The 143,024-nt window shown below is 36.1% G+C and overlaps 12 protein-coding genes and 3 long non-coding RNA genes across 34 annotated transcripts; 9 read left to right on the top strand and 6 right to left on the bottom strand.

The window, feature by feature from the left end:
* The first annotated feature begins 14,382 nt into the window (after positions 1-14,382).
* Positions 14,383-18,088, top strand: LOC112284967 (probably inactive leucine-rich repeat receptor-like protein kinase At5g48380). Its single transcript, XM_024525394.3, has one exon. The coding sequence runs from the start codon at positions 15,755-15,757 to the stop codon at positions 17,594-17,596; it is 1,842 nt and encodes a 613-aa protein (XP_024381162.1). The 5' UTR covers positions 14,383-15,754; the 3' UTR covers positions 17,597-18,088.
* A 10,692-nt stretch (positions 18,089-28,780) lies between these two features.
* LOC149988588 (uncharacterized) lies at positions 28,781-30,342 on the top strand. The gene is made up of 2 exons (XR_016504274.1): positions 28,781-29,010; positions 29,134-30,342. It is a non-coding gene; the product is annotated as an uncharacterized LOC149988588 (long non-coding RNA).
* On the bottom strand, positions 29,186-30,767 carry LOC141045649 (metacaspase-7-like). The gene is made up of 2 exons (XM_073535494.2): positions 30,097-30,767; positions 29,186-29,904 (listed from the first exon to the last, which is right to left on the bottom strand). The coding sequence occupies exons 1-2, from the start codon at positions 30,140-30,142 to the stop codon at positions 29,714-29,716; spliced, it is 237 nt and encodes a 78-aa protein (XP_073391595.1). The 5' UTR covers positions 30,143-30,767; the 3' UTR covers positions 29,186-29,713.
* An 8,093-nt stretch (positions 30,768-38,860) lies between these two features.
* On the top strand, positions 38,861-43,802 carry LOC112285171 (xyloglucan O-acetyltransferase 1). Its single transcript, XM_024525780.3, has 7 exons — positions 38,861-39,351; positions 39,914-40,331; positions 40,448-40,934; positions 41,074-41,351; positions 41,662-41,899; positions 42,149-42,466; positions 42,660-43,802. The coding sequence occupies exons 2-7, from the start codon at positions 40,089-40,091 to the stop codon at positions 42,887-42,889; spliced, it is 1,794 nt and encodes a 597-aa protein (XP_024381548.1). The 5' UTR covers positions 38,861-39,351; positions 39,914-40,088; the 3' UTR covers positions 42,890-43,802.
* A 4,543-nt stretch (positions 43,803-48,345) lies between these two features.
* On the bottom strand, positions 48,346-53,904 carry LOC112284854 (NO-associated protein 1, chloroplastic/mitochondrial). Its single transcript, XM_024525166.3, has 12 exons — positions 52,715-53,904; positions 51,851-52,036; positions 51,634-51,720; positions 51,441-51,520; positions 51,013-51,094; positions 50,558-50,578; positions 50,292-50,337; positions 49,871-49,989; positions 49,469-49,657; positions 49,238-49,327; positions 49,045-49,151; positions 48,346-48,727 (listed from the first exon to the last, which is right to left on the bottom strand). The coding sequence occupies exons 1-12, from the start codon at positions 53,345-53,347 to the stop codon at positions 48,487-48,489; spliced, it is 1,881 nt and encodes a 626-aa protein (XP_024380934.1). The 5' UTR covers positions 53,348-53,904; the 3' UTR covers positions 48,346-48,486.
* Positions 53,905-58,329: 4,425 nt separating this feature from the next.
* Positions 58,330-60,513, top strand: LOC112284400 (uncharacterized). The gene is made up of 3 exons (XM_024524151.3): positions 58,330-58,829; positions 58,967-59,096; positions 59,224-60,513. The coding sequence occupies exons 1-3, from the start codon at positions 58,688-58,690 to the stop codon at positions 60,215-60,217; spliced, it is 1,266 nt and encodes a 421-aa protein (XP_024379919.1). The 5' UTR covers positions 58,330-58,687; the 3' UTR covers positions 60,218-60,513.
* Positions 60,514-71,056: 10,543 nt separating this feature from the next.
* LOC112284478 (myb-related protein Pp1) lies at positions 71,057-73,885 on the bottom strand. Its single transcript, XM_024524298.3, has 2 exons — positions 72,985-73,885; positions 71,057-72,762 (listed from the first exon to the last, which is right to left on the bottom strand). The coding sequence occupies exons 1-2, from the start codon at positions 73,251-73,253 to the stop codon at positions 71,556-71,558; spliced, it is 1,476 nt and encodes a 491-aa protein (XP_024380066.1). The 5' UTR covers positions 73,254-73,885; the 3' UTR covers positions 71,057-71,555.
* Positions 73,886-76,650: 2,765 nt separating this feature from the next.
* LOC141045594 (uncharacterized) lies at positions 76,651-79,855 on the top strand. 3 transcript variants are annotated; one of them, XR_012217876.2, is made up of 4 exons: positions 76,651-77,461; positions 77,838-78,054; positions 78,453-78,809; positions 78,903-79,855. It is a non-coding gene; the product is annotated as an uncharacterized LOC141045594 (long non-coding RNA). The 3 variants fall into 3 exon arrangements; XR_012217879.2 differs by having other exon boundaries at positions 76,652-77,461; positions 77,838-78,068; positions 78,453-79,855; XR_012217875.2 differs by having other exon boundaries at positions 76,661-77,461; positions 78,453-79,855.
* On the bottom strand, positions 79,232-84,403 carry LOC112284580 (protein TOC75, chloroplastic). The gene is made up of 10 exons (XM_024524480.3): positions 84,264-84,403; positions 83,289-83,461; positions 82,413-83,137; positions 81,940-82,209; positions 81,519-81,740; positions 81,281-81,388; positions 80,844-81,035; positions 80,275-80,523; positions 79,870-80,124; positions 79,232-79,662 (listed from the first exon to the last, which is right to left on the bottom strand). The coding sequence occupies exons 1-10, from the start codon at positions 84,338-84,340 to the stop codon at positions 79,423-79,425; spliced, it is 2,511 nt and encodes an 836-aa protein (XP_024380248.1). The 5' UTR covers positions 84,341-84,403; the 3' UTR covers positions 79,232-79,422.
* Positions 84,404-84,564: 161 nt separating this feature from the next.
* LOC112284581 (uncharacterized) lies at positions 84,565-87,742 on the top strand. Its single transcript, XM_024524482.3, has 3 exons — positions 84,565-85,679; positions 85,967-86,094; positions 86,321-87,742. Exons 1-3 carry the CDS (start codon positions 85,542-85,544, stop codon positions 87,102-87,104), a joined length of 1,050 nt encoding a protein of 349 aa, XP_024380250.1. The 5' UTR covers positions 84,565-85,541; the 3' UTR covers positions 87,105-87,742.
* Positions 87,743-87,934: 192 nt separating this feature from the next.
* On the bottom strand, positions 87,935-90,381 carry LOC149988587 (uncharacterized). 10 transcript variants are annotated; one of them, XR_016504271.1, is made up of 5 exons: positions 90,037-90,381; positions 89,550-89,847; positions 89,317-89,389; positions 88,639-88,678; positions 87,935-88,443 (listed from the first exon to the last, which is right to left on the bottom strand). It is a non-coding gene; the product is annotated as an uncharacterized LOC149988587 (long non-coding RNA). The 10 variants fall into 10 exon arrangements; XR_016504270.1 differs by having other exon boundaries at positions 89,303-89,389; positions 90,037-90,378; XR_016504269.1 differs by having other exon boundaries at positions 89,079-89,389; positions 90,037-90,316.
* Positions 90,382-95,173: 4,792 nt separating this feature from the next.
* On the top strand, positions 95,174-100,397 carry LOC112284655 (nematode resistance protein-like HSPRO2). Of its 3 annotated transcripts, none has more exons than XM_024524661.3 (5): positions 95,174-95,969; positions 96,492-97,645; positions 98,211-98,517; positions 98,625-99,208; positions 99,740-100,397. In XM_024524661.3, the coding sequence occupies exons 2-5, from the start codon at positions 96,959-96,961 to the stop codon at positions 99,827-99,829; spliced, it is 1,668 nt and encodes a 555-aa protein (XP_024380429.1). In that variant the 5' UTR covers positions 95,174-95,969; positions 96,492-96,958; the 3' UTR covers positions 99,830-100,397. The 3 variants fall into 3 exon arrangements, with proteins under 3 accessions (XP_024380429.1, XP_090108296.1, XP_024380430.1); XM_090252170.1 differs by having other exon boundaries at positions 95,340-95,969; positions 96,334-97,645; XM_024524662.2 differs by having other exon boundaries at positions 95,827-95,969; positions 96,975-97,645.
* Positions 100,398-105,844: 5,447 nt separating this feature from the next.
* LOC112284656 (uncharacterized) lies at positions 105,845-108,371 on the top strand. The gene is made up of 7 exons (XM_024524663.3): positions 105,845-106,418; positions 106,596-106,626; positions 106,859-106,880; positions 107,005-107,102; positions 107,339-107,437; positions 107,714-107,889; positions 108,131-108,371. Exons 1-7 carry the CDS (start codon positions 106,254-106,256, stop codon positions 108,215-108,217), a joined length of 678 nt encoding a protein of 225 aa, XP_024380431.1. The 5' UTR covers positions 105,845-106,253; the 3' UTR covers positions 108,218-108,371.
* Positions 108,372-115,405: 7,034 nt separating this feature from the next.
* LOC112284436 (uncharacterized) lies at positions 115,406-120,965 on the bottom strand. 6 transcript variants are annotated; one of them, XM_024524216.3, is made up of 8 exons: positions 119,401-120,965; positions 118,238-118,709; positions 117,842-117,928; positions 117,391-117,590; positions 117,171-117,204; positions 116,857-116,950; positions 116,575-116,701; positions 115,406-116,298 (listed from the first exon to the last, which is right to left on the bottom strand). In XM_024524216.3, exons 1-8 carry the CDS (start codon positions 119,423-119,425, stop codon positions 115,898-115,900), a joined length of 1,440 nt encoding a protein of 479 aa, XP_024379984.1. In that variant the 5' UTR covers positions 119,426-120,965; the 3' UTR covers positions 115,406-115,897. The 6 variants fall into 6 exon arrangements, with proteins under 6 accessions (XP_024379984.1, XP_024379986.1, XP_024379988.1 ...); XM_024524218.3 differs by having other exon boundaries at positions 118,955-120,964; XM_024524220.3 differs by having other exon boundaries at positions 119,542-120,964.
* Positions 120,966-132,218: 11,253 nt separating this feature from the next.
* Positions 132,219-135,717, top strand: LOC112285240 (aspartyl protease family protein 2). Of its 2 annotated transcripts, none has more exons than XM_024525940.3 (2): positions 132,219-135,031; positions 135,247-135,717. In XM_024525940.3, the coding sequence occupies exon 1, from the start codon at positions 133,327-133,329 to the stop codon at positions 134,986-134,988; it is 1,662 nt and encodes a 553-aa protein (XP_024381708.1). In that variant the 5' UTR covers positions 132,219-133,326; the 3' UTR covers positions 134,989-135,031; positions 135,247-135,717. The 2 variants fall into 2 exon arrangements, with proteins under 2 accessions (XP_024381708.1, XP_024381709.1); XM_024525941.3 differs by having other exon boundaries at positions 132,224-135,031; positions 135,250-135,717.
* Positions 135,718-143,024: the final 7,307 nt, after the last annotated feature.

The following is a 143,024-nucleotide window of genomic DNA, read 5'->3' as shown; positions in this document are numbered from 1 at the left end:
CTCAAGATTTGAGATCAAAAGAATAATTGGCATAGAGGATTCAATTACTCAAGGAATTGAGATCCATTGTCAATTTTTTCACACCTCTTGACAATTCAATCACATTGTTGAAACTCTTCACTACATGGAGTCTAAAATTTGGAGACAATTCATCAAATATCAAAGCTAGATCCTCATTGTCTTTCTTCAGATCTTTGCAATATAAGACAAAATACAAAGAAACAATCTCTATTGACTTAAGCAACTTATATAGAAGGATACTCAACGCATGGCCAAAACCTTGTCTAATGCCACCAAGTGCCATGCTTGTCAAAGAAGATACCACAAAAGAATCTAATCCATCAACAAACTTCGCTATCATATCTAGGATGTACTTCATCTCTATTAGAATAATCAGAGTACTTAGATCTATAACCTTTATTGAAGTCCTAATATATCAAAACTTAAGAATATATAATCAACCCTTTTATAGGAATATCATTATTTATCTACTTAATTCTTCATCAATGTAGTGATTATAATCTATAAACATATCTTAAGACATATAAGTTGCACTTGCTCACATCCATTCTTATCACTAAATCTTTTGAAAAAGTAAGATTAGACTTAATAAGACCTTTGATCACGATAATTGAGCAATACAAATATGTAATTATTTCTACTAATCACTTAATAAAGTACATCTAAGCTTAACTACTTGTATTCAAGGATTATAAAAACATTACATAGTTCTTTTTTAATACAATGATCATAATATATAACAATCCTTGCAAGATTTTTACCAATGATGGTTCCAAATTTTGCAATGCCTTGAAAAATATATTCATAGTGCAGATGAAAGTCAAATATATTATAACATTGTATCACTCCCAATGCAATAAGTTGATAGAATGTTTTAATTAAATATTATGTCTATTTATCAAATGCAATAGATTGTATAATAAGCATTGGTATACAAATCTTTTTGCCATTATTTTTGCATATAGAATAAGTATTCATTCTAGCATAGGACTATTATCCTTTGAATTTTTGTATGGCCAAAAGCCTTAACTATCCATAGTTGTAAATCAAACCAATATATTTATAGAACCTCTAATAAATCTAAAATACTACATTAAGGATTTTTTACAATATTAAGAATAACTTCAAACCACAAGACACTTCAACATTGCTAAAGTGTAGTGCATGTAGAAAAAAAACCATGATAAATGTACAAAATACACAAGAAAATTCACCATTGAAGACTATAAATGTAGAGATAAGAATTACAATAAACTACAGTGATTCAAAAAACCATTTCAATGTTGACATATTTTGAAAAAGATAGTGTATTATAAATAAATTATAATAAATAATGACATGTGATTTGTATAGCAAATAAAGTATTCCTTTATAGCTACCAAATGAGCTTAGGTTAAAAAGAATCCATTAAATAATTACAGAGCTATGACTAATTTAATTTGAAATAGTTTTGAAATAATTTTTTCAATATGGTGTCTAATTTTTGGATTCTATCAATTACTCAATATTACATCATTTTATCATCATCAAATTTACTATGATAATATTATTACTTATCTAATGATATCATTATTGCTTATTAGTAATTATAAAAGAACTATTCTTAATCACAATTCTTGGCACAAAAATATTCCAAATTATCACATTTAGGACCTTTTAGAATCTTGTATAAATTTCTAGAACCATTTAAATACTTGTAGAATCTTCTACAATCTTTTAGAAAGTTCCAAAGGCTTTAAGAAGCTTCTTTAGACTTCTAAAAGCCTCTTTATACTTCTAAAAACTTCCATAGAAAGTACCATAGACTTCTATAACCTTCATTATAATATAAATAAGGATCTTTAGAACCACTTTTGCTATCAATCTCATTCTTTGTCTTTAATCTTGATATATTTTTTTTATCAGATTCTTGTGTCTTTGACAATTCCTTGAAAAACTATGAGATCCATTTTTGGCTCTTTTTAAGACAACATCACCTTTGTTCTTCTTCATTCTCAAAAATCTAATAGCCAAATTACTTTTGAATTTGGCTGCAATAAAGCTACTATCTCTAGGCTAGCAAAAAAGATCACTTTTAATAGAAAGAATCTTAAATTAAGCAAACCATAGAAACTCACAATAGTAGATGAAAAAATAATCATTTGCCAAATCAATACTAAGAAGGCTGAAAATGACTTGAGGTTACTAAAAACCTTAATAATATTATCAAAAATCTTGTGTCAATCCAAATCATTCAAAATATTCTCAAGTTATGGAATATGAAAGCCGTGGTGAAGAAGAAAAAGCCACTACTATCTATCTACCATCACAAACAATGCTTGCATTTTACTATGAAGTACAAGGAATGAACTATAAAAGATTAGAAGAGGATTATTTGGTCAAATAAAACAAAAATCAATAGATTTGGAACAGATGGCAAAAAGTGATAGAAAAAACAAAAAGATCAGTTCTTGCTTGACAAAAAGATCCAAAAAATAGTTAAGCATGGAGGTAGAAATATAATGGTATGGAATTGTATGAGATAGGATGGAATTGGAAGGATGGCAAAGGTTGAAGGAAGGATGGATGCCAAGCAATTTAAGAAAATTCTTAAAAAAAACTTGCTCCTTAGCATTGAAGAATCTGATATTTTTGAAGAAGAGGTGATTTTTCAGCAAAATAACAATCCCAAGCATAATTCAAAACTAGCATGGAAGTAGTTTAATAATCATGGAATTAAAGTAATGAATTAGCCTCTTTAGTCTACTAATCTTAATTCCATTGAACATCTTTGGAAACACCTCAAATGGAAGATCAACACTTGGAAGATAAAATCAAAAGGAGTTTGGAAATTATGGGAAAGAATAGCTAGAAAATAGAATAATATTGAATCAATTTTGTGCCAAAAGTTAATAGTAAGTATGCTTAGGAGGTTGGAAGCAATTATCAAGGCAAAAAAGGTCTTACAAAGTACTAATATGTAATTGGATATTATACTTAAAAAAATATTTCAATACTATTCTAAATTGGATTGATCATAGCTTTACAATTATTTAATGGATTCTTTTCAATTTGAGATTGTTTAGTAGTTACAAAAGATTACTTTATTTTCTATACAAACCACATGTTATTATTCACTAAAATTCAATTCTAATATATCATTCTTTTAAAAATATGTCAACAATGAAATAGTTTTTTGAATCATTGTATAATTTGATATTAATCAATTAGGTATGTGGATGTCAAGGACATAAAACTTGAAGAACTAAAAGATCAAAATATTCTTGTGTTAATCAAAAAGATTAAATAATCATTTAAAGAAGATATAATATTAAAGTAGAATGGTTATTACAAAAGACAAGAAGGCTAAAAAGTTTTGAAACAAGACTAAAGACTAGAAAAACATTGTTGTGTAGTAACATGACTATATGGTGAAAAATAAAAGTATAGATATTGTTATAGAAGAGCCTAGTAGGAAGATGTGATAGAAAAATAAGGATAAATTATAGGAAGGTAATAAAAGATTTAGTTTTAATGCTGATTTTTAGAGAAGGAGCTTCTATTTTCTTTATAGGAACATAAATGCCTCAAATCAAAATAAATCAGATAAGTAATTGATATAGACATATTTAGAAGGAAGTTCCAAAATTGGAGGTTTCTTAAGTTCTATGGTATGTGCACAAGTGAATTTTGGGCAGTGAGTTGGTGTTCTAGTTATTAATGTGTGTGCAAATTTTATAGTCAATAAAATAGTTAGATCAAAAAGTATGAAGGCTTTTATGGATCAAGGTCTTAGAAATTAGAATTTGAGGGTCAATAGATATTTTTAAAATCTTTAGTAATTTGTTAATTGGATTGAAGTGAATTTTTTCTATGTGGAGAATAGATTTGATTTTTCACAATGTATGTATATTTTAGAGGCAATTTATTGGATCAAGAAGGAGATATTGGCATTGAAAGTTTAACATTAAGACTAGAGTAGGAGGCTGCCTAATACTCAAGTAGAATTTAGGATTGATCTTCTATTTGGTAGATTTAATCTTCTTCAAATTTTATGTACTTATTGTCAACTTAGTTGTTAAAAGGTTTGTAAATTCTTAAACAAGATCAATGATATAATTTTTAGATATTGAGGTTCTAAATAGCCCTGAGGTTAAGTTAATCTGATTAGAATTTGATTTAAGATTTAAAAATTGGTTAAGATATAGGATTTTTTTAGGATTTATTTAAGATTTGACTTCGGAATTAAATAAGGACTATTAGGATTGTAATTAGGATCAAAGTAAGATTTTGTTGGAATTTATTTAAAATATATTTTGGATTTTATTTTGATACTTCTTTTGAATTTCTTTATAATTTCTTCATGCTTCTTTTGTAATTTTTTGAGGTTTCTTTGGATTGATTATAGCTTAATTAGCATTGTTAAGATTTAATTGAAGTTATTTAAGATTCTATTAGAATTAAAAACTTGTTGTTGGAATATTTCTTCTACCTTCAATAGTCAGGTGCTTGGTGCATTCTTAAGCAAGGCTTCATGTAATATGACAACGTTGATAAGAGTGAAGAAGCTACCAACATATGTAATACGTGGTTAATTTGTTGACTAAGTTTCTAATCTATCAATCAACTACAAACATGTATAAAGTCAAAACCATGTCTGTGAAGCTTTTAAAAAGATTTTTTAGAAGATATTATGAAATTAATCTATTTTAATCTACTTCTATCTTATTATATAAGTAATTATTAGAATAAATATGTATATCTATAATAGCAGGCTAGCAAGAACTTAAGAAGGTTATTATTTGTATTATGTTATTACTAATATAAAAATCCCAATCTTAGTTGAAATGTTACATAGTATTAGATGCTCACAATATGTATGATATATTGTGGCTGTTAGATGCTCACGTTAACATGGCATGTAATGTCATGTTAGTATTTATTGATTGTGAGCATCTAACAGCCACAATAGCCTTGCATTATTATATTACATAAAGTCTGCTTAAGAATGTATTGGATACATGGTTATGGAAGGAAAAATAGAACTTGTAATAAGATGATTTTAACAACTTTAATAGAATTCTAAAGAAACTTCAATTATGTTATAATAATACTAATTTATTTTTAACTAAATCTAAAAGAAGTCTCAAGAATTTACAAAAAAATATTAAAAAATCATAAATTTATTTTTTATAAATAAATATATATATATATATATATATATATATATATATATTAAAATATCAAAAATAAAAATGTCAATTGAATCCTACTCAAATTCTAATGTAACATTCAATAAATCTTAATAAAATCCTAACTTAATTTCAAACTAACTTTAATCAAATTCTAATCAAATTCTAATCAAATTTTAAATCCAAACCAAATCCTAGAAAAATTCTAAATCTTAATCAAACCTTAAATCAAATCTTAAGAAAATTCTAATTAAATTATAAATTCTAACTCTAAACCAAATTTTAATCAAATTTTTAATAAATCCTAATCAAATCCTAAATCCTAATCTTAAATCAAATCCTAAATTCTAACCATATCCTAGAAAAATCCTAAATCTTATAAAAACCCTTAACAAATACTATAGAAAATTGAAACTTCAAAAATTATTGATTAAGTTATTGATATAAACTCAAAGTTTTTACACTTTTTGATAATTTAGTTGGAAAAAAATACAAAAGAAATTAAATCAATTGTACTTATCAATTGAAAAAAATGCAACATAATCCAATCAAGTATTGAACACCTTCTTTTCAAACCTTAATGTCAAGCTCCCATTGCTAATATTTCCTTTTCAACTAATGAATTACTCTCAAAATCTACAAAAATATTGAAAAATAAATCTACTATCTAGAAAAATAATTTTCACTTCAATCCAATTGATATATTGCTGAAGATCTTAGAAACCTTCATTAACTATGAAATTCCAATTTCTAAATTTTTAATCCACTTGAACTTCAATAATCTTCAATTCAACCATTAGATTAAGCTCAAATTCATAACATACATTAAACACAATTATATTCACAAATCCATAAATTTTTACTTATAGATCTATTGCAAAACTCACAAAATCATTCAAAACGTCAACCTTATTTTATTTCACAAAACCTAGAGTGTCACGGCCATAATCATGTAAGCTAATAATTACATATAGAAATAGGTAGAAGTAAGTAAAAGTAGATAAAAGTAAGTTAATTCTATAATATTTAATATAGAAGCTTCCTAGAAACTTCCTAGACGCTGCTTTGACTTCATAGGTGTCTTTAATTGACTTTTTGGATTAGAAACGTGGTCAACAAGTTGGCCATGTGCCACACATGTTGTTAGCTTGAAGATCAAGCTAACTATGTGGCCCACACGTAGAAAAACTTGCCTTGTAAGTCAAGGCATGTGTCCTACAAAGTCAACACATATTGGAGGTCCTATAGAACGTCGCCACGTAGCCCCTAGTTAGATAGTATATATAGAGACAAGAATGAAGGCTTCTTCACTCTTGTCAACTCCTTTCTTGCTTCTAGTCCAGATTCAAGAGTCTTTAGTTTCTTGTCTTGTGGCAATAGCCATTCCAGTTTCCTTTTAATATACCTACTTGTTTATATTTTGACTTATTATATCGAGATAGCCTTTTGGTGTATATTTTTCCTCATCGAGTCTTTGTCCTTGACAGATTGACAAGAATACACTTACAATATCAGAGCTTTGTTTTTTTTTTGAGTAAGAGTGGATTATCCCTTTCTCTTGACAAGACATAAGCGTATTAGAAGTTTGCGGATTACCCACTTCTAAACTGATATTGTTCTTAGTATCTTCTTTGTTATCAAGTCTTTTTTTTTTTTTTTGTCTTGAGTAATATCAAACAAATTTTTCTTCTTAGTGTCATTATGGCAGAGCTTGTTGAAATGAAGAGTGCAATGGCACAAATGCAAGAGCAAATGAGGGAGTTAATGCTTGCGATGCATCAACTCAATTCACCAACACAGGAAAGAACAAGAATAGCAGAAAGTGGAGATATAGAGATGATCGGAGCTGCTTCAACATCTACAACAAATCACGTTCCTTCTCCAATTGTACAACACCCTATAAGCACTAGAGAACCAAGAATTGCCTTACCTGAGAAATTTGATGGTACGAGATCAAAGTTTCGAGGGTTCATCAATCAAGTATAATTGGCAATTGAACTTCAACCGCAAAGCTATCCAACTCCAGGATCACAAGTCAGGTTTATTGGCACTCTACTTTTTGGTTTTGCATTATCGTGGTTTTCATCTTTTCTTGAACAACGAAATCCAATATTGGACAATTTGGAAGCTTTTTTGGCGGAGTTTCGATCTATGTATGGTGAATACGATGCAACTCGTGTTGCAACAAATAAGATCCAAATTCTGCGACAAGGAAATCGCTCAGTAACAGTATATGCTTCACAATTTCGACAACTTGCAATTGACATCAAGTGGGATGATGTTGCATTCATCAGTCAATTTCTTTATGGATTGCAATACGAAGTAAAGAAATTGATGTTCAACTTACCTGATCCTCAAACTTTGAGTCAAGCAATCGATTTTGCGGTAAAATGTGATAATCGACTTTTCAAATTTTGATCCGAGAATCATTCACGGGAACCTCAACGTTATTACTCAATGGCAACATCAACATCTTTGCCAAACGTACATTCAGAAGTAGAAGACATGCAAATTGACGCGGTATGTTTTAAACCCCTAACTAAGCAAGAAAAGATTCATCGTCGTCAAGAAGGATTATGTTTATATTGCGGAGAACCTAAGCACACTGCTCAACATTGTCCAAAGAAACGACGCAACTATAAAATGAGGGGTACGACGGTCAAAGAAGACAACATGTCAGAAAACGGATTCGTCCAGCTACAATAAGGACCGTGCAGCTGGAACCTTGTACAATTCCTAATGAAGGTCCTATCTTCTCCTCAGAACCCTCTCCTTGTTTTATAATAGACTTATATTTAGGACCTAAGAATTACAAAGCCTCTGCTTTATTAGATTCGGGAGCCTCAGCATGTTTTTTAGATGAACAATTTGTTAAAAGTTGTAAAATACCCTTTATACAGAAACCTAAACCAGTACATGTAGAAGTCATAGATGGTCGTCCCTTGTCTTCTGGAGATGTCACTCATGAAACTCATCCTATAAAAGTAACAATAGACGGTCATGATAGCTACATAGCTTTTAACATAATTAAATCCCCGTCCAATCCAGTTATTTTAGGTTTATCCTGGCTAGAAAAATATAACCCTCGAATAGATTGGAATTCACGTAAACTTGTCTTTTTCCAAAGCGTTATTAATAGTTCTACCAACCAAGTAAAAAATTATAAGTCTAGTATAGTAAAACCCGTACTGATAGGTGCAAAAGCATTTATACACGCAGCAAAAGAAGGATCAACTTTTGCTATTTATGCTGCACCTATTTCTGAAAACGTAAAGACTTCAATTGGCATTCCAAGTCAATATCAGGAGTATCAAGACGTTTTTGAGAAAAAGAATGCAGATATTCTTCCTGAGCATCGCCCATATGATTGTTCAATCGACCTCAAGGAAGGAACTCAGCCACCATTTGGACCAATTTATAGTTTATCGCAAGATGAGATGGTTGAACTCAAGACATATATTGACGAGAATTTAGCGAAGAATTTCATACGCCATTCAAAATACTAGAAGGAGCTCCAATTCTATTCGTAAAGAAAAAAGATGGATCTTTACGAATGTGTGTTGATTATCGAGGACTCAACAAGATCACAATCAAGAACAGGTGTCCATTACCTTTGATATCAGGACTCCTTGACCAATTGAATTAAGCTAAGATCTATACAAAAATAGATCTAAGAGGAGCATATAATCTAGTACGGATCAAAGAAGGAGATGAATGGAAGACTGTGTTTCGAACCAGGTATGGACATTTCGAATATAATGTCATGCCCTTTGGACTCACGAATGCACCAGCTGCTTTTCAACATCTCATGAATGATGTATTTCGTGAATTCTTAGATAATTTTGTCGTCTGCTATCTAGACGACATCCTGATCTATTCTAAGAACGTCGAAGAACATGAAATATATGTTCGTCAAGTATTACAAAAACTTAGAGATGCAAGATTGTACGCCAAGATGGAAAAGTGTGTATTTCACACTACTCAAGTTGACTTTTTAGGATACATCATTTCAAATGATGGTCTCATGATGGATTCTAAGAAAGTCCAAACAATCATGGATTGGAAGATTCCAAGGACAGTAAAAGATGTCCAATGTTTCTTGGGATTTGCCAATTACTATCGGATCTTCATCAAAGATTTCTCACGAGTTGCAGCTCCACTTACACGCTTGACTAGTAAAGATAAATTCCAATGGAATCAAGAAGCGGAAGCAGCATTTGAAGCCTTGAAGACATCGTTTGTCTCTGCACCAGTCTTATATCGTGTTGATTTTTCCAAGGCATTTTTTATGGAAACAGATGCATCAGATTTTGCCTTGGGTGCAGTTTTATCACAAATGGGAATAGATGACAAACTTCATCCGATAGCTTTTCATTCAAGAAAATTCTCAGCAGCCGAGATCAATTATGAGATCCACGATAAAGAACTTCTTGCGATCATGGATTCCTTTCAAGAATGGCATCATTATCTAGAAGGCACTTCTAGTCCAGTCACTGTGTATACAGATCACAAGAACCTCGAGTATTTCATGTCAGCACGCGTGTTGAATCGTCGTCAAGCTCGTTGGAGTATGTCTTTGTCAAGATTCGAGTTCATTATCACTTATCGGCCAGGAAAACAACAAGGTTTGTCTGATGCCCTATCTAGACGTTCTTATTTTGCACCAAAAGAAGGAGATGCAGCTTTTGAGCAACAAAGAACGGTCCTCTTGAAACCGGAGCAATTTCATCTCCGAGCAATGAAATCAACATTGACTGTTGATTCAAATTTTCTCAAGCAAATCCAGTCCAGTATGTCCTCAGACCCTCTTGTTTATGATATCGAGAATAATTCTTCCAAGTCTCATGATCCTTCTAAGTTCGAGTTCAAGAATAATCTATTATATTTTGAAGGACGCCTATATGTTCCAGAAGGAGAAGCACGTTTACGTGTTCTTCAAGCACGTCATGACTTTGCAGCAGCAGGGCACTTTGGATATAATAAGACTTTGGAACTCATATCAAGAGATTTTTGGTGGCCACAAATGTGGAAGTCAGTCAAAGACTTTGTACAATCATGTGATATTTGTTCAAGATCAAAAATTCCTCGTCATCGACCTTACGGACTTCTTCAGCCATTACCTATACCAGAACAACCATGGTCTTCTGTTTCTATGGATTTCATCACAGATCTTCCAAGCTCAAGATCTTATGATTCTATATTTGTGATAGTAGATCGTTTCACCAAGATGGCACATTTTGTGCCATGTACAAAATCTATCACAGGTGAAGAAACAGCTAAGCTTTTCATTGATAATATCTATCGCTATCATGGATTACCTAAAGATATCATATTAGATAGGGGAACTCAATTTGTGTCAAGATTTTGGAGGACCCTTTTCAAGATTTTAAAAGTGGACATAAAGCTATCTTCCGCTTTCCATCCTCAAACTGATGGACAAACAGAGCACGTAAACCAAGTCTTGGAGTAATATTTAAGGTGTACTATCAACTACCAACAAGATGATTGGACAACCCTTCTACCATTGGCAGAGTTTGCTTATAATAATACGGTACATTCTTCCACACAACAAACACCTTTCTTTGCCAATTATGGCTATCATCCACGACTTGATACTTTTGATTTTTCAAAAGTTGATAATCCTGCAGCAAAAGATATGGCAAATCGGTTGTCAGAGTTACATGCAATAATGAAGACACAATTGAAGGAAGCTCAAGAACGACAAAAGATAAACGCAGATCTATATCGTAAGGAGCAACCACAAATCAACGTGGATGATAAGGTATGGCTACTTCGTCGCAATATCAAGACTACTCGACCTTGTGACAAGTTGGACTATCGTAGGCTTGGCCCCTTTTCTGTTTCTGAACAGATCAACCCAGTTGCATATCGGTTACATCTACCGGAGTCAATGAATATCCATCTTGTATTCCACGTGTCTCTTCTTGAACCATATAAGACAGTGGATATACAAGGAAGAAGACAAATGCCACCGCCTCCTATAGAAGTAGATAATAATGAAGAATTTGAGGTGGAAGAGATATTAGACTCAAGGCGGTGCCGAAATAAGCTGGAATATCTTGTTCATTGGCGCGGATATGATATTAGTGAACGCACATGGGAGCCATCCAGGAATCTAGGAAATGCATCAGCTAAAGTCAAAGTTTTTCATCAACGACATCCATCAAAACCAAGATGAAAATCTCTCTTATAAAAGAGACAAGATTGAGGCAAGATAACATTCAATTTCCTATCCTTGTTTGTAACTTCTTTGCATTTGTGACACTAATTAGATGGAGAGCCAACAACCAGCGGATTCAACTCAAGAACCTTCGTTTGCTGACCTGCCGGACGAGACATTACGATTGTCACAACCTTCAAGACGACGCAATCGAGATGAAGATCTTCAAGAACGACATGTTCTTCCTCGAACAGATGGTGAGATACAACGCGTTTGGTATCACGATTTGGGAAGGGACTCTCGATGTTTGGTGATTTTGCTAGAGGTAGGAACAACTCCTGATGGTGTTCCGAATATTCTATTCGAAGGAAGTTACGAAGGCCTCAACAATGATCAAATAACTGGGTGGTCTTCCCACCCTGGTATGGGACACTACCGATGGTTGAGAAGCCCTATCAATCATCTTCGAAGAGAACAGAGATCAGAGTATGTGGCGAATACAATTCGTCGCATCATAGATTTCCTCAACATATGATGACCGCTCCTCGTGGAACTTGTCTCTAGAAAGGGGGGTAATGTCACGGCCATAATCATGTAAGCTAATAATTACATATAGAAATAGGTAGAAGTAAGTAAAAGTAGATAAAAGTAAGTTAATTCTATAATATTTAATATAGAAGCTTCCTAAAAACTTCATAGACGCTGCTTTGACTTCATAGGTGTCTTTAATTGAATTTTTGGATTAGAAACATGGTCAACAAGTTGGCCATGTGCCACACATGTTGTTAGCTTGAAGATCAAGCTAACTATGTGGCCCACACGTAGAAAAACTTGCCTTGTAAGTCAAGGCATGTGTCCTACAAAGTCAACACATATTGGAGGTCCTATAGAACGTCGCCACGTAGCCCCTAGTTAGATAGTATATATAGAGACAAGAGTGAAGGCTTCTTCACTCTTGTCAACTCCTTTCTTGCTTCTAGTCCAGGTTCAAGAGTCTTTAGTTTCTTGTCTTGTGGCAATAGCCATTCCAGTTTCCTTTTAATATACCTACTTGTTTATATTTTGACTTATTATATCGAGATAGCCTTTTGGTGTATATTTTTCATCATCGAGTCTTTGTCCTTGACATAGAGTCATCTAAAATAACTTTAATTTTACTTGGATCTAATAATAGTCTTTTTTTTATAGATGAATGACAATATTTTCTTTTGAATTCTTTCAATAATTCTTTCAATAATTGCTTGAAGATTCTTTTTAGGTCTTTCAATCCAATCAAAAAATGGCTTCTTTGTAATCCAATTACTATCTTTTAAGAAAAACTTATCCTTCAATGTTTGAAAAAATTTCTCCCATGAACCTCCAAAATGTCTTATAATGGACTTTATATGATTTCTTATTTGTGGTGCATGGGCTAATTCAAATAACTGAACCATCTCTTTCTTAGAAATATACTTCAATTCCATTTTTTTTACATAACACCTTAAATACTTTAGAATATCCTTCCTTTCAAATTAATCAATCTTGTCCACAACGGCTTAAATGCTTTGTTTGCCATACCTTCTTTGAAATTTTTAACTTATTGTTATTGTATGAATAAAGCAAAAGCTTCAAACATGCTTGCAAAGTTGGGATCAAAATATATATTTTGTCCTCGACTTATAGCTCCACTTCCAACTCTACATGAAGCATTAATTGAAGTACCACCAAAAGTTCCTCCATCTATTGTTTTTTTTTTTTTTTTTTTTTTTTTTTTCTATAATTCAAATAAATAAAAAAAAATCTAAATACCTTCTACCTCAAGCTTTTTATGTTGGCATCACCAAATTATGTCATATTATGTGAAGTTTGCTTTCAAATTCTACGATCTAATTTTCTAAAAGAACCCCAGAGTTGCCATACATGCTTAGTTTTGTGCCTTGGAATTAGATTTTGACCTTGGTTGGCAATTGGTCTTTTTTGGATATCAATTCTTATCTTTTTTAGGAATTTTTGCTTAAATCAATTTCTAACTCCTTCTTATATATGCCTATATCTTTTATTGTCAAAGATAAGAATTTGATGAAAGCAAATAAATAAGGGGAACTTTCTCAAAGAAGTATGACAAAATAGAAATAAGGAAGTATATATATTAAAAATGAAATTGGAATGGATATTGCTAAAAAATAAGAAAACTAGAGACTCTTGAAAGTAGACTAGAAGCAAAAAAAATGAATTGACAAGAATAAAGAAGGCTTCACTCTTGCCTCTATATATACTATTTATATAGGAGCTATGTAGCGACATTCTATAGGACCTCCAAAACATATTGACTTTGCACAACACGTATTTTAACTTACAAGGCAAGTTTTCTATATGAGCATTACATAGTTAGCTTGTTTCACAAGCTACCAATATGTGTGGCATGTGGTTATCTTGTTGATAAAGTTTTTAATTTATCAATCAACTACAAATACATGTAAAGTCAAAGCAACATCTATGAAGCTTTTAAGAAGCTTCTTTAGAAGATATTATAAAATTAATCTATTTTTATCTATTTCTTCCTATTCATATTACCTAAATAACAATTATAATAAATATAATCTATCTTGTTTTGTTTTATTTTTGACTCTACAAAATAAATAGAATCCATTTTCATAAAAATCAATTCTAACACTAATAGATTTTGCTACTTACCTATTATTTATCTTTGTTTTTAATTAGACTCTTTTATAAATAAATACTTTCCTTCTTCTTTCACCTCATGGCCATATTACTACATGACAGTGTCTCCCTCCATCTTCTCAACCATGTATGATAGGTAAAGTGTCTGCATAGCTGGCAAAGTGATTGCATCAAACAGACTCTAGTTTCACCCATATTCATCTCATCCTTGTCACGATTAGTCAAGACACAGGATCAGGGCTCAGCCAAACAGGGCGTTGCAAGAAGAAGAAGACGACGAAAGTTGCGGAGGAAATCAGCAAACTCGGCGATCACGATCGTCTTGTGTGTGTGTGTTGGGGGGGGGGGGGGGGCCTTAGTCTTGTCGGAGAATTGCAGCATTGTCAACTACAGCGATGCCGCCACAAATCAAAGTCGGAGCAGCACCGGGTTTATTGATCGAGTTGGAGGAGGAGAAGGCCCAGGATTCTCATTTCACATCGTCCGGAGTCAATCAACCAACCCCGCCGTCGTATCAGATGTGGAATCCCGGATGCTCAGATAGACACACCCCCTTTGTCTGCAACGTCGCTGTCGCCCCACGGGCTTAAATTCACGCCACGGTTCAATTCATCTACCCGGGTGGGCGTTATTCATACAGCGAAATCATGGGTAGCAGCGTTTCTCGACGTTTGTTGTGATCTGGGCGGTGGGCAGTGTGAAATTCCTGTGAAAGGCGGGTTGGTTTCGGCTATTGGGGACGATCCTAACGCTTCGATGATACAGTGCACAGCGATGGTGGGACTTGGGGCTTGACCTTTTTGGTCGTGGGGTCGAATTCAGTCTTCGCCTTTGGTTACCATCTGCAGCTCGTCGTCCGCTCGCCTGTGGAGGAGTGCGATGGCTGTGGACATGGCGAGGGTTTGCTGTGCTTCGCTTCTGGAATTTGCTTCCTCTTTTTAAATTTCTTCGTTGATCTTTGTACAATAGCTCTCAGGTCCGAGTGTTCAGTGTGCGCAAACATGTGGATGTTTGGATTTCGAGGGTATTGTGGGCGATTGCAATCACCATGTTAGTGGGCCGATCCTATGGCAGCTTAATTTAGGTCTTTGTAGTCGAGTGAGTACTGCTCTCATTCAAGTAATGTGAGTCGAGGTGATACAGTTACCGAAACGCAAACTGCCGGTGCTTATTCGGGAAGGGCTTTGGTGTCTGTTTTTGACGAGATAGCGTGCAGTACACGATGGGAGCCTGTGAGAGATGAAGGTGTTTCTTCTTTTGCAGAGTTTGTCGCATCTTTTGCTTTCTCAGCTGCAAGGATCGGGCTCTAGAGGACGGTCACAGCCGGTTTTCCTTAGACGCCGTTACGTGCTTTGACCATGGCCAGATGAGGAATCTCCTTGTATTTGTTGGTTGAGAAGGTATATCTCAGAAACGATGTACCGATGGTTTGGAGGACCTATGAATTCTATTGCACAATTTTGCAGTCTCGCAAAGTAGTACTGTTAGAAGGCAGATTTCAAGGTTTGTTGAGTATGGAATCGTTTTTAGGCACCAGAATAGCTGTAGTTGACGACGTGAGGTTGTGTGCCGATTTGAAAGGATTTTTCTTAGCGAGTGGAGGAATTTCGGACTGGTTTTCTATCAACCTTAGGAAGACAGTGATCGCTAGACGTACGTAGGTGATATAGCAGAGTTAACTTGAAGCTGGAAAAGCCCACGCCTGTAGAACATCTCACAAATGGCGCAGATGGGACGAGTATGCCCAATTGTTGTGACGTTTCTCGTAACAATCATCTTCGCGCAAGTGCATCCAGCATCAGCGCAGGATACCGAAACGCAATGCTTGCTAGATTTTAAAAAATCTGTTTCCGATCCACGAAGCCGTCTGGTTACATGGTCCGACGCCAATGTGAGCAGTATTTGTGAGTGGGTCGGCGTCACGTGCTTCAAACTTTCTACAGTGCCCGTGTACAGACTCGAGTTGTCTGGCTTCGGGCTTTCAAGCGGCTGGCCAGCTGGACTCCAAAACTGTCGAAGCCTTGCAACGTTGGATTTGTCCTACAACTCCTTCACGGGGCCTATCTCTACTACGATTTGCGATGACTTACCGAACTTGGTGAACTTGAACCTCCAGCACAATCGCCTAGGAGGCTCCATACCTGCAGGGTTCGGTGATTGTAAGTATCTCAACGACTTGGTTCTGAACGACAATGATCTTGAGGGGGAGATTCCAGGGCAGGTTGGGAACGCTCCCCGTCTTTCCCATTTCACTGTGGCAAACAACCAGTTAGAAGGCATGATTCCAGCCACGTTAGCCAACAAGGTCTCGAATGGGCCTGGAATCAATGCATCAAGTTTCGCCGGCAATTCGTATCTATGTGGGGCACCACTTACGGGAGCTTGCAGGTCGAAACCCCGGAAGAAATCGAATTTAGGCGCAATCGTCGGTGCCGCTGTGGCGAGCGTTTGTGGAATGATGCTGCTAATAGGGGTTCTCATCTGGGTTTTGAGGAGGCGGTTTTTGAAATCTCAGGTTGAGGACTTGAAAGGGGATGGTGGATGGGTGCGAAGGATTCGTAAACCTAGAGCCATCACGGTGTCGATGTTTGATAATCCGATTGGGAGGATTAAGTTTACGGATCTTATGGAAGCCACAAACGATTTCAGCAAGTCCAATGTCATTTCAACCAACCTCGCGGGGACTATGTACAAAGCCTCATTCCCGAACGTTGCAGTCATGGCGATCAAGCGGCTGCAAGTGAGCTCCCAAAACGACCGGACATTCAAGGCAGAGATGGAGACTCTTGGTCATCTGCGGCATCGCAATTTGGTGCCCCTGCTCGGATATTGCGTGGCAGGGGGTGAGCGCCTTCTCGTGTACAAACACATGCCCAATGGATCTGTTTGGGATCGCTTGCACCCCGCATCCGGCAAATCGTTCTTGAGTTGGCCTGAACGCGTGAGAGTAGCAACTGGAGTCGCACGAGGGTTAGGGTGGTTGCACCAAACTTGTAATCCTCGTATTCTGCATCGAAATGTCAACACGAAATCTATACTTCTCGACAGTGACGACGAGCCGAGGATCACCGACTTTGGCTTTGCGCGTCACATGAATCCCACAGACACTCATGTGAGCACCTTTGTCAACGGAGATTATAGAAATGTCGGATATGTTGCTCCTGAATACGTTCGCACACTCGTAGCCACTCCTAAAGGCGACGTTTACAGCTTTGGCGTCGTACTTCTGGAGCTTGTGACCCGTCAGAAGCCTGTGGATGTCGTCCCAGTCACTGGAAGCTTCAAAGGGAACCTGGTCGAGTACGTGAACATGCTATCTTCTTCGGGGAAGGCAGCTGATGCAGTGGACTCCTCATTGAGAGACAATGGCGTCGACGACGATGAAATTCTGCAAATCCTCAAGGTTGCAATCTCATGCGTGGCGGTAGAACCCAAGGACAGGCCAACTATGTTCGAGGTTTACCAACTTCTTCGTGCGATTGGACAGAAGTATAACTACACTGACTCGTTCGCTGAGCTTCCGACGCTGGGCGACTCCAACGGAGTTGATGCTGTGAAATAAAGGTTCGAGGATTCTCTACATGGCTTCGAAGTCTTGCGACTCTCCTCGAAAAATATGTCGACTTTCATTTGGTTTGATCTTCACTCGTGGATTGAACTTGTCGACGTCCAATTACAGGAATCTTTGAATGTGAGTACCCCAGAGAAACGGTGAGAAAGATTTTTTCAGTGTAACTTAGAAACTCTTGTGACTGCAATGTCTATTGCAAGGTATTATCTATGAATCAGTAACACATGTGTTGCACCGCAATCTACTCATGGTGGGTTGGCAACAGAATGTGGCAGTCATAGACCCCCAGGGAATATAGGTGAGAAGAGCCGCGTCCAGCGAGCGAGTAGATATTTGCCATTCCAAGGCTTACTAAAATATCAAGCTAACAGTGGAATAGACTCCTAATCCGTATGCAAGCTATAACGATATAAATCTGCTGAGACGAGATTTTTTTTGTATAAAGTTGCAATTGCTCGTTCTAGCAACGAAAGACCACAAAGTATGATCTTTGAATGACCTTGTAAAATTACGAGGGGTCAGATTTGGTTTCATCGCCAAATACCGGGAAGTCAAAGCTGCTCTAGTTTCATGGTAATTGAAGCTCAAATGGCCTTGTGTATGCATAAAAAGCGTCGTGGCTAGCTCAGTATGCTTGTGATTGGCGCGTCCTCCTCGAATGTGGAATCGCCTGTGGTGTGAAGTTAAGCTGCAGCTTCATTTGCGAGGACAACGCGTAAACACAAACTAGTCACACCTAAACCATAAATCCCAAGGGACCTGGTTCTACCTGTAGTTACATGCGGACATCCTGGGGTCAGAGATAGTACGATTTGCGCGAGAGACAGGCAAAGGCTCAGTCAAGAATGAGCAACATTTTGTGCCTGCTGGAGCGGAGCACTATTTATGCCTCTTTGGTGCATCGGAAGCACCACGTCTGTTTGAAATTTGCCCTATTCCGGGCTCTGGAGGAGAGCTCTCCTTTCCCCCATCTGTGTTAAAAATACTAAGCCAAAGCAACAGCTCACTCCGCGTAAATTATTCAGGAAGGCCAGTCGTACACAAACTGCTGAGCGATTGCTGAAAAATGCAGGAGAAGCTAGTTGGACCGTTACAAGTGTAGACAAACGTAAATAAGATAATGTGAACTAAAGCTGAGGAGGAACAGGATGCCACCTGTGTTCTAATTGGTAACGGAAGAGAGCGTTTTTAGCAAAGAATGAAATTAAACTGGGTACTTAAGTATTGTTTGTCAAGGATTTCTCCCAACAGAAAAACGGCTTGATTCAAACGTGATCTCATGCTCCTCACCATTTTCCAACGCAACCTGTTCAGATAACCATATGATCTTAATCGCTTGAAATTCATTCCTCACTGGCAGGACAAATGTCCACTAACGACAAAAAACTATACTAGTCAGTAGGGGAATTAACGTGTCTCATCTTCAAGGCAGGGCCGAGGTCGACATCTGACGGAACAGCATGTCTAGAGAGGGGATAAGCGCTGTAGTACATACAATGTGCTTTCAGCCAGGCTACATACCATCAACTTTGGACTTGCGGTACCAGGACTCGTCATCTATCCTAATCTTTCCTGCAACTGCAATTCTGTACTCTCTTTCACTCTTCTTTCACCATCGATAAATAAAATTTGAATGGACTATAATCCACGTTCTTTTTAGTTAAGCATGAAACTGTAAAATGATTCGCTGATAACCACAAGGAAAACCCTTGTTTATGTACATGAATCTTTTATTCTATTTTTAGTTCTTAACTATTAGTTGTCTCTGTAATAACCATGGGATTATTGGAGCAACTAGTGAGTGAATTGAAGTTGTGTCGATGATGTCAACATGGCAATGACGTCATTGTCTCTGAGGAGATTGTTACTTCTAACACCCTCCCTCACACTCTACATTACATGTTCAATATCACTCCTTGCAGCTGATTCCTCTCTGTGCATTCTTTCAAGATGCTCCTGACACAAATGGATAATTTATGAATGGTAATAGTCTATTCTTGATTCATCTTATTTTTTCTAGCACATTGACTAATTATATTGTTAACCTTAACGTTTCTTGTGATAAAGTGAGGTTTTGCTACTTGCTCTGAGGTGCTTCCTAGTTGTTCTTCACAGAATCATTGATTACTTCATGATGTTTCTATTTAGGAGACTTTAGAGGTTGTTGGCTTGTAACTCCTTTTGTTATGAAGTGGAGAGAGCTGACGATTCTGTCTTGATAGTACATGTCCCTTCTAAGTCGTGTTTGTCTTCAACTACAGTATCAATAAGTTTTATATTGTTAGAAAGGAATTTGGCCAAGAATATATCATACATGGAATGAGTATTGTCTTAACATTCATTGATTTATAGGTCTAAATACAAGTATTTTAGATCTCTAGCCTAGGCTGAGAGTTACTTAGGTATTAGGAATTGAGTTCAAGCATACAAAGATTCAAGGTCTAATTCTGCTCTATTGATATAGAAGCATCCCTAATGCAATAGTTTGGTTAAATAATTAATTTGTTGTAGTTTAGTCGGTATATGTGTTATAATTAAATATCCTATTTATTGTCTTTCTCTAATAAAATGATCTCAATATGCTTTGTTTGTACATAGAATACATGATTGTCTACCAACTTAATGCATGATTGATTATCACTATAAAGTTGAATTGGTGATTTATCAAAAAAGTAGAGTTCTTGCAATAACATGCATATATAGCAAATGTTCTTTGTAACTTTTGAGAAGATACAATATTTTACTTATATAGTGGAAAGAATAACAATTGATTGGAGTTTGCTAATCCAATCCATAATATTGCTACTAAGCTTATATAAAGTTCCTAAGATAGATTATTGTATATCTAAGTTGTGTCCAAAGTTAGAATCAATGAAGGTGAAATAATTTGGCCTTTATGTTGAAGGAAAGTACAAATTTTAATTTCTTATTCCTTTGAAATAGAATAAGATATGCTTTGTAACAATCGAATATACTTCTTTTGGTTTTTGCATGTATTTGCACACATTTTCTATAGCATAGTTAATGTCTACTCTTGTGATTATGGTTGCAAATAATAAACATCTAATGAATAATCTATATAGTTTAGGATCAATTAGCTTTATATTCATTTGTTTCTTGAGTTTGAAAGAGCAATGCATTGAGATAGAAAGAAGACTGCAATATTGTGTTTTAAAACGATCCAACATGGTCTAATAGAACTTTTTCTAATCTAGATAGATTTTGTAAGATTTATATTCTTTCTTAGCATCTAGGTAGAATTGAACATCTTCTAATAGTATCATTTTGAACTCAATGGTGAATAAGGCTTCAACTTTGTTGATTTCATTTTTATTATCTTTTATTAATAATAGATCATCTATGTAAAACAAAAGAATAATATATATTTTTGTTTTGATATGAGTAGTATATATTGCAATCTACAATGTTTTTATTTTCTTTATGAACTCTTTTTCTTTGAGATAGGTATCAATGCAACTATACCAATCTTAAAAAACTTGGCTTAGTCTATTCAAAGCTTTTAGAAGTCTACAAATTTTTTTTGATCTTGCTCTATAAAAACCAATTGAGACTTCCATAAAAACCTCTTCTTCTAATATCTAGTTAAGAAATATTGTCTTAATGTATATTTGCCCAATGCACCATTTTTTTTGTGTTGCCAATGCAAGTATCATGCATATTATTCATCAATGCACAACTGATGCAAATGTATCAAAATAATCCAATTCTTTTATTCATTCATTCTATAATATAACAAATCTTACTTTTAGTTTAAGTATTTTATATATTATACATATTTTGGTTTTATAAATCTATTTTATAAAAATAGAAAACTTGCCATTTAATAAGTCAATCAATTCCTATGTTTTGTTCTTCTTTATTGATTAAATTTCTTATTTTATTGCATCCCTCCATCTTATATTTTTTATTGCTTTTTTGTAAGTTAAAGGTTCTTTGTGAATTTTGTTAAGAACCCTTAGGAGATAGTTGACTTTATTTGCAATATGTACAAATTGTGTTTGTTCACACAAGGATCCTCCGCATGAGTATATAATATAATATTTGATATAAGTAAGTATTTACTTGAGAACTAAACATCACAATGAATTGTAATATTTATAATATTTGTAAGATCATTAGAGTTGTCAATTTTGAATAATAGTCGTATAGAGTGCTTTTTAGATTTTAGAAAGTTGGAATTTAAGAGGCTCATGTTAGATGCTAAAGATTGAATATTATTGCAATCACTTTGTTTCTTGAAAGTAGCTTCATCAATTCTTTCTCTAAAAGATCAACTGCAATTCTTATACTTTTAAAAATCATTCCATTAATTTCCAATCTTAATACTACATTACTTCTTCTAGTTCTTCATTCTATTGTAAAATGCATATTGTGGCCAAAATTGAACAACAAATCTTTTCTTTCATTGCTATGGCAATTGAAGCATGTGAATAAAGTTTGGCAAGAGTTTGTTGCTTTGACTTTGGAATGGCAGGCATTGGAGTTTGTAAGGCTTGACATATCCTAGATACTTGATAATTATTATTAATAATAAGGCAAGTTTATTCGATAGATTAAAAAATAAACTCTATTATCTTTTATTTCTTTTAAGAAAGGACTTATTTGATCTTTTTATTGTTATTATTTTTAATCAATCTTTATATAAATTTTTAAATATAAATTTTATTAAGCTCAGTGATAAAAAATAAATTCTTTGAAGTTTAATAACTTTGTACAATTTTGAGTCTACAAATGCTAAGTTCGTGTATGAATTTTGTAAATTTACCTTGATTCAATGACTTAGTCATAATGTTAGCAATTTGCTCTTATGTTGAGATATAAAATAGTTCTACTACTCTTGTAAGAATATTTTTAAGGATGAAATCATATCACACTTCAACATGTTTTGATCTAGTATGACATATAGGATTTTTAGCTATTTTAATTATACATTGACTATCACAAAAAATAGAAATTAGTTCAATTTCCTTTTCTTCAATTTTTTGCACAAGTATTCTTAACAAGATAGTTTCTTTGATGCCTCTTATAATTGCCTTTGTTTCTACATTAATAGATGATGTTACAACCACCATTTGTTTTTTGGATGCCAAAGAAATAAGTCCTCTTGCTGACTTGAATATATGCAATAAGTGATTTTTTATCATTTGAATTATTTATCCAATTAGCATTTGAATATCTTTAAATTTTTGTGTTTTCATTTGTTTAATAAAAATCTCAAACTCTAGTATTTTTTTTGTGTATCTAGGTACATCTTTTGCAACTTAAAGATGCATTTCTTTTACAAAATGTATGAATTAATTTAGGAGTCATGTGGCATATATTAAGTTTGGTCTTAAGTTTAATAGATAGATCATTTTTACAACAAGTTTTTGATAGTATGTTATATTGATGAGTGGTGATTTTATTTTTTTCTAGCTTCAATCTTTTAAGTATTGGTATTGAAACTCAATTACTATTAATCATTCCAAATTCTATATGTATACTTTCTATATAAGCTCATTGAATAAGAAAAAGATCTTTGTTGGTGGATATAAATTAGATACCTAGATAGAATTACACCTTCTTTAGATTTGTCTTATTAAATTGTTTTATTAGTTGCATTTTTATCTACTTGATTCCATTGATATTCTATTAATATTACTATTAAGAAGTAAATCATTCACATAAAAAATGAGAATTGTAACACCATCTTCATTCCTTTGATAATATAAATTATAATCAACTTTCTTGCTATCCCTCTTGTAATTAAATAGAAATTTGTCAATCTTTTCAAATTAGGTACAATGAGCTTGATTTAATCCATATAGAGATTTGCTTAAAAAAACATACTTAATGTACAGTATTAAGTTGAATAAAATCTTTTGGTTGAATCATATAGATTGGTTCATGGAGATCACCATTAAGAAAAGTAGTTTTTGCATCTATATGAATTAATTCCCATCTTACATTGATTACCATAGCTAGAATTTTTTTGATTGTAATCCATTTAGCGATAGAAGCAAATACTTCAAAACTGTCAATTCCTTCATGTTAAAAACCACATGCTATTAGTTTAACTTTGAACTTTGTTGGCTTGAATTTTATTTTAAAAATCCACTTGGTTGTTCCAAGATTTAATCCTTTAGTAGGATCCACTAGTTCCCAAGTTTTGTTTTGAACAATTGAATCTTTTTCAATTTGAATAGCATTTTGTTAAGTAGGAGATTTCATAACTTCAGAATAAGTTGATGGATTAGCAGTAGCAATTGGTTCTTTAGCAAAACCATGAAAGCAATTTTTAAGTGATAGAATTAATTTTGAAGTGTCATTTACCATTCCTACATAGCTGTCTCGAAGTCGACTTGAAGGTTTGCTTTCTCAAGGGGGTAGATTGGTAATACGTTGATAAACTAAGCTTTGATTTTCTGTTGTTTATTGTTGGATTTTGGAGACATGTGTAATTTCTGAATTTTCAGAAGTAGAAATATGATCACTGTCCGATGATGTTGAACTTGATGTGGGTTTCTTTCCTGTAAATTGCTTGTATGGAGTCATTGAGTTTGGATTTGCTACCGTTGAAGATCGATTTGTTAAATATATCAGTGTTCAGGGTTTAGGATTTAGTCAAAAGGGACTTTGGGGTGCTTGATTGTATTGTAACGGATCGTATTTTTTGAATAAGCGCACATTTCATCCTCTCAGCAACACCATTCTGAGAGGGTAATTCGGCTGCTGTAAGTTCTCTACAAATCCCATTACTAGTGCAGAACGCAGTAACTTCGTCATTAACAAATTTTCCCCTGCGATTTGATCGCAATGCACATACCTTTTTGCTTGTTTGATTTTGAATGAAATTCTGGAGTTGCTGTGAAGCTCCAGATTTCTTGTAAAGAAATCTAATCCATACCATCCGATAATAATCGTTGATGATGACCATAAAAAACTCAGATTGTCTAGGCAAAGGCACTGGTATGAATCCAACTAAGTCGGTGTGCAATAGAGCCAGTATTCAATCAGTTCTGGTCAAGCTCTTCAACGGAAATGGTTCAGCAGTTTGCTTTCCTAGGTGACAAGAGGTAAATGTATCTGATACTATGGGAATATAGCGAATTCCAGTAGCTAATCTTGCGGAGAGGATGTGTAAGCTCTGAAGGTTTAAGTGTGCCATGCGGTAGTGTCATATTATGGCTCATTGCCTTGCAGTTGAAGATATCATGTTTGCTTTGTAATTTCCTTCCTTTACAATCAATTGATACAACCCGTTCTTTTGATTTTTGATTCCTTCTGCAATTGATGTTTTTGAGTTTTTTGTGAACAATAAACATCTAGATTTGTCAAAGCATGCTATATATCCAGAGCCGGTGAGTGAGCCAACAGATAACAAGTTTTTTTGTATTCCAAGGACATACAAAACGTTGGATACCTTCTTTATTGACCCATCAGAAAGTTGAAACTTAATAGTGCCTTTTCCGGCGATGGGATGAGCTTGTCCTTTCGCGGTGCTAATATTTCCTTTCACGAGATTGTTCAGACAAGTAAATATATCTTTTTTTTCTTGATACATGCATTGTAGCACATGTATCAAGGAACGAACCGGATGTCTCCCCTTTTACTTTGAGAGCAGGAAGTGCAGCTTTGAAAGTGGTGCCATCTTTGACATCTTTAGTTTTGTGGTCTTCTGGATCGTTGTCGTGAAACCATGCTTGTTTGTCACTCTCTACTATGTGTGCGTGAGCTTTCCTTTGTTGTAACATTAGTCTCCAATCATCCTCCAATATTTGGATATCAGATAGACGTTTGGGGCATAATCGTGTCCAGTGATCCTTAGCTTCGCAATAGTTACATGATCCAGCTTATCGTGGTTGAAAAGATCTGTGTATAGAAAATTGCTCCGCAACATTATATTTCATGAACTGATTATTAACCTTGTTCACTCAAAAGTACAGAGCCTGTGTATCAGGGGGTGTCCTTGGTGATCAAACCTGCCGTCTACTCTCTTCAAGCATCAATTTTGCTTGAAGTTGAGCTAGAGTTGGAAACTTACATCCAGCTGTATAAAATTCTGCATAAAATGATCGCAGCTATCTGGTACGACTTACATGACTATTTGAACTAGACCGTCATCTGAGATTGTAACTCCAATGGCTGCTAGTTTGGCAATAATACCCTAGATTTCAGCAAAATATTGCTCAAAGGACTTATTGTCATTCATTGTGATTTAAGCAAGTCGGTTGTGGAGCTTGAACTTTTGGCTGTCTAAAGTAATTTTGAACGTGGACTTGAGCATACTCTATAGTTGCTGGGGATCTTTGAAGGTTGTAAGATTTTTCAAAACTCCAGGTTTGATGGACATTGTCATAATATATAGTGACATCTCCTTCTTATCATCCAGTTCAGAATCTTCAGTCACGTTGCTGTTGGAGGAGCCAGGTTTTGCATCATCGAGCAAGAACCAGAGCTTCTCACGTTTAGCAACTCGAGTCATCAAATATTTCCATAGATGGAAATTGTCAGATCCTCTTAATCTAATGTCCTTAGAAAAAATGGAATCTTTTGATATATTTCCAATTGTACTAGAGAGGTACAACCAATTGTAAATAATACTCTCTTGTAGTCAGAGTCAAACAAAAGACAGGTTTAATATTTGCATAGAAAGCAAAAGAAATATGCACTGCAAAAGTAATTTGCGAGGAGTAACATACCTTCATGGTCTTAGTCGTGTCGCTCTGATACTATGTAGGAAGAAATCATAAAAAAAAAAAAAAAAAAAAAAAAAAAAAAAATCATATTGCTAGAGAATCATAACAAAAGAAACCGAGTGCAAGTATTAGCTTGAGCAGTATTTTTCACCGTCAGATACAGCAGCACTGCTAGTTCTAGTCATATTCTCAAATTATCTAAAAATGACTTTCTCCCATGCGTAAGTTCTAGATTCATCCTAATACATGACTTCGATGCTTTCCACACAGACGCCTACTATCTCGAGAGTGTGAGAAGATGAGTTTGCGGTGAGTTAGATTTGCAACTGGCAAGCAAGGATTTTAATCTAGGAATCAATACTTGGCGTTGGATTTCTTGTGCAGGATGGAGAGAAGTGGTTGGAAATGGCAAAGAAACTCATTCACTACGGCTAAGCAATTCATTTTCAGGTGATGTAAAATTACAAATGTACATTGTCTTTTGCTACAGATTCCACTTCTACATGCGTGCATTATTAAGGCTCGATCGTCATATTCAAGATCTTGTATGCTGTCATACTAAAAATTCATAATGTCGATCTTAGCCATCAAATTTGTGTTCAGATGATGAGGTGGAAAAAAAAATTTAAGCAAGTACTTGGTAGATGAGCTAACACAATTATGTTTTGATTTTTTTTTTTTATTCATATTATCCATGAAAAATTCTTTTCAACAAAATAAATTAAATAATATATCGTACAATAATGATTGTAGAGTCTTTAAATTCCATGATTTTATTAGTATTATTATTATTTATAACTTTTACATATCAATTGTTAAAGTGATTCTTAGAAGCTCTTATGATTAGTTTCATGATTATAACATGATACTTGATTATATATATAAAAAGATGTTGAGATTTTAGTTGAATATTGAATTATCAAAACAAGATACATACATTTTAATTCCATTATCAAAATTTTATAAATTCTTTTGTATTTTTCTACGTAAAACATAATTCTATTTTTTTGTTATAAACCAAATCTAATCATATTGTATATGCATAAGAAGGATCTTTTAACTTCATACTCCATTGCATAACCAATTTCAATTCAAGGTAATATATACAGATTACCAAAGATTATATAGGGATTTGGAAAAAATTAGTTCTCTGCAACTATGTATAATAAGTGTAATAAACATCAATAAATATATATATATATATATATAAATAGTAAGTAGTTGTAACATATAATATAGTAATCAAAGTCTAGCCTTAGGCATACTCTACTCTCATTGTTGGTACTCATGCTAGCATAATATAATAGCCAATCTTACTACAAATATATTTGAGATATCACTTAAAGAGAAAAAAGACAAAATCTGATCCAAATCAGAATTGGAATAGAGAAGGAAAAAATAAAAATAAAAATAAAAAATAATCATATTATATTAAAGAAATAGTTTTGTTAATTATAATAGAATAAGTAATTAAATTTAACTAAATTCCAAATTATAAGTAATTTAAATAAATAACTATATTTAAAATAAATATTATTAAATTTTAATATTTGTAATTGTTTATAAGTTTTATTATGGTCCATTTTTTTGTTTCATAATTAGAGCCTTATTCATTTTTACAAATTTTTTACTATTGGTAGTCAATAATGAATTTTTCATAAAAAAGGTATAATTAATCAAAGTAATTGTATTATTTAAATTTAATGTTTTAAAAATCTCTTTGTATCAAAAATAAACCTAAAACTAAGAATTACAATCTAAGCTAAATTAATTCTTTGTCTCTCTAAAAAGACCTTTATAATAAACTATTATCCAACTCTTTTTTAAAAGATCCAAAAATTTGAATAAAATGTTGAAATCATCATTAGTTGCAATGTAACAAGCAAAAGCAAAATCAATCATTGATGTTAACTAATCTTTACCTACTTGACAATGCTATTCAAAAAAAAATGAGAATTGCAATCTTTCAATTCAAACCCTATCAACTTTCACTATTGTTCGAAGGTTGAAAATTAGTTAAAATGTTGATGATAAACTTGACATTGATTATCTTATCAAAGTATCAAATTACAATCAAACACAATATGTCCATATTTCATCATTGCAAACTTTATGAAGTTTTTTTGCGGTTCATACTGTGATCCAAATAGCTTTCGGCAATGGGAGGCTCAGTACTACGTAGCTCTTGAAGAAGTTACATAGATGTACCCTCAGATTAGTTTAAAAGACAAACTAACCAAAATGAGCTATTTGAGACCGTAGAACCATGCACCACACAATCGATTCTTTTCATAGTAAAATCCTTTCACCGGCATGTTCAATTTCAAACTCGTGACACTTGACCACCGCCGCAGCCGCAAACTTACAGTCGGTGGAGACGGAGTGCCCCATGTCCCTGGCAAATGCTTCTGATTTGATGAGACACGCACAATTGGTGTTAGAGTGAGCACAACAAGAGATCTGGATCGTTGTATACTAGCATCTTTGACATTCTTGACCTCTGGACATCTCTTGTGGAGCTCCTTAGATTTCCACAAGTATTTGTCAATGTGACTGTGATGGTTCGACCTTTCGAGGGAATTGTTAGTCTCGATTCTGAGCTCTTTATTCTAAGTTAATACTTCTTTCTGCATTCCATGCAGATGCCAAGAAGTATACTTGGTTTGTTAGCCTGATGAAGATAAGATCACGTATACGGAAACATGGGTAGTTTGCATACACCATCACAATGGGCGATGGGAAGCCCGCATTGGACTCGTGGAAGTTTTTGAAGTTTCGTGGTTTTCATTGTTAAGGAAAGGATCCTCACCCTATTCTCTTTGTATGCAGAGACATTCCATCGAAACGGTGCGTGTGATAAAAAGAAAGAAGCGATGCTGCATTTATTGAAGCAAAGTGGTTTGTTCCGGTTCTACATCGGTTTGAAACCGGTTCCAATCAGTTTGATGGTTGCCATCACTGATCGACAGTGCCACTAGCATTTAACTTCAACGAAGTCAGATATAAAGATTTTTTCTGCGTTTTTGTCGCTGCATTAGAGGCACGGATGCTGTGGCTCGAGCTGCTTCTCATCTGGCTCAAGTCCTTCCTCGACCTAAATGCGCGTGGCATGATTAAATCCCGATTCGTCGGCGAGTTCTGCCCCGAGCTGCGCAGTTTCTCAAGAATCGCTCCAATCGCCGTCGTGAACTTTTCTTGGGAGATTTCCCGAGACTCACATCCGCTGAGCAAGGTGCCCACATGTCGCACTTGCGCCCAGTATCCGACTTAGTACCCTCGCACTTTCTTTTGATGGCAGGACTAGCTTCGTCTCCTAACAGATTATACAGCACGGTGCAGAGGTTGCTGTCATCCACGGGTCAGTGATGTTTTTGTCATAGTTGAGCGAGCTGATCAACAAGCTCTTGGTTCATCTCCTTGCGCATTGTCCGGTGCACGCTTTCCATGCCTCTATGTGGCTCTCCAGGTCTTCAATCTGTTCTTTACCACCGACATGCGCCTTCATTTCATCTATTAGGCCTCCGCTGCAGCACGAATCCGTGATGAACGTGAAGTTCACCCCTTCGGATATCGTGCTTACGACGTCGCGAAAATCTTCATCTGTAATATTCGTTGAGAGAGAAAATAAATTAAGTGATGTGAAATCAGTTACTAAATCAGTTAGTTTGACTTTTCTTCAAGTTCAGATCAAAGACAACTATGTCGAAATATTGAAGTAAGCCACCGGCACAGAACAACGGAATCAGATGCTTTCCAAGGGGATTCTTGGACGAAGAGGTAGATGATGGTCACCTGAGAGAGGATTAGTATGGTCGAAAGGGAAAATCATTTCGTCCATTCCTGTTGCATCATTATCACCTTTGGTTGCCTGAAATCAACGTTACAGTAGACAATATTATTGACGAACTTCAAAGTTAAGTTTCTCTCTTCAGAGAAATCTACTGGGGAGAATAAGAACATTGTTGAGCGAGGACAATTGGAATCATCATGTATTACGAAGAAAACTTTGACCTCAGTAACCAAAAAGAGCTTCAAACATGAGAGTGTCCAAAGAATACATTTTGAAAATGAGTTAGAGTCCCAACCGGTATTGAACCGCCGTGGCCCGAGAAATGGAACACCAGAATATCTCCACTCTCAGCACCGTCAATGAGCTTGCTCAGATATGCGTGGATGTTGGGATTAGTAGACATTTCGTAAGATTTGTCATCAGAGGGATCGTCCACAAGGATATCGATATTCGACTCTTCAAACCATAATAACTCATCAGTACCTCGCGCATTTGCATTCCATCGTTGCAACAGCCACGGAGCTCCATGTCTGTTGCACCGCGGTAATTGCACCGCACTAACAGCGCCTTTTTCGTCACCATGGTTCTCGACCAAAATCTGCACTTTCAAGACGGGAGTGAGCACATAATCCTATTAATCATGGCAATCGAACACAAGGAGGCTAGATGAGAATCTGGGACTTGGAAACAAAACAAAGAAAGAAAAGAGATACTCCTAGACAGTGCATCCTAAATTCGGTACACCAATAGCAAATTTCGACATGGAACTTGTCATCCAAACTATCCAAAACAACCCCTTACCTCGTCAACAACCGCAATCGAATGTGAGAGGATACACGAACTCGAAGAGATGGTTTGGCTGAACCTGCGAGCTCTCTTCTCATTTTATACTCGTTCACCTTGCGATCGCAATGCAACTTCAGTAATTGAGTCAATGACGATGAGGACTGTCTGACATATCGATTACTGGATCCATCTTCCGCAGATTCCAGTTGCCTGCATATGTGGTGGAATCTTTCGCAAATATATTATCATTACTGCATCAATTGGGGATGACAATGCAAATTTTAGAGACTTATCAACGCTGTAGGTATCCTTCACACGTAGAAGATGGTGGCACTAGACGACTAATGAAACTCAAACAGAGTTAAACACAAAAACAGAATGCTGAGATAAAAGAAATGTATTATTATGAAACAAGTTGTACAGACTTGAAGGTCTCCATGCAAAACTTCTCTATAATGTATCAAAACTTTATTGTCTAGGTCGTACACTGATAAAAGTATTTCTACTATAAGATCCTTGGTTGATCAATTGTGCATTCTCATTTTGAATAGTTGCACTGTTGCAGAATGCTCGGGAGAGCTTAAATTTTAATGAATGAGTTGCAGCCTTGCTAGTATGATAGATGAGACATTGTGGGAGATTGAAACTTAGCTTGGTCCTCCTATTGAAGAGTTGAGATCATATTAGTGCATGACTGAAGTAGCTGAGCAAAAGCTGGAATTGGCATGAGATGATTGGAACTTATAGGTAGACACTTCTTACATGGTGATAAGGGAGAGCATGCATGATGATTAGTGAGCTTTTGCACATTTCTACAAAGAATGGCTTCTATGTTAAGATTAGTCTTCCCTATCCAATGTTCAAGATGTAGTATTTCAGACCAAATATTTGACATTACGCTCCATATATAGAATGTCAATTGTTTTTTACAAGATTAACGTAAACAAGAAAAAAATTATATAATTTGGTTGCCTATTGTGACCAAGAAAATTGTCACAATACTGTGACTATAACTTCAAAAGAATATTATAACTACAAACTTTTAAGATATGCACGTCATGAGACCTCCATGCAAAAATCTTTGTTAGTTAGTATTGGACACAAGCAAAGGTTTTCGTATATCCTTAAACACGCTCTACTCTCATTGCTGGTGCCCATACTAGCATGATACAACAGTTGGCTTTGGATTCCTGATCGCAAATCTAGTTGCTGAAAAGGTGGGTATGACACTGAAGCGCAACAACCAGGAGCAATGTGTCGTGGAGCCCGAGGAACAGTCAACGTTACTAGAGATACAATTGGGGTACTACTTGAAGAGGACCAGTTGCAGCAGCAGCAGCTAGGAAAGGAGAGGCAGAAGGATATGGTAGCGACAGCATAGGGAGACCTTACTCCACCCCATCTCCCTCCCGACAGGAGAATGCCGATCTCGACCAACCGGTCAAATGCGAGAACGAGAACGAAATCGTGGAGCGGTGACGGATTATCTCAACAACGGTGTTCATTCGAAACGTGGCCGACTCACGCGAAGCGCAAGAGTACACCACATGGGCACCGAAGCATAGCCCAGCAACAACCATGCAGAGGACCATGGAAAGCTCCAGCGGCTTGTGACGACACCATCTAGCCCGGATTGGTTGTTACATCGGTTGTTAGAACAGTTGTTAGGGTCGGGAAACTAAATAAAAGGAGCTGCACAGCCAACGGGCACACAGCTCCAGAACGTGATGAAGCTAGATCTACGACTGCACTCCCTGCCTAGGGGTCTGACTAGAAAATCAATGCGGCGCTGTTGTTGGTAGCGGTGCTGTTCCCATACTGAAGCGTTACTGGCGGAGTTGCAAAGCACTGTCCTTTCCATGTCAGAACTGCTACTGACTTGAATGGAAATCAAGCTGCAACAATGAAAGGAAACTCACAAATCCCATGACCACAACACCTTTAGTTAGGGTGCGCTTTCTGACAAAAAGCCCCCTATTGCAGATTGATCGCTCTCTCTCTCTTTGTGCAGAACCCGAAGCTTCATTCATCCATTCACCGACCATCTGTTCATTCATCCATTCTTCAGGTGGTCTTCATCACTTTTGGGCTCCTCCTTCTATCCTCATTTAATGTGTCCTTATTTAATGTTCTCTTGAAATTATAGACCATTTTTCTCTTATTCCACTAACCCATGATATTCTCTAGTAAATGTATGTTGGATCTCTCTTATTTAATTCTCAATTCTTTGTGAAATTTTCTCAATTGCATCCTCTTACTCTCACACCTCCTATTCTTTGTTTAATATTTTGTTTCAAGATTTTTTTAGAATCTCAAAATTTTAATAACAATTGCCTTATGTTAAACTATTTATAATACGTAGTGGAAATATTGATTTTATATCAATCCATGGTATTTCAAAAAGCATCTTTAAGCATTAATTGATTGTTTGCTTGAGATTACAAAACATTTCATTCAAAAGTTATAAAATGCACTATTCAACTATTACTCTAATTCTTTTTTGATAGTCTTATTATTAATTCTAAAATACATCTTGATGTAATGTAGTATTGTAAATCTTTAAGAAAAACATTTCAATTGTAATAGATATAATAATAAAAAAGAGATAATAAAAAATATTATTCTTTTTATTATTCTATTGTATTGATAAGTTTGTAAGCTTACCTATATATTTCAATAGATATATTTTAACATATTTAAAGAATTATAATATTAACTAACTTATCTTATCAACTTTCTTTGTATCTTATTTTGATTATAATTTATTTCAATGAAATTTTAACTAAAAAAACAGAAAATAAACGGGAAATATAGATCTCAAAAACATAATCAAACTTTTAAATACATTATTTGTATGTATCCAAACATGTAATTTATTTGATCAAGATTATTTATATATATATATATATATATATATATAGATATAATTAGCAACTACTTTCTTACATGTTTATATGTCCTTACAGTTTCTTCCAAATGGGATGAGTTTTTCCAGTTTTGGATAACAAAATTGATATTTATCTTATGATACATTTTTCATAATCAAATCTATATCAATTTTTAAAATCATTTAAAACATTTTTTTAGCTCTTAATAACACAACAAATACTTTTTAAAAACATGTACACAGTTCTTTGTTCCATCAAATATAATTAGTAGTAGTATGTTTTTAATAATTATAATAAACTATTTATATATATATATATATATAAACTAAAAGTAATATAATTAGTAATAAAGTCTATGATTTTTTTTATAATTTTTATTTATATACAAATGAAAAAGATAATATTCATTTGTATATACATATATATATATATATGTATGTATATTTTTAAATTTTAAAAGTAATATAGTTAGTAATAAAGTCTAATTTTTTTTTTATATAATTTTTATTTACACACAAATGAAAATTATTTTTTATCAAATTATAATATTTAATAAAAATATCTAAACTATTTTTTTAATTAATTCATCTACAATTGTTTTTTGAAGTAGACATTTAAGTGTAATATTATAGAATATCAAATATTTAATACAAATAAAATTAAAAATATATTTAATTTTTTATTAAAATATCTGATATTCTATATATATATATATATCAAAACTCTATATTATTCATGCTCTATAATATTTTTTTGAATAACTTGATCTTAGATCCTGCTTTATTCAAAAAAAGTATGTTTATTCTTTATTTAAAATAAGTCCAATTAATTATATCTTAAGTCTTAATGTTTTGAATTTATTTTTTGGTCTTATAAGTATCTTACATTTATTTTAAAGTATTGTAAGGTAAATCAAAATTATTTTTGATATTGACGTATAAAATAATATAAAAAATTAGATTTTAAATTAAGATTCATTATATTAAATAATATACATTGAATTTGAAATGTTAAATCATCTTTGTTTGAAAGTACAAATTATTTTTGTCTTATATGTATCAAACTTCTTAAATTATATATAAATAGACTTTAATTGTCTTTTTCTTGGGTGTTAAATTATTTAGCAAATGTTTGATTTGTAAAATTATAAAATAATTAAATATATTGATTCTAACATTTAATTTATTATTTATGAGATTAGAAATATAAATTTTTACAAAGATTTGTCTTAACTCTTTGTCTTTTGAAGCAATTCATTTATAAAAATTATTATTTTCAATGTCTTAATTTTTATTTAGAATATATTGTATGGTCGTTATGTAGTTTACTTCTTATTTATTAATTTTTATCAGATATTTCAAATTTTTTTGTTTATTTGCAATAAAAAAAAATGTATTTAGAACTATATGACACTATATACAACACATGACATAATTATATGTATTTTTAAAATATTTATAGACTACCATTTAAATCCTTTATATAATTCTTTAGAAGATACTTTAAAAATAATTATAATTTATTCAGAATATGAATCTGTACTATTTATAACAAAATAATTAATTTTTAATAAATTTATATAATTTCTTTTGTAGTTTTATCTTGAATTATAAATAATTACATAATTCCAACAACATTGTTGTAAAATAAACATTAAACATAGATTATATTATAGATATCTAAAATTTATGATTTGAATTTAAAATGTTACATGTCTAATAGTGAATATATATATATATATATATATATATATATATTATTTTTAGCACTACATCCCTAATAGATATTGCTGCACTAAACTTGCCACTAAACTACTTCCCTAAAGAAACTCCAAATTATTTACAAAATTTGTCAAGATTACAAGGACCACATCTAAGTATTAAAAGATGTTGCTTTGATTGAGAAGCTAAGTGTAGATCCTAAGGAATATTTGAGATGGAACAAGTATGCTATGGCATGTTGTTGTGGCTTGGTTTTGTTTAGGATGCTCATGCATACATGCTAATTATTAAAAAAATGGTTGTAGAAGTTTTATTTATTTATTTAACAATATATCCATAAAATTTTGTGATTATTAGAACATGAAAAGATTTTTTAAAATTTTAAATATAGAAAAAAAATTATAATAAAAATTAGTATACAAGGTCATCATAGCAAGTCAACAAAGTGCCAATATGAATAAAAATAATAGCAATTAAGTTATTAAGAATTTTAATTTTATTTATAATTTTACATATTCAAGAATCACTGTTATTTTTAAGTTAAATAATGTATTAATTTTTAAATTTAATAATAAATAATATTAAAATATTCATCCAGATGTTGGCATGTATACATTGTTAACTAATTTATTAATATTTTTATTTTTTAATTTTTACAAAAATAAAGAATGATCTAATCTATTTCAAAGGCCACACACAAACACACACATCTATATATATATATATATATATATATATATATTTGAGTTTATATAAAACCATTAAATAACAAATTTGTGCTTCTTATTTTCTTTTTCTTTTTCTTTTTCTTTTTTTCTTTTATTCTATTTTACCAAAGTAGACCAATGTGTCACTTCTTGTAAATATTTACTGATTCTTAGATAAGAGTGTTTTAAAAAAAAATTAAAATAAATCTAACAAAGAAATGCAAAAAAATCCAAAACACTTTAGCAACTTAGTATAAAAGATTAAAAAAATTATAAGGTGTAAATAATTTTTTAATGAAATCATTTTTTATATGACAATATATATCTATATAGTTTTAAAAAATTAATAACATTAATTAAGTTAATTACTTTCAACAATGAGTTTTTGGTTACAACTATTAACAAGTCAATAAAGGACAATAATTCAAATATTATTAATTAAAGTAGTTTTACAAAACTTTCGGTGTTTCCTTAACCAAAATCTTTATACCATACCAAGTCTTCATTTGTTATACAGGCATATAATTTATATCCAAATAATATTTCTAATGTGATGATTACTATCTATTAAAGTGAAATAATATGTATTTTGATATCATTGTCTGATTTGCTGATGAGTAGTTGTAAAATTCTGCTTGAAATTTAGCAATCTATTATTTTCTAGAATGATTTAATTACATTTGAGAATTTTACCTCCACAGTATAGTTACATAAAATAGCTTCCTTGTTACTCATATTGCCAGGATTTAATATGAAAACTAAATAAAAGTTTCTGACATAATTTATTGTTAATAAACATTCTAATTTATCAACAATCTAAATTCATCAAAATTAGAATGTTTAGATTGTGAAATTTATCAACAAAAAAAATTCAATAGTATTTATACCATTTCATAAAACATTTAGAGGTTTTTAAAAGTTTCTGTAAGTAACATAGAAAAACTAACTGTTTGAAGATATTTCTAAGAGCCTTGTGCAAATCTTTTTCTTTCTAAGAAATTATAAAGTTACTGTCTTTTCATATATTTACATCTATTTAGAAGAATCGTATTATTATTTTTGTTTGAAATTATCGTTATATTTGGAAATCTGTAACTTTTCATTTATCATTCACAATAAATTATTCTTTTGTAATTATGATCTTGTGTACATATAAATTCAATTCACGTTTACTTTTACTTAAATCCCATAAGTCTCAAACATCATTTTAAAATCTTATTTTTCTATATGATGTCACAAATGTTTGTTGTTCTTTCAAAAAATAATATTGTAAAAAATGCCTATATAATATCAATTATAAAATACAAAAAACCAATTTGACTAACATTAAATACAACTACACATACAACTTCTTATGGAAAATATCATGGCATTTTAGTTTTGGATAAGTATTAAAACCTTTGTGATTGTAGAAGAGGTTGATACTACAACTAAATGGCCTTTAAAAAATGGTCAAGTCAATCAATCGGATTATATTTTATTATGTAGAAATGTAATATATTAATTAATGTTTGAATCTTAAATTTATCACTGGTATAAAAGTGATCCAATGAATAGAAACAAAAAAAATAGAAACAAAAAAAAATTAGTGCATTTCTATGTACAAGTATTATATCATTTGTTAAAAATAAAAATAAAAATAAAAACATCGAAGTCCATTCTTAATTTTAAAAATTACTGAAAAATTAATTGTATGATTAAAACATTTTGTGAGATACTCACCCTGTGCAATTATTTTCTAACTATTTTAACATCTCAGTATTAATTAAAAACTCAATTTATATGTATTAGTATGATTAATAATAATAAATTGGGGTTTGGCATGTGGCTACACTGAACATGGACATGGGAGGATTAATGTCTGATTGATTAGTTGAGGTTGAGAGAAAAAGAGAGAAAAATGAGAATGAGTGAATGAGAGAGAGAGACTCATGAATGAATGCACCGAGGGAGGGAGGGAGGGAGGGACTAATGCTGCTTGCTGCGTTAGTATATCCGACCATTCATTCACGAATTCATTCCCATTCCCAACAACAACTATAACAACACTGTTAGTGTGTGTATGTGTGAGTGAGGGTGTGTGCATCACACACACTCACACTCACACCCACTGATCACCGAGATGTTGATGATGATGATAATGATCGGGCACCGAGCTGCAAGAAATCCCAACTGCACTTGGTTTTAGGGTGAGCAGATTGATTGATTGATTGATTGCTTGACGGATTGATGGATGGATGGATGGATGGATTGAAGCATCGGGCAGCAGCAGCGCACGGAGGAGGAGGAGCAACAGCCGCGACGACACACCCACACCCACACGCACATGGATTTTTATATATATATATATATATATATATATGGATATATTGCACAGTCGCGAATAATAATAATAATAATAAAAACTGGGTCTGTCTCATGGGACACTTTCTGGAATTGTTGAATGTCACGGTGGCATCATTCTGGAACGGAAATAAAAATAAAATAAAACAAAATTGTAATACACACGTACATGTGAATTATAGGGGCACAGGCAGGTGCCGCGTTGCTTGGGTTCCGTGGGTCAGGGACCAATCGAAACTATTAATTTTGCTATTCCTCCTCTCCTCGTGGTTCCTTTTCTTCAGGTGAGAAGAAGATCTGATGCTGCTTGGTTGTTTTGGGGAGCGAGCTTCGCATGCAAATGGGACGCCTTTAAACGCTGTTGACGTGGTCGCCATCGAGAGGGATGACACTCTCGCTATCAGTGCGTTAGTAATAACAACAATAACAATAATGCTCCTCCGCCTGATTCAGTCAAGTCTTTACGGTGTTTCTAGTAGCCAGCTCCATTATTGCGACTCACTGCTGCTGCTGCGTCGCACTGTATCTCCTCCTCCTCCAGCCATAACCGCGATCATTCTTCTTTCGTCGCCAACCTCGCGTGGCCTCGTGCTGATAACCTGCCTGGTGGAACCACCCCATCGGCTGTGCCTGGAGTGTGGAGGCTGGCAGTTCAGCTGCAAATTCACGCGCGGAGGCGTTTTGTGCGTGGAAAGGGACTCGGGGATTCGTTGAGCGGATTTGGAAATTCGTTGACGGTGCGCTGTGGGTTCTAGCTCGCGGGAGCGCTGTGGATTTGTTCCGTGGACGTGTACGCCGTTTCTGTGCTCTGGGTATGGATCTGTTAATCGCTGTCACTCTTCCTCTTCTCCTCGTTCGATAAGTGCCACTTCTGGGAATGTATGTTGAGAGTTTTGTTTGTTAGAGGGCAGTAACGGGCATCCGAAGTTAGGCGCGGCGTAAATGACGAGAGATTATCCTTCTTCCTGTGATCGTTGTGTCCTGTTTGCGTTGAACGGTTTCGAGTCTGCATTGTTTGTAGTGTGACAATTCTTGTTACACGGACTCCAGCCGGTTTGCGAAACAGTCTCCATTGATTTATACTCGCTGAACAACTTCATTGCGTTTTGGGGTGACTTACATTCTAAACCTAGCTCTAGAGATTCGGATCCACCGACACCGTATCTATGTTCTAATCTCTTAATTCACTTACTTAACACGGCATTGTCATCTTTGCAATGAAGCGAGGCGCCAATAAGGCTAAGTAAGTTTTAGAGTGTTAGCGACCTTGTTTGAATGGGGGTCTAATACACATTCGTGGGTGAAGCTACACATTTCTGGCACGGCTTACCATTCACGCCATGCTCATTAGCGTACCTTCCCTATCTGTCACAGGTCCTGTGCGGAGGCTTCAGAATGTTCCTTTACGGAGGTTTTGAGCGGTGATGATGCGCTTCACTAGGCAGCTCCGTTGACGTGAAGGCGCGACGTTGGGAATGAGACATTTCCGCATACGGCGACGACGAGGGCGATCTGATTAACATCACGTGAGTGTTGGTAGTTCGCTGAGATGGGGAAGGGACAGGAAATGGCCATGTGCGATGTAGAGAAGGCGTCCGGAAGGGTTCTTTTGTCCGACTTGGGCGTGCCGAGGCAGAGGAAGTTAGTTTGCATTGCGTTGTTTGTGGCCCTCCTCCCATTTGCAATCATGCGGTCCTACCTGTTCTACACCAGTTCGAATGTTCCTTCGGAAAACAACGGATTCTTTCAAGGACAGCGAGCGCCGGAATCTCTGAACTATAATCCCTCTGGGGTACGTCTATCTTCTCTACCCCTTCAGTTTTCATCTTTCATTCATGCTGGCCATTCAATTCATATGACCAATTTTGTTCCTGCTTTTCTTTCACTCATCCGTTGTTTTAATGACAGGAGGATGTCTCAGAATCGACCGATGTCATGGACTCTCCTAACGACAGCAGCAGCAGTACCCAAACTGACAACGACCCAACGGGGACTGGAAATGAAGTGGATGGATCTGAACCCTCTATTTCTGGAGGAAAAAATAGCAATTCGACTTCTGTAGATGGAGAGGATAATGAATCTGAGGCAAAAGATTCGGGAATGAAGAATCCAAATTTTGGCGAAAGTGATTTCAAATCCACGAACGCCTCTGCAAGCGGTACAGAGGATGGAAACAATGTATCAAGCTCCAGCTTCTTGGAGGACTCAGGAGGGGAGCCTCCAGTGAACAACTCCACCGCAGTGTATAACTCAACTGTTGAGGGGGATACCTCAGTGAACGACACGAGAAGAGCTGACGAATCCTCGAAGGAAGGAAAGACGGGTGAGATTGTGATGGAAGGAACACCGCCAACGCCGACATCCCATGACACTTCATATGGGCCAACTTCTCAAGGTAGGAAGCGTTACGTCTAATCTTGCTAGTGCTTTTATGTCTATTCGTGCAGTACAAGAACCCCCATTGCTGAAGGACAGACTATCAAGCTAAATTCAACTTTGATATCTCAACAGTGAATGACATATTTCGATTACAGGAGAGTGTAATTTAGAGCAAGGGAAGTGGATTCCAGATTCTACGTCCCCACAATACAATAGTACCACTTGCAGGTTTATTCAAGGTCATCAAAACTGCCACAAGAATGGGCGGCCAGACGACGGGTACCTGTACTGGAAGTGGAAACCTGAGCAATGTGACCTGCCTAAAATAGATGCTCCATCCTTTTTGACTGCCATGCGCAACCGTTCCATGGTGTTTGCGGGTGATTCCATCGCTCGTAACCAGTTCCAATCTCTGCTTTGTGTTCTTGTTCAGGTATTTGCTTTGGGCTTTTACATATCTGTAAGATTGTAGCAAATATATTTATGCGCTCGATTAGTGAACTATGTGAAGTACTAATCTAGTCAACCTACAACATCGGTAGCTTTATTGAATGTTTTGTGGTAACTATGAGAGGGTTATTCTTCCCTGCGAGTGAAGCCTACACATGGAACAATTAATGACGGTGAATTAGGAGCTCCAGAACCTTTGCATTCCTTCTTGTCCATGTTTGGTCTGGAGAAGCTCGTAAGAGATGAGGCAGATTCGAAAGATTTACGTTCGCTTCTGGTTATGTTAACTACAGGTGGAGGATCCGAAAAATACGTATCACACCGAGGACGATAGGTTCAATACTTACCTCTTCCGATCGTTCAATTTTACACTATCGATACACTGGTCACCTTACCTTGTGCGTGTGGAGGACAAGTCGATCACATGGCCCGACAACACTACAGAGACAGTGAAGCATATCTATGTTGATGAGCTCGATGAAGTTTGGGTGAAGGCAGCTGTTGGAGTTGACATTCTACATATCTCTACAGGTCAGCATGGAATACTCGCCCTTTTATTGTGTATTACTTGATTGTGTACTACTGTAGAAGTTTTCCATGCAAATTACACATATTAAAATAAAAATAATAATAAAAACTCATTGGAACTAACTCATTGTGAGCAGGACTAAGAAAGAGTTTGGGGTCCAGGGTTGAAGATCACATTTCCAGATTTCAGCTCATGCTATGGTTTTAATTCTTCGGTAGGATCAGGCTGACTTTAGATTTTGGGTTTTCCAGGTCAATGGTGGTACAAGAAAGCCATGTATTTTGAGAAGGGAAATTTATTGGGTTGCCATGGACTGCCGGCTTGTAAAAATGAAATCGGGTTCGATCCGCCTTACAACAAAGCAATAGCTAACATTCTGAAGGGAAGCCTGACGATTCCTGGATTTTCCGGCACCACTGTTTATCGATCGTTCACTCCTGAACATTTCGAGGATGGAGATTGGGACAGTGGCGGCAGATGCCCTCGTACCACTCCCGGAGGTGTACCCATGAGCTTTTTGACGAAATGGATGTATGACATTCAGATGAGGCAGTTCAAGAACACCACAGGTCAGCACTAATCTCCTCCTCTCTGCAGCAGAACAATTCCTGCTCTTTGTCTTCCAGCTCTCACTGTACCCAAAAAAAATAAAAAATCGTCAGATGATAGTTTGTGCGTAGTGATTCCACTTTAAAAAAGCCCTCTCTGCAATTATTTTAAAACCAGAGCAAAGAAAACATTACTTATGTTCATCTTGTGCAGAGGAGCTTGGGGTGGTGGCCAAGGATCGGTTGAAGCTGTTGAGAATAACCCATCTTTCACAAATGCGACCTGATGGACATCCAAACTCGTACCGGACCAAAGACGACAAGGCAAAAGACAAAAGAGGCAACATTATTCCGAACGATTGCCTTCACTGGTGTCTCCCAGGTCCTATCGACACTTGGAATGACATGCTCGTGCACTCTCTCCGAGACGTTATCTTCAAGTGAGACACTCCCCCAAGGGTGTAGAACGATCTAGTATTGAGCACATCCTAAAATGCTCCTAAGGGTGGCTGTGGTGGCACTAACTAGGGTTGATTAATGAAAGCTGATAAACGTACCTGCGCGTGGCCTCGGAACAGGTGCATCAGCATTTTGATCGTCTCACAAATTGCTGGATGCTAGTAAGGCTTAGTATCCATCCGGGTCCTACGATTAAGATTCAAAGACGGGTAGTCAGATTTGAAGCATGCCATCACAGGGCGGAAAAACAGTACCATGTAGTTCAAGGAATCAAGCCAGGAATTTCAGCAGTCATCTCAGTGGTCGAGCAGACGATGAGCTATGAGAATACTAAGTCACCCGGAGATTCAACTGGAGGATTCTTCACATGAATTGTTAGTTGAGGGAAGTGCTGAGGTTTAGGCGATTTTGGAGTGTCATGGCATGCTAATTCATACAGAATGACGAAACCTACAGAAGTGGGTTTGGGTTGTTCCTGAAATTTATGTAATATAGGAAGACCTTCAAGTCGACTAGGCTACTTTCTCAATTACTTGTCTGGGTAACTCTGCAGCAAGCGATTTCTGTAACCAAATACTGCAACTGCTTGGAGTCTCAGAACCTAAACCCTAAACCAAATAAGCAACTTTAGGGTACGTTTTTGCCTGGGGCAGAACACATTTGTGGTAGAAGGAACGATATCCAGCGTTTGATACATGTACCCAAATGTATAAGCAATTAGTAGTCAGTCAAGTCATTATTCCTCTCTTTTTCTTTTTCTTTTTTTTTGAAACAAATGGGAAAACCAATTGTATTGATATATGAGGAGGTAGAGCAAAGTCTGAGACCCAACTAACTACCTATTATACTATGTAGGTGGGATCAATAGGCTAATAAATTGGGAGAAATATTCAGCTTATCAATTGCATTTGGTGAATGTATTACTTAATCACTGTGTGGTACACTAGAATTTTATCTAATTTTATTGCTTTTTTATTTCTTTGAAAAAAACAGTGTTGTTAGGCAATCATGCTTTACTTTATTGGATGATGAATTTGGATATTGATTTTAGTTGTATTTATTTATTTGATTTATGTTTTTATGTTGTTTTTGTTTCTTTGGATTAAGAACCATCTTGTACATGATTGACTTTGCCTAATATTGTAATGTTTTGGTTTAGAGGTACTTCCGAAACTTTTGCATTTTAAATTTTGTAGTTTGTTGTAAGCATAGTTGACAAAATATTAATGAAAATAAATTGATTGTAGATCTCTATTCATTAATTTTATTTTTTTAAATATCTAATCAGTTAAATTATCATAGTTTTTTTTAGACCTAATCTTGAACCATGTCTCTTTATAAAAAAATATAAGGTTTTGTTCTACAACTCTATTTTGTTTGAAGAAGCTAGATGCAATGGAGATTTCAATGACCTAAAGAATTTTCTACCAATTTTTGCCATATTATTGTTTTTTCTTCTGGTTCTTCTATTTGTTCTAAAAAGTTTAAGAAAAGATCTTCTATAGTTCCATAAGAGAATTTAGTGTCTATAGAGAGGTCTTTTCTTTAACTTTTACAATAATAATCACCTTAATAAATTGAACAAATTTACAAATTTGCAAAAAAATGATTATCCTCAACATGAGCTTGTCAAATTATAAATTATTTAACAATATTTTTTTCCAATATAAATTTAGTTTGTACCATATGATAGTAGAATCCCCTCTTACAAGGTATTTATCAAATTGGCTCAATATAAAGAAGACAAATACTTTATAAACTCTTTGTTCTAAATAGTAATGCCAAAAATTGCATTTTTTTGTCTTTTTTATAAATAAAAAATATATTAGCATCCAAGATACTTTAATTCTTTAAAGACCATTCTCCAACAAATCTACAGGCTTTGATATATGTTGCAATTATAGAGATTTCTTGATCCTATTATAATAATATAATTTTTATAATGTAAAAAGATGTGAATAACTTTAGTTAAAGGTAAAGAATTTTTTTAGCCATATTTTTTTTATCTGAATTTTATTTTAGATCCAAAATTTTATTCATATTATAGAAGTAGAATCAAAGGTATATCATACATCTATTATTTTCCTATGTGAAATCTAGCTTGACATGGCACCTAGAATTTGGTTGTACAACTTTATCTAAACCTTAAGGTTCTTTTAATAATTCGAAAAAATCCATAAGATATTTTGAAACACTCATATCTTAATCCTTCTACAATCCTAAACTCAATCAATTCTAACTTTAATGAATACTAAATCATACATCTGTTCAATTATAAACAACTTAAACAAAATTCTAAGCAAGTTTCAAGAAATCCCAAGTGTGCTTTATCAAACCTTGGAGAAATCTTAGGTATATTCTATAAAATTTTAATTAATATCCAAATAATCATAAATAAAATTTGTGTGATTATAAAAAAAATATTAAAAAATCTTTTAAAAATTCTAAATAAATTCTAAATGTCTTAACCTTAATAAAATCCTAACAAATCCTAACCAATTTCTCACAAACCTTAACAAATCTCAACCATCAATTTCAAAATCATATAACTTTTTAATCTATAGTTGATTATGCTTCAAAAATTTACACATCTTTTAGTCTTTTAGTTGGAAACAAGCTCAAGATATTTAAAAAGAATCACTCATATAAATTGAGAGAAAAGACAAAAAAATAGCTTAGGTGACAAGTGACCTCCTTCTCTTATCTTATTATTTCTCCCAATGCCAAGATTTATTTTTGCTACTATAAATTTGTTGTCAAAGTTTGTATAATTTTGATCTTCATGTCAATTACTAATTAAAATTTTTCTAGCTTAAACTAATTGGTGAAACTTTGTAAATCTTTAATATCCTTATTGACCTTCAAACTACCAACTACCAACAAACTACCAACACAATTGAATTTTAATAATTTCAAATTTGACCAACATACTAAGTTCAAATTTAGATTGCACACTTGGTATAAGTATATGCACAAATCCTTAAATATTTAATTATGGATTTTATATCAAATTTACAATAATGCTCAAATTATAGATTTCAATTTATTGCTTAATAATAGAATTATCAAATAAAACTTTAAGTTTGCTTAGCTCTCACAAAGTCAATACAAATTTTCTTTGCATGATTTTAACACTTATAAAAGCCTTTTCAAAGTTTTATCATTATTCCCACTTTTTGATCCACAAAATAACCTTGTGTTTGATGTTGGCGCTTTTTTTCATGCCTTGGACTCTGATTTCAACTATGATTCACAAATGATCCTTTCTATAAGTCAATCTAAGTTTTTCTTTGATAAATTTTGACAAAAATTACCTTTAGCTTTCACCTAAAGATTTATATAATAGTTTTATATTTAATCTACTTTGCCTTGTCTTATTTATGGCCCTAAAACCTAAATAGAAGTTCCTATAACAAAAAAAGTCACCAAAAACATTAAAACTTATACTTTGCCCTATCTATTATTTATGATTTCTAAAGGAATTTTCTACTAAATTATTAATTGGACCCTTCTAAAATATTTGTCTTTATTTACTTTTTCATCTAATGGTCCTATTAAAATACAATATTTTTCTTTTATAGGCCTATATTTAATAAATCTAATATTTAATAAATTTTAATGCATTAGATTCTTATGGACTTAATGTACTTATGTCTTATTATATCTTCTTTAATAATAAAAAATTGTGTTTGTGATCTATTATTGCATGTAATTGTTTGTGACCTTGTGAATATTAACTTTATTGTATTTTCAAACTAAGAATAAAGACCTATCTCTTCTATCATCAAAAGTTAAAAATTTCTAAGTAATTCTGTATATACATTAGAAAAATCTAATTTCAACAATATAAATGTGTATTTTAATTTCTTGGTCGAATTAATTGTCTCTTGATTAAGATATTATCCAAAAAAAATGTACATAAAAATCATTTAATTAAGATAAATTATTATTATAAAAATTAGTTTAATTCTATGTTAGACTTTAATCTTTGAAAATCATTTATATAAAGTAATGAAGAGCATTATAAGCCTCCAATCATAGATTTTTTGAAATTTCAAGTTTGTTGTAAAATAAGTTATATTATCTACAAAAATTGTAAAAAGTTGAAAAATTAAAGCTCCAAGGTTATACAAGCTATTTCCAGGCTTTACTTATTTACATCTCTATGTTATTCAAGTGCATTTCTACATTGCACTCATATAAGCCTTAATCCGTCTTTTCTACTCTATTTTAATGAAATTAATTTTTGAACATTATTTATCTCAAAACTTGATAAATGTTTTTGAACCATGTGTTATGTAGAAAAAAAGTGTGTTCTTACATATTACATAAATGTTGTGACAAATCAACTATTTTAGAAAGTATTTAAAATAAGTAAATAAAAAATCTAATAATTTCTACATTAAGAATTTATATGTAAAATCATCATGAAAAATTAAAAATCATTATATTTTTAGTGTAAAATTTATAACATATTTGATGCATTTAAAGATATTAGAAGCTGTAGATTAAGAATTAAAAATAAATAATTAATTCATTTTTTGTTTTTTTTAAATAAAAAAATAAACTTGGAGGACATAACACATTTTTTTAAGATATCAAAATTTGAAAGTAGGCATTCTAAAATTTAAATTGACATCTTTATACTTTTTTAAAAAATAATAATTGAAAAAATTACAAACATTTGTAGAGACATTTGGTAGAACTTTGGATGACATTCATGAAAGTTTAATCAAAAAATAATCAAAAAATAAATAACATAACATAACATAACATTTAATTTTTAGTAGCACTGTATGAATTTAGCTGTGAATAAAAAGGGAATCTCTTAAATTTGCGTTGAAACTTTTTTTAAATTAATTTAGACTATACTATATTGTTCTTCAAAGTGTTACAAGTGTTTTTTTACAAATTATATTTAATATTTTTTTAATAATATTTTTAAATGTTTCAGAATAGTTTTAAAATTGACATTCTAAAAAAAAAACTTTCAAAACAATCAACACAACATAGTCATTCTACAACAAAAATATTGAAGCATATGTTGGGCGTGGCACAACACAGATTTGAGTTTTTCTACATAAAAGTTTGACACAGTCGACTGAACGTAACTAAGCTGTGTTTTTTAAGCACAATTGGCTAAGATGCGAATAGATGTTTGCAGTGAAAGAATTCGAGTTTTGCATATCCAAGTGGAGAAGACTGCTTGATAGAAAGCCCCAACAAGCTAACAATGAGCCATCGATCGCCGATGTATGAGACCTATAACAAAAATGGCTGGATCGTGAAAAAGTTTATGGATACAAAGAGACGGCAATTGCTGGATTCTCCCATACAATGTTTACGGAAGTGTGCAGAACTTGTGTTACTACTTCAGTGATGGAAACTCCTGGGAGCTATGCCACAAACTAGCGCCACGTCGGATCTTTTTACACTTGAAAAAAGTGTCACATACTCTTGGTGTGCCCCATCATATTGGGAATCTCAATATTGCAAAGGAGTGGGCGATACAGAAACTGATACAACCTAGCTGCCGTTTAGGGACATATGCTCGAAGAAAAAAGGGTACACTAGGCTACAGCTTAATATACTAAGGTAGGTATCAGTTGCTCAGATTCGTCGTCCTCTACTTCCATGTACTCGTACCAGTCAGCAGCATTAACCCCTACCGGAATCGAAGGCCTCATGAAAACCTCTACGGCCTTAGGAGTGTAAACTCTTAATCTCACCACATGATTTATGTAACCAGTCTCTTCCTCCTCACTATAGACGACTCCCACAGCAATCCACCCAAGTCCTGAGATTGCCAGATCCCCTGCAGGCCTGTAAGATATCAATTGCACAAAAAAAAAATGCCTTAAAATGCAAGCAGAAAACGATCATGATTACACCATGGATATCGATAGCTGCAGAAGCATAAAGAGATTCATCCCTGATCGGGCTACAAGTTTCGTAATCGGGGAAAAGTTGCAGCATATCGGCTTATACAAATTCCGTGCTTTGCACGTTTGCACAAAGGGCTAAAAAGGCATAATCGAAGATGAACCACCTAAATGCAAAAAACCAAACAGAAACAAAGAAAACAAAGCTCAAGTCTACTTCGCATGAGGCTAAGAACTGAGCAACAGAAAACGATATACCTTTTACGACTGTTCACAGTAAATCTAACTACTTCTTGGTTGACTAATCCAGGCCAGTTTTTGGCTCTATCTCCTCCTGGAGGAAACAGTCGCACGCCTACTTCTTTCTGCAATTTCCAAGGCCACACAACATGAAAAATGTTAAGATTCAATTCAACGCTTGGAAAAATGTGGGGGAATGAAGTTTGAATACCTCATAAAACACCTCAGCCTGCGGTGTAAGAGTTCCAAGAACTGGTATCGAATTAGGTCCATAGAATGTGAGCGCTATATTTTCTGGAGCCTGGAAGTCCACCACATGAAAGTTCGTAAGTATGCATGCAGTGTATGCAACCATGCACTGTGTTGCTGGAAATCCCTAGATGCAGATATCAACCACCTGCCACATTAAGAAACACCTTAAAGCGAAATGCTAAGAGCTCACCTCAAGCACATCAATCCGAACAACCCCTCCCCAAAATATTGACTGCCCGACGAGACTCAAAGAAGGATCTGGAGCTGAAATGAGCCTTCCAGCCAAACGTTTTCGGGGTGCGAGGAGGGGGAGGTCCTCGGGACTAACTGCAGCCGCCAGTCGGTGATGAAGATGCACTCCAGGCGTGTCATACAAGCTCTACATTCGACATTCATGTTGAAAGGGGTAATGAGGCTACAACAGTTGCTCAATTCTGCTCCTTCATTAGACATGCAGTTAAATGCAGGAGACACAACAGCCTCTAAGTAAAAAGCAAATCAAGCGTGTTTAAGAACTTATTATGGTACGCAAAATAAAGGTCCGCGAGGGCAAGTGGACAGAAATAAAAATGCTTTAGTGGTGAGTAAGTACCCCTCCGCCACTGAAAGCATCTATTTGAATAGGTCCAAGAGTAGTGCCAGGCATGGCAGACTGGATGGGCCTAAACCTTTGCGCCGCTGCTGCAATTGGGTCACGCTCGCCCATGTCTCCTGCAACATAAGACCCGATGAGTGCACGAACAAACGTTACACAAAATTACACACCATAAAATAATCATATCATGTTCTAAAGTCATGGAAACCGGTTCTCAAGTGAGGTTTTAATCTTCTACAGAGCGATGCCAGCTATACAAAAGAGAAATATCTTTCTCAACTTTTTGTGCTGCACATTAAGTGAGCACATAGTAACGTGCTGAGACTTGACACTAGGTGGCATACTAAAGATATCCAGAATTTGCGTATCTTGCAAGTACACCTCACGAACCATGAGTTCGATGCAGGAATGCACTTACGTAGCAGAGTACTTATAAAGGCAGATTTTCCAACATTAGCTGATCCCTGCATAAAAATCACAGTTCAAACAATTAATTCCACAAGAATAGATGAAATACGACACCGAAGCATCCATCTTGACTCTGATCTAACACATTATGATCTTAGTTACGCTAAATAAATTCAAATAACAATTCATGATTACAAACTACATTGACTCCTACATAAATGCAGCAAACATGTGAATCTTTAATCAAAAAAGAAAATGTTCGAATGATTTATTTACCAGAACATAGACGTCTCGACCCTGCACAACAATGACAAAGGAGCATATATTAGAGGGATAATGAGACTGAGTAGTACCAGAAATAACTGCGAAGCTATTGATCGGCACGTATCCAGGACAAGTGAGGCTACTCAGAAGGGAGTAGTCAAATAAAGGGTGGATACAAAGAGTACAAGTAAACAAGTTCAACAAAGTAAAAACAAACTTCCCAAACATTTCATATACACTGATAATGAAGAAGCTACTAATGTACCGTTGAAGATATTGCCCAAAAGGAACTACATATGCGTTCCAGTCTCCGACTGGTATATCTGGGCCAGCATAGTTGTGCAGCAGAAGGAGCAACTACCATCACCAGTAACCTAGTTCAGGGTATAGGTAATACAAAAGAAGCAGGGTAAGACCAGATTTCGCTCGAAAATTTAAGGATTCGAACAATTAAAAACAAGATTTACCTGTCGCTGCCGTAGCATTAGAGCAGAAAATCCAGATATTCCAGTAGCAGCCTTGGCACTCGTTAAATGTACACTAATAACACTGCATGCAAACAAACCAATTTCGACGACCTGAGTCATATCAAAGGAATGAATCTTATATGGATGGGACACAAGTTATGAAGAAATTTACAACAAACAGACTTGTACCATAAGATATTAAGTATATTTGCAGAAATATTAGGATTGAGAAAAAAAATGATAACGGAATCGATTTGCTCAAACACCTTATACGGATAGAGAAAAAACAGGGGACTGCAGTGACTTACACTTGCAGGACAATCAATCAAGGCAATAAAAAATTGCTCTTTTGAACTTAAATAATTCATAGCTACAAACCCCTCAACAATTGTGTGCATCGAGAAAGGAAAGGCTGCAATGTACTATACTTGAGTTTTTTCGCAATAGTGGCCTGTATTACCCAGTCTCCTACTGCAGCCAAGTCTGTACCTTTCGGAAGCAGGTCTACCTTCATTCTTCGAACAGCCATATGATAAGTACCATACAAACAAAAATATACACCAGAACAGGAAGAATGAACACTGATAATATATACTTGTTTCAGTAAGCAGGATATTGTACCTTTGTCACAACCAGAATGATGGGATTAGAACCGACCAGGTCGCGAACTCGTGTTAAAAAGCTTCCATTAAAATCAACTATGTCAACCTGCAAAGAGCGGCCACGTTCTGATTGCTATAGGTAAGCAGAAACAGAAGACAAGAAAGTTACAACTAGCTGTTCGTATATAAGTCGGACATTGATGAAATGCTCTCAAAAATTAAAGAAGGCTTTGTACCAGTTTCACAATAAGAGCTTTCTCATATCGCAAGTGCGTCAGCTGGGCACGTAATTCGTCTGAAGAAACAAAGCCTTTTCCCTCACCGTAACCGCCATTCCCACTAACAGCAGGGATCATCGCACCTTGACTGAGCAATTGACACCTACCGCAAAGGACAGTCCCTAATTGATGGTGCTTCTTTTTCTGCGACAAGAATAAAAACAAAGTAAGGGCTCCCAAGATATTGCCCGTCGTAACGAATAAAACCCTCCTACAGTATCCTTCAAAACAATGATAATTAGACAAGAATTTACGCTCCAAAAACTTGTAAACCCCTGGAATATCGTCATTGCTAAACAAAACACAAGATGCACTACAGCAGTACAAGTAAAGAAATCTGCTAGTCTAAGATACCACGAATTATGCAAAGTTGACAGCTGAGCACTGCTGCCAAGACCTCTGGCGACCACCTAAGATAATGTTCACTTAAAACTTCTGGAGCCGGAGTTCACATCAATAAGCATTGTGATACCTCCCAAAGAACAGCTCCCCACAACTTGGTAAATTTATAGCTAACGATTAAAATTGCATTCCTTATGAACATAGAAACATTTATAAATTACATTATGAATTGTTAATATTTTGTTTCAACAAAAACCGTGTGGAGACAATTCGCAATGTGGTGCCACATGTATGCTTGCTTTCGCTGAAATAAAGATATACTGGAAATTGAGCAATTGAAAGCAAGTTTACGTCGATAAGATCACGACCTTGATAACACATCGAATGAAGACCATGGGTTTTTATTGAATGTTAACACCGAGATTCAATTCAACGCACTTAAAACTACTACAGCAAACAAACAATAATTTCGAAACATACCACTTCAAATATATCAAGAGAAAGGAAACCCGGCGCCTCAGCGGTTGACGATTGCAGGACTGCTCCACATCCATAGCAGCAAGGCTCGTCTCGCCTTGAGACAAACGCTGCCAACTTCTCCCTCTTCTTCTTCCTCTCCTTCTTAGACTTAACAACCAATTCTCGAGCAACTTCTGTTTCTCCTGATGTAATTAAATCGCGAGCCCCCAAGGCTCTCTCCAAGAAGATTTCTCCTCTGCTCTTCCCCGTCACATTGGATGCAGCATTCACAGTAAAAGAATTTCCACCTTCGTCCTCTTCGCTAATTGAATCCCCCTTCCCTGCCCCGTAACTAGCCGCTAATCTTTGATTGCTGCTTCTTCTTGGACTAGGTCTAGAATTACGTTCTACAGGTGTAGGTAAGGAGTTGGTTGACAATGTATCCCTTCTTAAGCTCTGACGATGTGGCTGCCACTCATCGGATACCCTAATACTACCTTCCCAGTCGTCATCTTGGTCTACTGCAGTGCACCTCAGCTGCAAAAATTGGTGCTTCTGCGCGTTTCGCACTGACGAATCTCTAAATTTCTCTACTCGGGTGAAGCTCGAAGTAGGGAGCCCGAGTACATGAGCTGCAGCCAGAGACTTCTCCATTTCTAAACTCGATAACAATTCGCTCAATTTAAGAATCTCGAATTACTAATCATATAGCCATATAACTAAAAATTCCTACCTCCTCAAAATCCAAAAGAAATCGAAATCCGGGAACACTTGCGCCACAACGCCTCGCGGATTCTTAAATTTATCCTTCAACTCAAAACCACGCTAAGTTTGGCCCGACAAAGCGCATTTCGCCAACAACAAGCCGAGAGGAATGCACGGAACTACAAATAACTAGAGAAAACGAGCTTGAAATTAGCTCCGAGGCTGTCGTCAAGCGCAATTCAAATCCTAAAACAAAACAATGAAAAAAAGAGTTTCCCTAATACGGTGTTGTCGAGCTTCAAATGAGCATAGCACAGGCCAAAAAAGGCCGTGAAAACAATCCTAAGGAAGCCCCCCCTTGTCAAAAGGTCTCGGTAAGTAAATCTTAGCTTCTTCTTAATGGGATTGAATGCCCATTACAACAACATTACGAAACATTGCGCCGAAATGTGATCCCCCAAAATTATCAGAAACACGTCGTGGCCGAGGGGGGGACAGTGGCCTTGACCCTCGCGGATAAGCCTCACTCTCTCACATTCAGGGTTTAGAGGTGACGTTCCCATACCTGCGTTCCCTTGTTCCCAACCCAACCCAACCCCCACTTGTTGAGTGTGTTCCCTTGTTCCCTTGCGCTTACTCGTGACGTGGTATGTATGTCATTTTATTTTATTTTATTCTAGTGTTTTTTTTTTTTTTTTTTTTTTTTTTTTATCCCTCCTAAGGGTCACATGTTGGTGAAAGAAAATATGGTGGGAACATGGAAATATGGTTGAATGTGGGTTTCATGGTTGAGAAATACAATTTAGGGTTTGCAAACCCTAATATGTATGTATGTACTTATGTATATAAGACTATAATCTTACTTGATTGAGGATTTATTATTCTTTTTGACCTTCTATCTATCAAAGTGAATTGGATTGTGTGGATCCTATATGTATGTTTATATACACATTAAACTTGGTATGTTTTAAATATGGTTAAAATATCATAATTGAATTCTTTAATGCATCCTATGAATACTCATATATATGTATATATGTATGTGTATAAAAAAGTATTACAAAGGACCTAAGTAATACAAAAACTTAAAATAAATTAATTCATAAAATTTAATATAAATGCCAAAATACTAAAAAGAAAAAGGAAAAAAGAGTGTATGTATATATCTCTTATATAAAATAGATCAAGGAGATAAACCAACATGATAAACTAGAGGAGACAAAAACCATCTCTTATTTGTTGCATATCTCATTGTTTACATCAAAAGTATAGCAATAACTCAACTTTTGATCGATTAGAGATTAAAATTTGCATATTGTTGCTATAGATTGCAAAGAGTAGTAGTGCAAGATCAGTAGGCGTGGAGCTCAAGAACACCACAACATGTAACAACATGCAACATGGAGTTTCATGTAATATGAAACTTGAAACAAAATATTAATTTACAACACATAATTTACAATGTTTTTTTTGTGGCCCACAACATAGATTTCTACTAGTATGTATGTATGTCTGTATGTATATACAAACATAAGAAATAAAAACTATCTACTTTTTAAAATTTATATAATACTAACAAGTAAATAGCATAACTGTTAAGATAAATTTTAAAAAATAAAAAAATGACAAACATTGATTTATAGATTTGAAATTACATATTTTTTTAAATAAATAAATAAATAAATAAACAGCATAAGACATCAATTCAATATGGATTTCAGTTGCACTATTATTTTGCTGTAAATTGAGCACATCCTATAATTAGTATACATATGCCAATACATTCAATTCTGTCTTTAAAACTAAATTTGTTAAAATTTCCATATTTCAATAAATTATACAAAAAAAAAAAACATTACTTTCAAACATTATGTTCATAAGCAACAAAAATTGTGAGTATAAAAAATCTACTCTTGTATTTTTTTATGAAGTTATTTTTTTAAAAAAAATCAGCTATAAAATACACATGTATACAAACATATTCTGATTGAAAAACTACATATTGATTGTTGTTCTATCATCATAAATACCCTCAGACTCAAAAGAATACAGCAGTCAATTCTCATTTCTATCATTTTAAGATGCATACACAGTATAATTTCCATGCTCATTAATTTTTTTGGTTTGTTTGGTTATTAACATCATTTTATATTTTTCAAAATCTCATTTTAGTCACATTTGTTTTTATAATGCTGAAAGAGTTGTAGACCCCCCCCCTTGTTTTTTCCTTTGTTGTTGTTGTTATTTTATTTATTTATTATTCTTATTATTACTATTATTATTTGATTATTATTATGATGGAAACTCCAACAATAGTTTAAGATGTATATGTATATGTATATATATATGGATATAAACAGAGTAATTTTATAAACAGAGAAATTTAGATTAGTAAGAATATGGAATGTTAACTCCAAATGCCTTAACACCATGGGCTGTGGGTGCAGTTTTACTGGTCATATGATAATACTACATGGAAGAGACTCTGGACCCAAGGGAGCATGGATTTTTCAACCCTAATGAGTATAATTCTATTACTCCATCTGACCACACTCCCAACACTACTACATTCTAGATTTCCCCTTCTTATCACAGTCCCACCCCATCTACACACTACACAATTGACACTCAACTCTGATTATTTGTTTTATTTTATTTCATTTTTCATCCTATCTTCCGTTATTTACCTAGATATTTTAACAAGAATGTATCTGTTCGAACGTTGGAAAACTCCAACAAAACGTTGCAAAAAAGAATGAAAACCCAACCTGAATGACACAGACGGTGGTATGTAGGTATGTTTGTTTGTATGTGAGGTGGGTTCCTAAATAGGGTTGAAAAAGGAGATAAATGTGAGTGTGAGAGAGTGTGAGAATGTGGCAACAAAGTGAGCACATTGATCAACAATGGTCTTGGGGCACCTCAGAAGATTGCAAAAGAGAAGAAGGGAATCAGATTGTTCCCTCGCTGTCCTTGCTGACAATACTCGTGGAGATCCACGTTTTGTATCAAATTCTGACGCCCTCCAGATCTGTCGATAGATGCAACTGGTTCCTCATGAACCCACATGTGCGGCACTCTATCTCATTCTGATATCTTATCGTGTTCTGAGGTTCAAAACAACATCCGCCGCAGCAATTAAGTTTTCCATTTCGTGGCCTAACGAGGGGTATTATTTCCGAGTTTTCTTTTTGCATTTCTTTCTTCTTTTTTTATTTTTATTTTTTACTGGTATTGGTTTGCGAGCAGTGCACTCCCCTATCAGTCAGGTGATACTCATCACAATACTCTGCACATACAATCCAAACGTTCAGATTATGTGTTCAAAAGTCTCGCGGTAATCACTGTACAATTGAATGTTGCTGTCTCGTGTTTAGACGAACTCTACGTCTGAAGGAATCACTCTCCACTGGGTGAGAAATCCCCGAGATCTATACTTCAAACCGTTCTTCCACTTTCTCCTCTATCACAACATTTGATGAGCTACAGTATTCTGTGCATGGAAAGAGGAAAATAAATATAAATAAAAACGATAATTCTGTATACTTATATCCATCTCTCTCTCTCTCTCTCTCTCTCTCTCTCTCTCTCTATATATATATATATATATATATGGTTGACACAAGTCTTTTTATAATACATGAGTGTTGAAGTGTACACGCCATCCTCAAAAATAGAGGGACGCGTATTTAATTATGCCAAAATTTCTAGATAAATGTACGGGCAACATCGCCACAAAAGTGTCTGCACAAAACTCAAAAGCTTCACATTCCACATGCTTTCCATTCTGTATCAATTTGATGCAACCAGGTTTACCTCCGAAGCCCCCAATGGATGATAGCCATGAATGCTGCAGCAAAGAGTAAAACGAACGTATTGCTCTACCATGAGGAAAAAAAAGTGATAAGTTTTCGTTTTATTCTCATGATTCCAGGTTATTTACATTCAATTGTACAGTGATTGCACTGTTACAATCACTACGCAACTGGTGATTCAGCCAAATGAGGAGATGATCTAAAACGGGTATGGTTCCTGGAGGCGGAGAGAGCCCAAGGCATGCTGTGGGAGCGGCACTAGATCTATTATGTGAAGTTAACGAGCCAGGAGATTCTATATTTTCTTCTTTTCTTTTCGCTGGAGTTGCCCGTTGGAGACAATCCTAACCTGCGGCTAGCAGTAGCTATAACCAAAATGCAATTAGAAACAATCTAAGGATAGTCAATAGCTACTTAAGAATTTTGAAAAGAGGACGCCATGTGAACACACACTCAAGCCGGAACAATTAGAGGGTGATAAGCGGTCTGCTGAGATGTAGCTCAATCTAGCCCAGTCAAGTTGACAGTAATTACGGGGGGTGATTAGAACCCAAAGATGCCATAAGCGGAAGAAAGAAAAAGAGGGTAAATAGGAGTTGGTTAGTGATGGAAGGCGGTGCAATCACAGCGAGAAGAGGGGTGTCTAAGACGATGGTCAAGGAAAAGGAAGCCCATGCGCCTGCAGGGCACCGAAGGCAGGGGTCTAAGTGGCAAGTATTGAGCAAATGGAGCCACAGTGTTTAATCGGGGGTTATGAGTCAACGAGATTTCAGGCCCTAGCAATGCCAATCTCATCCTGTCAGCTTCGGAGCCATGTGCTCTTCCCATTCTCAGCTCAACTGGCAGGCTTTCGCAGCCGGTGCTGTCAGTCATTTTTGTGAGCCGCATTAATGAAATTCACTGGACGCGACATGTGCAACCTCATTACCTGCACATCGTCACAACCCGATGCCATTGCAACCTCGACTTTGATGAAGAAGGATCGACCGCAATTTCTGCTTTTTTGCTCGTTTCGGTAAGCAATTGGGCTCAGTTCAGTTAGTCAGGGATTTCTGTAACACGGTCTGTCTAGTGTCTGATGAGCAAAGCTCGATGGCCTGCCTAGCCGGACTGTATGTACATACAACTAAAGATTAGATGATCAATTCAATCTGAATTGACTGTCAGAGTGCCAGAGCAGCATGTGGGGTCTCGTGCTCAGAGAATGCAGATTCTGAAGTACCACTCGCTCTCGAGGTCCTCCCCTGCAGAACGCTACTGAGACCTTTTCTTGACTTTAAGGCGCAGGACGGTCTTAAAGGAGTCGAGCATTCACTTTGTCTGGGGCAGTACAAGAGTGGACTATAGATCGTTGCGCCTTTGCTCTACTAGAATTGGAACTTTTGATCGAACTGAGAGGAGCTGGATTGGGAGTACCCATTGATCTGGTGGAGTGAAGGAGTTTTTTCTGCCCGACAGAAAAGTCGTTACAGTCATGGGTAGAGCGCCGGGTAATTGCGACGAGAAGGAAGCGGGGCTCCGAAAAGGACCGTGGACGCCAGACGAAGACCGCAAATTGGTGGCGTACATCCAAGAGCATGGGCACGGTAGTTGGCGTGCGCTCCCGAAGAATGCAGGTAGGCATGAACCTCTTTTTTCTTCTAAAACTTCAACAACGTCGTGCATAGAAGTCATCTAAGTTCGGTGATTTCACATCGGAGCGGCGCGATTGATCGAATTTAATGGCGTGTGTGTATGGCTGGAACATGTGCAGGTCTGATGAGGTGTGGCAAGAGCTGTAGATTGAGATGGACGAACTACTTGCGGCCCGACATCAAGCGCGGCCGTTTCTCCGAAGCTGAGGATCAGATGATTGTCCATTTGCACTCGATTCTTGGAAACAGGTACGCGTGAGTCCTCTCCGCAGCCTGTAATGTGTGCAATTCTGCTCAACTAGGTGAGAAAATGGATGAAGGTGAATACTTTCAAGTGGCTGAGCATCAGCTTCTGTTCTGCGATTTCTGTGTGTAGATGGTCGACTATAGCAGCGCATTTGCCCGGCCGAACTGACAACGAGATTAAGAATTATTGGAACACATACTTGAAGAAGCGCCTCCTACAATTGGGGATCGACCCAGTGACACACAAGGAATGCAGCACCGCGGACCTTGTGCTAGAGGGCGCAGACATGAATCCCTTGGTCTCGTCGACCTTAAGTCACATGTCGCAATGGGATAGGGTTCGCATGGAGACAGAGGCCAGACTCACCAGCGCCACCTCCTTCAGCAAATCCGCCGTAGCTGGTGGCATTATCCACCCACGGTCATCCTTCTCTGACCTCGAAGCTGTCTTGCAGCGAGTTCTCGGAAGTGATACATTCATGGGCCCCTGGAAATCTCAAGTCGCTACAGACAGTGCAAGTCAGCCGATTCCAGGTGCTGCTAGTCAAGCTGTATTTGCAGACCTCCAGAACGTGTTCCAAGGTTTAGAAGCTTCATCTCCTTCTTCTGCATCCTTCGAGAGCTTGTATAGCGCATGCGCGAATCAGCTGGCTGAGTCGAGTTCCATGAACAGCCATGGGAGTGGTCATGACGACTACCACAGCCCTGTCTCCAGCACAATTACGAGCTCCAAGCTCCTCAATCCTATGTCGCCCACTTCCATCCTCTCTCCTCTTTCGAACTCCTCCGATATACTCTGGGATTGCAACCAGGACACATCTTTCTGGCAGACGCAGCAAGTAAACGGCCTGCTCATGGACTCCAGCACTCAAACGCTTCCAGAGGCGTCATCGCATAACTATGACCAAGACCAGCTCATTGGTGAGCCAAATCTAGATGCCCGCTATGGCGATTCATCAACACGTGAATCCACTTTGAGATACCTTCTTCCTGAAAACTGTCACAGCTTCTACAACCTTGACTTTCCCCAATATCTATTGCAAACCAACTGTAAATCTACCGCAGCCCAAATTTTAAGTGCGGCGCCACATATTATTGGTAACCCAGTTTCAGGTAGGAAGTAACCTTTTAGTGAATTAGCTAGCACATTCTTTTGCACAAAATATTGTTATCTAGATCTCAGTCGGTCCGATACATTATACCTACTATGCTTGAGCTGAAGCTTACTTCAATTTGGACCTCCAATTACACTAGCAGGGGTAGATTATGAAGGAACCCCTTATAGGAATTCGATGACTAATTCTTTCGTTCAGATTATGCATGTTCTTGTGACATGAGATGTTATAGGGTTAGTCCAACCCTGAGTTACATAAAAATATGATGAACTCTCGTGCTCACATGCACATGGTTCTCTTGCGAATTCGTTGTTTTGAGAAGCTAGCATTACTTTGTCGTTTCATTCAGGACGTCGGAAATTGCATAGAATGTCGAGTAGGAAACTGCTGATGGGCACCCATGGCATATGAGCAGGAAGGTGGAAGTCTAAGATTCGATACTTTAGAATTCAACAGACTTAAGCCAGCAGCTGTCAGTCCACTAATTAAAGTTCCTGATCACACAATTTTTTTAATCTGATAATAGTGTGCGAGTACCCCCATTGCATAAGACAACTGAGGGACTGATTGCTATGCATTGATAGATAGGTCTGTTGATTGAAGAATCGGTATGATGTTAGCACCTCAAGTGGGTGGATCACTGTCGAAGCAACTGAGTTGGATACAGTGGTACCGTGGCATTTGAATGATTCATACAGACAGTGTCATTATATCACTTAACGAAGGAGGATGAAAACAAACACCATATGGTATCTGGTTAGGATTTGATTCATGGTTTTTCCAGAGAAAGGATTGTGTGATTCCAACTTCGTCAAGGATAATTTCATGACAAAGCTCTTAAGAACGGAAAGCTAGTATATCAAGTTCTTGATAGGCAAACTCTTTGAAGTCTAAAACAAATGTAAAGCTGGATCTGATTGATGATTCTTTTGCTCCGCAGTTGCTTTCCTGCACGCTCACATGCAGAAATGATGATCAAGGCCAGGAAGCTTCAGGTCATCCATTCAGAGCAAACAAACACATGATTTTTTGCTATGTACAAAATAGTGCACCAAGCTGAGGTCGACAACAGCTACTTGGAAGTTTTAGGCAAGTTATGAGAGTGCAGACAAGGGCTTAAGATTGCACTCACCACATATCATGGGTATCATGTGAAACAAAGTTAATAGCTCGACAAAACAGCCGAAACGACAACAGACAGAAATGCGTTCTGGAGACCCTGGCCAAGTGTAAGAACATGTTTGGACATTTGAGAACAGGTTTCAGCGGTCAGACACCATGGAGGCATGAAAGGAATAACTGAAGCTCAGCTCATGTAAAAAGCTGAGGAAAGTGTAAAAGGGGAAAAAGAAAGTTTGAGTGCAACTCTCACAGAACACTTCATTAGGTCTACGGAGGTCAGATAATCAATCAGTGGATCAGTGCTAGCCTCAGCTTGCAAGTCAGATGTTGTGCGGTACTGTGTACCACGCACTCCGCACCAGATGTATGATCTGTTGCGCACTTGAGAATATTGTACCAGGCTGGAGTCTGGAGTCTGGCTAACAGGTCGACATACAATTGTGATGAATGAAGTTGTGTTTATTTGCTAGAATAGCCGGAGAAGAAAAAAACGAACCACAAAGCTGGTCGCTGTAATTCAAGCAGATTTGTGGGAATGAACGTCTGAAATGAGGACACAAGCAGAGTCCAGTCGCTTCGACCAGCTTTAGATCACACAGACTAAAAGTTGGCATTGATTCGAAACTGTGCTTGACAGAGGAATCCGAGCACGAATGTAGCTGGATCTAGCTGAGACACAACGCCTGTCAACAGCCAGAGCCTCATGATACCAACTTCACAGCACAAATCCACGAGCTCACAAACAGGTGCTCAATTGAGGTTGTTCTATTGGAATCCAGGCTCTAGTTATTGAAGGCGCTGTTGGTGCCTGGCAGAGAGAGAATGAGGAGGGTACTGCATGGCGAGTAACGATTGCAGACGAAGAATAACTCTAATATCGGGCTCTGTGTGAATATGATTGATGCTCCTTCACTCGTATCAGTGCACTAAGAGGTAACAAATGAACAGCAAAGTACATCGCACGTTATTACTGACAGGGAGAGGCTTTCTTCTCTGCACCCCAGGCTCAGGCAAAGGGTCGGAGGACACCATGATTGATTGAACGGCACAAAATAATTTGTCCCATCGGATCATGCTCCTGTTGCAGCTACATGGAGCGTAGTCCTCTTCTCATGCTCGTTCCCGTCACCAAAACCCAAAATTCTCTCCCATACACTGGATTACAGAAAAGCAGAAAAAGAAAACTTAAGCATAAATTGTCTTCTCGAACTATTGTTCAATATTTCTGGTGCCAGTTTCTAATGAATGTTTCTCTCATAAGAGTTGAATGTATATTTACTGATTACGACAAGATAGTGAATGTATAAAACCGAAGATGAACGAAGTACAGCAGCGTTGCATCAAGAGACGCTGGGGCCCTTCAATCTCAGCCTTAATGTTATGGGATGGTGCCACCGAGCTAGAACTAATTTCAGAGCTACGCTTCAGCCGTATAATTGCATTCTAATTTCAGAGGGGAGAAAGCGTAAATTAGTCTCGAGGCTAGGGGTCCCCTTCTTTCATGAAAAGGCTAACTTTTTTTGGCGATTCCATTTAATTAGATGACTCAGGAACAGGTCTTCATCGCTCTGCACAATTGGGTATTATCTGGCTGCGGCTAGCCAGATGTCACTTGGGTATGGGCTGGACCAATAACCTGCTTAGTCTACAATGCACAGAACTTCCATATTTAGGTTAATTCAAAGGAGGTACTTTTGGATTCATTTCCGTTTCAAATTCACTTGCGGGAGAGTGGACCCCGGAATTCTACTTGAAATATCACCATTATGAGTTTCCAGTGATCCCCTTCTGCACCCAATGCCTTGCACTTGGCTGCAACCACCGTATTACTATTCTCAGAATACCAATAGTGTCAAGACAAGCCTTCGGAGCGTAAGAACAGAACCCTTGAATTAGGGCCCAAAAGTGAGCAACTTTATCTCCTTCGCTATTGGTTGCGAGCTCCAGATCTTGGATGCAATATCTATACTAGCAGGATTTTTCCAGGACGTCAAAATTATGGAGGAAGATGCTCCCTACTTAGCCTGAGCCAGCTCAGAACCCATTCAATTAAACTCCAGAACTGGTCACAAATGTCAATAGTAATATATGCTTCCTCCTGCTATCAATAGTAAGGTTTCTTTACAGATGAAATGATAGTCTAGATCTTCGCAAGCCTTGCAGGCTACAGTAGATTCAATTTGGCTTTGCACTAGTCGAGGCATATTATCTCAAGTTATGTTGTATGGTTGACAGGGAAGTGGAAGAATCTTCTGGCCTGTGCCAATGTACTGCATGATTAGATAAAAACCCTAGATCAGATGGTTATTATTCTGCCACTTGTGATGATTTTTCACAAGCTAACGCACCACAACGATGCGTATGACACCGAGCGGAGCATCAGATCATGAGAATTGGAAGGGTTCATTCAAGTGTCAATTCTGATCACATTTGGTGTCCATCATTACAATCACAGCCATCTGAACATGAGTGAGCAGTTACAGTTATATTGAACACTAAAGATAAATATAAAAATTAAAAACAAAAAAATCATGTTTCACAGGTGGGTTGGATGCACGTCTTCTGACAAGTCCAGCGATGAGTACAAAGCTTCATGACAAATTGGTCGCCTCCTGTCAACTCTATTGCAAACTGCAATATTAGGGGAATTAAATAGTGACTGCGGGGTAACATTCTGTGACCCGCCAGAGTCTGAACTTCAATGATTGAGAAAAAGGCAGCAATCACATTACTGTGCAGGGTTGCAGGGTGCTGACTGAAGAAAGTTGGGTACACAGAGGTGTTGTGTGAAGTACTTTGCATTCGAGAACTGTGTGTCCACTAACTGGAGGGAACTCTAGGTTCATTGATCGAAGAGGAAACATACAAATTAAGTATTGTGATGGGAACTCTTGGGATCAGTAGGGATCAGTGTTCTCATGTTGGGACTAGTATTGAAGAAGGGTGCTAACTCTAAGGGTAAGAGCAGTTGCTAACGCCCCCTTTTTCTCACAACTCTATTTTTGCCTAGTGATGATGGACCGAGCTCATCAACATCAGGATTTATCACTGGTGAGCTATTTTTCTAGGTTGGTTACGCTATTGGATGTTCAATCCATTTTTCAAGAGCTAATCATGTGATTGGAATGAGGACATGAACAAATTATTTTGATGTTATTTTGGTCAATTCTCTTGGTAGTGCACGGATGTATTGCAGAACTACTTTTGGTGATGGATTGGGTGATTTTTTTAGAACAAAACTTGGAGAGTTTAGAGCCAATGCAATCTTTGATTAGTTGTAGAGATGATTGTCCATCTTCAAGCGTGTCTTCTTCAGTAGGTGGAATATAAAAGACAACTTCTTCGGCATAAGTGCAATGTTATTATGTTGTTCAAGTAGGCAAACACACTAGAATCTTCTCAATTTGGGCAAAATGCAAAGGTGAAGTGATTGGTTGCTGAGGTGCTCAATATAAGAGCTTTAGAAGTAAGAAAGACTCTTGTAATTATTTAGAATCTAGAGACTATTTATAAGCTATTTAATAAGTTGAAAAAATAATTTAATTTTGTCAAGGATTTTAAAATTGGTTTTGTTTCTATCTTTTCAAACTTGGCCTTTTCAAGGGCTTTTGTCAAGATATGCACAATTTATTCAACAAAATTCTTGAACTATACTTGAATTGTGCCTTCTTTTATTTTTTCTTGTATAAAATATCGATCTACTTGAAAATATTTTTTTCTATTATGGAAGATTGGATTCTTTATTATCTTAATAGAACTTTAATTATCACATTCGATAGTTGTAGATGTGCCATCTCCAAATCCTAATTCATATATAAGTCATCATATTCAAACTAATTTGTGAGTTACTTTTGCTAGTACCTTGTATTTGGATTTATAGGAAGAGTGTGAGATAATATTTTGCTTTTTGTATCACCACAAGATGGATGAGAAATATGAAAGTATTGGTGGATGTACAATCATCGGGATTTCTAGTATAGTCAGCATTTAAGAATTCCAAGAGTATAATTTCTTCTTTCTTTGGATACAAAAGGCCAATAGAGGAATGTCATAGAAGATATCAAAAGACATCAAAGATTGCCTATAAGTGAATTTGTTGGAAGTGGTGCATGACTCAATTAAAAATAAAGATTATAAACTTGATGTCTAAGCAAATTTTAATCAAATAATTTAACTCACTCACAAGACATTGAAACCACCTTAAATCAACATGAGGTGAGTGAATATCTTTGCATAATTTGACAAAGTCAAACAATGGTATATAAATAGAAGTAAAATTCATGCTATGTTCCATAAGGAGGTTGTATACATAGCTTATTTTGTGGAGCAAAATACCACAAGAGGTTTGTTTGAATTGGACATTAGCGAAAAACACCATAATTGACCAAGGTCAACCATTTTGTATAATTATTAGACCTATGTTTTTAGATCAAGGATATTATGGAGGTCAAAACTTTTGAAATAAAGGTTGTCAATATATAGTATAAGAAGAAAAAGAGATGTGATATAGAGTTGGAGATAGATATTAGAATTGGCATTAATTTTGTAAAGGTCCCAGTGTTGTAAGTTGATATTAATCCTATTATATCAGGTTTGGAGACTTTGATAGAGACCATATAATGAGTATTTTAGGGAGCAGATAAGGTGTTCTTTGGTAGGATAGATACATCCTTATGGCTGATCTATGAAGACTGTTGTCGTATTATGTGAAATCTTACTTAAGAATGCATTGGATACGTGGCTATGGAAGATAAAAGAAATTTGTAACAATAAGTTCTAACTACTCTAATAAAATCATATATAAATTGTTATAGAAGCTTAATAACCATAATCAAGTATTAATTAAGTCTAATTATTATTATTGTTATTATTTTATTTTTATTTTCATTTTTCAAATAAATTATAAAAGAAATACAAAGAAATCCTAGAGAATTTTAAGAAAATCCTAAAAAAATCCTAAAGAAATCCAAACCAAATCCTAAATCAATCCAAAATCCTAATCCTAATCCTAAACCAAACCCTAAATGGAATCCTAACCAATCTCAAGTAATTCCTATAGCAGATTTAAACTTCAATAATTAATGAATAAACCATTGATTTTAACTCAAATTTTTTACACTTCTTAAAAATTAAATTGACAATAAGTTCAAAAAAAATCAAAAAAGATTGGAATAACCAAATAGACAATAACCTCAAAAATATACTCAGATGTCGGCTGACCTCCTTCTCTAACTTTGATGCCAATCTTCCAAAGCCAATTACTCCTAATTGAATTGTTACTTTGCTTCCAAAATTTTCACACTTGTTAGAAATCAAGCTGACTACCTTTGTAAAAAAAATTACTTCAATATAATTGGTGGATTGACAAATATCTAAGAAAACCTCACTCGACTTCAAAACCTTGAATTCTAAGATCATAACCCACAAAAACCTTCATGCTTTTCAATCTATTTATTCAATCAATCCCAAATTCACAAAATACATCAAGTACAACTATACCTACAAATAAAGAAAATTTCATCTATAGATCTATTATCAAACTCTTGAATTGCCCAAAATATCAATCCTATTTTATTTTCCAAAAATCAAAGTCATTGAAAACAACATCAACTTTGCAAAGCTCTTACAAAGCCATTATCAACTCAAAACCCTCAAAAGCAACGCCTATAGAAATCCTATCAAGTCTTCTCTCAAATTCCACTCTTTGATCAACCAAAGAACCTAAGAATCATTGTTGAGGCTTAGTTTTGTCCCTCAGGGTTTAATTTCGACCCTGGTTGATAACTGGTCTTCTCCGGGTATCAATTTTTGTCTCATTTGAGGTGAATTCTACTAAAACCAATTCCTAACTCCCTCCTACATATGCCTATATCTTTTATTTTTCTAATCTACCTTATTTTACATTATTTATGGCCTTACAAAGTAAATAGAAGCTACTTTTCTAAAAAGGCAGTATTACTACTAAAAGTTTTACTACCTTCCTATCTTTTATCCATATTTTTTTACTTTATCTTTTAACTTTGCTCTTCTATAATAAGATCCATATTATTATCTTTCACTATATAGTCGTGTTATAACATGATATTGTTTCTTTCCACTAACCATTAAAGAATATTGTAGAAACATCTATATGGTAATTAAGCTAATTGAAATAAATAGCAAATGTAATAACAATCTTATATAGATTTCTATTGGATAATTAAAGATAATATCTTCATAATAATCTCATTATATTAAGTCATCTTTTAGCCCTAATTAGAGCTAATATCTTCAAAAATTAATTTATTGTGATAATTAGGACTAAGAGATGATGTAATAGGATGGAGCAATGAAGTGGAATGCTAAGGGAGAAAGGCAAAATAGTTAGAGCATGTAATATGATTGGAGCAGATTTTAGAGATATCAGTGGAAGGTGTATAGAAATTGAAGGAATTAGATTCAAGCTCAGTAAAATTGAAGAATTTGTGATATTAAATAGTAGTATAGATGAGTAAAAAATACCTAAAAATAAAACCAATGCAAGAGGAGGATGATTGGTGGAAAGTATACAAGGTATATTTTCATCTAAAAATTGGACATCTTTAGAGACAATGACATGGCAATTGGATGGATTGAAATATTAGGCACTTTAGATATAATTATCAAGAGGAAGATAAATATAATATTTCAAATAAGAAACAAATTTGTGCCAAGTTGGAATAGTATCTATTGCATAGATAGTAGTGTTAAAGATTCAAAGGTAGAAAATATTGGATTTAGCATGAGTAAAATGTTCTCCGAGTATTACGTACAAGTGAGCATTTATAATATATCAATTAAGCATAAGACAAGTAGTTGAGATTGCTTCAATATATAGAAAGCCTAATCAATTGCATTTCAAGAAGAGACATCTAATTATGTCTTTCAAAGTGTGATTATAGCATTTAGCAATGCCATTATATTGGGAGGTACATGGCTGGATAAATTTCCAAAAAATGTCATGTTTAGTACAATAGTCATAAAAGGAAGTAGATGTATATTCTTTGCTATTATCAATACAGAGAATATAAAGTTTGGTGCTACATTATGATTCAATGGCATAATGAAACATGCAAAATTATTAAAAAAAATAAAAATAATAATTTATTTATTTTTTTTTTTTCAATATAATAAACAAATATAATCCAAGAATTATCATTGATAAAAGTAATGAAGTAATTGGCCCTACTAAGAAAAAAGATGTAGAAGGGCCTAGTAATATTAGAGTGAATTAGTTTAAGCATACAGTAGGATATTCTTAATCATGTTTTTGGAACTATCATATAAGATTGTTTTTCTTAGAAATAGAAGGTATAGAAATTTTTAGTAATAGAAATGGCAAGGAGGTAATTTATAGCATGTTATTGGATTATGTGGCCTAATTTGTAATGCCAAAGGGTAATGATGGAGGTAGTAGAGAGTGTTCATACCAAGCATAGTAAGTAGAAGTTAATTTTAGAACAATCGAGAAGGATAGTGCCATGAAAGTGGTAGAGTAGATTAGAAGTTTAATAGTTAGTTTGCAAAAATATTGTATATAATGAAAAATAAAGCCTGTATTTGATAAAAAGCCAATAAAAAGAATATTCTTTTTGATGGCCATTGCATACAAAAGGTGATCAATTTTTTATATTAAGTCATTAGAAAGGTAGATTGTTATATTGCCAATACTAATAACACTATGATTATGCCCATTGATTGAGGTCATTCCAAAGCCAATATGAGGATAAAAGGAAAAAAAAACTTTGGAGTTGGAAGTAATATTGTGGGAAGCATTAGAATCTTAGTACCAAAGGAAGAGGATGAACTAGATTCAATGATGTTAATGCCAATAAAATAAGCATCTACTACATCAATAGAATCTTTGTTGCAATGATTACTATCAATAGTAAGAAGGATACTATGGATGTCATGGAAGTAATTTTTAATAGCATTAGCTTGATTTGAAGGAAGCTTATCATATTGAACAAAGTATAGTCTAGATTTCAAAGAGTAGAGCTATTCCATTATAATGCAAATGTCGTCTTTAAGATCATCATGTTATGAATTAGAAGGTTGATTTGGAAGGCACTTGGAATATCAAAAGCAAGGGCAGCAAGATTAATGACTGTAAGTGAGAATGTAGCCTTTCTCAAATTAAATATAGTGAAGAAATTATCATCCCGAAAGTAGATTGCTACATTGATGAAAATAACTTGGGTTATGATTGAGATCATATTGATGGCTAATAAATTGAAGAGGTGTAGATTGGTTATAACGGTGCTTGAAATTATTTTGATAGAAAAACAAGAGCTTCTATGTCTTTCTTGATAGTCTTCTAAACACATTTTGATAGTTTCTTACTGAAAAGACATATTTTGAGTTCAAAGTAGGTTGATAGTTTATTGTTGCTCAAAATTATCTATTTGGTGATATTGTAGTCTAAGAGAAGATTGGAAATCATATACCATACTACAACTTATTCAAAAAAGATAATTCCAATATTCTTGAGGATGTCAATTATCTTCTTCATTTTTATTAAATATTCATCTATAGACATTATGCTTGTTTTTCTTATATTAAAGATTTTTCAATCAAATAAATTTTATAAGGGTTCTTGTTGGATTTGTACCTTGACATTAACACTTATATGGGCAAAGGACCATTTCATTATTCAAAGAACTTTGTACTTGGCATTATTGTTGAAAATACTTGAGGCCTACTCCCATCTTTTTTCTTTAGTTGTTGGAATAGTGGAGAAGCTAGGTTGGTACACTACTTACGTAGACCATTGCATTAAAGCACATTCTTGAGACACAAGGCCCACATTTTGTAGTTCATTATGTCAATGAGATGATATGACTTTGATAGTGTATACATGTATTATGGCAAGCTAGAGGCCATTGTATTGAAAAAAACAGTGCGGTGGAAGGAAGGAAGTACGATTAAGCTTTCTACCCTATTATATGTTACTAATTGTAACTTTGGAATTGGACCCTAAGTTCGACATATTCTAACAAGGTCTGTATCAGCAGTGATACCATAGAAAACGATGGAGTTCCTTTTCACTTTATCTTTTTTTTTTAATAGGAATGATAATCTCACGGAGGAATCTGATTCCAAGAAGTAAATTTTTAAAAGGTGTTATAACAATAGTCCGCTGTTGCCAGAGTGTAATGGCGTCACACTTAACGCTATGAAGAAACCAATAGGCAAGTGCTAACTTGCCATATTGGATAGCCCCCCACCATGTCAGCCTATCATTTCTGCGTAAAAGTTCATTTTCCCACGTTGAGCTCGAATCATTCACTTGGATCCACATGAATCAAGTTGTTGCATTTGTATTTTTGTATCATCTAAATTTTCTATGTAATTTTGATGCCAACAGCAATGTTAGTATTGGACAAGTTTCCATGAATCATTCCTTTCTAGATCTTCTATCAATTTGCATGAGTAATCAATGTGTCTACTATATATATCTATTGCACAGTTTCTTAGCCAGTGTGCATTTATGAGAATATTGAATTTAAGCAGACAGACACCTCGAAGACTTTCTTCAAATAACATTGAAAATTGTTCGCTTCTCTATTTAAATCTTTTGAAACTCCGTGCCTGTAATACAATATCAATACTTTATAAAGACCGAGGGAACGTTATACCTTCTATAAACTACTTATTTCTCAAAAAAATTAACTACAAGTTTGCTTACCAAGCCACGGAAACACACCATTTTATTCTTGGTACAAAGATATTTCCAATTTTGAAAACTGGGCATCATTGCAAGTGGACACTCCTCATTGTTTCTTTTCACAACCGAGAGGAATGGACAGTTAGTTCAAATAGAATATGGAAAAAAATTGCCTTTAAATGTTCATGAATGTTACGAATAGCAGGAACTCCAGGTGAGGGAGTCTCGACTAATAAAAAAAAATAGAATGGTGCGTAAACTACAATCTCAATCTGCCAACTCGTGACGGTCTCTCAACTATCTACAAAAATCCATGCGGCACATTGCTCAGCGCAGCCCTCAAACTCCACACAAAACGCGGAGGCTAAACTGGCATGACCGACGTTTCCTCCGCCATTCACAATTGCAAAGGCCATCTCTTCAGTGGGATGCGATAATGAACGAAGGGAAAATAAATAAATTAAAATAAAATAAAACCATGTGCGAAGTCGGTATCGTGTCAAATGTCGAGAGCTGCACAAATATGCAGCAAAGGCGCCCTCAACACAAAAACTCAAAATGGGGGATTGGAATGTCGTTCAGCAATCCAACTTGGTTCACCATGGAGGAGACGCTCGCGTTGAAGCAGGGTGCGCGAGGTTTCTGAGAGGCTGCGACTTCGAGCTCAGAAATGAAGTAAGGCTTGGGTTGAAGAGCACCCACCATATCCACTTGCTGCAGAGACCATAAGGACTGCTCCGAAGGAAAATGCGTGACCAAGTTTGCTCTAGGGAGTTGGTCGTTGTCGTGGATCAAGAGAAATCTCTGCGCCAGAGGGTTGAAGCTATCTGAGATGCCGTCACTATTACCACATGGACTGCAGTAAGAAGAATCGTCTGGGTTGTAGAGGGTGCTCGTCGGGGAGAACTGGTGTTCGGTATCCGCCCCACATAGACCTGAAAAATTGAAGCTAGATCCCACCGCGGGCAGAGACTGACTGTTACGGGTCATTTGAAGGGTGGGAAAAACGTTTGACCCTTCCAAACCAGTTCGGGGTGGCAGTAGAAGTGAATTGCAGTGTCTAGAAGCCATGAGGCGCTCGGTTAACTGAGCTGGAGATGGAAAAATGGGGGACGATCCTGGAATACGGCAGAAGCCTTCGAGATCGTTGGGGCTGTATGGTGGAGAAGCCACTTCAGACGCAGTGCCGGAAGCCACATCTGGGACGTCAATGGGAGAGTTGTCCGCGGAGTAGCTTTCCGGAAGTGATTGAGGTGCTTGCAGAGAGGACTCCCAGTCTTGCAGAAACTTTCGGAGATCAACAGGGTTTGCGGGTGTTTTGTCAAGCTCTACCTCGCCAAAATTAGGTCTCAGTGTCTCCGTGACTAGGTCCTTCCAGGAACTCATGAAGTTCGTCGACTCGTCTTGATAATTAACGTTGCTCTCTGTGCTCAGGTTGAGTGGTTGATGTTGATGCGAAGTCTGAGTTAATTCCGAGGTCGAAGATGTCAGGGACGATTGTCGAGATAGCCGTGCTTCCGCTTCTGCGCGTGCGCAATCCCATTGCGACATGTGGGTGAGGCTCGATGATACCACTGGCCGCAGACCAGTGATAATGTTGTCAAGCATGGTCTCCTCCGCTGTTGTGGACTCGTGACTCACAGGGTCAATTCCGATTTGCAGGAGTCTCTTCTTCAAGTGAGTGTTCCAGTAGTTTTTAATCTCGTTGTCAGTGCGGCGGGGAAGATGACTTGCTATAGCAGACCATCTACATTTGGGAAAAGAATTATTTAGAAATGAATACCAACACAAATAAAAATAAATTAAACAATAAAAAAATAAAAACACACTGGGTCTTGGTCTATATCACACACAGAATCCCATCAAATAGAACTGCAATGTGAAAGTCCTTCGTAGATGAGTTTTATGTTCTCTGACCGAAATGGCATGCTCCCAACTATGAAGTGAAGAGCAGCGAGGAAGGCATTACCTGTTGCCAAGAATCGCATGGAGGTGAATAATCATTTGATCCTCGTCCTGAGAGAATCTGCCTCGCTTGATGTCAGGTCTAAGGTAGTTGGTCCACCTCAACCTGCAGCTCTTGCCACATCGTTGAAGGCCTGCATTGAGCGGAAGAGAACGCCAGCTCCCATGGCCATGGTTTTGAATGTACGCCACCAGCTTCTGATCTTCATTGGGAGTCCAGGGCCCCTTCTTCAGCCCCTCTTGCTTTGCGTCACAGCTTGGGGGTCTGGTCATGTCTGTCGATGATCCGCACCAACCAATGCAGTTGACCGGAGACCACTACCCCTCACAAATACTTTCGAACTCAACCAGATTGCGCTAGAACGGCATTGAGATTAGAAATCACGATGGTAGAGTAGATGCAGTATCTTTCAAGTGAAAGCTGAGGAATGGAACGGAATCAGAGTGCTTACAACTAATCAGACACGCACACCGACACCATAGCTCTACCTCGGACCATTTAGACAGTTCTCTCACACTGGGCAGCAGTGAAGCACGAAGTGTAAAGCAGCTAGTACCTACGAAACTTTGACATCCGAACTATTGTGCTCATCGGTCTATAGCTTGGATTGCGTGTGTTTGTTTGTTCAGATTCGAGACCCACAGGGCAACATTTGCGAAAGGCTTGCAGGGGAGACAAACCGAGAGGCAATGCTTATAAGGGAGACACAGCGCAGCAACTGAGGGAGTCTCTATGTACATATATAGAGAGTCCAGGGGGGGAAAGGAGGTCCAGAATCCAACGAGGCTCCGCTGCTTGCGACGAAACAACACGCTCCGAGGTCAACTCCGGGAGAACGAGGCCATACACATTCGGGAGGCGATCTGACCCGTAGATGGTCTGACAATCCCCATCCAGTGCGCGCCCATTGCAGGGTGCCTCTGAGCTGCCTGGAATTCTACTGGCCCCACTTGCATCTATCAAGGTGACTTATCCTGGCTGGGACTGGAATCTTCCGGGCCCCTTTTCTGCAGCTCCATTTCGGTAAGCCTGACGATGTCTTGCTTACTGCAATCCCCGCAGTTTTCGAGCACCCTGCACATGCTCCACCTCCGCGCTTCGCAGCTAAACTCCAAACGACTTCTGCCCTCTTCCCACAAGGTGCCGGTCCATGACTAGCCCTGCCCTGCCCTGCCGTTCGGTGCCCCTCCTCGAGATTGCCCACCTGCAGTCCCTACTAAAACCCCCCCTCACATTCATAGTAGAATAGCAATCGCACCGTAACATCGTAGACTCACGTTGTTTCTCCCTCAGCCACCGAGAAAATTGCACTACATCCTCTTCCTGTGCTTGACAAAACTCGTCCGGTTGCAGTGTCAAGGAAGCGGCGCCGAATCAATCAAGGTCCCCAGATTACGTGATTCGTAGACACACACACTCGCATTCTCGAGCGAGGAGGAATAACAAACAGGCTTCGCGGTTTCACCCCGAAACATCCTTCACCCTTTCTTTCTAACTTCTCCGCCGAGACTCATTAAGAAAAAGTATCATTAAGAAAAAGATAATTAAGAAGAAGTATCCTTTTTGTAACACATCACCATAAGTCGTAAGATTTAAGGTATCAAAATAGTGGAAAGTGAAAAGTTATAAAAAGTTAATTATTGGATGAGTTTTTGTTTTTGATTTAATATCTTAAATTCCACTACTTATGTTTGCAAACATATGCATAATTATCATTTTGCAATTTCTATTAACTGTAAAATTTCTCAATAAACATTATTTCAAGAACTATTTTTAATTTTTATTTTATTTTATTTTATGCAAAAAAATCCTTTTAGATGCAAAATAAGGTTTATACAACCAAATTATTATGTCATGATATAAAGATAATTTTTCTATTTTTAGTAAGTTTATTAACCAATGTTTGATTTTAAAATGGATAAATTAATAAAAATCTTCAGTAATAATAATCTTAGAAAATAACAACAAAAGATGCACACAACTAGGACACAATCTCTTGCTTCTTTAGAATTTTCTAAACACAACGAATATTATTGGTGAAGTTTTCAAATTTCTTTAAAAGAATAAATCATGAAATATAGAAGCAAAGAGTTGCTACCTTTACCAAACAATTATAGGCCATCAAGCCAAAGCAAAAAAATATTAGAAAAAAAGATTGAAGCTTAAGAATCAATTTCTTACATAATAAAGATATTTTCTACAAAATAGATTGAAATAAAATTAATTAGAATTCACATTGAATCTTTTGTAATAAAATTTATTAATTTTAAATAAATAAATAAAAAGATTAAAGGGTTGTGTAGAGATAGGTTTGTTAATTAAGAAGGTATATGATTGTACATCAAACCAAAAAAAATCAAAGAAGTCATATGTAAAACTTGAAGAAAATTATGATTCAAAAGATAACAAAACATCAACATCTGAAGATACTAAATAACAATCTAGTAGAGTATTAAAATAATAGAAATGCCATTAAATAAGTGATTGACTAAAACAAATAATAGTTTATTCATGCTTAAGAAACCTCTAGAATATTAAACATAAAAATATATAAGAATAATATACAAACTTTACCAATATGTTGGATGTATTGACAATAATTATATAAGAAAAATAGAACTTTTTTATAGTTATATTAAACTCAAAATATGCACAATCATAACATTAAAAGATTTATATCAAGTACATGTTTAGGTGTAATAATTTTTAAGTTATTAAGATACATATACATTGATTTTAGATTTAATTTAGCAATTCTAACTTATTTTTTAAAAGCTTTTTATAATTGTCAATTATAATAATCTATGTACATTATTTATACAATATATAATTTTCAATTTCGTATGCTTCTTACATGTATTATATTTCAAAATTTGAGTTATAAAGTTTTCAACACTTATGGAAGGCATAATTAGAACATGAAAGGGAAATGCTTTAATTTCTACATATTTAGAGCATTACTTCTATGTCAAACCATTTTTATTATTATAGCCTTACATTTGGCACAAATATTAATCAATAATATTTTTTTAATCAATTGATCTTTTTTTTATTAAAACTTCTATTATATTTTTGCAATACCAAATTCCATTCCACTTAATTAGCATTAAAGAGTTTTTACCTTAGTTTTGCATTGTATGCCATTGAATCCTCTTTTATTTTCTATCCATCGTTTAAAGAATCAAAAGTGATATCATTTTCCAAATTAATATCATAAAGATTAATAGTTTTTGATTTTTTATATTTTCCTTCTACAAGAAGAACTATACTAACACTACAAGCAAATCCATCCAACTTTAAAGGTGATTGTCAACAATCTCTTTAAAGACATTTTTATTTATATTTCTTCTTTTTAAAAACATGTAATTGAATTCCTTTAATTCCTATAATGTTTTTATAAAAATATCTATTTTTCTTAAAAAATAATAGTTAAAATTTTATTTTATGACTTGGTATGTAATATAATTTAATTCTTTAATTTTGGTAATTGTGAACCTAAGTATAGGATGTCATATTATCTTATGTAAAATAAATTAAAATTCTTCCCAAAAATTTTTGTTTCTTGTCTTCCAAGGACCATTTTGATGCAGTTTCAAAAAAAAAAAAAAAAAAAAAAACTCCTTTTTAATTTGTGTATATTTTTTTTAATATGCTGCATTCTTTTTTATACTATTTGATCACTTTTTTTTCATTTAGTTTAATGTCATTTAATAGATGAGTTGGATTCTACTATAGGGACCTGATATTAGATAGAAAGATTTCAACTTATGTAGTTTTATATATTAGACCATTAAGTTCCAAACTTCGTTGATCAAAAACAGATTTATTGATCTTGATTTGCATTTGAGATGTAGAAAGAAAAACCATCTAAAGTTTAGCCATTAATGACCTTTCTTATGAGGAGTCATGCATGTTACTCAACATCTTAAAAACGAAATGGATTTTAGTCTCATTAGAGTTCAAATCAACCATGATCCATTTTGCTAATAATAATATGGGTGCATCTTCCAAATTGATAAGTAAATGCCAAACCCTAACCCCCCTCCTTCCTTTGTTGGCTTATAATCCTAATTCCACAGAATTTTAGGTCATGTTGTAGATTAAACATTTCAATATATAAAACTTTCTTACCAAGGCTTTAATTTGTTACACCATCTATTTTTAGTGTTATACATTAATTATCTTTCAAAGATGGAATGGTAGTGGGAGTTCAAACTTTCATGTGCATTTACTTCTTGACAAGAAGTTCATGTGGTTTCTTCTTTATTGCAATAATTTAGGGTTTGCACTCTTTAGCATTTTGTTTTGGTTGTTCTTTCTTTTTTCCTCAGAAACAACCAGAAGACTTTGGGCTGATCTCAAAAGATGGTCAATCATTCAAGCATAAAATTAAAAATAAAACAGAGTGATGTCTTTTAAATTTCAAAGGGAACAGAGAGAAATTTCAAAAATAATATAAATCATGTAACCTCATGTAATGGTAAACATTTATCTACTTCCTAATTTGCACATAAGTGAAAAAAAATAAAAAAATAAAAAAATAAATAAAGTTCAAGAAAATTCTTAGATTCGTTGGAGAGATGGATTTATTATTCAACATATAAAATGCACCGTTCCCTTCTACATGATTGAAAAAACAAAAAACAAAAAACAAAAATAAATAAATGCCTCCACTAAAAAAATTATTGGATGTGTAAATTTGATGGAAGTGCCTTTTGTAGTTGATCTCATGCGTCCTCATTGCTTTCTCTTTTTTATCACCTATCTATCAATTAAAAGTCAAGTAGATGAACATTTTTTTTTTTTTTTTTTCACCTAATTTTGCATGGTCCACTAAAAGGAAAATTGCAATTAAGGTGGTGGAACTTTCGAGGTTATTAATTCATAAGCAACAATGGAATAAAAGGCTAAGAATCTTTTGGGGAGGCGTGATCTTACATGGAAGTTGACATGCTCTCAAAAGAAAGAAGGAAAAAATGAACTAAAATTAAAATGCTCGAGTGAGATCTTGTCTCTTGACCCCAATTTGACCCAACAATCCTGAACGTGGCTTTAATGAATTTGTCAGCAGCTGTGAGTCTGACATTGTATTTACATATTTTCAAATAACCTCCATTTATTTTTTATTTTTAAAAATAAATTATGGTTTTTGTTAAACTTACACAATCTTGTAAACTTAAAAACATGGATTGCCATTTAAACAACAGAATGATTTTTGACAATTTTATGTTTTTAATTTGATTTTCAGTATCAACCAAATTTAATATTTAAGCAAATATTGACATGTGCCGAAAACGTTTTAACAAACATGTGACTCTTTACAACATTCTTCTGTTATATTACTAAGAATTCACCAAGTCAAGCTGCAAAAGAATATAATAATAAGTAGCATTGAGACATAGACTCTAATTTGCAAAATGCTAGAAATCCAGAGCACATGAGTTTTCTGTGGCTGCCATGGGCTTGTGCAGGAATCTTGCTCTCTCTTTCTGAATCTGTTTGAACGCTACATTACAAAACCCATATTACCATTTTTCTAAAACAGGGGCCATGAAAGAACATAATGAAGAGTGAGATCCTCATAATTAAGATTCTTAAAGAGGGCGATTGTTTTGAGCTCGTCACTACTTGACAACAGATAAGTTAAAACACGCTCCACTGCTTTGAGAATATCGATGTGGGTGGCTAGAAAAAACACTCTTCTCAACTTGTCATGAAACAGGAGGGAGAAAAAAGAAGAAGAAGAAGAGGGGAATCTATTTAGAGCTCGAGAAAGCGTGTTGCAGAATGTAGAGGCAGGACGAACCCATATCAGAGGCACCGAAAAGGTATAACTTAATGCGAGAAATGTGAAGCGTGTGCTTACCAAGTCTTGACAGTGCGAGTAACTTATCACACGAGATGCATGCATTGGGCTGCAGAGGATTTCCCTCTTGCGCGTGATTGGTGATTGTATTGATACGGTGGGTGGATGGTCTTCTAAATCACCAGTCTGCATAAATCTAGATCCGGGCACTAAAGCCCAACGCGTCGGAAGGGTGTGTCGAAGGTTAGTACTGTGAGGAAAGGATTCACAACGTTGGAAACTGATGCGAATTTTTTAGAGTGGGTGAAACCAACAATGCTGGATTCGATGATTGACGAGGCTGCTAACTTGCATGGGGTGGAAGCTTTGGACCCAAAACATACCAAGCTGTTGAACAGCTAGCTACGTCAACCGTATAGTTTTGATTGGCACAGAAACAGAAGAGACCAGTAAAAACCAGTTCTGACATTATCTGGTTTTGATGCATTTAGATGTGTCGGAGCCTTCGTACAAATTTCAACAGTGTAAGTCCAAAAGCTAGAAAGAGCGCAAAGAAGACGTGCCCCACCCCACGCATGTACATAAAGACTGTAGTCCAAGTAAAATTGGATTAAAAGCCGTAGTTCGACCAACAGTTAAAACCGCTCTCCAAATCGGAAAAAAATTGCCCCTGTGCCGGCATTGCAGTCCCTGGCATACTCGGCTCTGATAGTTCCTAGCTTAACACCTAAACCATATGAGGCTCCCTTCCCAGCGCGTCTGAAGAATTCCGTGGGATTGCCCCGCACGTCTTTGGAGCTTCCAAGGTCAGTTCCATACTCAAGAAACCCGTAAGCGTGGGTTGTCTTCACTGGCACCCGCAACTCCATCGCAAGCTAGAGAGCAGCATGTAATACTTTAGAACGTTGCAGCTAGACATCAATCTACTAACTAGTAAAAAAAATTCTTGTGTGCAAAAAGAAGAAATAAGAGCTAGTACGTGAATAAAAAGATCGCATAAAGGATGCTACGGAAACCTAAAGCTGTAATATGGAAACACGAAATTTTAAACAAAAAAGGGTGGACTCATAGTGGATGTTTACCTCCAGTAAGTTCCGAGCTGCACCAAGCTCACCCATGTTGTAACCACGAACAGAGTATGGACCTCCTAATGTGAAAGCATCATAACTTGCCAAGTCTCCTAGACATCCTCCGTATCTTGCGTGCAGAACTCCAACTGGGGGAGGCCTCTCAGTGTTCACCTTATCCTCGGATAGCAACTGAATAAATCGAGTTACAGCAAGTTGATGCCGATTGAAGAAAGGGTACTTACTGCCTATCCCTAGGCCTTGATCCACCTGCAATTGGACAAGTGTGACAATGAACTTAGAATTGATTGCATAATTAAGATTGCCATAGAGTGAAGCCGCTAAACAAACCACTAACAGTAAATCTTTAACAATGAGGCAGAATAAATTTACATAGGGGATGGACAAAAGAACCCTAACCTGGAATATATGACGATCTCCAATAGGAGTGCCGTTTACAAAGCGAGTGTTATCATGTGTAAGGTTAGCTTGCAAAAATGCAACGCGATCAATGCCGGTGTCACTGTGTGTGGTGGGAGGACCAGAATTAGAGAGAGCACCACTTGGCAAAGTACGTGGTCCGTGCACACAAATGGAGCTGGTTTCATCCCTTGTCGTTACTTCCTCTACTACCAGCCCATATGTGAACTTACTTTGCCGGGTGAAGCACTGTGCAAGCGAGACAGACACAAACATTATTCCAGGTTGCAATCAAAAGTTGGGTAACAAAAACCTGATCAAATATACAATCAAGAGTTCAATCCAGAAGTCTAAATAATGTGCTCTGGGAAGTCGACTGTAGAAGGAAGGTAGACAACAACTAATTTCATGGCTATTGACACGTTAACCGTGGTGGTGGCGCAGATTATAGAGACTCATGAACTAGTGCTTCGACACATCTGAATGCTGATTTGACAACAACCTCAAGACTTCACCACAGTAACAAAACAGAAGAGTCCATAAGAATCTCAGGTACTTTGAAATGTTACCTCAGTCAGGTTGGCTTTGAACCCAGCCCGGTCTACCCACACTGAGGGGACATCCTCCATACCTGGTCCTCCTGTGAAAACAGCACTCAATTTCCGACTGTTGAAGCAGCTGGCACGAAACGTCCGGTTACGAGGGTCATCAATACCATCCACATAAGGATGCACATACTCTGCCTTGAACCCAAGGTCATCCTGCACAATAATTCAACCCAAATCAATACTACCTCGCAAATAGGGACGTATGTAAAGAGCGCTCGAGGACCCGTGCTCGTCAATGGCAGCCACACCCAGTCCCCATGTTTGACAACTTGAGATGATATTCGACATGATTTTCATGAACTATTCACCAGCAGCGATTCTAGCACACATTTTTCGGATTTTTAGCATGTCTATACTAAGATAAACTTCAGTAATAGATCTATTCGGTAGTACAGTACCTGAGGGTTGAAAAGGTTATTCGAAGTCACAACGCCAAGTATAGACCGATTTAAGCCTTGAATGTTCCGATGTTCAAAGGTGACGCTCCCAGCCGGTTGGATAGTAGACTACAAATGCCGAGTACAGAATCAATGAATGGCGGGCAAGGAAAGTCTAGTATAATTAGTGCCTGGTGAGGATTGAAACGCGAACAAACAGCTAAATATGGTACTACGTTGTATCCAAAAGGAGGCTTACCAAAGTTGGCCGTCCAGAGCTACCAGGAATGATGCTCCACTCAGTGCTGACCTCTGCTGTCCTTTGTTCCAGCTCCTTCAGCTTCACTTCGACCACAATGCCGCCATCGTTTTCCTCGTCTGGTCTTGGATTGACCTCGATGTTTGAAAATAAAGCCAAACTGTTCACATTCCTCAGGGCTTTTTTACCAGCTTCGATATTGAATATTTGACCTGCTTTCAGCTGCAAAAAGGTACATCCAAATCAACCCTAGGAATTCAAAATCTGGGGATTTCAAATACAAGTGATAAACTCAGTCGTTCAAGATTACAGACCAATACTGCACTTCACAACAATTTCAGAATGTAATTTGATAGGTACAAAGTCAACTATGATTGTGGTTTGTTGTGTTGCAAGCAATCGAGCAGGGGTACATGCTTACTTGATCTGGTAGCTCCCGCTGGATAATCTTCTTCTGTGTAAAACCGATAGCAGGAAAACCCAGTTTATCCTGGAACTGAATCTGCACTTGGGTGATGTCACCTTCCACTACCTCACACACAACTTCATTGGTATTCAAATTTCCAAAGTTCACCACCTGGGCGCATGCATAGCCTTCATCGTGATACCATTTCTGCACACGATCCCGGATGCGCTGCAACATGCGGGCAGTCACCCTTGTCTCACTACGAAGCCACCCTGAAATCTCACGCTGAAACACGATTGCAGAGTCAGATATATAACACGAATTATGTATAACGGTGACAACTTGAAAATCTTTCTTTGTAAATTTCCAGAAGCAACTAGTGAGGCAAATCACAAACAGAGCGGTTCTTTTGAGGACTACAAGTTGCTGATTCAACTCAAAACCTTTGAATCTCATTACAGAAGATGGTCTAGATGCAGTTCTCTCACCTCTACACTCTTAGGGAGCATGCAAGGGCGTGATTTCCTAAGCCTATTCTTGTACTCTTCTTCTTGTGACTTCGCAAGTTCTTCTCGCTGTTTGTCTGTTAATTTTTCTTCCGACTCTGGACCCCTGCTTTGGGCCATCAAGCCCACATTTACACACCTGAAAGAATCAGCTCCCTGCCATTGGCTTTCTGTGAACATAATTTGCAGTTTCAAACTTCCATCCAGCTTAGTAACCCCTTCCATCTCCACACTTTGAAACATTCCACAATTCATCAAATTCTCTGATTCTGCATCCAACTGGGCTTTAGTTGCAATTCCACCCCTTCGTAAGGTAACTAGCTCGTAAAATGCATCTTTGGCATCGATGGGCTGCTTTGTGCGCTTATCTACAAGTTCCACTTCGGAAATGCGATACCGCTTGGCTGGATTAAGCCTACTGACGGGCACATTACGACCAACTTGTAATCCATGAGGATCAAAAGCATCACCCCCTTCTTCATCATTTCTCGCATCTGCCCAAGCAATGCCACTATCCAGCCAAAACCTCCAGCCATCTCCACCACCGCCGCCTCCCCCGCCTCCTGACCCAAACCCGCCAAAACCTCCTCCATCGCCACCGAGGGCCAAGAGGGCCGTTCCGGTCACTGCTGCTCCAACACCGGTTGTCACCAATGCAGCTTGTCTCCAATTGACATCGCTTTCGGAGCTTGGTCCAAAATTTTCAGCTGCAAATGCAGATTCAAAACTCTCATGAAGTTAACGAAATCTAAGTATACATACACCAGCATAGTAGGCCCACTTACAACTGGCTGTGGGTAATATTAGATGAAAGTTGCACATACAGAGATGTTTTCCGTAGGCTAAGATAATGCTTACTTGGAGAATCCGAGTCAAAGTCAGCCATAGCAGATACGATAGAATGCTGGCGTCTTGTACTTCTAGCTTTCTTCGGAACGAATTGTGCTGCAACATCTTTGCGAGTGTGCACAGCTCCTTGAACTGGGCTCAGGTTATTGACCGCTCGTGCTTTCCCAGTTGTTGCCACACACCTAGCTTCCCATCAGGCAACGATTATTGAAAAGTACAGAGGAAGAAGGCAGTCTAGCATGTTAGAAGCTAACGAATAGGTGCATAGAACAATAGCGAATATAATAAGAATTACAGCGATACGAGACCAAGGTTGAGGGTTTTGGGACGACTTCAGTCGTCGCAAATGCTGAGAGGCTCGAACATAATCTAATACTCAAACCCTCTCGTACCTAACGATATTTTTCAATTCAATCACACTAACTATTCGAACCCTTGTGTCTGCAGCGCGTAAAATTCGTGATAATAGAGAGCAGTCTAAATAGTAACACAAGAAGAACCTCCAGCAGCAGTCATATCAAGCAACGATTTTGGATTGCAAGAAACGCAATTAGCAAACCAAGAAAAGATTGACATTTTATTACTCGTAATACGAGACAAACTTACCATTTCAGCTGAATTTACCCCTAAAGCATCACTGCCTAGTTCCGTCAAGACCAGCAGGCGAAGTATGGCACCCATTAAAATAACGAAGAGGAGCACCAGCATTAACAAAGAAATAAACGCAATCGCCTTACCCCATTTTCGAAGTATAGAAGCGACTGAATTCCATGACTCATATTTTAGGGCAAACCGTCGACGCCTTGCATTGAATAGTCAATACCCATCTCAATTCCAACACCCTAACATTATCATAACGTGGACAACCGAATCACAGCTTCGAAAAAATGAACCCTAATAGGTCCACCTCATCACGCGCTCCCACTGCCCCAATTGCTGATGAATTCACCTGAACACAACGAACAAAAGAGCCGCAATTCTTACCTCTGCAGGGAGCTCTGTTGAAGAGAAGAAGCGGAGGCGCGAGGCGTCGAGACGGCGAAGTGCACCGCAGCGTCCATGGCTGATAGGTTCGGATTTCAAAAAATCCAGAAGCCGTCTGGTTCTGGAAACAAAAACCTTCGTACAGAACACGATATGGCGCAACTACGGCGCTCCGCTGCAGATGAAAACGAAGCAGAGTCACGGATGATAAATGCGGAGTAATGGGATATTCCCGCTCGTGGATGAACCGCGTTGATTCAAGGCACCCTCGAACCGCGGGGGCTTCTCAGGGGTCAGACAGACCAACGTGGTCAAGCAGCAACGAAGCCCGAAATAGGAAGCTAAATTATTTGTGGGCTTTACTGGGCTTGCTGTGTTGCCACAGAATTTTTCTCGACGTTTTTAGATGTGATTGTGGTCGTAGTTTCCTGGCATGAGTTCCACTGTAGTAATCAATTTCCTCTTGCTTCCCATGCCTTAGCCGTCTCTTTTGATGCGGTTCTCATACAGGATTTCTCTCGAAGGTTGTTGGTGTGGATACTGGGAACTCAAATTTGTGTAGATCTAGAGGTTTGTGGGTGATGGAAGCTCTTTGAGTTGCGAATGTACAGCGGAGTTGGGTTGGGCTGCAATTCGAGGCAATGCGAGTGCGAGAGAAGGTGGTATTCGGGTTTGTTCGAGTTTCGGGGTAGTCGCTGGTGGTGGTATGGTTGCGCACGCTGAACGCTTTGGTTGCGGGATTAATGTTCTGGAGTTGAAGTGCTCGTGTTCGTTAGCTTCGCATTTTCGTAATGCTAAGCGGATCTGTGGCGGGATGGTCGTGATGTGGAGGGGGGTGTTTCATGCGTGAAGGAGATTGAAACCCTAATGAATAGTTTGAGAAATACCAGAAGTGAGAGAGAGCCGTCGTATGGACATGCATGCATTGGATAGAGATCCGTGCACAGCAGTTAATGCGCAGAACCTTGCAGAGGATTGTTTGATGTGAACTTAAGGACTTCTGAGGCGGTCTGAGAATTTGACGGAGGCGAATGCACAGCTAGATTTGTATTCGAGCTTCACGACCTTTCTCCTGGTAATTCTAGACGTGACCTCTTGAGAACAGAAAAGTCTCTGCAGGTGCATGATTGAATTATTGGCGAGGGAGGGTTTCCCGGTTAATTTTCCTGACGAAGATTCTTGGGGCAAAGTGGCCGCGGCCAGTTTTCTTGTCACCCTGGTAAGGTGTATTCGTTTCCAAGCCTTCAGGTTACTGAGAAAGATTGTTCAAGGGCTGGCATGCCCTCTTCTAGCGCCATGACCGAGCGACTACCATCAAATACTGAAGCAAGCACTTCAAATAGTGCTGCTTACATAGAACACACTGTTACTAGGCTCGACACTCTGGCTGGCGTTGCCATCAAATACGGCGTTGAGGTATTCTTGGATCTTCAAGAAAATTGTAGCATCAGCACTCAGAATTTCAAGAACTTGTGATTTTTCTGTTGAGAAGGGTTCTTATCTGATTCTTTATGAATTATTTTCATCGTGGAAATGTATCCTGTATCTCCAATGTCGCTGCTCTTCGCGTAAATTTGCGAACCTTGAAATGTAGCGGCTGTGTTTCGACGTTCACTATGCTTTGACTGCAATGTCATTGTATGTGTTGGCAATTGATGTTGTTTACTTGACCTTAGGTTCACGACTTGGGCTCTGATTTGCAGGTAGCAGATGTCAAGCGTTTCAATGGGCTTACCACAGATTTGCAAATGTTTGCACTGAAGACACTACGAATACCAACACCAGGGAGGCACCCACTTTCAGCTGTACTGTCAAACCCCAGTCAGTCGAGGTTAGTTTGCTGTTCACTTTCTCGAGTACTAAATGGTTGTGCTAAGTTTTGAAGAATCTGGCTGCGATGAACTGGAATCTAACCTCCTCCCCCCCCCCCTCCCCCCTTCCACACACATTGTGGTGTTGTTTATCTTCATGTTCCTTTCCGGTGGTTAGGATATGAGTAATTGTCAAAACATTGAAGCTCATTGGTTGGCACTAACGGGATCCATCACGTCTTACAGATGTGATGATTTTGCACCCAGTGTTCGTCCCTACCGTGCTGGAAGCTGCGACGTCAATCTCCCAGGCAGCGGTATGCTCAAGCCATGGGAGAAGACACAGGATACACCAACAATGGATTTATTGAGATCTTATTACGGTCTACCTTCCTCATCGGGAAGAGTGGGAGAAGGCCTCGAAATGACCACTCTCTACTCTGACAGGGCAATTGACTTAGATGATGAAGTATTTCTTCCCATGTTTCGCCCTCCACATATCGCCGACTCTCAGAAGCACTGCTCTGGGGATTACAGAACTAATCGCTGTGGCTACGTACGAGAATCATGTAACAACCTTCTGGATTCTTGTTGGTCTGCCAAGGCGTCCGGATCTACTGAGTCTAGTCACCTTATGAAATCCAGTAAAAGAATAGTTACAGAAGGAGATTCCCAGAGCAAGGAAAGGCCCATTCGGAGGCGAGCAAGGAGTGAGCTGGGCACTGACGACACGCATGATTTCGGTGAAAGGGTGAATTTTCCGAGGAGAGATCCTGCTTCAAGACCAAAAGATTTGAACCCCATTGAAGGGCCTTTTGGGTCGAGCAGTATGAAGACTTTTGGAGCTGCTCTTTTAGGAGGGAAAGAAGCTGTGGAGGGTCTCCTATCCAAGGTAAAGCTTACAGCAACTCCAACTTCTGCGCAAGAGACTGGTAGACCATTGTGTGAAAGGGTGCCTTCCACAGGATCCTTCAGCATATTGGAAGGTATTACCTCAGCGTACCGTCAAGCAAAAGCTGCCTTGGATTAGGTTGCTGATTACCAAATTTTGCTGCTGACTTCTTATGAACTGAGGGCACTTCTGCATGCTGCAAGCAAAGACTTGGTTCCGGTAGCCGACATTAGTTGGCACTGAAAACTATTGGCTGAGTGATTGGAATCTAGGGTACTGTACCCTTTTCTGAGAATGCAAATAAGCCTTTATATTAGAAATAGAGAATGTAAATTTCCCCACCTTAAGTGAGGTAGGTGCGATTTTCCAGTGAATGATGAGGTGATCACTTCATCTTTTTGAGGTTGAAAGTCTTAATTTTTCAAAAGTTGTTCATGTTGATACCCGTTATTTGAGAACAGTGTGCAGAACTTAGTGCAGTCTAACCTGCAGAGTTCTGTCATGCAACTTTTGACTAGGAGTAGTACGAGATTATTTCACATTCTTTGGCTCATGGAGTCTTCAATGTAGGGAATAAGAGGTTTTCCTCTGCTTGTATTCTTGTCGCATGGAATTATATCTTTTAGGCGTATACTATGTAGAACACTAGGTATGAACTTGACTCAGTATCAAGTTAATCTATTCTGTGAAAGAAGTGCTCAACAAGCTGTTCAGCTTTGCATTTACCTAGATATCTATCTTGTGGACCTGGTCTTAAAAGACGGAGTTTATATACAGTGTTGTTTGGTTTTTGTACTAAAATTCTGCTTGAGTTTTTTACTTCTGAAGGTAGTATTGAGTAGCTGCATTTGAAATTTGTACTGCAAGATCAGTGCACATGAAACATTTGCAACATGCCTCTATTTTACAGTGAAGAGTAGGCTCTGTAGCTAACTATGGGTTAATTGCTACAATGCTGCTGTGAGAAATTCTGCTTTAAAACTCTAGTCGCTGGACACAGACATTTATACAGTTGAAAAAGTACACAGTTGTGGCGGTTTCAGTACACCATCATATCATAGTGGGACCTCAGTTGTGTTTGTCAAAGTTGTCCCTTGCACCAGAAGAGGAACTAGGTCAAATTAACAAGAATACCTCCTTACAGGAAACCGGGTACCCAAAACTCCTAACAAAACTGAGTAAATAGTTGCCGACACCCAAGGCAAGTCATGAGTGGTACTGCCTAGTCCGGCCTTGAAGTATTGAGAAGATCAGTCTTTGCTGCGGAACATCCATCTGAAGATATTCTTTAAATGGCTGCTCACCAGAATTATTTCCTTGCTTCAGAGGTACCGAAAAACATAAGGCACAGTTCATTGTCTTGTCAGCCAATTCTTTTTAGAGAACATACGATTTCTCGACTTAATATTCGAGCATCTCGTTGCGATGTTTTGCCACGTCTCACATCTGTTCGCGTAGCTATCTTTGTATCTTTGACCTAAACAAGAAGATCAAGACATTTGGTACTCAGTTTCAGATGCATTGCTGCAAATACATTTAAGCCGAATTCTCGTGTGAGTGCAGTGTCGATGGCAACTAGCATAATTTTGTAAACAAATCTTCGCGAGGATCATGGGATCAATTCCCAACTATGAGGAGAAAAATCCGAAACTTGATGGAAGTTTCTAATTACCTGAAGTGCCGATAAAAGTCCCCGGTGGCTTCTTCGATCACTGTTCCACTCGCAAACCACGATTGTCATCACCATGCACAGTCAACACATACGGAGGACCAAGCATTACATCATATCATAGAAGTGATTGTAATAACGTAGCATCCATTAGATGCTTTCGCCTCAGTGGACTTTTGGTTGATGAATAAGAAATGGGAAAAATGAGACGCATGTCCTACGACTGATCTACTGCATGGTTCTCGAAGTTAAAAGTTGCTAGTTGAGACTTGAAATGGATATTGACCTCGATGAGGCAGTAAACAATATCATTCATGCTATTAATATCGGTTGCTAAATAAAACTATTGAAATTCTGCTTTTGTCCAAGAACATGACTCTATCATAGAAGTGATGTGATATTGTGCAGGTGATTTGCAAAATTGAGATGGGAAGAGCTCATACAAAATACGATGTAATTAGAACCCAAGTTACATTGCTACACATGTGAGATGAGTATTGCACGAGAGTGTTTAGATTCTTGCAAATTCCGGGTGATTCGTTCTCGACACTGTAACCGTTCCAAAGACATGTGGTACATCAGGCTAATTCGTGGAGGATGAGGAAGTTCAAGTTACGTAAACGCATCCTATGAGCAGCCAGTTATGATGAGTTGTGAGCATTATCACCCCTGCATTCTTACAGAATTGGCCCGATCTGCTTACAGCACGGCCGCTAAGTTTTTGGCAGTTTGAGGGAAGAGCAATTACAGCATCCTGAAACTTCCGCAGAATGGAGTTAGGATCAAGCGATTGTGCATTCATTCTCCAGGTCATTCAAAAAGTTTGAATTCCACCATTTGGAATTCAAAGCTCAGTTTGTCCATTTGCATGTATTCCAGGCACCACCGAATGCACTTCCCTAATACACACTCACCTCAAACCACCGTTCGAAAGCTTTGACACGAGCATCTCTACTCCACAAAACTCCACCGCAGCCAAGCACGCGGGCACTAGTTTGTAACCGTTCTGCAACAACTCTTGTGACCAGCGGTGCCGCACGCCAACAAACGGCCCGGCCAGGCCCGGCCCGGCACTTTGTTCACGGGTTACTTTGTTCACGGGTTTAGGGTGGTAACGGGCTTAGGAAGGCGAGGCTTTCGTGACGGACAGGAGATAATCACAGATTCACTAGTTGGATGAAACCCTATTGAAGACAAAAGCTCATCTGACCACTGCATGTGCAAAAGCTAATTTACTTATTGTTATACTGTGAAAGGTATATTAGTTCATGTTGAGCACGCTTGTTGTTCTAGAATACCATTTTCAAACTGCTTCTGATATATTTAGCTGGAGTAACCCATATTCTACAATAGAAATAATAACAATAATAATAATAATAATAATGCATTGCATTGTCATACTCATGTTATGTTCGCATCCATCTCCATCATCGTCTTCCATCCACATTCACCGACCCATATTTCATTCATTTTAAAATATACTGCTTCATTCACTGCGTATCTCGTCCTTCATCCATCGATGAAACGTTAGGTTCACGTTCATCTGTGAACAGTTGATTTCTCATTCGTCTTTGGGAATATACTTATGTCGTTCATTTGAGACTGAATATACTCTTTTGACTCTTCGCAATTCATAAAATAAATAATTGAGAAAATGTGAAAATTGAAAACTAGGCACAAACGAGGCTTGCCAAGAGACAAAATCCAGCCGGGTCAGTCCAAAGCCACTGTGCAGATTCAAATATAAGTATGACAAAACCCAGTCTATGCGCCGACAAGAACGACGTGGTTAGCCCTATCCGACAACCCTCAGTTGGCTTCCCCTATGCGCCAAAACAATTCGAATAGGAATAGAAGACGGTTATTAAAAGGCCAGTTTGGAATGAAGGATTCAACACATCGGACAAACACGGCAACAATGGACTCGTGCGAAACGGCGCCAGTTGGGGCCGCGCTCATTCGGGATGGACAAATGCATACACATCCGTATCGGTGCTGTAGTTCATTCGTCTTGGACCCCTGCTTTAGGTCTCGGAGGCATTGGCTTCCAAATTTGTTACTGGCTTTCCATTGGTTTTCCTGGATATCTGAAGTATGGGAGAATTTAATTATAGGAGCATTGGGAGTCTGTGAGGCTTACATATGGAAGTAGTATGTTAAAATAATTATTAATAGATCTAAACTAATGATTTTCTCAAACTTTAATTACGAAGGGAGACAGAATTCCGAAAACATGGAGGAGCTGCCACATCACACAAACAAACAGTTTGGATGAAGCTGTTCGGACGGGATACATCTGCTGGATGAATGAGTTTCACAGCAAAAAGCCGTATGAGGTACAATAACTGTTGATAAGACTTGACCGTGATATACGTATCAAATCCAGAATATATTTAGGGCACAGACAACATCCGACGGGCAGATTGGACCACACCCGGGTAGTTATGATAGAAACAAAAAAAAATTGAATCGGCCCGTGAGATCGATACTAATAGGACAATACTTTGTGGAGATCGCGGCCATGGGCTCCGCTCTGGTCCCTGATTAGAAATCATTACTCGAGTTATGCGTGGAACCGTCGCCGTGGTGGACAAGCCTATCCGTAGCCTTGGGAGACGTGGACTCCACGTGCCGGGAAAAAGCCATGAAATAAAGTAAAAGTAACATATCCATTCACATATAATGAGATATTGTTCACTTTTTGTTGCGTGGTTGTCACATGGATTTTTAAATTGTGGAGTTTTATAACAATGCTTTATATATACATATGTAATGAATAGCGATTTTTACATAATCTTAATCAATGTTTGTTAAAGAGGTATACACTATAACAATTGACTACTTTATTTTATAACTATTGGATACAAAAATTATTATTATTACACAGAGTGGTTTTCTATTGCCATCTAGTTGTTAGGCATGGTCTAGAAAATTACACTTTAGAATATAGTGGATACTTTCTATTTTATTTTTATTGAGATTTAAGTATATGGTTAGATCTTGGTTTTGACCAAAGGTAGCCAACCCATTGTTGACCACCCCACATTTCCAATATATAGAGGCCTACCTAATTTTGTTAGTTCGGTGACTAAGTTTAACATTTTATTGATCAAAAATAGGTTGGGGCGTGGTTAAAATGATGTTAAGCTTTGAGCAATAAACTAAATTTATTGTACTTAGAATGGATATGTATGAATTATCAATAGATGGTAGTTGTTGATTGGTTGGGGTAGAATAATAGTATAATTTGGTACTACACTCCTCTTGATAGCATTAATAGAAGCCACACATCTTGATTTTGTAAAAATTGGATTCTTAATTTTGTAAACCACACTAGTCAGAATTGGGTAGGCTCATATGTCCAAAATGGGTTGAAGAGAATCTTCAACTAAAACATTTGCAAAATTTTCATTTTTGGACGAAATTGTGTGAAATACTTTGAATCCTCCTCATTTCTATTTCCCCACATGTTTGGATATTTTTATTTTATTTTACACTCAATGCAAATATGCTGAAATGCTTAAGTTATCAAAAATGGGTCGTCTACCTTATATGTCATTTTGTAGAAGCATTGTTGGTTTAAAAACATGAAATATATCCTTGGCGTGAGTAAAGTAATGGGTACCTTGATACGAACGAACGAGGGCGTACAACAACAAACAACAACACCGTACAACGAAGTCCTCCTGTGATGTCCAGATTGCGGCGTGTCTGCAAGTGGATAAGAGACGAACAAACAAACAAATAAACAACGCAAACATAACACATCTCCTGTCGAAGTACAACTTCGACGACGACGCGTTGTGGGTGTGTCCGATCCAGCCCGTCTGCTGCATGTGTTCTATTGGTTTACCGTTAAATCAGACCCTTCCTTCAAGTTGGTGGCAGGATAAGCTCCAAACTCGCATTCACCAGGGTTTGACCTGTGCGAGTGACTGGAGCGTAGGAGGAGAATCGGTCTGTTCAATCATGTGACGCTTGAAGCAGTCCCTGCCGCTCTGCAGTCGGGGAATTCTATAGTGCTCCCTGCGGGGGAGGGAGGTGGGGTATCTGTGCGCAGTGGATTGTGAGCGGATAAGAGCGGGGGGCATCGAAATTCAACTGTGGTGACGGAAGGCAATCGTGGGGCCATAATGGAAGTCAAATCCATGAGCTGTGCGCTGTACCTTGCGAGTTTTTATTATGGCTTCGGAAATCAGGTCTGACACCGTTGCCGCAAAACAAGACAAGCCCAGGTCGTTATCCCTTCTTCGCTTGCAGCAGCAGTAAATACCAGCCTTTGTGTCGATTAGGGTTTGCATTCAAGGCCATACATCACGCTTTTTAAGAAAGCTTTTCTCCGAGGCTCTCTCTCTCTCTCTCTCTCTCTCTCTCTCAAACCTTCCTTTTGTTTGTTTTTTTTTGACACGAAGTGGGTAGATCTGTGGCATTGATGGAATAAGAGAGGTATAACAACTCACCCTAAGTCCTGATACCCAGGGCCTGCACACAAATCTACAGAGTACGAATTTGGGTGAATATTGTTTAGTGGATTATCATATATAGAGGATGATTTTTTTATTATTTTATTGTATTTTGGTTATTTTTTGACACCAATGAAGTACATACAATGCACTCCCATTAATTAATGTCGTTTGTTGCATGAGAAATGTTAATTATTAGAGGTTAATAATCATTAAAGATGGCATTGTCATACCATAAACTAACACAATAAATATTAATTAGTTAGAGCTGTAACATGCTATAGTTTCTTGATGTGTGTTTTAGTTATTAATTAAAATATGTAAAAGAGGATTAGGTCTTCGAAATAATTAATAATTTAAGTGTCAATTTAAGAGAAAATTTGGTAGACATGTTTTTAGTAACTTTATAAATAGGCGTGCAAATTTTAGTAGTAAAAAGTGCTCTGGTTTGTTGGCAAAAAAACTTTAAAAAATGAGGAGTCAGACTTCAACCTTGTATAATTTAATTTGTTGCTTTTTGGACATCAAGTGGTGGCTAAGGGGTTTTACTTTTATTATTATTAGTATGATTGTGTTTTATCTTGTGTTTAAAAAGATAAATATATAATTCAGTGTTAAAAATAAAAATTATTGGTGCACTCTTTTCAATACTAAAGCCATTTCTAATGTATCAGATAACTTGTAACAAAAGTATAAGTAAAAAAAGAAAGAAATCAAATATTTTTGAGATAAGAAAGAAAATCATTTATATTTATGTTACAAATACATACATGTTGAAGGAACAGAATTACTACTTGTTTTGATGCAAAATTTCAGTCTTAGTAATTCCAATACATCAACTCCATGATACTTTGATTGGGATTTTTTTTTTTTTTTTTTTTTTTTTTTTTTTGAGGACATAGAAGTGATATAATTTCTCAAATTATATATTCTAGCTCATTTTTTTTTCTTCTTCAAAATGAACAGATTTGAAATAGAACACAAATTCGCAAGTTCCTCACTAAAATTAAAAATCATACAATGTGTTAAAAAAATAAAAAATAAAAAATAAAAAGTATCATAAGTTGGGAACAAAGTGACTTGGATGTTAAGATGTTTAAACAATATTTATCATATAGTTTTGTGTTTGGTGATGGAATAATTTCAAATATTAATGAAAATCAATCAAATTCCAACCTACCAATCTTTGTGCAATAATAGCATGTTCCATTCTCTTTCCCAAGTGAAAATCAGAGAGTGTTTTAATATTTCAAGTTTCAAAACATGACCAAAAAAAAACAGCAAAGGAGAAGAAGAAGAAAAACAGAAGAAGATATGATGTATGTGTACAGGGAAATGTGAATGAATGTTTTGTGTATCAACATTATATTGCCTCCCCTCTGGACACGAGAACGAACCTCAAATATCTTTGAATAAGAACAGTATTGGTTGTTGCTCCCACCTCTAAATCATATCAAATCCTTACCCCCCCCCCCCTAGTTATGGATTTCTGAAGGTGACTACTCTTTATTATTAAACACACCAGCATTCAGTAAGCCAACTGGGCAGTCACAAGTACAGTGGATGGGAACATTAGTCCAAAGCCCAGACCCCAAATCCGTAGAAGGCCCCATTGACCAGAAACAACAACAACAACAACAAGAGAAGCAGAAGAGTTTAGGATCCACAGTGCAGAGTGAGTTAGGAAAGGAAAGGGAGTTCACAGACTGGCAATAATAATGGGGAGGATCATACGAGGATCCTGAAGATCTTCCCTTGGTGATAATAAAGGGGGGGGGGAGAATAATATTCGTGAGAAAAAAAAATTGAAACTAAAAAATAATATATATTACAACACCACTGGAATTAGCAGCAGAAGCAGCACCGCAATGAACGAGATACCGCCGTAGCCGCGCGTTAGAGTCTGTCTGTCTGTCCAGCTCAGCACAGAACTGATCGTCATGGCCCTCATGCCGGGGCTCTCGTCGACGTGGACCCACGGGTGCGGGGCTATGGACCACGCGGTGACAGGCCGCCGTGGGAGACGATAGCAGACTTTCGTATTCCCCCATGGCCAGCCTCCACTTGTGCCCTACCGTTATCTCAGACCTGGGGGAAGGGAGGGAAAGGAAAAATATAGTGAGTTAGCGAGTGAGTGAGTGCGCGTACATCGGGATAGTTGCGACTAGGAATGGCTCCAGCTGCATAACGAACAAGGGGCCAGGTTATGTTTATCTTACAGATGCGTACAGCGGCTTTTTGGAGGTGGAAACCGGTCAATTCTAGAGGCTTGGAGCTGCGAGCTTGTGTCGAACCGGATTTACTTGGAGCGTAGTGCGGGCTCGTTGCGCAGTCATGCAGGAGCTGATGTAAAGGGATCTGGTTATTTTCTACGCGCTTGGTTGCCAGGAAGTGCGCATTGTGGGATTTCTTTGAGTGAAAGTAAAAGGGGGAAAACAAAAAAAGGAAGCTCCGGACGATGTGGCGGTAGTTATGTTGGATTTCCGTATTTGTTGAGGTGGATGGGGGAGGTAGGTATCTGGATATGCTTAGAGTTGAATGAGTGCCCCTTGAATCATTTTGGCAGTTCTGCCTCGAGAGATTCACAGTCAAAGCAAAGCAAGAAGGTGTACCGATCGACGAGGAGAGAGTGTCGGAGCGGGTGCTGCTAGTGGGGGAGAGCGAGCCGAATGAGGTGAAGAGAAGGGCAAGAGGCAGAGTTTTAGTAGGATCTGGATATTCGTTTTGTTCCGGGCTGTTGCTCTGAAAGGTCGCAAGGAGAGGGAACACGGCACCAGCAAGGTCGGTGAGCGGAGGTTAGATAGACACGCCAGGAGAATGCGAGTGTTTGTTTTGGCGGGCGAGGTCTGGAGTTAGGCATAGTCAGAACAGGTAAAGTTTCGCATTCATGATGTTGCTTGTTAAGTCCGTCGATTGTTTTGTCTAAGATAGCAGTGAGTCGCGTTAGTACAATCAGCTCTTTGTTAGAAGTGGAATAGCATGTTGTTTGCGTTGCGTCTTAGTCGATGCAATTTATCTCTCTCTCTCTCTCTCTCTCTCTTGTTTGGATCACTAAACTCGTGTACGTGAGTACGATCATGCGACAAGGATGGGAAGCAGTGCATAGAGGAAGAAAACGAGTTGTTTTTGTCCCGGTTCTGATTCAGTGTAGACAGTGCATCCGAGCGAGGAGTTATTTGTTTATTTTGTTTTGTTTACAGAAGTTCTTTTATAACCGAGATGTTTGATTTTACAGCCGTCGTCTTATTTGAAGTTTTGTGAGCGTCATCGATGAGTTATTCCAGTCGTTTCGGGCCGCTATTAGGATCATGCCTCTACGTATGTCTTAGTTGCGAAGCTTTTAGCTCCGTCCAGAAACTCGTGCATCTTTGACGTTTTAGCGATCTTTGGCAGGGGTATCGTCCTTCAAGGAGGAAGGGTTATTAGATTCCCTGAGGGTAGGGAGGAGGTAATTTCCAGCATACAGGGATGTAAGCCCAAAGCAGGAAATTTGCGGGAGCTTTAAGGACTTGTCTTCTAAAGGGCGCATGCTTCCTGAATAAAGCAGAAGTTTGCACAACGATTCAGGGTAGTTGAGGAGGTTCAGGAGTCTGATTCATTGTACACGCTAAGAAGCTGCCTGTAACATTGGCCCTCTCTTACCTGACCGCCGGTAGCAACCAAGTTCTCGAGGTCTGGACCTTGCACGCGAAACAATTTGGTTGACAATACTGGAAGGCCTCGTGTAATTCTTAACTGGAGATGTTCGCCTTTTGGCGTTCGTCTTCGTCAAGAGTATCTTTTATCTGCCGCATCGCAACTTTGGTGTTTGAGATAGTCACCTATCTTTAAACAGCAAGGTCAGCTTTCCTTTGTTAACAATGGACTATCACACAGCTATGGACGCACGGGACTTGAGATCTAGGAGCTGCGAAGGGTGTGGAGGGGTGCACTGCTCTCTTTTTCCCGCAATGCCAATGTCTGCATCACTCGCAAACTGTGATATGGAGGCTCTTGTGCAGCCGTCCCCTGAGCAGGTCGAAGCTTATGAGCTCTACTTGCATCTACCTGAGCTCACTCGGCTATGGCGGACGAAGCTTTATCCGATGTGGAAAAATGAGATCATTGTAAGACCTGCTCTTCACAGTTTAGAACTCGTCTTTCGTATGATTTCAGTTGTTCTATGCGACACGAGGCCATACATAGACCGCGACGAGTGGCTTCGGAGATTGGAATCACTAGCAAACTTGCAGTTGGAAATTCTATCTTGCATCGTAGAAGGTGATGATAAAGCTCCTACATCGAAGCTCTCTAGTAGCAGTAGCTACGTTGGAGCCGAGTCAGTGGTGTGGCACAAGTCTGGATCACGGCCTGTTGTGAGCAGAGTGAGCAAAGAGAGCTTGCTGCCTCGTCTTGCATCCTGGAGGACGGCGCAAAACGTTAGCACTCGGATGCATTTCGCCATTGAAGGTCACCTTATACGCGCACCATTCACTCTGGGACTTGGCGAACTCAATCTTTCTGGCAAGCCGGTGTTGGAGTATGATAAAATTTGCACACCTCTAGAGGTACATTGCTTTAGCTGAAACATTCGCCTTTAGCATGTGTTTTGAATGAAAAAAGTTTCTTCGACACTCTTCGGGATTGAATTCGGGTTGCGTCGGTGCTCCTGTAGGAATAAGATTTTTTAGAGTGGCGTTTTGTCATCATACTGTGTTCGAGTTTTTGTCTCCTACTTGCTGGTTGCGCTTCAACGCCAGAGTCAATTTGTTTTGATGTTATTTCTCTCTAGATAGTTGATCTGTGGTACAGGTCGTGAGGGCTCGACGTTTGATAGAAGACACAAGATTAATATAATGAATATCAACCACATTGGTGACGGAATCTTGTTATTCTTATCAGTTCTTATTAATGTTGTATTGATGAGGCTCGTACGAACTGCATTTGTGACGTAATGGGGATTCTTCAGTACTTCTACAGTCATTCTGTCAAACAACTAGCCTTAGAGTGGATGATTTGTTTTGAGTATCGGAGATTGCGCTAATGCTAGCGTCGCTTCAGTACCCAGAAGACTTGTAATGTTATCGTTAAATACTTTTTTTGAGAGAACCTTACGGAGAGTTTCTATTTTAGGTTTATGCCTGTAGACAATCCATGCCTGGACATCCTGAGGATCACACTCTTTCGACTGTACACCAAATAATGGAGGCATGGTTGGAGGTAGCTTCTGGTTTGCTGCGGAACGTGGAAATGATGGTCAAGAAAGGGAACTTCGAATCAGCTGCCAAGAGCTGCAGAATCGTCGAGCGTGTGTGGAAGCTTCTCATCTCCACTATGGATTTGCTCCAAATAATGGATCCAGACGATTTTATGCGCTTAAAGGAGGAACTTGCGATTTCCCAAGACGGAAAAGCTATCAGCACTGAACACATTGGTGGAGGTAAGACAATTGATGTGCTCTCTTCACATGTAGCGCATACATGTTGAGATTCCTTTATTCAGTGTGTTCAGAAATTTTTGTTCTGATGAATGTTGTGAACTCTTCAGGTGCGTACTGTTTGCGGTCCTCGAGATTACGACAAGTTACCAAGGATTGCAAGGAGCTTAGGCACCTAGTTCCCAAGGTCGTCGGAGTTGAAGCTGATCCCAAAGGTGGTCCAAGGCTTCAAGAGGCTGTAATGGACTTACTTCACTCCCATGGAATGTGCGCTCATATAGTGCCGCCGTTCAAGCGCCCCATGGCTTATCACTCGTCCACAATCCATCTGCTTCAAGCTTTTCAGGCGGTTGAGGCGGCAATTCGACAATTCTACTTTTCATATCAGCAACTAGTGATTGCTGTGATGGGAAGTGGAGAGTACAAAGCCACAGCGCAGACAGAAATATCTGCTGCGGATGCGTTAGCTCAGATTTATTTCGAGCCACCTTACTTCCCAAGTCTGGACGGTGCAAAGACGTTTCTCGGTAGTTACTGGCATAATAATCCAGAACTTGAAGAAGGTGCTATCATGAGACAACTCATGGTTGAGAAAGCCATGCGTACAGGAAGCTTCAGCAAAGCCTCAAGTGTTGCAAATAGTGACAGCGGCGACAATATTAAGAACGGCGCAGATGAAGAGCGAACACAAAGGGTACCTTCCACTTTCGTTATCTGTTTATAAAGAGTGGTTCAAAGGACACTATAACCTTAACAATAACTAGTATTTAACAATTCTGGAAGATGTGGAACGTATACCACTTGTACATGGCAGGTTTAGACATGTACAAGAATGTGATCTACAAGCGGTGAACGTTCCATACTCTTTAGAGTCGGTAGGAACTGGTTTTTCTTCCAGAAGTTTATAATAATTCTTTGCTTAATTTTTAGGCTGTTTCATTAGGTACTCTAATAATGCCCCAAAATAATGTTGTCTCCAAATTTGATTTACGAAGCCATAGCGCATGATTTTGTCCATCGTTTTCACCTTAACTCAAGTGCGTCACACTTACATATGTCACCAGTTGCTCGAAGGAACGGAAACAGCTATCTGCATTTTAGAATTAGAATTTTGGCTGCACATTGGTTGGTCACGACCTACTTATTATTATTTTGGTATTTCATGTGCAGAATGGATCATCTGGGACGTGTGCTAACCATGTAATTGTTATTGTTGATTTTGCAGAATATGTCAGAATCTATAGAGAAGCAGTATGTGAACGCTGCTCTTGCTTACAAAAATCATCACGTGTATCAAGGAGCCATGGGGGCTTGACAGTGCCGAAATCATTACTATCATGAAATTGTTAGCTGTTCCTCTACAAAGACGGAGGATGTTCTTATAGTTGTAGTCATACATGGGATGGTGATAATCCTCACTCTTAGGGTTGATGCCTCGCCATTCAAGAGGTGGATGTTACCTTTAACCCTTCCTACCGCACATACATGCCCACAGACTTGTGGAAAAGGGGATTGTGCCGATGATTAGTACTTCCCACCCTGGTGATGTGGATGAAAAACGCTATGAAATCCTAAAGAATTGAAAGAGTAGAGAACTTGTCTTTGATAGCTCTAGTTTAATTAGGAAGACAGATGGTCGGTAGTGAAGATGCATTGTCACGGGATTTGAGTGTTACAGTACTCTCCTCTCAAGAAGACATAGCTTGTCGTTTTGTTTGCTCATCATTGTGGTAGAAATGTACATCACATTATCATGGCGTGTCGACCTTTTTGTGTATATTGGTCCTAGTGTAGCCAATCTATAAGATTATGGTGCCAAGCACAGACACTGATCCTCATATTATTTTTTTACTTAACTAAGAACTTTTTTCTGTTTTTTCTAACTCATCTCTGATTGTGCTCTGAACTTTTAACCCGCTCAGCTGACATGGCATCTTTTATCACTTGACAATCTTGGTGGTACGTAATAACTGCAGAGGATAATCTCGCTTCCTGTCCTTCGTACTTCTACAGTGGAAATAAACACTCACATCGTGGTCACTGTGTCTCTCAACAGCTGTCTGTCTTGATTACAGGCTAGTTGGTTTGTCGGGGACTACGATCTCATATATCTGAGAAAAAAAGGGCTTCGACAATTGCAGGACAGCCTCTCATGGGAGTTAACTCCCAATTAACCACCCCTGCTCACATCGTATCTTCTATGTATGAGCTCTGACGGAGGGATGCAGTGAAGCGTGGTGCTGCACTCGCCTGAGATTTCAGCCAAAACGATCATGTAAGACGAAGTTCTAACGTTTCGGCTCAGAATTCGTAACACGTATTGTGTCACAATTACCAAAAGCTCCGCTGCAGTCATCTTGCGTCCTCCGCATGTTTAGGTTGTGCGCCCGACGGAGAGGCATCGTGCGCTTGTTGTGATCAGGACTACAGATTCGTCACAAACTGCATGCTGATTTAGCTCCATGGTCCACAACATTCTGACTGTTTTGTAGTGCAATTTACTGCTGCAGCTGACGGTCTGAAGCAAGACAGCAGAAAAATAACCATCCCCTCGATTTTTATATCCGTGACGCCTTTTAACTCTCATCCCGAGCTGCTGCCAATTGGGAAGCCTCTCTGATCGCTTACTGTTGAAGAAAATGGATTTGGCCAGCGCATTAGCATGTCTGCTCCCAAGAACGCTGGTCACCGACTCTAAGCTTGCCCACGTCAAAGCTTCAAACATTGGGATGAGGAGATTCAACAGCTTCAGTTTGATCATAGAGGTTGCTGCTGGCCAGCTCTTAATTAGGATCAGCAGCCAGTAGGTCGAGGCGATGCAGTCAATTTATCAGTGCTATACATTTGTTGGTTTTTGGCGTCCCTTGTTCCACGACCGCATTTTAGCAATGCCACCCTCCATCAATACACATATCCAATATTTAGTGGCTTGTCCTTTGTATTTCTTTAATTGTTCTAGGTGTTTTCACAACCGCAATGCGTTTGACGACATATTTCTTGCTAGAAGTGTTCCTCTCTGTTACGCGATTAGTATTGCAGTACGTAATAGCCTTCTAATTTCCCAATGGCTCATCATCTTCCCGCGGTGGTTCTTGTATCACCTAGATTCTGAGTAGGGTTCACAGATCTCTTGAAAGACTGCCGCAGCTGGCCGAAGATCGTTGCAAGTTTCTTGCAAATTCTGTAGTGAATCATTGAAGCAATTTGCTACCATGGACATCAGTGTGTCAATCACTTAACTCATCGTTGAACACCGGAATTTATTCATAGGTTGAAACAGGTCCAGCTCGTGTGGCTGTTGCGGCGGAGGAGGATTGTTGCGGACATCACATTCTGTGGAGTTCCTGATTTTCATTGTTTGCAGAATTATCACATCTGCGTGGTCATCCAATACTGTTGATAAAACTCCCAAACGTCACCCTGAATGCTCCACATCACCTCACGCACAATATTTATCCCATATCAATTCATCCACAATAAATCACTTCATCTACAATACTTGTCCCACATTATTCCACCCACTAAGTCCAGTATAGATGGTCAGTTTAGAGTTAAGCCATTGACATGTACATCAATGGCATTGTATTTGAATAAATGTAGTTGAGCTTTGCTCACTTGAGTGTATTGAACTTAATTTTTCAATCTACATGGTATCAAAGCCTTGTCAAGGTATAGTTTAACCTAGGTGAGATATTCCTCTATACTCTAGAAGAAATCAAAAACAATGTGAGCTTTGCTCACTTGAGTGTATTGAACTTAATTTTTCAATCTACATGGTATCAAAGCCTTGTCAAAGTATAGTTTAACCTAAGTGAGATATTCCTCTATACTCTAGAAGAAATCAAAAACAATGTGAGCTTTGCTCACTTGAGTGTATTGAACTTAATTTTTCAATCTACATGGTATCAAAGCCTTGTCAAGGTATAGTTTAACCTAGGTGAGATACTCCTCTATACTCTAGAAGAAATCAAAAACAATGTGAGAGTAAATTGAAAGAGGATTGTAACAAAGCTCAAAAACAACAAGTCTTCAAATTATGAGGTAGGGGACTCAAACAAGTTGATAGGAGATTTGAATTACAATGTTTGGAGGATCAAAATGATATTAGTCATAAAAAGAGAGGATATCTAGCTGTTAGTGGAGACAAAATAAGTACCAACATTATTTCTTGAATTCATAGTAAGAATGTCTTATAAAGAAGTCAAAATGAAGGAAACAAAGCAAAAAAGAAGAGTTGGATATTACTATGTCTGTTGCAAATAATCTTATATGGTTAATAGTAGCATACAAAGATCCATCAAATTCATGGACTATGTTGAAAAGTATGTTCCAATTAGTTGACCAACAATAAATAATGTTATTCACAAAAAATCTTCATAGCATATCAATGAAAGAAAGAAATGATATTAATACTTATCTAATATTTGTTATAGACATGATGAACTAGTTGAGGACATTTGATAAAACGTTAATAGACAAAATCCTAAACAACATAGTATTCAACTAGTTATTACAAAGTTATGAGATGGTCATATAAAACATCATCTATATGACCAACCCAATATTTGAAGAAGTTATGGAAAAGCTACTTATTAAAACACCTTGTATGACAATCCAATAATAGAAGCTAAGATAAGAAGAAGCACTCTTAGTTCAATTTTAGAAAGCTTTCTTCAAATAAAGAAGAATTCAAAGAGAGAATAACTAATTTTGTGAAGGTTGTAGAGGATGAGGCTTTAGACAAAGTCCATCTCCATATTATGGAGGCTATCAATATCAATGGCATGCAACCCACTACCAAGTTGTTAATGCTTAGTTCAAGGGACTAGCACCAAATGCAATAATAAATACTCCTCCGATAACTTTAATCTTGTATGATCTATGTATATTCTATCATTAGTTGGATCTAAATACTCTGTTGTATTTATAGATGATTTCTTCAAAAAATATTTTATCTACTTTATGAGAAGCAAAGATAAAACCTTTGACAAATTTCAAGAATTCAAGGCTAAGGTCAAAGCAAAAAATAAGAAACAAAATTTTAACCCTATTAACAAACATGGATATAAAATATCTAAGCCACATATTTGTAAATTTCTTGAAAGTCAATGGTTTAAGGAGATAACTTATAATAGCAACTATATCTTAATAGAATGGAGTAAATGAATAAAAGAACAAGACATTGATAGAACAAATTAAATCTATAGCTTTAATAAGCAAATTCCTAGGCTATCTCTAGATTGAAGCCATAAACACCAAAATTACTTAATCAATCTAAATCCAACTTGAGCCAACTATTGAGTAATATAAAAACAAAAATGGAGTAAGAAAAAGCCAACAATAGATGATTTGCAAATCTTTGGATCAATAGCCTTTCTACATATATCAAAAGATAAAAGATCAAAGTTTGATAGTAAATCTTTGAAATATCTCTTTGTAGGCTATAATGATTAAACTAAGGCATATCAAGTGTTTGATCCAATCACTTGTAGAATACATGTAATCAAAGGCACAATATTTAACAAAAATCAAATAAGATATGATCTTGTAATAGCAAAACAAACTTATATCATGGCAGCCAAAAACATTCTATGATATCTAAAAGAAAGTTTCAATTATGCAATATTATATCTATCAAAAGACAAATAAAACTTACTTATATTTGTTGATGGAGATTGGGTGCAAGAAATTGATAGTTGCAAGTCAATCTTAAGTATCTTCTACAAGCTTAGATTGACATCCATTCTTTGGTTAAATGAATTACAACCTACTTTATCATTACTTTCTATAGAAGTAAAGTATAAGATACTCTTTGAGATTGCTAGAAATATAACCTATTTTCATAGATTGCTAGGGGAATTACAAATTAGTGATACATAACTAATTCTTTTAAAGGTATAAAGTAGTTTTATGCAACATCAAACTAGTACAAAATCTAATAATGCATAATAGAACTAAAGACATAGACATTAAACACTGCTATATTAGAGAAAAATTTGAAGACAGAAGCATCATAATAATTTACATTCCTACTAAGTATCAACAAGCAGATGTATTTACTAAATCTCTTTCCAATCTTCAATTTATTCACAACATAACATTAGTTGGATTTAAAAAAATGCCAACTTAGAGTCTTATTCTATAGACACTACATTCAACAAGAGAGGCACAAAAAAAAAAAAAAAATCTCTAAGCTTTTTCTCATTAAATTAACTTGCACAAGTAAAGAAAAGCTTTGACCTCTTATAAAATCCTAAAACACTTATACTCTACCATGCTGAAATTGGCTATCTAGTTTCAAAAATTTGACCAAGATGCATAAAGTCTATGAATCATGCCTTGGAAAATTGCATAAAACTACTTTATACCTTTAAAAGAAGTTACAAAGTTAAAGCAAAACTCCTAATACATGGGCATATCATTACTCACTGTAATATCTTGTGATGAAATTATTCTAACAAAAGATAGAAGAGTGCATTCTTGTAGTAAAGTTACTTCAACCAAAGTCAAAAGAGTGTGTACTTGTAATACACTTGCTTCAATCAAAGATAAAAGAGTGTATTCACATTTCTCTGTAGCTTCTTCAGTTCCATCAATACTCTCTTCTCCAACCAATAATCTACCTTATCCCATAAAATCTGCAAGGCCTGTAAAGATCTTTAGAGATAGCAAGTTGCAAGCTAAATCAAGAATTACCAACAAAAGCCATAAGATGAGTAAAATTAATTCCATTTGCATTGAAGAATATCCACAAAATTAGACAATTACTTTATAATTAAAAATTCAATAGGTAAAACCAAAAATTGTATTGTAGGATCAAAAGCTCTTGAATAAAACCCCTAAGGTGCTCCATTAATTGGACCATCAATAATACAATGAGATGAACCATCAAACACCTCATAAGAATGTCGTCACTATGAATGTTCTACATCACCTTGCCCACAACACTTATCCAATATGAATTCATCCATAATAAATCACTTTGTCTACATTACTTGTCCCATCCATAATAAATCACTTTTGTCTACATTACTTGTCCCACTAAATAAGTCGAGTATAGATGGTCACTTTAGGATTAAGCCACTGATATGTACATCATACTATAATGCATTGTATTTGAATAATTGTAGTTGAGCTTTGTTCACTCAAGTGTATTGAACTCAGTTATTCAATCTACAAATGCTTTCCATCAATGAAGAGCTCAGCTCACTGACTGCTATCGCCTTTTCGTCCATGGGCAACGCTGATTTTGACCGAGGTTGGTCATCGATGTCTGTGATGCGTAAGATTGTCATGTTTAATCCGTTTCTCCGTTTCTGTAGGTAGTTTGTGTGTGGGATGACACCCCTGGGGAAGTGACTAGGAGAGGGCGATAATTCTATTTCGTCGTGGAATGTGTTCCATCTAGCTCAAGGGAAGAGAGTGTCCGTCGCTGGGATGTGTCAGAAGCACAACTCATCTTTTCACTCTTCACTGGGACGTTGAATCTGTCTGAAGCCGTCGTGCGGATCACTTTAACTAGTGGTAGGTTCCTACTGAGAGCTTAGCACGCGTGTTGAGGTGGTTAAGAAGCTGATCACTGCGATTTGACATAAATTTGAAGCTCTAGGAGGAGATTGAGTGAGTAATGTAGTTCCATGTACGCACGATCTGAGCAAGTGGGGGATGAGGTTTCCAGTACTAAAAAACGCAATTGAGATAAGGGTTTAGGGTTCAGGAGTTGGAGGAGGGTAGCGGAGATGGAGGGTCATAAAATGGCCGTGATTGCTGCAGCTGAAGAACTCGTTCAGAAAGTAATGGGCACCTGGGATTCCTCTCATGATCCGTTTCACGCCTTCCGTGTTCGCGACCTTGCCCTCTCACTTGCCTCTGAAGAAAACATCCCTCCTGACAGCCTTCTCGTTGTAAGTTGAAGGTCTTGTTTCCTGCGTGCGTTTCATATAGCTCGCTTTACAGGTTAATGCGCTCAGGACTTTGAAGACAACGAGACGGGTGCTGGATCCGTGCAATTTCCTTGGTTTCTTTAGGTTGCTAATTGGTCTGTGGTTTAGCGTTTGTGACGGATTTTGTGGATTGTGCAGGTGGAACTTGCAGCTCTTCTTCATGACGTTGGTAGGACATGACCCATGTTACTCCACATTTTTCATTTATGCCCTCAACAATGCCTAGTGTTTTGAAAATTCTAATACTAACACATGGCACCTGCAATGAACTTGGAGTATTCCATATGATCCGCTTCTTACGCTCTAGAAGGCTTATGAGAGTCTTGATTAAATCGATGGAACGTCATTACTCTTCTGAATTGTAGCGTCTAACACTTTCACTGTGGGATTGATTCTTGTAGATGATTATAAATACGCCGCCAGGTGAATCTACGTCAGGCTTTTTCCATTCTGTTCAACTGTAGAATGTGCTTGAAAACGTTTCCATTTGCAGTTTATTGCTAGGAATCTCAATTTGTCTCTTACTCTAGATTATTCTGTATTGCAGAGGCGAAAAAGCGCTTAATAATTTGGAAAGCTTTTTGAAGGAACACAACGTGAAGCTTGAAATAGCTGAGGCTGTCGTGAAGATTGTCACTTCCATAGGTAATAGTTCTAATTGCCTGTTTTTATAAGAGTATAATAAATGGGTCTACACCGATGCGACAACTACACAGTCGGGGAAAGAGTATTTGATCCACTAGTGGCGGATGCTTTCCTTTGAATATCTACAAGCAGTTTCCCCCTTTTATGTTGGAGCGTTGACATTTCAACTGACATTTGTATTTATTGACCTGCATATAAGTCTCAATCGCCACTTTACTCTTGGTGCTCGTGCCCAGGGTTCAAAGAGGAGTTGGGAGCAACTGGGCATGATCCAATCTCCCCTGAGTTTGCAGTTGTCCAAGACGCAGACCGCCTTGATGCAATTGGTGCCATTGGTAAGTTGACACCTTCCTAATTTCATATCTCTAAATTTTCATGCAACTCTATTAGATGATCAAGGCTTCCTTGTTGCATCACCTCGAGTTATAGATCACAAGTGGAAGGAATGGTGCTCTATAGGATCAATCTTAAGCTTATTGTTTAGCTGGTAGGGAAGTGATATCTCTGCTTATGCAGAATATGTTAATGTCCAGTTGTTTACAATATTCGACTGAAAAAAGTTGCATATGTTATTTGTAATTGTTTTTAATTGTGCTGTTGGTCTGGTGCAGGGATTGCCAGGTGTTTTACTTATGGGGGAAGCCATAATCGCAGGATGCATGATCCTGCAGAAGCACCGCGTACGAGTCTCACCAAATCTGATTACGCGAGTGGAGATGTACATCCTACCACAATCAACCATTTTCATGAGAAGCTGCTGAAGCTGAAAGATCTCATGAAATCCCAGGTATTCTGAACAAAATATTCTTGATACCTTTGCTATGTCGTAAAGCGTAGCGCGTCGTCTGTATTGGCATTTATTCTTTACTTTGTTGGGACTTGAGTTAATCATACAATCTTATAAGAAAGTATTGATTTTAGATTGATTCATGTTTGTCTTTAACAATGATTAGTGTACTTTATTATAGATTTTTGATGGTTTTTCATGGCTTAATTAACACTTTCTCGTCTATTCCTGCTTGGTACAGGCGGGCAAGAGAAGAGCAAAACAACGACACGAGTATATGTTGTCATTTCTGGTGCAGTTCCAAGAGGAATGGGAAGGAGTATGTTAGTTTCCAGTGGTATCACTCGCCTAAATAACTATGCTCAGGAGATGTAGAATTTTTGCAAGACAACCACATAATCTTGTGTCGGTAAATTCATTTAAAGATTGACCAAGAATTGTCAAGCGTGGAACATGATACGAAATACTTATATTAAATTACAGCGAAGGCATTTAAGTGATAATAATCGAACCAAACGATGGTAGACTCTAGTCTAGATATTACGTAAAATTTGCAGCCCTAACTTGAGCATTAGTTGGTGGAAACATGATCATCCAGGCGACGAAGATGACACAGGCAAGAGGTTTCAATACATGAACATGAGAGCTAAATGAACACCTCCAGAGCACTCTCAAATTCACTAATGAATCATGATACAAGGGCGTTTGGTTCCAGAAAATCTTGAAAAGACAACGCCATATTCCCTCCAGCTTCTCACCTCAGCATGTGAAGGTGGGCATATGGCAAAAGCAACCTCAACTCGCATTTTCGAACGACAGAAGAATGCTTGCAAGGGACAATGAAATAGAATTGGACAATGTCAGGAAGTTTATTGTTATGGAATCCAGAGAACGGCATGAGCACAAGTGAATCCCTGCCACCTGTTATTCTTCAACTTCACAAACTCATTCTTCTCACTCAATTTACCCTCTTGTACCCACAAATCAACATCTCTATTCTAAGGTATTAAAAGAAGTTCAAAGTCATAATCTAGTTGCCACGTTATTGACACAGTGGAATCCTGACTGTAGGATAGTTAAGAAGAGGGAGTATGGGTTGCTTTTATTGACATTTTATTTGCAACAACAATAGTTGGTTTTAACAATATTTAGTGAGTTGCCTTCTAATCTTTTAAGTGAATATATTATTGAAATAAACATGTGTTTATTTTTTGAAATATATTTGAATTATTTTGGAAGAGTGTCAAGGACTAAAGTAGAGCTAGAGTCATTGTTTGTGACAAAAAAATTTGCAAAATTGTAAGCAATTATTATGAGTTATAACATTATTGTTGGATTAGTTTGTTATTTTTTAAATGTTGTATGAAGTTTAAAATGGGGTGTGATAATTTGCAACCTGAAAAAGTGTCTAATGTTAAAATAAAGATTTCTCTATAAATTTGGCTTTTGCTCAAATTTCTTGATTTTCTTGGTTATCATTTAATTATAAATTAAATTCAAGTAACTTTTAAGTGTGTAAGTATTATAATTTTTTTAACTTATAACACAAAAAAGAGATGAAATATTATTGTTACAAACAAGTACATTTCTAAATGAAATATTATAGATACAAAAATTTGTAACCTAAATTTATGAAGTTTTAAAAAGTATTTTATTGATTGAATATATATATATATATATATATATATATATATATTTAATAATTTTTTTAAATACACCAATAAGATTATTAAAGATATAAATTTATAAAATAAATATTATTTATTAAATGTACTTTATTTTTATTTTTATTTTTTACAACTATAATTAAAATTAGCTATTTTTTTGTCTAACATATAAAATTAAAAAATTAACTTAGAAAAGCTAAAAAGATTTTATACAAGAGAATGCTGAATATACCCTCCAAATTACTATTTCTACCCTCCACTTGACTTTTGGATTGTTCCTAAAGTGCCCATAATACTACATACTAGTACATCTTCCAACACCCTCAACCTTGCCTCTATATCCCCTTGGAGTGCAAAAAATACCATCTACTCAGCTGCAATCTATTTAGAAAAAAGTATATTGGATTCTACTTCTTTCAAATATATTGTACTTTAACCAACTACTACTAAGTACCATATGAGAATACAATATATCTAACACAAGTATGTGCATTTTAGCAAGTCTAATTCCACACTAAGCACTTTTATACACAAGTTACACTTGCAACTTGAGAAGATGCACCCTCTTAGAGTAATTCAAATTGAAATAGATCTCTTTGTGTTGAGAATTTATTCAAGTATGGTACTTTCCTAAGTGCCCATTTATTAGAATCTCTTAGATGTCAACAAGTACGTTGCATTGACGGATCTTCTAATATAAGTGGAAGTGATGCCATTTCTAGTAGCTGATTATATACTTATTCTTGGTGATGGGGTGTGAAGCTTTGATATGTGCCTCTAACCTCGTCAAAGATGGGTCAAAGACTATATACATTTTGTAATACTCTCATATTGTTTGAAACATATCTATGTATAAATCCAACTTCAAGTCTAAGTCATTGGATATTGATAACATTTTAAAGAGGATGGAAATCATCCATAGACATGTGCACCTTTGCTTTAAGTCTTATTTGTATTTGATGGTAATAAGGCAAGTCCATCATAGTTGTAAAAGCATGAGAGTAATCGTTGAGGTCCTCCTTTTTTGAGTATATTTGACTTATTTTATGATTAGATTGAATGCATAGAATGAGATCCATCTTCCAACATTCTTATATAAATTGTGGTTATGTTGGTGACCAACACAAATCTACTCCATGCTTGCTTATGCTTCAATTTTCTTGATATAGTTTTCAAAGGCTTAGAAAAGTTAAATTCGAACATCTTGGAGGTCTTTGATGGAGAATCACAAGTAATTTTTGACCATGGAATACATGCCTTCTACCCAAAAGTTGTTAACATTCCTAAAATATATTACATAATTTGTCGAAGTGCTACCAAGGGCTTCTTGTACATAATCTAAGTTGTCCAAAGATATTGAAGTTTAGCGAGCATACTTATATATATATTTGCAAAGCATATTCTATTGAATGATCAAGGTTTTAATTGTTGGTGATTGAATAAAGTCCGTCCATGGTTATTGAAAAGTTTTTTAGTCTTAATCCATCACAAAATACTTCTTGCAGTTTACAAGAACATTCTTTTGAATATACCGGATAGAAAAAAATAATATAATGATTAAAGATGCTCGTAGGCAAGCTTTACACAACTAAGGTGTGGAAAAAACAAATCTATAACTTAATCAAAATTGTTGATATTATAGTCAAAGTAGAAGTTCTTCTCTTGAAGTTTATCTACGATAGCAAGGATAGGTAGGCTATAACCAAGTTCAGCTTTTCTAATGTGTACTTTTTCATTATGAATGATCTTTGCTATTGCTTGAGTACTTGGATTTCTTTGCCTTAGAATGAAAAAAATATTAGAAGTAATGCCAATAATAGCCATTTGATGCTTTGCTTCATGTTGATGAAGCTTAAGATGGCATGCACTAGAATGTCTAACAATATTGTTGAACGCTTGTCATTGTACTCAAGTTTGGTGACCATAAAGTGATAGAATCCATTTGACTTGTGTATATGTCCATTAAATTGGAAGGTGCAGACAATCTTTTGTGTGGATCCTTTGCAAATTCATTCTAAATATATTATGCCCTTTGATGGATTGTATTTGCCTCTATAATTACATTTTATAGAGGTAATATAAAAAATATGTAATATACAAAATATATTTTATATTCTAATATAATTAAGAAGATCAAAGTATAGCTTTATAAGAGCATAGCCATGGATATGAATAAATGCCTTTACAAAACACATCTCTTCTTATGAGTTGTAGGAAGTTTTGGATAGAAGTAATATTTTTGTATAAAATAGAATAGGATTGAAGGTGCTAAGAGGTGTATTTAGTATTGCGAGTGCTTTAGGAGTAGCTCTAAATTCATGTGGAGGGTGGAAATAGCAATTTTGGAGTGCATTTAGCATTGCACTTAATATTTTATATTTATGATTTTAAAAGATTATAATTTTATTTTTTAAAAAAATATTATAATTTTAATTTTTTTAAATATTATAATTAAAAATATTTTTTAGACTAATTTTTTATAAAATAGTTGTAAGACTAATAATTTATTTTATATTAGAATATAAAATATATTTTAATTATGATATTTTTATGAAAAATAAATAAGCATTTAAATTATAAAAATATTAAAATAAAGATTATTTATAAATATTTATATAATAACCATCCACTTAGTATATTTCTTTAGTTTATTTATTCCAAGTCAAAAAATTATTAATATTATATATATATATATATATATATATATATATATATTATATAGAAAGTAAATTCATATTTAATAAAAGTAATCAAAAAGTTAATAAGAATAAGATATGGTATCAATGACAAAAACTATGGTAGTATTGACAACATCCTATTTATAAGCAAAATAATATCAACTATCTATATTATTTAATTCTATATTAATATTTTAAAAGTAATAACTTATTGCTCATTGAAAAACTTGTATAAAGTAACAATATCATTAATATTATATAATACAATCATAATATCTATACAATACAACATCTAAAATAATTTCATAGACATTATATAAAGTAATACTTAAAAGAAAATACATTAAAACTTATCAAAAATAACTAGCAACATTAATAAATGGTGATGAACTTAAATTTTCTATATTTCAAAATAAATACAATTAAATTAAAAAGAAAATATCATACATATCCCTAAAATATGTTGAAATATCAAAAATACCCCTGCAATATTCTTAATAATAGCAAATCTACCCTTTACTTTTCTCATAATATCAAATATATCCTTGAACTTAATAACTTATCACAACCTTTCTTTTTTACATGCAACTAATATTCTTAATAATAGCAAATCTACCCTTTACTTTTCTCATAATATCAAATGTACCCTTGAACTTAATAACTTATCACAACCTTTCTTTTTTACATGCAACTAATATTCTTAATAATAGCAAATCTACCCTTTACTTTTCTCATAATATCAAATGTACCCTTGAACTTAATAACTTATCACAACCTTTCTTTTTTACATGCAACTAATATTCTTAATAATAGCAAATCTACCCTTTACTTTTCTCATAATATCAAATGTACCCTTGAACTTAATAACTTATCACAACCTTTCTTTTTTACATGCAACTAGAGCCCAATTTGGGTGCAACAGAGTAATCTACTGGCCCTCTTCTGCACTTTTTGGCACATAAAGTTTTTTAAAAACCCTTGCTTCAGATTCTGGGTCAAACGAGTTACTGGGCCTCCAAAGGGTTTGCATTCGTCCCACTCTAGCAGAGCACAATTTGTTTACTTGAAGAAGGTCAAGGAGTTAATCTGGATATTGCTCGAATTGGGGGTGGTGTGATAATTCCTGACGATTTCTACAAGTTTCTGTCTTGCCATCTTGCAAGAATCAAGAGGCACAAGGAGCTTTCTTTCCACAACCAAAATCACAAGGTTTCGGTAGCACGAACTCGCGTGTACCTTCAGACTCGGAAGACTCTTCCACTCATAAGAAAGCAACACTGTTGAGGGAAGTTTTATAGTCACAATCTTCACCTCTGTCTCACACAAGTTTCGAGAGCCAGAGACAGATCATGAAATCGTGGACGATCCAACTTTCACCAAGCAACGAGCATGGCATCAAGGTGAAGGTGGACAATCTTCACTAGAAGATACTTCAGGGTGTTTTCTTGACACAGTTGGCTCAATGCTTGTTCAGCTTGTGGTTGATATGTCACCAAGGACCCCACCACGTTCGAATGTGCTTAGAATTGCGAAACGACGAAAGGGCACACAGCACAGGGCTCCCTTTGTTTTTTTCTTTTTTTTTTCTTTTTGCATACGGCGGTCACTCGATTGAAGGATACAACACTCACATGGTACTGTTCGGTGGAGTTTTCTGGACGGACATCTCTGCAACATATTAGTGAGGAAGTGTAATCTTCAACTTTGTCAGGATTGTTTTGTGGAGTTTTTAAGTGGCTCGAAGTTGAAGTTTATAAGCAGTAACCTGAAGCACTCGCAAACTTTCAGCCACCTTCTCGTGTAAATGATTCGGGGATTGACACAAGAAGCGGGGGTTTCTCTATTACATAGCTAACTGATGTTTGCTAAAATATTATGCATTCCACTACTAGAGCTGACTACAAATCGGGGTTGACGAAAGAAATGCATTATAGTATTTATCAGAAGTTTCAGTCCTTCTCGGACTTGTTCTCACCACGACCATATAAAGATATGCGGTACTTAGGAACTCGCTCGATAATTATGGCAGAAGCGCCACCACCGCCGTTGCAAATTGAAGCAACTCCAATCTTGAGATCTTTTAATGCTAGTCCAGTGAGAAGAGAGATGATGATCCGAGCATCCGATCCAGCCCCACGAGGGTTCTGTCAGCCGTGACTCACCTCTAACAGCGGAGACAACACAAATCGATGCCACGATCATAAGCAAACATTGCATTTGCGAAAAACTTAAGAAAATGAGAGCCATAGCGTGTGGCGAGCACGGGTCGGGACTCACACATCCAGTGTATCGAATTGTGTTCTGCAAGAGCGGGACGAATGTAAACCCTTCAGAGACTCAACACCTCGCTTAACCCAAAATCTAAAGCACGGATTTTAAAAAAACTTTATGTGCCAAAAAGTGCGAAAAGGATCCGCCTATTTCTCTGCGGCACGCAGGTTGGGCCCAGTTGCACTTTAAAAAGTAAAGTTGTGATGAGTTATTAAGATATTATGAAAAAAGTAAAGAGTAAATGTGTTACTATCAAGAACACAGGGTATTCTTGATATTTCAACATATTTCAGGGATATGTATGATATTTTCCCTTAATTAAATGACTTGGAAATCTTTGACTGCACAAGATATTTTGTTTTTTTCACAAACTAATTTGTTGTCATTCAGTACACTTGCTTGTTTAAAAAATGGTTTATCAAGCTATCAAGCAAGAATTTGATAAAAAAAAAGACTGATTAATTTAACAATCATATTTCAGGTTCAACGAATGAAGTATAAGAATGAAAAAACATGACATTTGACAGAAACCTGCATGAGAAGGTGCCCCAATTCTGTATTCCCAATTTTGACCTAATTTTACACACCCATCTTGAAAACATCACCTTTATCATATTAACAGCTATCATTGTTATCAAGAGATGCGCGGAAATAATTTTCCATCAATTGGTCACACACTAACACCTCCATTGACTGTTCAAAACCTACAATTAACCAATCCAACAGCCGGACAAGGTGAACTCAACCACAAAAAATCTTTATCGCACAAGACGGTAATCAACTCGTTGCATGTAGTAGGAATTCAGATCAGAAATTCAGATCTAAAAACGCCTGTTGAAGGGAAAATCACCGCCACAGGAGCTAGAAAGCTAAAGAAGAGCCAAGCAAGGACATTCAAGCTGACAAATCTATGTAGCTTGGGTGCATTTTAACTTGTTCAATATCAAAACATTTGAAGTGCAGCGTACATGGAATATGAAAAGTTGCATACACCAAGATAGAGATGGAATATCATGATAACTGCAGGGTTGTAATACAAATTCGTTACCATTTTCTTTTTATCATAAAAGGCTTGTTGAGAACTTCCTGGCCCTACAGCTCGTTGAGTCCCTCCAAAGAATAAGTTCCACAAAGATGTGCTGTGTGCGATGCCCCCTGACCCTACATCAGAGGATTCGCACTCATGCATGAGCGCCACTGATGCCCACTGCTGAACTTCCGAGTAAAACCAAAAACTTTCACGTCGTTAGGAAATTGGAACATATTTGATAGGTTCTTTATTATTGAGTGACTCTCCAATGGAACCTCCATAGCTCTTCTTCAACGACCTGATCCAGGTTGAAGTCGGATTTCACAAATCATTGTGCTCTGTAAAAAGATTCTCTAACAAATTCAGGAGTTGTTCACCAAGGAAGAAGTGCTGGCGTCCGCCATCAAACCCCCGCCATAGGCCTTGCCACCAGGAGCCATGCAGCTTGGTAGTGCCAAGCCTTTCGCGGCATGTGACGAAGGACTGTCGGCATTATTGTTATCTTGAGCATGTATGAATGAAATCACTTTGGTTGAGTACAAGGAAGGTCGATTACTGGAGCCCCTCACACCTTCAAACACACTAGGTAACTTGGGCTTTGTAGTCGGTGGACCAAGATCAAGCTTACTGAACTCCAGGAATTGAAGGTCAAGGACATCTAGGAAAAGAGGTCGTTGTTGCGGATATTGTAATGCTGGAGGTTGCTCCTGATTGAACATTTGACGAAGCCTTTGAACTTCCGACTTCAGAGATTCATTGAGAGCTGCACAACCATCAAAAGCGCCACGTTAACAACTGATGTACCAATCAACTCAAACCTGTTCATGAATCTCCTCAGTTGTTTACAAATCCCCTCAGGCTCAACTGTAGTATGTCACAAACTGGAATGTCACCAAAACAAGTACTTTATTGACTTAACTTTGCAGTATCTTTGCCAAGGTAGAATGCTACTGGAGCCACGTTCAAAGTGCGAATACTTCACCAAATTTCGGTATTATAAAAATATGTTTGGTGTACGATACGTTCAAGATGAATTTACCCTCTTTTAATCGTTGAGCTTTTGTTAGAGCTGCTAACTTCTGCTTCAGTATTACATTCTCCACATTCAAGAGTACTCTCTCGTGCTCGTGGTATCTAATCTTAGGCGAGAGCGAGGCGACTTCAGCCTGCAGTAGAAAAATGTGCACCTTAGAGCGGAAGTTCCTTAAAAGTACATATCCAGACCACTACAAATATCGAAATAGTTATTTATTAGCTTGCAAATAAAATGTGTAAAACATTATGTTGGAACACGATAGAAAGAGATTGTGCTGATACTCACTACCTCTATTTTACCAACATTGCTTTCGAGCTCAGAGATGTAATGCAACTTCCTGACTCGTGATCTTTGATCTGACTGCCTGTTGGCAAGAATTCTGGCATTTTAAAAAATGTAATATTTCGTCAGGCACTATGTCCCAAGAATATTAACGAACATACTGACATATGAGCACCAGACTTATTTATATTCCTGAGTGACCTCACCAGCCAGAAAAGCGAAAAAATTCGATTCTGAACACTTGCAACTCAATCATCAACAGCAGAAATCAAGAAAAGTAGTTCAAAATAGTATCCTAATAAAGATCAGAATTGTACCGCTGTGCTGTCTTTGGATCCACCTGATCGGAATCTGTACAACCGTAATGAAACTGTGCTGATCAATCACCATCCTTCACAGCCCGCGCTTCTGAGTTGCTTCTAAACCTCTCGTAACTCATAGCATGTCTATCGTCATTACAACCATCATTGTGGCTGTCACTTCCAGAAGTAATTGAATAATTCTCACAATTTGACGGATTCCAGTTACGAGCTTTACCTCTGGATGCTAACCAACAGTCACTTTTGGAGCTAGAAATGGCTAGAGTAACATGCTTCTTGTCCTTTTCTGCGTTCCAGCTAACCTCCAAGGACCCAGATTTCGCGAAATTAAAACCCTCACGGTTACAAGCTGCTAAATTTTCATGTCTGTGTTGTCTATGATAAGATTCAACACCCCCAATCTTAACGAAATTCTCCCTGTCCAACATAATAAACAATGCGCCACAACAACCAATGTTATCATTTGCTTAGAAAACGGTAATTTTTTGCATCCGCATATTAATTAGGTTATTATAATAACGAAGAGTATTCTAACTACCTCATTGCAGATAGAGAGAAATAAATAAATAAATAAATAAATTCGGTGCTTGTTCACTTGAACTCAAAATTCAAGCAATGAAATGTTGATGAACATAACTCATAGGTTCTGCCAAGGCAGAAGCACTCACCTTCTGCTGCTTTGAGCTCCTCTCGCAACCTTTTCAGGATATGACCGTGGTGTCGCAGGTAATTTACACTGAAGACCATGATGATTACTGGAAAAATTGGGCAAAGATTTCAACAAGAAGATACGTAAGAACTGGGTACACTAATGAAAGCCACACTTCTCATTGGTACTTACAAAGCCTTTCATAATCAACCACTTGGGAACAAGTGCTTCAAGATAGTGTCAACACCTAGGCCGAAAATGAATTCATCAGAAGTGCAACACCTAGCCTCGCATTGCCTACACAATAACAACTTCAACCAGCAAAGCATGCACTAAGTCAAACTCAGGTATTAACACCTTTTCAGCAGCCAGGCTAGTGAACAAGGACGATTGACTACTAAGATTATCCACTCACCTGTCATTACCTGCACTCAAACCCCTTCGATGATTTGGCATGCAAGTAGAAAGAGCTGTTTCCTGACGTATGAACTCGTCCTCTTCAGTTACATTCTCTAAGTAGCTCATAAATTGATAAGAGCTGTCCACAAAGGCGACAGAATCACTTGCTGATCGACGATGTGAACATTTTTTCAATACAACCTCACCATCTGGAGAGCTAAGTCTATCCGAAAGCCATGCTGACGATACTTGTGGGATATGTCCTGCAGGACTTCGCCTATGTGCACCACCTTGGATTGGTAAACTCAAAGGAATCCTAAATCCACCATCGGTCTCGAGGAAACTTGATGAGCTGAACATTGAAAACCCATGAGGGCTTATATGGGGCGGATGAGTGGAATTGCTTGTCGGATGTGCCCAGTTCACTGACTGGCCATGGTGTTCTGCTGCACAAATGCTGTCCATCCAAGTTAAGGAAGCTGTCCTCCCTGCACACATTATTGTACATCAGACAGGAAACTGATTCACAATTTCCAAAACTGAAGCAAGCCCAAAAGTTATATGGAGCTAGATCCAGTGAGAAAGACACTGCAGGTTTCTACGACAAAAAAACATTCCAAATTTGTCCTGCCGAAAACCAAACCAATTAAAATTGGAATACTCATCTTCTATTTCCTGCAAATCAATTCATCTATGTACAGTTATTCAGGCTGGAGGAGGTAGATGTGAGAACCTCATTTTACTAAGTTTAAAACAGATCTGAGGCATAACCTCTCAGGAAGAAAAGCATGTTAGCTTGGCATTCATCTCCAGAAAAACAACGTCTTAATCACTTTTCTTATTTCAAACTACAAAGGATTGACTACTTAGATCGGATGTTTGTTGGCAGCAAAGTCTCCCTGGAGGGTATTAGTGGGATGTATCTGCTTAACCACTCTCTCGGGTGCACATTGTAGCAGATGCAAAATGAAGCTATGACATTCAATTTCCTCTTTGCGAAAGCTACCAGTTCAAGTCATCATGTGTGTGTGCAAGTATGTACGTGTATATATATATATATATATATGAACTGATTCATATTCATATTCTAAAAGTAACCTGTGGAGGTCAGCAAGCACACAAGTATTGCCTATTCAAACATCAAGTGGATAGACATTCGCCGCCATCACCGGGGGTTACCTCGTACATTGATGTCTCGGATCATAACCTAAAACTCTCGGTCGGGATACTAGAAGTTTATGACATCTAGAAATTTCCCAGTCCTTTCTACTATTTTTGTCTAGCCTTTAGAGCCAACGGATGTTTTAAAGAATAACCCACTTTACGAAGAGCTGGTGGGAAAGTGAAGATCTGCTAGAACATTTAGCAAGACCAGTCGCGTTTGGCACGGGTTCCTTGAGCACAGTCCCAAAGTGCAGACGGTAGCTAATTTCGTATCACGCTAGGCCTGATTGCAACTACCATAATTATTCTCAAGAGTCGGTCTCAATGAAACAGACACATTAACCATACAAAATAGATTGCGAGAAGAATAGGGAAACAGGGGAAGTCCAAAGGAAAGAAAACTGGGTCATCGCCTTCGTCTTCGCACTCACGAATAAAATGTACCTCATCACTAGAACAGTACCCACATCAAGCTCTGAATTCTGCCAGGGCTTGGGCATAATTTGTCCTTACATGTGCGTTTAACATCACTTAAAAGAGTACAGGAGTCACAGGAAGACAGCTGAAGCAGTCCAGACTGGTACAAAGCTTTAATTCAGAACTGTGACATGTTGAAGATGCTTCTGCGGATCATTGAACCCTGTCACAATGGAGAAGGACACATGATGTCCGGAGGCAGGCAACCACACATCCCTTCCAGCTCTGTTCCTGCGACAGAACACTAAAACTGGGTTTTGCAGAGATAGTTGCACGTCGCTATTCCAACTCCCCCAGGGTTTACCAGTGCTCCCCAATGCGTTTTCAAATATCCACAACAGAAGGCTTGGAATGCTGAAGCTTCGGCATTTGAAATAGCAGCATGTTTCCAAATCCCAACCAAAAATTATAATCCTAAGCTGCGGTACAATTCAACCCACTTCAGGTTGTGCTTGATGAAATCGAGACAACCGTTGAAGTTGTGGCACTCCGTCACTCTGACAAAACACAACGACGTGCTTATGTTCGCGACCTCTCACATTCTGCGTCCAGGAACTAATAATTCGTATCGAAAAACCTCAATTACAACTCATACCGTGGACGATATCCACAGCACTTCCTTCCAAATCTCAGAATTCAAGCCCTCCATTATGAAGCCACTCATAAATCCAGACAAGGAATAGTTTCCTCTGCACCCATCAATCACGAACATCGTGACACAATCCTCAAGTTTATCGAATCCTCCGCACACAACCATGCATTTTAGAACGTTAACACGAAATAACTCAACGTCTAAGAAGAGAAATCTCTTGTCATGTGTCAAGCCCGTCATTTCACGATCACAAACCAACGATTGCATGGCCGCCGTTCTCAAGCAAACGTCGCCAAAATCGTGACATACGCAGCGATCTCGAGCTTCCTTAGAGCTCGTCGCAAGGTAATTTTTGTTGCAACGCACCGCAACCCAGATAAGTTTGGAAGCGTAGAGGCAAATCTATTGGGACGAGGAGAAAATTGCGCTGCAGGAAGCAAGCAAGCGAGAGACCCAGCAAACCAATCCCCGAGCTCATGCATGCGAGGACGGCTAACACCGACTTTGACCTGCTTGCCGATCAAACCCTAATTCATAAATTCATGCTTTTTGACGATTCTCTATTTATAATAGCAAAGTACAAGCCTATGTTCTCTTTTATTCTTTGTGTATTTCTAATGGTAAGTTCTCATATTGCTTAACAAATTAATTATACAACATTTATTTATGTATTTTAAATCTTTTGTACTTTGTATGTAAAAAAATTTAAGTTAAAGTATTCCTTTATGTTTACTTTGGATTCATAACATAATGTTTTAAAAGATATTTGAAAAAATAAAAAATAAATAAAAAAATAAAAACAACGTTGTTGTAGATTATTATAAATAAATTTACATTAAAGACAATATTGACTAATTTAATGATATTCTTTTATCATATTAATAGAAATATTGGTACATGTACTCATAGTTTTAATTAGTTGAGTTAATTTGCATTAAATTAATATAGTATGACCTAATCAATTTATTTAGTAATATGGATAAATTTATATGAACTAGTTTGTAATGGTTTGAATTACTTAAATTGCTCATACAATACTAAAGCGACAAGGTTACAATCATATAATATAAAATAAATATTATATGATATTATCAATGAGTACGTCATTATGTAGATGTTGTTTTACTTATAGACTTTTTGATTTTTGCAATAAACAAGTGAAAGTTAATTTAATTTATATTCTCTTTTAGAAAAGATTACAACCCTTAGATTGCTTACACAATAGTATCACCAAGCCAAGTTCATTAGTTGATCATTATATACATTGTTATATTTACTTTAAACTATAGTATCTCTACATTTAAAAACTAGTCAAAGATGTGAGGTTGTTTAATTTATTTGGCTATAATGCCAAGTTTCAACACCTACTTATATTAAAGATATTGAAAGATACTATATTCATATAATTTATTAGCAATAATCTTAAACTTGAGCATTTTTTTTACAGTTTAAAGGTAGTTAAAGATATTAGATTTTTCAATTCATTTAGCAATGATATCAAGCTAATGCACCCTTGTTTACAATAAATAGTCAAAAATATGAGTTGGTTCAATCCTTTTGGGAAGAATCTTTCATTTAAGCAACAACTTAGATCAAAGGTTGTCAAAGATGTAAAGTTATCCAATTTATTTGGCAATGATGTTAGTCTTGAGCAATGATTTATATCAAAAGAAGTCAAAGGTATGAGATTGCTCAATTTACTTAGTAATGATGTGAAGCTTGAGCATCTATTTAATCTAAATGTAGTAAAAGATAGAATATTGCTTAATTCATTTGGCAATGACATTAAGCATAGATAATGACTTGAATAAAAAAAAAATCAAAGATGTAAGTTTGCCAATATTATCTAGCAATAATGTTAAGCTTAAGCATTCACTAGTATTAAGATTTTTTTAAAGAAAAAAAAACTTTTTATTGATTGAGATAATAATTTTAAAATTTTACAACTGTTAAATTAAATATTTTCAAAGAAGTGATATACTATATTTTTTTGGGTAGTATAATAAAAATTTAAAAATCTTTAAAATAAAATTTTAATAATGTAGTAATTTTGAAAATAAACTTTGGCTTTTTATGTAATTATAATAGGATTTTAAAACTTCTTTCAAATATCTTTGTCATGTTGCATATGAAATGTTTTGTCTACTAATTCTTTTTTAAGTTGTATCTATATAACATGTTTAGAAGAAAAAATCAAATTTATAATTTTTTTCATTAATACAAAAAATATACTTAGTATTTTTATAAATAAAAATTGGTATTAAAAAACCACTAATATAAATTTAAAAAATTGAAGATAAAAAAAAGAAATACTTCTTATTTCACTAAAATTTTTATTATTTAGATTGTTATAAAATAATCTCTTTAACAATAAAAAAACACAATTAAATCCATAAAAATATTAAAATTTTTATATCAACAATACAATTAATATGCATATAAATCTAATCATAATATAATATTGGTTAATTTTAATAATAAATTTGAATCAATATATATCTATAAAAAAAAATTACAACTTAGATGATACAAAAATCAAAAAAACATTCATCTTTAAATCTTGATCATTTTTTTTTATCATTATGATTATTTCAATAAATTTTATTTAGATAATAATTTAGTAACTTACCATGTTTGATATTCCATAAAATATGTCTACATTCAAATTCTACATTTGTGTGTATTTACACTTTATTTTAATTTAAACAATCCTTCTATCTATGACTCATAATTTATTGTGTATTATAATTATTTCATCCTTGTCTACTTATACCAAAAATTAATAAATTAATGTATCTATTATAAATTCTATATCTTTTTTAATTTTTTTTTTTTGACTATTGGCCCATATTCAAATTGTTCTTTCTTTTAACATACCTTTTGGACACACATCAATACACAAGAAACAACATATGTCTAAAAAAAAAAAAAAATCTTTAACTTTTAAGTTCTAACGCTTAGTTTCAATATATTTCAAATTTTATAGTTACTACTTTTTTCATCTCCATCCAACTCTCTTTCTTTTATTAATTTTTTTTTAAAAGATTTTTCCTAATATCTTAATCTCTTAAAAGTGCTTTCATAACTTTCAAATTCAATAGCAAACAATGTGAAACATAAAGGCATTGTATTTAGCATTTTTTTTCTTAATTGTGGTTAACATTGTACTCTACATAATATTTTTTTCCCAAATAAATCAATGTACAATTAGAAATTCAATCATAAATTAAAAAAATAATAAGAATGAAGCATAAATTATATCTCAACCTAGTTTTATCAACTTGTGCTTGTAATAAGGCATCTAACTATCGATATATTCTTAAAATAGTATATACAAATATAAAACACAATCAATCTAATTTGTTGAAAATATCCTTTTTTATAATTTTTAATACAAGTTCTACCAAAAGAAATATATTATGTATTTATTGGTATTTTATATTTAGATAATAATTATCTTTTAATGCTCCAAATTATAGCACATTTGCTACACTAATTCTGAATAATACTTATACTTTCATATATTTAATCTTTTGCAAACATGTGCAAACTTTGTTCATTGCAAAGGATTTAAGCTCCAACATTCTTGAATAAGCTCAATGAATTCGTTACAATTTAAAAATAAGTTTTTCTTTCACCTTTTTAAACTTTTTCTAATATTTCTTTCATTGTAAGAACATCATAAAATGGATCTTTTTTGAAAGAATCTTAAAACATACTATTGCAAAGGAATAACCATTTGCTTCAAAGACACACATTGTTATTGTTTGATATTAATTTTTTAGTGTTGCAAGAGCCAAGTATTAATAACCAACATACATGATATCATCTTTTATAGTTTTTGGATTGCTTTTAACTTCAATCTTTGACATTTAAAAATCTATTGTATTTAAATTAGTTTGTCAAAAAATATTATTTATAATTTTTGATTCTATGATATGAACCAAAATACTTGCAAGCTTTAAATTACAATGTGCAATATGCATGTTATGCAAGCAACACACCTTTATTGTAATTTGATGCATAATACCAATAAAAAAAAATGATAGATACTTGCTCTCCTTTTAGCATTATGTTACTCATGTTTTTTTATAATAAATTCATTTCCATATATAAATATTTTTTTTACTTATATTATAGGATATTTACCACTTATTATAATTTTACTAATAAATAATATTTATTTAATACTGGAAATAATTTATATAATAAAATAACAAATCCCAATTTATTAAGTTCTGAAAGTCACTAAAAGATTAAAAAAAAAAAAAAAAAAAAAAAAAAAAATCTATGTAACAAATTCAATATTCTTATATAAATCTGTACATTTTTTTTTTTTTTTTTTTTTTTTTTTAACTAGTCTTATTTCTTTGACTAAAATTCAAATGCTCCAACATAGACTTGAGATCCTTTTCAAATATTTCTATAAATACCTAGCACGTTTAATATTTTTTTAAATCTTTAATATAATTATTATGTTATTCGATAATGCTTAAAGATCTTAACATCCAAAAATTTCTTAAACAGTTCAAAATTATAAACAATTTTTTCTTCATGAATTCCAAAGTAGATATCATGATAAATTAACAAAACTTATTCTAATATCAATCTATTAAAACTTATAAAAAATTAAAAGTTACATTTGTTTTGAATTTTTAAGAGTATTTATTATAAGCACTTTTATCTACATTACTCTACAAAATATATAGTTTTCTACTCTATATATTGAATCTATAAATATAAGACTAACCTTGTATCCTAAATTTTTCTAAAACCAATATTTAATATTTTTATAAATTATTTAATAATCTAATTTCAATCTATAAGTATAATGTAAACCTTATTAATTCTAAATCATAATCCTAAAGCTTAAATGACCTCTATCTAAAAAAATCCATTCTAAGACTTAAATATATAATTAAAACAATCTTTTAACAACATGCAAACATGCCTTATAATTTATAAAAAAAATGTAATCCATTAATTTTCCTTAATATTTTATAAATTCATATGAATAAAAAATGATTAAATATATATATATATATATATATATATATATAAAAATTATTTATAATTTATAGAAAATAATAAGAAAAATATATAATAAAAATTAAAAATTAAAAATTAAAAATATATTTTTTCTTTAAAATACACTAAAATTATACTTTTATGATACTTACTACATTATATATATATAAATTTGTTTTTCTTATTCTCTTCAAACTTCTTTTTATGAATTATATTTATTCATTTTAAAATTTCTAATAAATGCAATAAAATCAATAAAAACTTGACTAATCAACTAGCTAGAAAGGAACTTGAAATGCAATTAATAACAAGTTTGGAGCAAGAGTGAGCAACCACAAAGGAGTTAACAGTTTGAGAAGTTTTAATATTAGGAGGATAAGTTCAACAAGATGACAAACTTTAAAGCCATTTATTAATGATATTTTGACTCAAAGTTATTACTTCATATGATGCACATTTTAAAAAATACAATGCAAATAAGTATATAAAATTCATAACATCTAAAAACATCTATGTAATCAAAGTTTCTAAGTGTCTTGTCAAAATTTGTTTTTAATTGTATCCTTATAATATTAAATCATAAATTCTAAATCTTGAATTAACATAGAAAACTTTATGAATAAATTTTATATCTAGTATAAATACATATTATTTTAAAATAAATATCTAATGTTGTATATAAAAAGAACTACTATAAATTGTTATTTTGAATTTATAATTTAAACAAGTTCAACCTCACAACTATCCTTTTTTTTTTTTTTTTTTTTTTTTTTTTTAAAGTATGAAAATAACCAATTTTTTCTTTTCAAAATCTCATATCACCTAAACAAAAAATCTATTCAAATTCTAAATAAAATTTTAAAAATAAATATATCAAAAATAAAAATTTAGATAATCTATTTTTATTTATTTTAAAAAATATTATCATAGTTTGGGATATTTTTATATTTTTTAATTGAATCTTAAATTCTGAATGATTTCTTATATAAAATAAAAATTTATCTAATTTTTGCATGTAAATATTTGTTGTAAGATAAACTTACATAGTTGTGAATCTACATTGCATTTCTAATGATTGTAGCATGTGATGTGGAGAATAAAATTGTACAAAATTACAAGGAAGAAGGAATAAAAAATAAAAAGAATATATATATATATATATATATATATATATACATATACATACTAACTTTTTGATTAAAAAATATATTTAGTGTCCTAAAAAATTATATATTCTTTATATAACTTTGATAATAAAGAATATTTAGTTTGCACTTGTATTGAAGAAATATACAATGTAAATTTGTCCTCATAGAATATATTTTTTTAGGATTCATTTAACTCACCTAAAGAAAACTGGAGGATAATTGGTATAATTTGGTATAATGCTAAATTCAGTTATATTGTAAATATTTCAATATGACAAAATTTTAAAGGTTTTTATTCCTTAAATCAGGTTTCTTTAGTTTTTTGAGCAGTAAAAATTTAGAGGGATGACTATTTCATATGAACTACTATTTTACTTCTATTGTATCACAAGTCTGTAGTGTAATAGCCAATCAAGTGAAATAATTTTTTAGTGTGTATACATCAATAGTTAATTGATTCTTTAAGGACCACCCAATTCCAAAATATTCACATCATTAAAAACCTTAGTAAGAATTTGAGAAGTTTGAGTTACTTTATAAGAAGTCCACAAATTAATAATGGCTGCAAGTATACAACAAATGATTTTTATTCATTGTACATTTTCAAAGTTAAAATTTTCTATAAAAAGAAAAATAAATAAAAAATATATTTATATATATAGAGAGAAGAATGTGAAATAGATCCATGCTTTTACTGAATCAATCCCCTTTTGATTGAGAATATGGTAATCATCGTGAATGTGGTTAGTGTGCATTGTTTGCAAATCCAATATTAGATGAATGAATATGGAGTTTTTTTTTTTTTTTTTTTTTTTTTTTTCTTTCTTTTCTTTTCCATAATGGTTGGGATGAATGAGTCACTTTAGTAAAAACTTGGATTTATTTAACATTCCTCTCTATCTATCTATCTATAAATTAATTAATAAAATAAAGATACAAGTCAAAAAATACTATAATTATTGAGTTTGATAATGTGGTGGGAAAAAAAAAAAAAAAAAAAAAAAAAAAAGAACAAAACAAAACAAAACAAATTTGATGATTACAAGTACAAAGGCTCATGGATTCTCTACAACACCCACCACTTTTCATACATCAAACATCCAGACTCGAGTTTTCATCCGTTTCGAGAAATCATCCAGATTCCAGTGCTTCCAGATGATTCCAAGCAGAACAGTCGCCCCTGTTCTAGTGACTCTTGTCCTCCATTTTTGTTTCCTGTCCACCTGGAATCATCTACGAATCGGCTTCCCGACGAAGCTATTTGAGATTAATATGCTTAAATATCTTTGAGAAGAAGCTGCCATCCCGATCTCAATCTTGTAATGGTTAAATGAATTCAGTGCATAAAATGAATAAGTCTAAACTTTATGCTAAGTTATTTACTTTACGATCTAAATTAAAAACAAAAGAAAAAAATTGCAAAGGTTTATTGTACCTTCACGTTGTAATCGGGAACTTGGAAGTGTTGAACAGTCTTAGGCAATGTGGCGCATTTCTCTCATTGCTAATTTCATGTGAAAAACCTTTAGAAATTAACCTCTAGCGAAGCGCCTTCGATATTGTATCCTGAAACAAATACAAAGCAACTGGTCAACTTTCCGCACGAAATCGGGTCCTTTACAATTCCTGGAATCAATTGTAGCTAGTTGTCTCTACGAAATTAAGCCGGATGACCATTTCTGCTATTTAATAGCCATTTGCAACTACCTCAACGGTCAAGGCACTTGCATTTTCGCAAGTTTCAACTGTTTTCTTGGCGGTCTTTCATTTCCTATCAACCCGAAAGAAACCATTTTAGCAACTCTGCGATGCATGCTCCATGGTTTTGCATTTCTAAATATCTTTGATGTGGCAAGGTACACTACTCACAGCCTACGCTCTCTTCTCTCAATCCGCCTTGTTGTTTAGTTAAAATTCAGCATCTTGAAATTCTTTTGCGCTAACCTTCTCCATAACAATACCGTCTTAGATTACCACCTTTACTGCTTCCAGTCGCTTGTGGATCTTCTCTATCAATCTGGTCACCGAAACATTCTTTCGAAGAGAACTATATGAGTAGGGACTTCATAGAATCAAATTTATGACTTCATCAGGTCTGTTTTCCTTGTAGAGCAATTTGGCATAAGGAATATCTGATAAATCTCATGATATCGCTCTGCTTCAATAAAGGTTTCGCTAACTCTTTAGATTCACGAGAGTAAAGATTTTGACCGTGTCTAACGATTCTAATGTTGCCGTAGTTGATGAAACAAAAGTCAGATGCCTCCTTCAGAAAATATGAACTGTCTGTTTTGCCCTCGACAACTCAAAGGGTCTCAGTAACTAACCTGTTCGACACTGTGGAGGCGTTGTAGTACACAACAGTATCTATAACATCTCAAATTGTAGGGAGCAGAAGTCACTATGAAAGGAAGAGAGGCTCTATGCTTGTAAGTTGATGTGTGAGGTGAATAAAAAGGTTTTAGAATTCGTCAGCGAAGTCTTCATTGAAGCTTTCAATTCATTGGTAATATGAATTGCTCTCACTATCCTCCATGACAGCAAACTCACTAAAAGAAAACGGAAACAAAACAAAACAAAACACAGACGCATCTCAGCTATATCTCAGGCTGCCCTGAAATTGCAACCTAGTTACCAGTCTGTTATACTGAACGCGCAGTATTTCCCATCAGCAATCAGTAAGATCCACATGAAACGTGCTTCTTCTCTCATACACCGTTTTTTTCAACTGAATTTTTCAACTGTATCAACATTCACTCTATTACGAGACACAACTATCAACAACTATTCAACTGAATTAGCGCCTTAACACTACTTTAGATAATCACACTCTTACAAATAACATAAAACTCTGGCTAAATTTGTCGATCAACCTGCAGCACTGGCCACATCCACAACTACAGCCAAATGAGAGCTCGGAGGCCAAGACCACATGCTGGTCTCCATACCCGTATTACGAGCTGCGAAATCAATCCTCGGGACAGCAGCAGCCTCAAACCCTGGTTTCTCTACTAAAACTTCACCCTCGCAAGAAATGTAATTCAATAAGATGAAAATTGAGGCGGAGGCATCGAACAAAGCTGAAGAAGGACAAACATGAGAGAGCGAATTAATGCGTAGAAGTTGATGAACCGGATCCTTGACCATAGATTTGAGAGAATTCCTGGCGTGAAAGCCTACCAGTCTCTGCACATTCTAGTTTCAAGTCAACAAGGACGTGGCTAGTTAAACAGAATTCCTACAACAACGCTGCAAAATCCAAAGAAAGTAACCATGAACTCTCACCACGCAAAGCTTGTGTCACATGCTGCTACAGAGGTTTCTACTAAAGGCTCTGCTGTTGAGTCCACCATTTGCTAATAAACCTCAATTCGGTGAACTGCTTTTAATAAAACTAAGCCTTCGAGGAACACACAATATGAAGAGTCTAACAAGTGATAGGAAGAAAATGATGCTACACTAATTCAAAGCCTGCACTAAAGACCAACCTGGTGGAACAGTGTGAACAGAGTAAGCTTCCGGGGAACGGTCAAGCTGACAGGGACGTGGGTACGCGAGGGAACCCATGGGAACCCACCACTAGTAGGGGAACAACATCAGGGATCGGTTCCCATCACGGTACTCACGCTTCGGGGCTCTCCAAGGTTACTATTTTATAAAATAACGTGAATTAGGTTTGGATCCAATTTTATAACACAAAGTGTTTCTAAGGCAAAGATTAAAGTTTCATTTAAGATGAAGGCTCCGCATGAGTGAATTCAAATATTATTATTAGTATTATTATTAGTATTTACTATTATTATTTTAAAACATTGAAGTTTTTTGTTTGAGTTATTGGGATTGTAAACATGCACCAAACTTGTGATTCAAATGACGGTTTTAATTGTGATATTGTATAGCTAAATATTGGGATTATTGTTGGTTGACTCTACTTTGAAGCTATGTATTTGCTAGTCTACATTAGAGGTTCAAGATAGCAAATAAGAATGCTTTATACCAGCTAATAGAATTTTAAAAGGTTTGAAGATCCAATAGGATTGGAATAATATGTCTTTCATTCAATTTCATATGAAAATTATATATATATATATATATATATATATATATACATTTGATTTTAACTGAGTCTGAATTTCATGCATGGATCTTTGTATGTTTGAAACATGTAAAACTGAAGTACTTGCTACAGTTTATTATTATTTCCTCTCTGTAAATTTACTTAAATACACAAAACAGAAAATTAGAAAAGTAGAGATCAATAGTTCGTTAAGTGTTTATTTACTCGATGTTATAGATTTCAAATATATTTATCTCATTATTGTTTGATTTCATTTTCTCTAAAGAACTTTTTAAAAGGAATCCCTATTTTTGTAATGTGATGGTGTATTTTTCACTTTTTCTGATTTGACGTTTTAACATAATGCACAAATTCACACATGTGGTGTAAAATTTTATCAAGAAAAAAAAAAAAAATTGAAAAATATTTAATCATGGTGAAAATTTTATTCAAATTTTTAAAAAGACTAAAAAAAATTCTAAGTTAAAACGTTGAGTGAATTTATATTATGGAAAAAACCAACGCATGTGTACAATAAACTAAATAGTAATTGAAGTGTTCAACGATTCTTTTTTAAATAAATATAAATATATATATATATATGACTTCAGAAGTCACTTCTAGAAATTTCAATAATTAAAAACCTTGTTGTAAAATGAAAACTCAACTAAAGATATAACCCCAGAACCCATGTATTACAGTATTGAAAAAATATTATACAGACAACAGATGCATAACATACATAGAGTCACCTTGCACTTCATTTTATAAAACTCTGAACCAATACAAAGTCATTCAAAAACGAGAAAAAAGAGAAAAATAAAAAAATGCATCAAACAAGTTCATCCTCTCCAAAACTTGTTTTCATCCTAATTAATTTTCATGTTTACTCTCAAACATTAAACCCACAAGCTAAAACCCAGTTTTAAGCTCCAAATACATACCCAATATTTCCATTGTCCTACAGCACAACCACATGGTTCGCATGCACCATGATTGGCTTGATAGATAGCATCCTTCAGCCACTAGTAAAAATCTCCTCTTTGTTTCTTATGCCCAGTACTTGTAAGCATTCCATTATTGCTCATCACTGCCACCTCTCTCAAGCATTTATAACATGCTGCACGGTTAAATATATATATATATATATATATATATATATTTCTATACACACACACTAATATATATATATATATATATATCTGGGAGTGTGTGTGTGAGAGGATATATATATATATATATATGTAAATGCTCATGCTCTTGAAATGACATGGTGAACCAACAAGACTGAAGCTCTGGAAAGGAACACAAGGATTCCACAAGGTTATGTTTTACTGGGTGGGGAGCTAGAAACTTCACCACCGTGTGATGCTGCAGCAGCACTTGCACAGCAAGAGTGTGAAGGTGAAGGTTCGGCGACGGGGGGGGGGACATGCCAGTAGTCACAGCGTAGCAGAGCCCCTGCAGTCGCCGGGGGTAGGCTACTTCCCAGTGGGGTGGTGGTGACTGCCAACGTGAGAGTGTGAGTGTGAGCGGACCAGGTTGCAGAGTTCGTGGAATCTGATGGAGTAACGCGCATCATCACCATCGCTCAACGGAACTAAATGCTCTACTGCTTGCTGGTGATGGACATCATCCTCCTGCTCCCGTCTTGATGTGAGTGAAAACTTGCCATGATGTAAAAAGTGGAGTTACTGTTGGACTGCTCATCGGACGCGACAGCAGGAGCCGCTGGCGTTGGCTCCGCTGCTGGGCGTGAAGCACTGGCATGAATATGGCTGTACATGCAGTGAGCTCGTCAGCTGGGTTCATGTCGGAGTGGTGGCGTTTTGTCCGTCGGGGTGTGTGAACGCTAGCTAGTTGTGGACGTTTTGCTGGTATGAATATGGGTGTGGTTGTGCTGATGGTTTGCTTCCAAGCCGTGCGGTGGGTTGGGACGTCTTAGATGGTGTTGTACAGTGGCAGTGTTCACGTCCTCCCTCTCGAGATAATTGTGGATTGGAACGTCAGTCTCAAGTCCAGCTGCGGCATCTAAGTGCGAGCCCGGAGCGGCTGCTCGGGGATTCGCTGGACGGGGTAGCGGGCCTGGTCTGCGAAGCTTTTCTATATATATATATATATATATATATATATTTTTCTCACCCGGACCCGTAGACAAGTGCCTGACTTGGAATTAGCTCACAGATTAGTGTGAGTGGCAGTACCTCGAAGTCACTGAGTTCAGCTCACCACCCCTGTAGACGATGCTTCACTTCCGCAACTCTGGTGAGCTGTCCAATTCACCGGGTCACTATCTGGAGCTTGTTCTATGCCTGCTGTGCAACACTTCACTAGCTTCCATAGGGCATGTTGAGCTAGCGGAACGAGCCGGTCGAAACTGAGCTGGAAGGCGGCGGCCTCAGTGGACTAAGCTCTGGTATTCTGCCATCTGGTGCCGACATGTCGTACCCGGGGACACTGTAGCTGCATCGTACCCTCTGCCTGGAGGATTACAATGTCCTGGATTCTACTGGCATGGTGAGTCTAACTTCTAAGTACATTGAACTAGCATACCAGCAAACGGCCTCGAGTTGTACTCATGTTGGGCTCGATTGATCGTATCATTTTCTAGTTGTGTTCATTCAGTAGCTGCACCAGCTATGGAGTCTGTGTATGAAGAGGAGTCGGGTCATCCAAACGAGACTGGGAAGTTCTTCATGCCGTTTGTGAGAAGGGCACTAGCATTGGTTCTTGTAGGTTTAGTGACCTACTTGGCAGTGGAAGAATATCGAGTGTCAACTTCTTCTATTACTAGCGCAGTCGATTATAAGGGCTTAGAATTGACGGAACGGATTCAAGCCAGATTGTGCAATGCTGAGAGTTGTGAAAACAGAAGAGCTGGTCTCTTGAAACAGTCTGTGGATCGCAAGGGGCTTAGTCGAAAGCTTACAGGTTTGAGTAAAACACCAAAAAGCGGATTCAAGGTAAAGATGTTGCATCGGAACTCAGCTGAGTCACCATTTCGGAAAACGTATGAGACGAAGCTGCAGGCGTTGGCGGAGGACATGGTTATAGATGCAACGCGCCTGGCTGCATTCAGGAATCAGAAGAACAGGAACAACTCTTCAGGATCTGGCGTTGAAAACCATACTGCGAACCCTCCAGTTATAACCGCAGTTATCGCTGGCCCTCCTTCTCACGACTACGGTTTCCAGTCGCCGGTTGTCTCTGGCTCCACTCTTGGCTCCGGCCAATACTTCGTCGATTTCTTCCTTGGCACGCCACCACAAAAATTCTCCCTCATCGTCGATTCAGGCTCAGACCTCCTCTGGGTACAATGCTCTCCCTGCCGGCAATGCTATGCGCAAGACAGCCCTCTGTACGTGCCATCGAACTCTTCCACTTTTAGCCCTGTCCCTTGTCTTTCCTCCGATTGCCTTCTCATTCCCGCGACAGAGGGATTCCCGTGCGATTTCCGTTATCCCGGAGCGTGTGCTTACGAGTACCTGTACGCGGACACGTCGAGCTCCAAAGGTGTGTTTGCCTACGAGAGCGCCACAGTCGATGGAGTGAGAATAGACAAAGTGGCATTTGGTTGCGGTAGTGACAACCAAGGGAGTTTTGCAGCAGCTGGGGGTGTTCTCGGGCTAGGACAAGGCCCCCTCTCGTTCGGCTCACAGGTTGGATACGCATACGGGAACAAATTTGCTTATTGTCTCGTGAACTACCTTGATCCCACGTCTGTAAGCTCCTCGCTAATCTTCGGCGACGAGCTTATCAGCACAATCCACGACATGCAGTACACTCCCATCGTCAGCAACCCGAAAAGTCCCACATTGTACTACGTGCAGATAGAGAAGGTCACGGTTGGTGGCAAATCGTTACCTATCTCAGATTCTGCTTGGGAAATCGACCTTCTCGGAAACGGCGGATCAATTTTCGACTCCGGCACCACACTCACTTATTGGTTCCCGTCAGCTTATAGTCACATTCTTGCCGCCTTTGACAGTGGTGTGCACTACCCACGAGCTGAGTCCGTGCAAGGTCTGGACCTTTGCGTTGAGCTCACAGGTGTCGATCAGCCGAGTTTCCCCTCATTCACCATCGAATTCGACGATGGAGCAGTTTTCCAGCCTGAGGCGGAGAACTACTTCGTGGACGTCGCTCCAAACGTCCGGTGCTTAGCCATGGCTGGCCTTGCGTCACCTCTCGGTGGTTTCAACACCATTGGTAATCTCTTGCAACAGAATTTCTTCGTGCAGTACGACCGTGAGGAGAATCTTATTGGCTTCGCTCCTGCCAAGTGTTCTTCGCATTCTTAGGAGGTGCGGTGCCGGTCGTCACAAAGTGGCGGTCGTCATTCTTGTAAGTCAACCACTATAATTCCATGTCAATTTGCGGATATGTTATTCTTACACTTTCTTGTGCTTTACGAACCCTTTCATTTTCCTATATATTGCACACAGTAGCTTTCGAGTTTGGGCGTTTTGAACGATGTCAGTTCCAAGTTTGTCTAAGAAAATTATCAACGAACACTTTGCGTTTGACGTCTAACATTGACATTTGTTACATCTGCTCAGTAGGTGATCTTTTTCTCATGTTGACGTTGCGAAGGGCTGGAGTTAAAGATCACGAACTTCAATGTCTTTGGATGGGGCTATACACACGTTGCTCCCTCGAAGGCAGAATCCTCCAGGCTCTCTGCAAATTGTGTTCATGGCGCTACGCCAAATTAATTGGGTGAAGGATGATAGACTAGTTGGGGTGAGTTGTCAATGATCATGTATTATAAGGCTGGATACGTTGGTACAAATATTCTGCTGTCTTTCTGCTTTTAGTGATGGAGGTTTGTAGCATACCACTTTCAAGGTCATGACCTACCTTGATTACAACTGTAGAGGACATCTGAGCGGCAATTTCGGGTTCTGTGCCATTTACTTCGAAGGTCAAGAAGGGGAAGTCGAATATTTAAGGCCTGTATCGATCCACTTTTAATGTCCTCAGTTCACCTAATAAATGACCAACTACTAAGGTAGTCTCGAATTTATTAATTCTTTGCCTCGCATCTATGCTACGACTCTCATAATCACATCGATATCAACATTAATGCAGCAGCTGTCTCCTGGCTTTGGCAGAAGCCATTTCCTTTGAAGCTCATTTGTGATGGCGAGGATAAGCTGCCGTCTCGTTGTTCTACTCGTTCTTGTCCACCTATGGACTGAACCAGTAGACATACTTTACTTGAGGTCGAAGTCTTCATGGTAGACATAATCACACCCCAGATATCAGTGCTTTCACGTGGCTAAACTGTGCTCTGTCAGATCTTAGGCTGATATTAATACGCGTAGTAAGCCTTGGGCCAAGTTGGCGTAGGCCACTGACCTTCATGACCAGGCTCAAAAACGACGAAGCTTAATACTCGAGAACCAGGTGGTCTCGCGTGCAGGCAAGGCAGGTGCATGTGGCTGACAGACGCGTGAACTGAAAAAACCTCAGGTGCTCTGTCCGATTCTGTGCACCCAGCTCAACAGAGCGCTGCACTTCTGCGCACTTCCTGACGCACAATTACTGCTCGTTTCTCAAGAACATACCCATTCAGTCCTGGAGTGAACCTACCCATGAGGTCGTCTGAGGTCTACAATGATCAGATACTCAAAGCGGCAACAGCCAAGACGCAGTCGTGCACTGATGCTATCAATGCCAGTCCCCCTTTCTTCAAAGCCGTGTTTTCATCACGCAGGTCTGGCTCATCTTGTTGGTTTCCCTCGCATGTCAGAAAACCCTGTTCTAGTAAATGTAATCGAGCTGAACCTTGAATCTCTTCAAATTAACGCAGAGATGAAAACAACAAATGCTCAGATCCCGAGGCAGACACTGGAGCAAGATGATCTTGCTACTGCACACATCAACTTGAAAAGTGTGTTTGTACATGCCGCAACGATGTCTACGTAACATTAGATATAAATACTGAACATGGTTGTAGGCTCTGTTGCTGGTACTCAGTATTTATGATACCTTAAGCGATGAGGCATCACTGGTGGATATGTTGAAAAAGCATCGAAACAAAAACGGAATTGACGAGGGACGATGACGCTCCGGAGGGACTGGCCGCACTGCGCGAAGAAACCCCGAGCGTAGTTTTAGTAAACACGTTGTGCCCTTAGTAATTGTGCTCTCAATTGAAGGAGGGTGTGAGCAGGAGGTCTTACGGGCTCCAAACCTTACTGTCCTACATGTTTGACGTGACAGAATGGAACGCTGTTTAAATTTCGGGTTTTTACCAGAGTGATTAGGGTGTGATTAGCAGGGACCCCAAGAGGGGAGTAATTTTATCATGAAACTTCGAGGGAAGTAACTCTATTGTGTTGCTCGCGTGAACAAGGATGGCGTCGTATGCGGAGAGCCTCTCAAGGCGCAGTTGGCCCATACTCCAGTGGCGCCAGTGGCTTCAGAGGAGAAAAGGTGGCTGGGACGAGTGCGACATCGTGACAGGGTGGAGCCGGAGCTGGTTGCAGCGGCTGCCAACCTGGGAAAATTTGCGGCCTTCAACCCTATGCTAGGTGAAACTCTGCTTGATGGGTTAATTAGAAGCAACATCGGGTTCTTGTTAAGTATCCAAATAATCAAGGTTAGGTTACACAAACAAAAAGTTGAATTGAAATGGAATGTCTGGAAAAGTGTGTTGTTATTGCATATTTTGTGGAGAGACGACTTCCAACAAAGATGTTACAGAACTGGATAGGACTGCTAAAATTGAAGTAGACATTGGAAGGGATCTAGGGCATGGTTTTTTTTAGGTGGTAAATAAGAATAAAATAACAACGCAGAAACTGCTCATGCAAATCCCACACATCTAATAGTGGGGGACCTACATCCTCTAGTTGTGGATGATAGGGTTCAACTGCAGTTGATCCCTTGGCATGAAGATGCCAACATGGGTGACGCTGAAGCTGGTTTCAAATGAACTTGTTAGCAGTGCTTGCAACAATGTCCAAAGCCTTCGTCCTTTGCTAGGTCAAAATAGGAATAACAAATTTGGGATAGACTAATTTTTTTGTATTGCTCTTACAAACGATAACTCCTATTGCTTAACTATTGGAGCCCTCAATCAACTCTTTCAAAATGTTTAAAACATTGCAATGGATTACAACAACCTACCAATTTTATGCAAGTATTGTCTATCCATCGGCCACTTGATACAAGAGAGTAATGCAACTCAAAACCAAAAGGAACAACCAAGTGATGGCTCACAGCCACAAGCCATGTTGAAGAAGAACCAACAAGGAAATAGGAAGAGTAGAGCCTCTAATATGGAGCAATAAGACAATACCGCAGCGTTAACAACTCCTTCTATGTTAATTGTGAAGGATGCAATTGCACCTCCACTAGAGATTTAGACAATTGCCATTATTGTAAGCCAAGTTAGTTAACAAAGAATAGAACTTGGATCTAATAAAAATTAAATTCAATCATTATAAAAAGCAAATAACATGGTTAATATTCTTGATTTGCATTAGAAGAGCCTTGAATGGGCAAATTGGAGGAGACGCGAGAAAAAATGTGGATAAAAATCTTTTCTTAATATGAAAAAATTTATTAATATTAATAAATTCAACAAAGAAAGTAATAAGTAGTTTAATTGAAAAGACAACACTATGAAGGGTTTACAATTAATAAAGCATCTACTTGTTAAGGACATAAATCTTGAAGAACTGAATCCTTTATTTACATAAAATGGACTTCTATTAACCTTGTAGGCCTATAAACAAGACAAAATAAGTTAGATTAGAAAATCTAGTATCATGGGCATCTCAAGGTAGAAATAAATAGTAATTTGTAGCAAAATTTACCTAAAAAAACTAGATGTTGATATTCAAAAGAAACTAGTTATATATTTGGATTGAAAGAAGATCCGAAGGCACAAAATTATGCCTCTATAGCAAATATAGGATTCTTTTATTGATCAAAGTACAAAATTAAAGAAAAAACTTGTTAGGATTTGGTTGAAGAATGATTTTGAGTAATTTGAAACAATATTAAAATTTTGAGTGCTTTTCAAATAGAAAGGTGATTTAAATAGTTTGGATTTTTGGAAAATAAAAAAAATTATATGTTTGAATTTTTTTTGAGAATTCTAGCATATTGACAAATAAAAATTTACAAATTGATGCATTTACTTGTCATTTTAAAAAAAAAAATATACTTAATTTAATAATTAGATAAAGAATTATTAAAATCTAGGTGGATTAAGGTCTCAAATTTTGGATTACAAGGATTAGTAAAGGTTTCTTTGATCTTGAGCAATTTGCCTATTGGATTGAAGCTAAGTTTTGTAAGAAGATTATAAATTTTAGTTTCAATAATATTTTTAATATAAATGTATGCAAATAGATCAATAAAATATTCTTATTATTAAAAGATCAATATTACATTTGGAAAAAAAAACTGCTAATATTTAATCAAATAAGGATTTTTTTTTTTTTTAAAAAAAAAATCTTATTTTTTACCATAAGATTATAATTTTTGCAAAAAATTTAAGCAAGATTAATTATTTAATCAAGAATTATTAAGTTTTAAAAATTGCACTAGGATTCATGAAAATTAATTAGGATTTTGCTTAGGATTTCATTATGATTTGTAAGATATCTTAGGAATTTTCTTAGGAGTTTTTAGGATTTATTTAAGATTTTAATGTGATTATTATAATTTAAGTAAGATCTGGTGATGATTTTTAAAGATTTAATTAAAATATTTTAAAGATTTATTGAAGAATTTTTCAATTTTTTTAATAAATTATTTAATATTTATTTTTTAAATTTTATTTAAAGGATTTTTTTATAATTTCTTAATAATTTATTTAATATTTATTTTTTAAATTTAATTTTAAAGAATATTTTATAATTTCTTAATGAATTCTTTGAGATTTTTTAAATATTTTTTTAAATATTTTTAATGGTTTCTTTGGTGACTTTTTATAAATTATCTAATAAGTTTTTAAGGATTTCATAAGACTTTTTAGAATTTGATTAAGATTTTTAATTTTTTTAAGGATTTTTAGGTTATTTATTTATTTTAAATAATTTTTTTTTCTATAGTCAATTACTTATTGCATTTTCAAATTAATTTTCATATAATACAATAATGTTAAAGACTAAGAAGTTATTGCTATCACATTGTTACTATCAAATTTGTTTGGACTTTGTCAAAAAATACAAGCATTAGATTTTTGAAGATTAGCAAAAAATTATGTGCTCAAATAAAAGTAAAATAAATCAAATAGGTTTGAATTGGTAGGTTTGGTATTAACAGAAAAAGAGAGAAATATTGTCCAATTATACTTGTTATACAACCATCAAGCATGATGGTAGTTGACTCATTGTCATGGACATATATATTTAATATAATAATTACCTATATAATTAGATAGAAGTAGATAAATATAGATTAAATTTATTATATCTTTTAAAGAAACTTCTTAAAAGCTTTATAGATGCGGTTTTGACTTTATACATGTTTGTAGTTGATTAATAGGTTAGAAACTTAGCCAACAAGTTAACCACATATTGTACATATTGGTAGCTTTTAGAATAAGCCAACTATGTGGCTTATATATAGAAAACTTCCCTTGCAAGTTAAGATTTGTATCTAACAAAGTCAACACATGTTGGAGGTCTTATAAAACATTGCCATGCAGCTCTTAATTAAATAGTATATATGGAATTAAGAGTAAAGCCTTCTTCATTCTTGGTATGCCTTTTTAGTTTTTAGTCTTGTTTTAGGACTTTGTAGTCTTTTTGTAATCTTGAAAATTTTTCCTTAAAGAAAGTCAATTTTTTCTTCTTTGTAGAAATTTTCATTTGATATTAGAGGTTATAGTTTATTATTATCTAATTTAACTTTTTAATTTTTTTTGAATTATTTATGAAAGAAAAAGATTATAAATTCTACTCCAAACAAAGGTGAAAATAGATTTGCAACTATTACAAATCTTCATGAACTTGTCAACATTCTAAGAGTAGAAATCTCATGTATTTCTAACACAAATTATGGACGTACTATTCCTACACATATAGAAGAAGTCTAGACTCTATACTAAGAAGTTGTACAATTGAAGGAAGCAAGTAGATCAATCTCTCAACCAAATTCAAGAAGTCTTAGTTCTACAAATAGAAAAGAAGTAAGCATTACTATGCATGAGAAGTTTGATGGAATAAGATCAAAATTTCAAATATTTTTGCAACAAATTAAGCTCTATTTAAGGTTGCATCCTTTTCAATATCTCAATGGATTTACTCAAGTTGGATTCATAGATACACTTCTATCAAAAAGTGCTCTGTCTTGATTTGCACCTTTGATAGAAATAGTTTCATGACTATTCTATGATTTAAATTCATTATTAGAAATATTTATAGCTACATTTAAAAAAAGTTATTAAAAAAAGATAGTAGAGACCAAATTCATATTGCTATAATAAAGATCATACTTAACTAAGACATATGTTGCTATATTCTAAAATCTTGCTTGCGATGTGGATTGGAATGACAAAATTCTTATCAATAAGTTTTGATATAGATTAAAAGATAATGTCAAAGATTTATTATTGATAATACCAAGAAAAAATTCATTAGAGCAATTTAATGCTGAAGCCATTGCATGCAATAATCAACTCTTTAAAAGATGCAAAGAACAAAGATTTGGTTGAAGAAGTATAAGTCAAGCTATAGCAATACTTTTTAAGCTTTCAGAGGCTTACTTATTTAGGCCAAAGCCTATGTAAATTAATACGATATGTTTTAAACTTCTAATTAAGTAAAAAAAAAAATACTCATTATTATCAAGAAAATTTGTGCCTATATGGTGAAAAATCCAAGCATATTGTTCAAGGTTATTCCAAACAATACAATGAAAAAATAAAAAATATGGTTGCCAAAGAGGACAATGGCTTAAAAAACGAGTTTCTTCAATTATAATAGAGATTATGCACCTAAAATCTTATATAATATCTAGTAAAGGTCTTATTCTCTTCTCAAATCCCTCACTTTGTTTCACAATAAAATTTTATTTAGGACCAAAAAATCACAAAGTCTTAGTCTCGTTAGATTTAGGAGCCTCAACTTGTTTTTATAGACAGAGACTTTATTAAAAAAAAATTATATATTATTAATCAAAAAAACTAAACCCGTACATATTGAAGTCATAGATGGTCATTTGCTATCTTTTAGAGATGTTATCTATGAGACTATTTCATTAGATGTAGCAATTAAAGATTATTATAGTATAATAATATTTAATTTTATAAGATCTCCTTTCAATTTGATTATTTTAGGATTATCATGGATAAAAAAATATAATCTTCAAATAGATTAGATTTCTTGTAACCTCAATTATTCTTATAATTTGATTCAAAATTTTATTAGTCAAATAAAAATACATTAGTCTAGTATATCCAAATCCTTATTAGTAGATGCAAACGTTTTTATTATTATGGCAAAAGAAGGATCATCTTTTGCTATATTTGCCACTCCTATTTTTATAGTAGAAAGATATTAAGTAGTATTTTTAGCCAAGATCAAGATTTTGAAGATAGTTTTGAAAAACAAAATGTCAATATTCTTCTAAAGCATTGATCTTATTATTGTTCAATTGATTTTTAAGAGAGAGCTCAACTACCATTCAAATTAGTCTATAACTTATTGCAAAATGAGTTGGCTATACTAAAAGAGTACATTGATGAGAACTTGGCTAAAAACTTCATATATCATTCAAAATCTCCAGCAAAAGCTCCTTACTTATTTGTAGAAAAAAAATTAGATCTTTCTAGATGTGTATAGATTATTGAAGACTTTACAAGAATACCATCAAGAATAAGTATCTCTTACCTCTGATTTCAAGACTTCTTAACTAAGTCAATCAAACAAAGATCTACATAAAATAGATCTATGAAAAGCATACAATTTATCCATATTAATAAAAAAAATGAATGAAATATTACTTTTCAAACTAAGTATGGATATTTCAAATATAATTTGATACCTTTTGGACTTGCAAATATACCAACTATTTTTCAACATCTCATAAATGATATTTAAAAAAAAAAAATCTTGATAATTTTTTTATTTTTTATTTAAAAATATTTTAGTCTATTCTAAAAATATAAAAGAATATAAATTTTATATTTATTGTGTCTTACAAAAACGTAAAGATGTAAGATTATATGCCAAGTTAGAAAAGTGTATATTTTACACTACTCAAGTTGATTTTTTAGGATACATCATTTTTAAGAAAAGATTAATGATGGATCTAAAAAAAGTCATATTTTTTACTTTTCAAAAGTTAATAATCCTATGGAAAATAATTT

This window comes from Physcomitrium patens, chromosome 7, assembly GCF_059467195.1.
Source record: "Physcomitrium patens ecotype Gransden chromosome 7, ASM5946719v1, whole genome shotgun sequence".
NCBI lineage: Eukaryota > Viridiplantae > Streptophyta > Bryopsida > Funariales > Funariaceae > Physcomitrium > Physcomitrium patens.
The sequence above is the reverse complement of the archived record's forward strand: the minus strand, read 5'-3'. Positions and strand labels throughout refer to the sequence as shown.

Coding starts and splice junctions, on each gene's coding strand:
- LOC112284580 (XM_024524480.3), bottom strand. CDS start 84,340: ATGGACGCTGCGGTGCACTTCGCCGTCTCGACGCCTCGCGCCTCCGCT. Junction 83,138..83,288: donor CTTTGACTCGGATTCTCCAA/GTAAGCATTATC, acceptor CTGCATTTGCAG/CTGAAAATTTTGGACCAAGC. Junction 82,210..82,412: donor TGCTCCCTAAGAGTGTAGAG/GTGAGAGAACTG, acceptor ATCGTGTTTCAG/CGTGAGATTTCAGGGTGGCT.
- LOC112284655 (XM_024524661.3), top strand. CDS start 96,959: ATGGACTATCACACAGCTATGGACGCACGGGACTTGAGATCTAGGAGC. Junction 97,646..98,210: donor AAATTTGCACACCTCTAGAG/GTACATTGCTTT, acceptor TTTCTATTTTAG/GTTTATGCCTGTAGACAATC. Junction 98,518..98,624: donor CACTGAACACATTGGTGGAG/GTAAGACAATTG, acceptor TGAACTCTTCAG/GTGCGTACTGTTTGCGGTCC.
- LOC141045649 (XM_073535494.2), bottom strand. CDS start 30,142: ATGGACGAAATGATTTTCCCTTTCGACCATACTAATCCTCTCTCAG. Junction 29,905..30,096: donor CCATACTAATCCTCTCTCAG/GTGACCATCATC, acceptor CGAATATTACAG/ATGAAGATTTTCGCGACGTC.
- LOC112284436 (XM_024524216.3), bottom strand. CDS start 119,425: ATGATCCGAGACATCAATGTACGAG. Junction 118,710..119,400: donor CCGAGACATCAATGTACGAG/GTAACCCCCGGT, acceptor TAATGTGTGCAG/GGAGGACAGCTTCCTTAACT. Junction 117,929..118,237: donor TTGAGTGCAGGTAATGACAG/GTGAGTGGATAA, acceptor CAATTTTTCCAG/TAATCATCATGGTCTTCAGT.
- LOC112284967 (XM_024525394.3), top strand. CDS start 15,755: ATGGCGCAGATGGGACGAGTATGCCCAATTGTTGTGACGTTTCTCGTA.
- LOC112284478 (XM_024524298.3), bottom strand. CDS start 73,253: ATGACCAGACCCCCAAGCTGTGACGCAAAGCAAGAGGGGCTGAAGAAG. Junction 72,763..72,984: donor CATGCGATTCTTGGCAACAG/GTAATGCCTTCC, acceptor TCCCAAATGTAG/ATGGTCTGCTATAGCAAGTC.
- LOC112284400 (XM_024524151.3), top strand. CDS start 58,688: ATGGGTAGAGCGCCGGGTAATTGCGACGAGAAGGAAGCGGGGCTCCGA. Junction 58,830..58,966: donor TGCGCTCCCGAAGAATGCAG/GTAGGCATGAAC, acceptor GAACATGTGCAG/GTCTGATGAGGTGTGGCAAG. Junction 59,097..59,223: donor CACTCGATTCTTGGAAACAG/GTACGCGTGAGT, acceptor TTCTGTGTGTAG/ATGGTCGACTATAGCAGCGC.
- LOC112284656 (XM_024524663.3), top strand. CDS start 106,254: ATGGAGGGTCATAAAATGGCCGTGATTGCTGCAGCTGAAGAACTCGTT. Junction 106,881..107,004: donor GATTATAAATACGCCGCCAG/GTGAATCTACGT, acceptor TCTGTATTGCAG/AGGCGAAAAAGCGCTTAATA. Junction 107,103..107,338: donor GAAGATTGTCACTTCCATAG/GTAATAGTTCTA, acceptor GCTCGTGCCCAG/GGTTCAAAGAGGAGTTGGGA.
- LOC112284581 (XM_024524482.3), top strand. CDS start 85,542: ATGCCCTCTTCTAGCGCCATGACCGAGCGACTACCATCAAATACTGAA. Junction 85,680..85,966: donor CCATCAAATACGGCGTTGAG/GTATTCTTGGAT, acceptor TCTGATTTGCAG/GTAGCAGATGTCAAGCGTTT. Junction 86,095..86,320: donor TCAAACCCCAGTCAGTCGAG/GTTAGTTTGCTG, acceptor CACGTCTTACAG/ATGTGATGATTTTGCACCCA.
- LOC112285171 (XM_024525780.3), top strand. CDS start 40,089: ATGGGGAAGGGACAGGAAATGGCCATGTGCGATGTAGAGAAGGCGTCC. Junction 40,332..40,447: donor TGAACTATAATCCCTCTGGG/GTACGTCTATCT, acceptor TTTTAATGACAG/GAGGATGTCTCAGAATCGAC. Junction 42,467..42,659: donor GCAGTTCAAGAACACCACAG/GTCAGCACTAAT, acceptor CATCTTGTGCAG/AGGAGCTTGGGGTGGTGGCC.
- LOC112284854 (XM_024525166.3), bottom strand. CDS start 53,347: ATGGAGAAGTCTCTGGCTGCAGCTCATGTACTCGGGCTCCCTACTTCG. Junction 50,579..51,012: donor TAATGCTACGGCAGCGACAG/GTAAATCTTGTT, acceptor ATTGTTGTGCAG/GGTCGAGACGTCTATGTTCT. Junction 48,728..49,044: donor ACTGTGAACAGTCGTAAAAG/GTATATCGTTTT, acceptor GATATCTTACAG/GCCTGCAGGGGATCTGGCAA.
- LOC112285240 (XM_024525940.3), top strand. CDS start 133,327: ATGGAGTCTGTGTATGAAGAGGAGTCGGGTCATCCAAACGAGACTGGG.